The sequence below is a fragment of the Poeciliopsis prolifica genome, unplaced genomic scaffold (genome assembly GCF_027474105.1).
Source record: "Poeciliopsis prolifica strain line A6 unplaced genomic scaffold, Auburn_PproV2 SCAFFOLD026, whole genome shotgun sequence".
Taxonomy (NCBI): domain Eukaryota; kingdom Metazoa; phylum Chordata; class Actinopteri; order Cyprinodontiformes; family Poeciliidae; genus Poeciliopsis; species Poeciliopsis prolifica.
The window spans coordinates 6,506,288-6,635,991 of NW_026562401.1; the positions used below are offsets into that span (position 1 = coordinate 6,506,288).

Here is a 129,704-nt window from a genome sequence, read left to right on the forward strand (position 1 = left end):
ATAGAGATGAAGTAGTTACTGGTTTTAATGATTACAGAGATAAAAGTCTGTATTGTTACTAACCCAGTTTTAAATTAAATTTGCATTTCCACATTTGATAACTTCAATGTCAAATGTAATGAATGTATGATTTTGACCATGTGTAGTTTTGAGAATATTTGCAATAAATCCCAACTTGTGCTCACAATTCTTGTTTTTAAAAATTGGTAAAGTTGCATGACGTAAAATCCTTTCACCTCGAAAATATGAAGTAGTTTGAAATCCTCATCAAAAGCTCCACACTGGCATGACGTTCATGCTCGTTACACATGCATGATAACCGCACACATAAACCGAATACATGTGTGCAAAAATGTTTGAAATAACAGGGTTTTTTTCTAGTTCAACTCCTTCATGTGCAAATTCTTTGCCTCCAATAAAGCATCTCTGGCAGACATCACAAGCTTTATATAGCAAAGATATTCGTATAAACAATGAGTGCTAATGTAACTGATTCTGACATCTGCATGATCTCAGTTTACAATGTTTACAACACTGTGAAGCCTCAAAAGTCCTACAAAAGTTTAGACGCTATCAGTGAGTTTGACAAAAGCCAAGAGGCATGTCATGAGTGTATCACAACGCATGTGTGAAATAGAGACGATAAGTGCAACAGAGAGTGAGAGGCTGAGAGATGAAAAAGCAAAGACATAAAAAGTTTGGGCTGGTACGGTACAGAGCCGCCCCCTGGGCAACATGTCTTTACATCCCGTAAATGTCTTTAATTAAGCTAAAGGTGCTATCAGGTCCTCTGAGCACTATTAGAGATTTTTTCATAATTACCTCTGGGGGTGTGGGGGCTGTACAGAGAGATTGAAAATGAAGGAAAGTAGATATGAATTGTGGGTGTATAATGACAGCAAAAGAGACAAAAAAGGAAGAACAGGAGGAAGGAATAGCATGCAAGGAGGAGGAGTGCTGATGCAAAACGAGAAACAGAGGGCAAAGGAAAAGTGTGAGAGGTTGTTTGAGGGGACGAGTTTGACTTCAAAGGAGTCAGAGCGGGGTTCTGATTCGGTGCCCCCTCCTCCTGCTCCTCCTATATGGGTAAATAATCACCATAAGCCTGGGTTCTGTCTAATGAATCCACCACCAATGAGCTAATATCTGTTAACTACGCGCTTCATTATCGCTGCCACAGACCCCCGGAGAGCATGAGGATGGAGGACGGCGTGAACAGCAGGAGGAATTGAAGGACGAATGGACAGGGGAAATTGAATGACACGGGTTGAAGGAGAGGAATGAAGGAAGTGCAAATGAAGGGACAGAGAGGGGGTGCGTGGCGTACAGTAAAATGGGTGGTGGGAAAATAGAAAGTGTGAAGGTCAATTTGGTATGGGTATAAAAAATGGATGAATGTGTGGAGGAAAAGAAATTAAATCCTCCATTTGGTGGCCAACTCCTTTTTCTACCATGAATACATACAATTTAGCAATAGCAGAGGTGAATGGGGAGTATGCAGGGAGTTCTTTTCAAGCTGCAGTGCCAGAAGGATGCTACAAATTTGATCATTCTCAAAGCAAAGTGTCTTTGCCAATTAAAACACACAACTGTTTGTCTGAATGACAGTTGCTTCACACTTCATGGGTGGGCGAGGAGAGCTGAGCAAACACAATTCTAGCTCCTTCTCACACATGAGTCTATAGAAGTAGAAGATATCAACTCTAAATTGGTGTATTGGTGTGCCGAACATTAGGTGACCTCTGATTATTATCAGTCTTTTTCAAATTTGCACTTCAGGAACACTCTGGAAATAAGCTGCAGAGGAAGTGAGAAAAAGGAGCGGAACAGAGGGAGGCAGACAGAGCTGTTCAAACTGCAGGACGTACAGAGATGTAATTACATTGGCTGTAAAGCACTTGGGTATAAAGATTAGACCTAAACCAGATAATGCTTTTGTCATGCTACACTACAAAAAAGGAATTTTTTGAGGTAGTAAATATTAGGAGGAAAAATATGTTACATTGTGAATAATTTGTTGAATATGGTGTTCATTACCGACAAATTTGAAAATGAATGTTTACATTTGGAAGCTAATCCTACATAATTTAGATGAGCATCTAACAGCAGACGATAGCTTAATTAAGTGTAAACTAATCTGATTTATCATGTGGCGCCCAATAAGCCAGCTATATTTATTTTGGATTGAATAAGGAAGGAAAATATCAAATTAGTAAAAGTTTGTATCTGAAATTTTTAGCATATATCTATCTTTAGTTAGTTCTGTGTAAGGTGCTAAAGCTAAAGTGAAATATGTTAGCAAGCAGTCCTTATTAAACATGGATTGTTGCTAATTAATGGTCTATCTTAGCTGTGATTGTTGGGGAAAATAATTTATAAGTCCCACTTTGTAAGGATTCATTTTAAAGTTTGTTTTGAGCTTAAACTAAGCTTTAGTCCTACTTTAGTCAAACCTGCTAGCAAGATGAACTTCCGTATGGGGCAGGAGGTTCTAAAAAAACATTACAAATTGACTCAGAATGTAAAGAAAATGCCAATGTTTTATAATATATTTAAAAATGAAAATCCTGCTTTGACTAGTTTCACGACAGCACTAATATTAAGCTAAAACCTGCGTGACTCATGCTAAACCTTGCTAGCAAGCATGGTGAAATGTTCCCAATGAACAGTTAATCTCAGTGTTAGTTGTCAGAAAAATTGTTTACATGCCACCTTGTTAATATAATTTTTTAATGTTTCTATCCAGCTCATATTTTTCAACAATGTTCTTCCTTTGAGGCAGTAGTTACTAGTGAACATCACACCTCAGCTGGGAATGTAATGGAAAAGGTTAACATGCCACCTTTACATAAGAAATCTAGAAATGTATAACTCTGTTTTGACAAGCTTAGCAGCAGCACTAACGCTTATCTAAAACCTGCTAAGCTAACGCTGAAGCTAGCATGCTTTGACCTTTGAAGCAGTATTTGTTAATAACGGATTCATTTATTTGTGTTTAAACTACATTCTACCTTGAAAGAATAGATTACATTTACTTTTAAATTTGATTTGGTTAAATCAAATTTAAAGATTAAGTTGAGTAATTAAAGAAATGTATTTTCAAATCTTTCAGTTGTGAAACTCACACAATTTCAACATAAAATTAAATAAATCAAATGAAAACACATTTTAGCACCAATTTTAGCACTAAAGTCTCTTTTTATCGGCAGTTATCCTGCTGAAAGTTACTAAGAAAATGAAACTCCTACTAAAAATAGCTACATATTATTCACAACATTAATACTTTACGTGTGTGATGGACACTGCAAAAATTCATCCCTTCTGAATTTTTGCAGTAACTTGTCATCTTAATACACATTAAAAAATCCTGTGGTTGAAAAAGTTTCCACGTTAGAGGAAGAATTTAAGTTTGTTTTGAAGTTTAGCTAGTTTAGCGACGGCATTGATGCTAAATTCAAACATATCAGCAAGCTGCGCTTCTAAACCTGGAGACAGGTGTTGCTGGTGAATGACACATCTCAGCTGCGGTTGTCACAGAAAGCTTTTCATGCCCCCTTTGTAGAGACGGTTTAAAGATTTCTATTTCAATAACTTATGTTTCCTTGATCCATAGGCAGTTGTCATTTTTTTGCTATCTTTAAACATAGAGGACACTTCTTTTGCTGTCATGAAGGGTATTTATTAGTTATAATTTGATCCAGATCCAGAGGAGGATCATAGTACAGAGGATCCATTGCATTCATAAATATTATCGGTGCACACTAATAACACAATCACAGTTTGACAGCTGTACATGGTGTCAACTATTGTAAATTTCTAGCTATTAAATTTATATTTGGATAGATGATCCTGGATTAAGATATTTCAAATAGATGCTGTTACAGAGGTAGATGTGGCATACAAGTAATAAAAGCAAATATTTAGATTTCAGAAATTTAGACCTCCGAGAATGGGATTTTGATCAAATATGGTGACATGTATTCTTACAATCGTGGATAAATAGGATTACTTGGCAGATGTCTGGTGGACAAACTCCACAAGGACTTTCTGTCACAAAAGATCATTGCTAAAGAAGCAGGCTGTTCAGAGAGTGCTTAAAAACCAAAGGTTTAGTGGAGGAAAATAGTAGGTGGTGCACAACTCAATGGACTCAGCATTAGTGGAACAATGGGAGAGACCCACTCCAGCATTCAGGTTTCTTGAGATCTGGAATAATTATTCCACAATCAGTGAATATTTAGACTGTCATCTTGTGGAGTTGGTCCAATTTTATCAAGTCCAAAGCCAGTGGAGCTGTCATCGAGATGCTGATTTCATTTTCCAGCAGAACTTGCAACTTGACCAGAAATTTAAAATGACCAATATCTGGTTCAATGCCAGTGGGGTCAATGAGCTTGATTGGCCAGAGAATCAACACTGTCAAGAAGAAGATGAGAAACAAGCTGATCATTTCCAGGCCACGCCACACTGGTGCATGAAAAGGAGCGCTGACAATGTATTTTTTTTTACTATCAAACTTCAATAATCACAATTTACGGAAAACTCCTGCAGATTTTATTCATATTTGTGAAATAAAAAGATTTTTCAATGACATAATTTAGCTATTGCAATGTCCTTTTAATACAGAAATTACATGGCTAAAAAGTACATCCATTTAACTTCCGATTTGGTTAAACTAGAACAATTTGTTTCATCGGTGTGAAGTCTGCAAATTGATGCAAAAGGAGAAAGAATAATTAGTTTTCTTTTGAATTATTTTTATTATTTTTTTTTACTGCTGATAGATTTGTGTCTTCCAGATTCGTTGATGTTTATCAATTTATTTTTCCCTCAGCTGTCTGAAATCAGCGGGGCAGATTGGTGTCTGTGTGAAGAAACGAGCAGCAGGGGGCGCAAGAATCATCCGTTTCAAAGTGAATACCCCTCAAAAAAAATGTAATAAAAATCAAAGTCCTTTCTGTATGGATGTGTGTTTTTTTTCCTGTTTGATTACAGTTATATAAATTGCATTCAAAGGTAAATTAAAATTGGTTAACAAGTAATCTGTACGGAATAAAAACGACAACATCGATATGATAAAAAAGATTTAAATCAGTGAGAGATATATTGATTTTCCAATTTGTTCTGGCTGTGTTGACTTCTTTCTCATCAGATGTGCGCGGAACAGATTGCAAAGCCCCCATGAGGCCAATCTAAACCAAATTTAGCCGTATAAATGAATGCAACTCCACTTGGTTGAACACCTGCTGATCAGTTTAGGTGCCAGTGCAGGTGGAAGCCGTGACATCCAAGTTTAGGGAGGGGGGGGCAGAAACGCTGCTTGTGGCAATTTCAACAAGTTCCCCCTGCGCGTCCCTTCTGAATTTGATCCTGCGGTCACTGGGACCTTTTTTTTTTTTTTTTCTTTTTTGGGACCGATGTCTGTCTGTGACGCCTCTCTGATGACATCACCCAGTCAGTCCCACGTACACGCGCACTCCGCGGTGAGCTCTGGACTAGTTGCGGGAGAGGAGACGCGAAGAAGAAGCAGCTCATTACATCCCGGGCACCAGCTGCTGCTGTTAGGGGAAATATTCACCTGTGACGAACTCACAAGGATTTTTAAAAAATAATAATTTCAGCCCAGAGAAACGGGGAGTCTCTCCAGACGACTGCCATCTAATTAAAAGTTTTATTTCATTTTTTTTTGTTATTTGACCAAGACTTTACATCGACACTCGGTGTTTTCTGAAGGTGTTGCGGCTGTTTTGAATTTATTCCGGAGAGACCGCGAGCTTCTGCAGAGGATCGTCATGGCGAGGCATGACGCCCGAAATGTGCCCGCAAAACTGCTCGGGCTGCTCTTGTTTGCGGCGTCGCTCCTCCTCCGACACGGTAAGAAACTAAACATTTAAAAACAGAAAGATTTTTGCTTTTCAAGTATGTCGCCTACATCATGCAAACCACCTGCCCGGGTGGAAACGGGCGATTTCCAAGCTTTGTGATTTTTTTTTTCTTTTCATTTTATTCATTTGTCTTTTTCGTTACTTTTTATTCCCGGAAAGTTGCTTGTTAAAAATAAACTACGTCAGTTTCAGTCAACAGCCGCACTTCCTGGTTGTTCCCGAGTTTTCGGTGACTGGTCTTTGACCTGAGTTTCGGTGGCGACGCAACGCCATGTTGAGTTTCCTGTAAGGTGTGGCTTTCCTGTGAAACAGGTGTTCGGACTGTGCGCTCCATCTTCCCGGCTCCTCTCCCGGGTTGCTGCTCTGCCCCTCCGCGCTGCGCATTATCATTTATTAGTTACAGTTCAGTAGAGTGAAAATGGACTGGAGACGAGCTCCAAATTGAACATGGAGGGGAGTTGCGGCTGAAACTTGACGACAAATCGTTTCAATCCCGGGTTAGATTTTATATAGCAGGTCATCAGCAGTATCACTGAGATGTGTGTGGGAGGGAGGACGTGAATGTAAATGAGTAACTATTACTTTAAAGTGACGGGGCCGCTCCTGTTATATTAATAATTCAGGTGTTTTCCACTCTTGAGCTCAGGTAGCCCACAGCTACACTGGTAAACCCTCCTGTTAGATTTCAAGCAATATTTCTGAGTTAAAATGAAGCACATTTATTTCATTCTGGCCACATTTTATATCAGACTTAAGAAATTTGGGGAATTATAATTATTTCTGAACTACATGTACTTAAGTTAAACTAGTTTCTTATAACTATTCTGTTGCATAATGACTTAAACCTTAAAATCAGAAGGAAAAATGTACAAAATATCCACAATGTGAACAGTTCACTTCCTGGATTATATAATGTATCAATACTTGGGAAGCTTGATATTGTGGTAGTTCTCATTATCCAAGTTTCTTCAAAGAGACATTGCAGATGGTTGGCGCTTTGGGCAGGAAGGATGTCTTGTAGCAGTTTGGTTTTCAGCAAATCTGTTTGAAGATACTTTGTTGTTGTATTACTGCGTTGTGAGGATGACTCTCTGGATCATCAAATATTTTTTCCCAATGTTACAAAACATTCCACTATTTAGGTCATTAAATTTTTATCAGTCTAGGATCATCTTGCTTAATATTCAAAACCTGCAGCTCAGATTTGTTGTTGGTGTGTACAAACAAGTTTGATTGCAGAGGATGCGCTCCAATATGGGCGCCTCTGCTAGGCCCTTTGCTTCAAGAAGTAATCAAGGTGAAAATAACACTTTGACCGAAGTGAAATGTTTACAACTTCATCACCAACAAGATGAGAAGTAAATCTTTTTCAGTCACTGCAAAGATGTAATAATCGTATGACAACAATTGCCTTACCTTGCTAACATGTTTGATGTTAGCATTAGTTCAATTGGCAACTAATTAAAGCTGGTTTCAAACTCTTTACACACTTGGCTCTGGTCATCGGGGAAAATGTTAAATTTCCTCTTTGTTGAAAAGCATTTGAAGCTCTTTGGCAGGTTCTACAAAAGTTAATGAGTTAGCTCGCTAGCAACCTTAGCCCCACCAGTAAACCAGTTGAAACTGGAGCTACACAGACACTGGGAGGAAAGTAGCTGTTTGGGTGCTAAAAATTCCTACAAGTTATTACATGACTTAATTGCTCAATCTGCATATTTGGTCATGTCGATTCCAGGCAGTAGGTGCAAAGGATAGGAATGCTTATTTGTAGCTGTTTAGAGCTGCAGACAGACTTTGACTTGATGATCCAAAGAGTTTGCCTGGACCTACATTACATGAAGCAGCTGTCAGAGTGACCGTCTTTAAGTGTTTTTGAGTTTGGTTCATGCCAACACTCACATCTGCCTGTAAATACAATGTGATCGTTACTGTCATGTAATCTCCAATAACACAGGAAAAGTTGCAAGATCTGCCACTAGTCACTGTTCTGAAAAAAAGTCGCAGAAGGAGTTTGAAAAGTCAATAAATATCATGTGAAAAGCACCAGTTGGCAGCAGCGAATCTTGAAACATCTTTTTCTCCAACTGGTTTGGAGTGTGGACTGATAAAACACAAACTGTATGCTACACAAATATAGTTATTCACAATACAATCTATATGAATACCTTTGAATATGTAAAATTTGAATACAAACTTTTAGGGTTTAATGTTTGAATTCAACCATTATTGAGCATTAAATTAACAACTGAGTATGAAATTTTTATCTAAATAATTAATGGCTAATATTTACTACTCTAAGATTCTGTGGAAGGTTTTGTGGGGTGGTATTCCTGGTATGTAGTTTCATTAGCATATTTGTGTGTGGCATTAAACCAGTTCATGCTTTTTTTTTCTTTGCTTTGCGAGGCCATCTATTTGTTTTGTGATGTAATTGGGGCAAGAATGTAGGACTGGATCTCACATCCTGGCACAGCTACTGAGGTTTTTGTGTTTCAGGGGTAGACTGCCGTGTGGTTGATTATGGGTGTTGTTTTTTAATCAGGATTCATGAGCACCATGACTTTTTTATTTTTATTTATTTAGGTATTCGTGCTGTGGACCTGCTTGGTCCAATTTTATTTAACAACTCATGAAGTGCTCTTAGAGGAAGGGAGAAAAATGGGGAAATACGACACAAAAGGTTTTACATATTTATGAGCACAGAAGAATGCTGGGCTCTGCTGGGACTGTTTTTAGTTTCTTCTTTTTCTACTGCCTCTATGTGAACCTCTTGCCTCCTTTTATATTTTACAGTGAAGCTATGCAACTTAAATTCCAACAACTGCGGAAATAAAAAAAAACTTTGTTAGCCTGCGTTGCATTTTTTTCCTTCCCCTTTTCTGCACAGGATTTTACAGTAACCACTTACTTCCACCTTAAATCTGCAAGTGAGGGAAGTTATTTAATCAAGCTTGTGGTTTAATATGGCTCAGATTCTAATGAAAAATTCAATATGGAGCTTATAGGTCTTTAATTAAGGTTGGCTTCTGTACGTCTGTTTATATGATTGTGGGACGTATATTTTAATCAAATCAAGCAGGTGGGCTTCCAGTTTAAGCTCTGAAATCACTGTGCAATGCCCACTGCCTCCCCCTTCGTCCCAAACATTGGGAGGAATCATAGATGTGGGTCAGAAAAGCTTGCCCCATTACCATGGCGATGTTTTTATTGGAAGAAGGGTGGGCTTGTGGGTGACGCCATGGTAGCATTGTCTTTATGGCTGAGTAAGCTGAATGTGTGCAGGAGGGATGTCTGGACGGTCTGTCGAGCTGCCTGAGAAACCGACGGGCATGTTGAGGGTGGAGAGTTTTTTTTTTTTTTTCTCTTTTATATTTTATTCATGATAATTGTTTTTGCATTGCGTACCTGCTGCAGAGCGCCCTCATATGCAGGCTGGCTCCTAATGACCCCTCATCAGTTTTGAGGAAGCAGGTGGGTTTTTTGCCCCCCTGTTGCGCTGCTTTGCGTTCCAGAGGCCGAGTTTGTGGATTGGCCGGAAAACTCAACAGGCAGAAACCGATTAAGACAGGAGACCCCCACCCTCCTTTTGAAACCACCCTCTCTCTCCCGCCAAACCCGCTCTCCCCTTCCCCCCGCCGCTGCTGTTGAGCACATAGGGGCCTTGTTCTCGTCTTCTCTCCCGCCTCTTTATCTTCAGTCCTTTCCTGTCCAGTGCTTTTGTCTGAGAGACGGTAGTCATTGGGTCATTCAAATAACCCACTCGGCCCCTCCCTGCTCTTCTCTCTGGACTCAAGGCTGGCCTGTTTATGACAGGAACAACACACACCGCAGACGGGCAGGAAAAATAAACCACATGTGACCTCACCTTGGACTTGGATTTATTGTCCTTGCTCAAATGTTTCATTTTTTTTCCCATTGAAAAATCAAACTCACTGATATTGTATTTACGAATGATCTGGATTTCCAAGCATTTCAAGGTATTTCAGCATAATGTGCCCTCCCACACACGTGAACACACTCCATTTCTTTTGGCACTCATTTGTGTGCAATAGCTCAAACTATTAGGTCTAACTACTTCCCTCTACATGGTGAGAACAGTGCAGTCCTGCCAAGACTAGGACCATTCATCATCACAGCAGAGAAGGACCACTGTACTCTGTCCATTATGAGGAATCTAATTGATGGATCACGGAAGGAGCTTATTTTTCTTTTGCCTGCTTTAAAAAAAAGTCCTTAGTGTCTCATTAGTCCCTGAGGGGTCTTGGTTTGGTTTTTAGCGTTAATGGCTGTCACATTTCAGTTCTATCATTATGGAAATGAGCCGTCCGATCCCTCTCTGCACAGGGTGTGTAAATGTCAGAAGGATTCTGAAAAGGTCGGGAGTGTGTGTCCAAACATGTGTTATAAGAAAGGCTCGTTCAGGACGCAACACCCCACTACACACGTTCAGGTATTAAAGGAGTTTTACTGTTAAAATGACACTTTGGTGACCTTCTGCTTCATCTTATGACCACGATTAAGAGTCTGTTGATTCAGAGATGAAAGGTGTGGGAGTTTATGGTTTAATGGAGATGTGAGTGAGCTTTTGTCAGCGTCAGTCTGTGTGACTGTGTGGGGGCCAATACTAATATTTACTTAACTGAACCTCAAACGACTCCTAGTGATTATGGAATAGCTGAACTTTGAGGAAATATTGAGCAGACAGTGTTTTGGATGGTCTTCACATATTTAATTCAAAAAATTAAATCAATCTACGGTCACCACTTTACACACAAATGCGTCCTTTGCCAATTAGGTGTTGCTGAAGTCTTGAAAAACTTTTATTAGCAGACCTTTTAAATGCTAAAAGCCTTTTTATATGTTTAAATTATTGTTGATACTCAGCAAGTTGCAGAACTACAGAGATATAGATATTTCCATAAATTAATTGTGGTTACTCTGCTCTGTAAACAGTGCCAGTGGGTTGAAACACAAGCAATCCATCAAGTTTATTGTTGACTTGGCAGATATTATTAGAGACTGGGTGGATGGATCTGAAGCTGGAGCGTCGATGAGCACGAGTCACTGCGTCTTTTTGCATTTTGGGCCGCGTACTCGAGCACAAATGCAATTCATGCACACACAGTTGCACATGCAGCTGGTGGTGAACAAGGGCAGTAACCTGAGGCCATGCTGCAAGTCGCCTGGCATTCCAGTAATGGAGAGGTGGTGTCGCATCACGGGATGATGGTGAATGTGCGCTTCGTTTTAGAGAGTACATCATTAGATCTGCTCATTCAACTGATTCTTAAAGTAGGTCTTTGTAACTTCGCTTATTAAAGTGGCTTTCCTGCTACAGTGGAGCTCAAGCTGGAGACTGTTTCTTTATCAGCACCCCCCTGCTGCCTCCTTTTCCACCCTGCCTGTATTTACATGCTGACCTGTGTTGAGGTCACACTGAGAGCCCCCCTCTGGGATGTTTGTGTTCGACTCCCCGGGTTCCCTGACCGCTGGAGCCGGTCCCATCTGATTAAAAAAAGAAAAATGAACAGATATTCTCCTCCTGGAATGATTGCCAAATGTTATTAATATGGATGGGGCGGCTGAGGGCTTTCCAAAAAATGCAACTGCGCTCGGGTCGATGCGTCTCTTGGCAGAGATTTGGGGTTAAACGGCGATCGCCACCAAATCTGTGCGCTCGCACACTGATGGAGGCTGACTGCAAAAGACTGTTCTATAATGTACTCTAACCACCCACATGTTTGCAGATAATGGAGAGTTTTAAGACTGCAATATTTGCTAGTGCAGCATGCCAGAGCTTATCTTTGTGGCGCTATTATGCATGTGGCCGTTTTTTATTTTATTCAGTACTGAGACATTTCCAGACCATTAGTCGAGAATCCTTCTGCCAAGTCTGCATTTTCCCTAACTGCATGTGTCTTGCTAGCTAACCCTAAATGGAATTTGGTCAGACGTGGGTCGAAGCCATTCCAGCTCAGCCAATGTGGGGAATGAGCGCTAATTTTCAATTGAAGATCCATTGAAAGGCGGCCAAACTCTTTAAAATAAAATCCTCTTAATTAACTAGACTTGGAGAGATTGGTGTCTCTGTGACCTCTGCTGCAGTGAAACCACTGAGGGGAATCGGCAGTGGGTGGGTGGGTGTCTTGGGATGGGGTGGGGTTGAGGATGTCGACATTTACAAGTTCCTCACTGTGGAAAGGCAAGAAGGGGTTTTCAGAGAACTGAATGGAGGGAGTGAACCGAGCAGGCCAGGAATTATCTGCTCATTTGTAATTTGGTCGCACATCCCCACTCCTCGTTTTCTCCCACTCTTAAAGCTTCAGACACATATTTAATTGCCAAAGAGCCTTTTACGGAGACGGTAAAGAACTGCTTGTTGTAACCTTTCTTTTCTTATGATTGTAACCTGGCATTTAGCCTCTTTCTGTCATCTTTCTTCTTCTTCTTTCTGTCTTTGTCACATTCTTTTAGTTGTAAAATCCTCCCTTCAGAGCACTCAGCAGATCTTTATTCAGCTATAAGCGCAGAGGCCCTTGGCCGTGTCCTCGCCGACTTGTCTCTGCACACACACATGCACACATCTGCTCATTAGCAGTCACCTTAATGTATCTAAATGTAGTTTGCGAGGTGGAAGGTGGTTTGCCTTATCGATCCGATATTGAATGGTGGATGATGCAGTGCCCTTATGTGATATTGAAAACATTTAGGGCTCATGACGGCAGCATGAAACATCTCTATTTGCCTCCTCCTCTGTTAATCCCTCCCTGCATCCTCTTTGCCCTCACGGTTTGTGAAAACGTGCAGCCATTTTTGGCATCACCTCCAGCTCCTGTGGCTCTTTTCACACGTTTTTGCTCCTTTGCGTTACCTGTCGACACGCCTTTGCATGGCACCGTAGATGCAGGCAAACACAGCTACACCGCATCTCCTTCACACCCGACTTTGACAAGGTCATGTCCAATTCACACTTATCTGGGGTATTGGACAGGTTGGCTACAGGAGGAAATTGAATTTGGTGAGACAGGTCTTGTCAGGGCTCAAGGAGCTGGAAACTGAGCCCTGTGCCCCTTTAAAAAAAAAAATAATAAAAAAAACTCCATGTTTCCCACACAGTCTTAAAAAACATGGAAGTGAGCAATCTGCTTTCTGCATTCTCCAAGTCTAGACAAATGTAGGGAAAAATTAAGATTAGATTTTTTTCATCCCAAACTAAAAAATTTGCTTATCTTTAAAACTGAAGTCATTAAAAAAAAAAAAAAAAGAGTATAAATAAGAAGCCTAAATCTGGTACCTGCATTGATTTAATTTGTGATAATCTCTGAATGGGTTGAAAATAATTTAGTCATTTTTTTGAGGAACTAGTTTTATGCAACACGTGGCTTACCGTGTAAAAATGAGTCATTGATGCTTTCCACAGAGTTGGCTCACCATTCATGATGAGGCATTAGCTGGAGTGAAATTCTCAATATGACTTTAAATAAAACACAGGTTTTATGTTACCGACATTAAACATAAACACACCCGCTCCTGTTTAAATGATAGAAAATTGATTTATAGAACAATGATGTCCTCAATGACAAGTATTTATGATGTTTGAGTCAACATCGTAATAGATTACAGCCAGGATTATGCGGTTGAAATGAATTAACCCATTTTTTAGAGAATTTCAACTAAATGTTATTACAGTAAAATTAATCTGGGGTTTTATCTTTATAATGAATTGGCTCAGAAATCTTACGCAGCACTGACAAAATAAGCTGGATGGAAAAAATGTAAGTTTAACAGCTCAAGATTTTGCTTTATTCGCATATCTACATAAAATTGCCATTATTCCAAGATAGTAAAAATGACTTTTTTCCCCATAAAGTGTGAGACCTTATGTTGAGATAATAAAACTTTCCTTGCATGAAAAGGAATATGAGATATTGAAATACTGTGATAAATCAAGATTGAATATACAAAAAATCTTGAAGAAATGAAATTATGAAACTGATTTTACTATAAAACGAAGCTCAAGATTATCTCAAGATATTTAAATGCAGTGAACACTCTCAGTGCATCATTATCTCAGAATAATTATGTAATGAAACCATTTAAAGAAAAAAAAAAGGATTAAATATTTTAACAGGGTTGACATGACAATGGTGATAATGGTTTGTTAAATTATGAAATTGTCGTCGCAGAAACAATAACCTGAAACTTTGTGTTGACATAATGAAACTGACTCTGCTGTGAAAGAATCTGTTTATCTCAAAGTGAAGAAGAAACACATTGTGACCTTGACAAAATGAGACGACGACATCCAGCTGATTTCTGTACAAAATCAGTTTGAAATCGGAACTTTAGCTGATAATATTTATGTAAATGTGCTCTTTATATATTTTATAAGAAATATCCATGTGTGATGTTTCCATTTTTTATTTGGTAACTGAAACACATCATCATCATTTAGCTGAGGTTAAATGATGTTAAATGTTTGGAAACTAAGCCCAAAACAATGTTAGAATATGAACTCAAGTTACCTTAAAGATTTGCATTAACATGTCAAAGTGAAAATGTTACTTGAAGCTGGAAAATGTGCAAGTTTCCTTGACCTTTGTTCGCACCGACGGGTTTCGGTGAGGTTTGTTTTTCTTGTTATCCCAGGACTCGATTTGACCATTCAGCTAAAGTTACACTCTAGTGATGTATAAGCCTCAGATATCTGAGATAAGAAACCTGACTACACAATTGCACAACAGGTTTAATTTATCACGAAGGCATGTAGGGAGTGTTCTTGCATTTCACAAGCTGAGCAGTGCTGCTATGATTCCACAGTTTAGCCTTAGCGCTGATGGTCTCTGTGAAACTTGTTGGTTTGAAAATCTGCTGTGAAGCTGATAAACAAGTCGCAGAGTCATCATTAGTCCCTGGAGCCTTCACTGGCAGCACCGTTTAAATCCCCAACAGCCCATTAAGGTCAAACGCAGGCAGCAGGTTTTATTCGGTTATCAGCCCTGTGTTTTGTCAACATTTTGTGTCCGGGTTTGTTTGGGGAGGGGAAGGTTCCTCTCCGTTGAAGTGATTTGTCTCATTTGCTCGACTGATTGCCTGCTCACTAATGGGCCACTTGTTCCCTTCTGCCACTCTCCCCTCGGTCACATTTGTGTCTTAGCTTGTGCTTCATCTTAATTTATTCCTTCCTTACTTCTGCTTTTCTTTTTTCCCTCTGTTTACGTGCTCTTGCAATGCTCCAACTTCCTCTTCTTTCTAATTTGGTTCACATAATTGATCCATCTGCTCAGTAAACGGCTGTATCTTATTTTTTTGTTCTGCCTCTTCTCTTTGCTTTTCAGTCCTCGTTCTGCCTCTGTAATTGGTATGTCTGTAACTCTCCGTCCCTCCATCTCCCTCTCCTCTGAAGCTTTCCTCTTCTCCCTGTCCCACTATCCAATTCCCCAGTTGTCTCTTCCACCTATATCAGTCCCAGAGTTTCTCTTTAAGCCCATTCAAACTGCCTTTGCTACTTTCAGGCTCCTACTCTCATTTTCTCTTTGTCTTTCTGTTGTTAATGCCTCCTCAACAGCCTCCAGCCTCCCTACAGACGGGTGTTGCAGGCATCTGTACCTTCCTAACGAGGTTTTGTTTCTTTTTTCCTCTCCTCATCAATCAGTGTTGTATGCTTGTCCTTTTTCTATTTCTTTCCTAATGTACAGAAACACCTCCTCCTGCTCTGACTTGGTGGGCTTTTTTTTCTTTTTTTTTTTAAAGGTTAACTTGTTTTGACAGCGTTGGACTCCTCCACTCTGTCTCGCTTGCTCCCTTTGTCGTACGGTTCAGCCTGCTGATCGACATCCACCACTTCAACCCCCTCCTGCACACGAGTGCAACTGGAACACGCACTTCACGTGTTTGCACGCAACACTTAAGGATGTGGGATTGATTTAATGGCTGCAACATTTGAGAAATGAAAACTCAAGTGACGGAATAAAGTCAAGTGATATAATGTGCAGAGAAAGTGGGGGAAGAGAAAAGGAAAATGGAAGCAGAGCAGGATTTATTTAGTTTCAGCAAACCTAACCTGTCGCGCAGTATTGGGATCAGGCTGACGATGTCCACTCCCCTGCTGCTGGACGTATTCACACACTGCTCTTCCACTGCAGGCTGTGGCTGAACCAGTAGCTTGACTCATCTAACAAGAATCTAACTCTGAAGGTGAAACGGGAATTGCATGTGAAAGTTAATTCCTGCTGTGAACAGCAATGCTGACAAGGACTGTAACAGAAAAGAGCTTGTGAAGCTTTTGTGGTGAGAGATAATAAAAAGTGAAAGGAATAATAAATCTACATTCATCTTTACAACTATATTTTACTATGTTTTCCACATTCATTGGTAAAAATGTATTAAAAGTCTTTGAATAAAGCCACTTTTTATTACTGTGGTATGATCTCAGTATGAAATGTTTGCTGCTGTTCCCTGCTAGCAAGCTTAGATTATTTTCTTTTTTCTCAACTTGTCCTCACTAGCTGCCGGTGAGATAAACTCTGATCCATGTCCATCATTGCTCTTGAATAGATAAGGCAAGAATAGTTGAATTCTGCTTAATTTAAGGGATGTTCTTCCTTATTTTTTCCGTTTTGAAGAGTTACTAACGGGGAAGTCATACTGCACGACAACCTGACTTCATGTAAATAGTGATCCTCTCGTAGTCATTTCCTGACTTAGACTGGCTCACGTCTTCCTTGGTTGAAAGGCATGTTCTTTAGTCTTTCCTGTTTTGAAACTGTGGAAAAGAGAAACCTCATCAGGGCATATTTTTACCCAAGGAAAACAAAAAGTTGTGGTGACAATTCCTAATCAACTTGATAATAAAATATGAAGTTAATTCCTTGACCTGGTACAATTATGTCTAAACTAGTTTTTTTTTTTTTCCTCCTCTCAATTGGTGAAGTAAAGTGATTGGTTTGTCAGACACTATCCTTCTGTACTTCACGTTTGGGCCATATTTAACAGCACAGCTCTAATTGTGCTGATTCAAATGAATAAACAAGTCATTTCCTCGTCTTGTAGCATTAGTTTTGAGGCGGGTTTTCCCTACTGGTGACACATAATGCTGTGTTTACAGCTTTGATATCACCATCATGGATTGCTTTGCCAAAACAAACCAAATATGGTCATTCAGGATTTAACAACCCTAGCAGAAATGCTTTCAGTTTTACATGTTGAGATGACTAAGTACTCCTAAGTTATCACAGTACAAGAACAAATAAAATGTACATGATCAACATTTACTGTTTTCATTTATACGTTTTCTCTCGCAAAGAAATATAATTGGTAATGTTGGAACAACTTTTGAGATAACACCAGATCAGTTTTTGTGTCCTCAGTAGTGCACATTAAGTGTTTGTGCTTATTTATATCTTTAAAACATTGTGAATATTAGTAGAAATCTGTTGCAATAAAAATTACAATAGAAACACCAAGACTGCCAATGCAAAAGCTTATATTGCTAAAATTAATAATCCAGGCTAACACTAACATTAAACTGCTTATAAAATCTGTTTTTTATTACTTTACTTCTGAGGTATGTTAGCATTGTAATTGTGGATTTTTTAAAATTTTTATATAATATTAATACAGAGACCAACATCAGTATGCTAACTCTAATGTTAAAGACGGTGTTAATGCTATTAGATTCCTTTTGAATATTGGATAAAAAGATGTGGCAGTGCTAATAGTAACTCTAAGTCTAACATTAGTAGCGGTTGGCTTCCTGAGGGCGGTTCTAAAACTGACCTTATAGATAACATGGTATAGTTTAGTCAACAGAAAATAAAACAAATCCTTTAAACAGTCATCATCTCTCACTCTTGGCAGGGTGAACAACTGCAGTGATATTTTTGTATCTTATGTTGTGATTAAGAAAAACAATTAAGATGCGAACGTTTAGGCTAAAACTATTACTATAACGGATAGTACAGATCTAATAGGCCTAAATATATAAAATATTATGTTTGGTCAATTCATAGGGAAAATGCGATGTACTATTAAACAGTACATTGCTCTGGGTCAGAGGTCTCAAAACCAGAATCAATACATTTAAACAGTAAGTCGATCCTATAAGGGAGTAAAGTACTTTCACAACTTTATAGTATTTAATTCTTTTTGCCTGCTGCAAGACATGACGCGACACTCGTAAGGCAAAACAGAAGCACCATTGTCCTTGGTCAAGCTTTCCTCTTCTCTGCAAATTGTTTTTGCTTTCTATACTCTCTAATCAAGGTGACTCGAGTACAGCCCCTGAAAAAGACATCTATTGTCCTCCATTCCCTTCCGCTCCCTCTGCTCCACACCACACCTGTAACAACACACTGATCTGTCTTTGAGAAGGAACCCTGAGGGAAAAGTGGCTGAGTAACAAGAGATGATTGGAGACGGAGGCTGATGGAGCTTTTGTGCTTTCTTTACCCCACCATAGTGCATTTTTTGGTGCTGAAAATTAGATATTTACTGTCTGCAGAAGTCGCATAAATATTTATTTTTGTGCCATGGAGTTTCTTAAAACTTTTCTACCTACAAAGTAAACAGTAGAGGAAAAGAAGTATCTTTGGATTGACATACAAAGCTCGAGTATGTGTCTGCTAATACCCTGGGGTTGCTGAGCTATCTCCTCAATGTTACTGCTTTGTAAAAGAAACACTTTACCCGCTGTCCTTTACCCTTCTTCCCATTTTTTTTTCTTTTCTTGCAAAAAACCCTGTGGCTGATTCGTGCTCTAGTGATTCATGAATTTTTCTCCAGCGTTACAGTCACACAGGGCGCAATGCATGAGTGTGGAGTTTCAGAAGAAGTCTGATTGCTGGAAGGGAGGTGAGGGTAGCGTGGAGGGAATGTGCTGCGATGCCAGCCGTGATTAGAGCAGTGGCACTCGCCGCCTAAATACACATTTAAATAGATACAGCCTGAGGACAGTAAAAAGGGGTGGGGGGAGGAGAGAGGTGAGGAAAGGATGTGACTTCTATGCTCATGTAAACTAACACAATTGTTCTGGTTTTAAATAGAAGTCCCTCAGGCTCCATCTACCAACTTCTAACTTTTCTAGCTGATTTTCTGCTTCATCCTTGCAACATCTTACACTTTGCTTTTGACACTGAAATCCTTTATCTGGCATAGATTATTAATGTCTCCGTAGACATTTTTCCCATTATCCTCCCCAAAACCTCCTTGTTGTCTGTCCGCTCTTTTGGCTGCCGTCCCTGTGCCAGTCTGGTTCCCTCTCTTCCAATTTATCTTCCCTCCCCTCATTCCTTTGAGATGACTCTTCCTCCTTTTCCCTCTCTTCATCACCTCACCCCATTGTGTCTTTGCTTCCTGCCTCTCTCTTACACCTCCTCCTTTTTCACACTGCATGCATCAGTTTTTCTTCGTCTCCTTGAAACTGACTTGTCCTGTGTACCTAATGTCTCTGGACATTGAGGTTAGCTCAGATTTAAAAAAAAATCCTTTTATTTCCTCTTATAGTCGACATGGGAATGTCTGACTTTTTATAAATAAGCTACTCCAACCAACAATTGTCTTATTTTCTTTTTAAAACAAAAGATTGATCCATTTATCAGTCATCTGTGTATAGTTGGCGTGTCCATTCATCGGTCTAAAGTACTCCACCCATTTACTCTGAATAATTTATCGGTCTGAATATCATTCATCGATTTGTTCCTCCATTCAGTTTTCAAAGTCATCTGTCAATCCATCACTCAACTTAACCATTTATTTGGATATTGATCAATCTGCCACCCATTCAAATGATCCCTCCATCTGCCCGTTTGACCATTTCTCCCGATGTCCGTCAACCTATGTGTCAGTTTGTCCATCCACCAATCTATCTCTACTCTGATCCATTCGTCTACCATTCCTCTAGTTTGTTTTGTTTTTGCTCATCTCAAGAATAACTGAGCACAATTATTTTTTTATGTAAAGAAAAAATTACTGTGCACTGGATGTGCAGGATCCAGTAGCACAGAAAATGCTTTAGTAGGTATGCCAGGCCTGTTGGTGGCGCTCTAACACCATCACAAAGTGACATTAAAAACACAGAACAATGGCATGTTTGATTGATTGAGGTTCTTGAGTGATAGAGATGGAGCTACGATGCGTTGCTTAAAAAACGACCCTGTTTCAAAAATGGTTGTTTCAGGCCAATGAGACAAAACCTTCTGCGGATGTACCTAAAATTGTCTCCATGTGGATGGGACAACTTGGGAAATTATAGTATTTGACTTCACTGGATGTATTGTCCTTTCCCAAATGGACTTTGGGTCAGGAACGTTATGGGTCTGTTTCTTTGTTGGCTAAGAGCATGTCTGAGCAGACCGATTAACTCCTTTCACTGTGGAGGAGCAGTTGTCCAACTTTGTCAACCTCTTTATATCGAAGGCTGACCCCAGCCCCAATAGGAAGGAAGCTCATGTCAGCCTCCTTGCACAGATCTTGTTTGTTTGAGGTTTGTTGAATAGATTTGGTTATGGTCCAGCTCTTTCTCCACTATGACAATCTGGAACAGATGAAACTCTGATCAATCAATCTTCCGATGCTCTTGAACAATATTCTACATACTTGAACTCCTCTGCCTCAGATGGAGACCAGTGTTCAATCCAAAGCACTGAAGGCCATGAAGACCTTTGTCTCTGCAGCTACACCTTGAGTTTATCCACTTTAAATGCCCCACCTTCAGTTCCACTCCGCTCTTTGCACCATTTGTCCCTTTTGATCTTGTTTATTTACCCAGTGAGAGATGGAGGTATGGGCCTGTCAGGATGGATTGATAGATGACGGGAGGCCACGGGTGAGATGCTCCGGGCGTTTGATTGACGCTCTTGTCACTCAGGATAATACTTACAGAATTGGCTGCTTCGTTACTGTGAAAAGGTTCCTCCGTGGAAGCCTTGCCAGCTTTATGAAGATGCCTTGCAGGGCTTTTCAGATCTAACAGGGTTTTTTTCCATTTCCAGCCTGAAAGCTCTTCCATCTGCTAAGAGTAAAGCTTTCTTCAGACATGTATTGGCATTTTCAAACATCCCCATCGACAGAGGCACTCTGCTGCGCTTACACGCCTGCCCTTTAAAAAGCTTGTCCCTTGAAGATGGCATAATTATGCAATGTCAAGGTGCGACAAGCCGAGCGGAGTTGCATTAGCAGAATTAATATGCACAGCGAAGGAGGGAGTCTGTCCACGATCTGCTAATGCTTATAGTCTCTCAGGCCCCTCCACGCATCTTCAGAAGCCATCATACTTTGGAGCTGGTTATCTCAGAAGCCATCAAAGCTAATGCATGCTGGCCTTTGTGCCCAGCAGTTGATTTTTAGGAATTGTGTAATTTTGCCATCCTATTCATTTGCCAAGTGTAATCTTTGTAAGAATGATTATCAGTGACACTGGGGTTAATTGACCTTAAATATGATGCAGTATTTCCTATGATATCGTAGTTAAAACACTGCATGTAGGATTCGATGATTTTATTTTTTTTAATGCAATATAGAAAACTCATTTAGTTCTTTTCAGATTCTAGAAAATGGGTACCAATTTCCCAGTTATCAGATCGGTTGTGATCTGTAAAGCTACTAATAGGGTTTTTTCTTTCTTCTTTGAGACAGTTGACATGCTAAGAGTGCTTCAGGAAAAATAACTTATTTCTATTTTTGATCTTCTTTCTGCTCCAACCACTGATGAAGTAACGTTCCGGTCGACAGATTGGAGCCAGAGTCCTGCAGTGCAGCTGCCTTCTGTGTCTTATTTCTTATCAAATGCAGGTCAGCACAGTCAGTCTTGTAGCTTGAGATATCACACATCATACAGCTTATCATCACACAGCCATGCACTCGCTGAAACTGTATGCTAGTGCAGAATTAGATTTTACTTGTAAAATGTTCAAATGCTTTGACAGCCTTGGAAAAATTAGATTTGATTTAAATTGAAAGAGAATGAGTCAACAGGGGAGTTTGGCTTTTGTTTAAAATGTGATTAAAAGACATGGCGGTACAGTTGAAAAATGAGCAAAGTCGAGATTTTACTTGACTTCGGTCAAATAGCTGCCGTGAGGAATTTTAATTTGATATGTAAAAACGTGAAGAAAAAAACTCAACTGAAGGTCTCACAATTATAGTTTTAGCTATTCTCAATCTTAAATCTGGATTAAGATTGAGAATAGCTGATTAATGAGGGTGAAGCTTTAATGCATGTTAGTTATGATTACATTGGGAAAGTTATTAACACTGGAAATTGTATGCACTAATCATGCAACGGGTAGCGTATTCCTTGTCATTTGATGTTAAACTAAAGTGGTGTAAATAAAAAAACAAGTTTATTTTAAAGTGAACAGTATTTTCTCTTTCTCTCTCTGTTTTTATTTTTTAAATGCCAAATTTTCTGTTGAGCTGTTTGTCTGCTTGGAAAAGTGTCATGGTCTCCAGAGTAAGTAATCAACTTCTCTGTAAATTACAGCCCCAGGCAAATCTGATGACAGATTAAATTAGAGCTGCTTAAGGTCCATATCTTGTTGTTGCATTCAGACCAAGTAATCTGGATTCATACTAAATATAGACACCAAGTGTTTGATTCTATGATAAATTGTAGCTGCCTATAAACTTTTAGCATAACTTTCTTTTAAGAAATGTCTCTGTGTGGTTGTTTTGGAAAGCCAAGGCACATTTTTTTTTATCTTGAGACGAATTGTAGCAGTCAGTTCCTTGATGGCTACAAAGAAGCTGCTGTGGGAGGAGAGGTCACACATTGTGCCAAACAAAATGGATCTGAATTAAGGCCAAAGGTTTGAAACTTAACCTCTCCTCAGAAGTCAACATCTTAAGAAGGATGTCAGGACATCCTGGCAGGCTTACAGGCTTTTTGGAAACAATTGGTGTGGAAACAAACGAGCTCTCAAGGCCAGAATCAACAAAAGCTGGTTTAGAGAAAAAACAAAGTTATGGACATCACATGCTTATGGTTGTTTTAGTTATCTTGATCTTTCAATGATAGATACTCATAGTTTTCAGAAAGATTTTTATTTTACTTTAGGTATGAACAGGAAAACGTGCTTCCTCCACTTGTATAGATTAATTTTTTCTACCAGTTTATTTTTGTCAGTCTTACCCTTTGATTGCGCCAAATGTTGGATGACTGCGTTATGCCATAAAGCAGGTTAGATAAATCCAGGTTTTTCTCTGACAGATTTAAATTAATATTTAAATATACTCTGAAGTACTGATATTTAGCGAGTTTTTAACTTTGTGGTTCATGTGGAGTTGGAATAAGATTGATCACAACAAAGATGCAGCAAGAAAGATTGATGGAAAAATAAGAGGCTGCTGAATGCACAAATTAGCATCATTTTAACTTGCATTAAAGCACTGCTGAATGCATTCAGCAGTGCTCAATGCATTCAGCAGTGCTTTAATGCTTTCAGGTATTTTAGAGCCTGAAAGCAACTTATGCTTGATTTACCTGACATGATTTAAAAATTGATGGTTGATTTTCTAAACATGAGACGCCACAAGAGACGCAATTATAGATGTATACCAAGTTTTAAAAAAAAGATTTTATTGGCTCTCGTGGCCTTTATTTGATAGTTAATTGACAGGAAAACAAGGTAATGAGAGAAGGGGAAGACATGTGGCAAAGATCGGCAGGCCAGGAATTGAACCGGCGACAACCTCGTCGAGGACGAAGGCCTCCATATGTGGGTTGTGCTTAACCCCTGACCCACCACAGCACATCCAATGTTTACCAAGTTCTCATAGCTTTGAATACTCAGATATTAAAACATAATGTATTTTGATGTCCTTTAACGGCATCCATACGTTCATCGTTTTTCTTAATTCAAAAAAGTTTTGATTTTGGAGTTTCTGATCACCTGTCAGTGCCAATCAGGTTAAATATTGCTAAATTAAGGTCTTTAGCCAAATTCTGACTGCATCGTCTCATTTTATAATAATCTGTTTTTAGTTAAAGATCACTGTCAAAGATTTTTTTTTTTAGAAAAGGGCGTTCATTCACTGCTGCCCTTTTCATTTTTTTCTATTTTCTCAAGGTATTGATTATTGGTCTTGATCTCTGTCCTACAGCCTTTTAAAGTTAGGTGTAAGTTAATGTATCGATATACTCATGGAAGAACTGAATGCAAAAAAAAAAAAATGCTGGTGTTACTAATTATGCTTCACTATACTAACTAATGGAAATGTCAGTGTGTTTTGAATGATAAACACAAGTAAAAAGACGATATTTTGGCTTTGAGCTGTTGGTGGTAAAGGTTTGTAAAGATTAATCAGTTGCAGTCCTGCTATAATTTGTTTTCATAATGAAGGTATTGGAATCAGTTAATCAGTATAATAAAGATGTAGTCCACTGTGCCAAAGGTGGAAATGTTTGAGCGAGTGAGGGGCTGCTTTGAGGGTTCGCTGATAAATTGAGGTCATGGGCTAGCCTAGCACAAAATCATTAGATCACCTCACAGTTGACAAACCCCATTTGTGCTGAGTCTGTAATGGCAGAAGTGGCTGGTGGAAAGGGGCTCCAGAGAATCCCATGGACGCGAAAAGGAGAAAAGATGTGTGGAGGCTATGCAGTCGGAGGTAAATGTGTGATGGCAGTAGCCAAAGGCTGGAAAGTCATGATGGCGCAGAAGGGAAAGAAGAGAGAAGCCGGTTACTGGACCATCAGTGGCGGTAATGAGACACAGGTGTAGCCAGAGGGACCCAGGCCTCCCCGGCAGAAAAGGATGGGGTAAGCTCTGAGAGAAGTCAAAGATACAAGAGGAAAAAGATAGAAGACTTTCCCTTTGATGAAAATGATTACTTATTAGCATGTGCAAACCCACAGGACCACTTGAACAATCATGCTGAAACAGGGGGTGCCCAGACGTGCCATTAATCAGAGCACAGTGTCTTTGTCTTCCTATTTTCAGCATGTGCCGAAAAAAAATCACAAGTGGAAGACATGGGAAAACAACAATCACTAAACCAGTTCAACTTCAACAAAAAAAATCATTATGTGTCAAACAAAAGCAAAACTTTTCAGCACTAGAACTGATTGAAGCATTTGATTCTCAAAAAGATGGGAAAGATATTTCAAGTGAGGCCTTGTTGAAAGCTTGTATTCAGTTAATGTTGCGGTGTAAGATTTTCTTGATGTCATTGTATTGGATAAATCCAGATTAACTGGACAGCCTTTGAAAATTAAAATGATGCAACTGTGCAGCGTCGATGCGATCCAAATTTTCCACACTTCTGAAATTTTGTATATACTCAGACGTTTTCCAGCGTATAAACATGCCAGACCTGCAAGAGCTCCTCCAAGTGGAGGTTCGGAAAGACAGTCGGTCCATAAAGACAATAATCTCACTATTATATTCACTGGTGTCGCCATGATGCTACCAACAACTGTGTTATTTTATTTCTAATCACATCATGCCTGCAAAAGGTGTCCTAATCAGAAATTCTGCAAAAGTTGTCAACCTGATTCTGTTTATTTGCTGTGTGAAATGTACATTCGTCAATCATAAACTTGCCTAAGTGATGCCTCAGCAGTGTAGGAGGAAGCTGGAGTACCCAGAGAAAAACTACACATGCCCAGAGAGAGCGTGCAGAAAACCCCCCAAGGCGGGTCACGGACCAGGCAGTAGCCAAAGGCTGGAAGCTTTAGTCTTCTGTACCTGACCTTTCTTAATTCATACAAAATGATTCCAAGAAAGTATAAATTTACTGCAGAATTTCAGCATAACCTTTCAAAAGAAAGTCAAAAATTCAGAGTTGTGCACTTTTGGGGATAGTTGCTTAAAAACAGAGAATGATTGATTTATTTTGCTGACTTTTTGTGAACACAGGTCAGTAAGGTGAAAGGTTAAGAAAAAGTTAAGGTGCTGGACTGAGATAGGGAAAACAAAGGAAAAAGGAAATAAACTGCACAGGAAAAGGTGCTGAAACACTGTCTGTTTGACTCCTGGGTTAGAAGGAGTGGTCCAGTATTGTTGCTCGATTTTATTTTTACCAAATTCTCATCTGCTAAAGGAAATAAACATGTTATGAGTGGAGGCATCTCGGCAGTAAATAAACGCAGGCTGCATAGTGAGGAGGAAGGAAAGTGCAATCCAGAGCAGATGGACTCAACAAGTGTGCATTCATGATTTGTTTGAATTTAAGACATCAGCGGTGGTGGTAGGATGGCTTTTGTATTCTGTGAGTAAATATTTTGGAAAGGCAAGCTGTGTCAGGAGATTGCTCTTTCAGGCGGAGGATGCACGGGAGATGGCGAGCTAGAGGGGAACTGTGGGGCAGCGGCTCTGTTTATTTCACCACGCAGAGACGTGAGCACAAACCGAGCTTTGTCCCACCAACCGGCCTCACTAAATGTTAGAGCTAGCTGTGAGAGCTCAGAGAGACGCAGAAACTGCTTTTCTCCTTCCCCTTCATTTGCTGCCAAATGACATTGCTTACTCTGCTACGGAGTTGCCCTCACTACCAGAGGCTGGTATCATGAATGAACAATGTGCATTTCTCAGGGTCTCTGCTTCACCTTGGGGAGGGTCTTCACTGCAAGCCCAAGATGTAATATATTGTTTACTCCATGTACTGTTCCAGCAGCCACTGCCTTGTTAGTGATGTTTTCTGTTTTTTGTACATCGGCGCACAAATGCGTGGATGAAGCATACAGGCAAAGTGAACATGCACAATGACCTCTGTGCCCTGAGTGGAGGTTTATATCTTATTCTTTCTCTATTGTGTCGTGGCGAGACGTCTCGAGCTGTGGCATAAGAGGGATCATTCATTCACCTCACACTCAGGAAAAAAAAAAAAAAAAAAAAAAAAGCACTCTATACCCCCCAACTCCCTCGCAGGCCTTTCATCTTTACTCTCACAGGCGTCACTTGTTCTGTCAGTCTCGGTGAAGGGAAAGACTGGTAGGAGGGAGGAAGGGAGCAGGAGGAAGGATGTCAGGGAAAGGGTGAGAAGGTAAAAGACAGCAAGTGATTTGAGTTTCCTGTTGCATGCCGAACAATCCGACAAGCTGCCTCCCCCCAGCATGATTCCTCCACCTTCGTTCGAGCAAGCGTTGGAGAGGAGTAACAGGTTGTTGTGAGCTGTCTGCTCTTCCGCACTGCTTCTCTGAATCTCATCCTCCATCTCTTTAATTGTATTATCCCCCCACCCCCTTCCCTCTGCCCTCCTATCATTTGCTTCCAGTCTTTCTCCTCCGTCCATCCCTCTCTCGTTCCCCTGGAGCTTGCCTCAGTGGGTCGGTTCCAGTCTGTCTGTTTGCTGATGACTCCACTCGGAGCAGATGTGATGCTCAGCAGCTGTTGGTTTGCTTTGCTGCGCTCCCCTCAGATGACTCTCATGCTCTTATTTATCTAAACACAGTTTGCACCCCTCCCTCGTTTTCCTGCGCTACACAGCTGCAAATTGGTGAGTTTAATTTCATTTTCAGATGCCTTTTTGTTTTCCTCTGACCGGCCCCATCAATTCATTCCACTTTCGAGCTTCCTCAATGCAGCTGTTGATGTTTAAAGGGTTTAGCCATTTTTTTTTTTTTTGCACTGACAATAAGTCAGGGAATCTGTTTGTATTCTACATGAATGCCAGCTGTCGCACTGTGATTGTGTGACGCAAATGTCAGCCCTTGGTGATGGTTTCCAAAAGCATGAAGCGAAGATCATTGTTCCCATGTGAACCTGGTGAAATGAAAGAAATATTGAATATTGGGACTTTGTTCTCCATAGTGACAGCGCTGTTGAAGAGCAGAGCGAGAGTCAAGATTAGAGATTCACTGAGAAATTTGCCGGTCTCTAGAATAGGCCAATTTTTCTGCATGAATGACCTTGAATGGCAGCTAGACTATCAGGGGAAAAAGTACCTTTCTACATTTTCTGAAATAAACAACTATTGTACAGTGAGTGGGTGGAAAATGGATTTATGTTTTATTTGCTAGAAAAATGTAAACTGTTTATGGCTCTGTGGGTGGACTTTTATTGCTTGAAAAACAAATATTTTGATTTTATTTTCTAAATTGATCTGTCACACACTTGTAATGAAATGAACAAAGTAGTTTTGTTAATTCTTAACAAGGGTGTGATGCTCATTTAAAAGTTCTTGTTTCCTTCAACTTTGTATTTGATGCTTGATTCAAACTCAAATACAAAGTTGATTTTAATTTCACAAAATTATTTTAATTTTACAGAAAATTTATATTATTGTTCAATTGGTCACTGGCTGCACAAAATCCTCCTGTTATATGTAAATTCAGCACATATTGTGAGATCCTGGGTCTCGACAGATGATTTAAGGTCTGGTAGCACTTTCTGTTTTTTAGGGTTTTTCTTAATCATAATGTTTTATCATTTTGGTATAAACAGCTGTAATTTTTTGTTGATGCCATATATGTTATATATTGGGTTGAATGAAAGATCTGCAAATTCACCATATGAAGTTCAAAATGTCACTTTAGTGCAACTCTTTAGTGTAGACGCTATAACTAAATGAAGAAGACTGTTTATAAGACAGGATTTAAAGTCAGAGGAAGCAGATAAATAGGCTGCATTTTAGTTAGCCTATGAGAGAGACTTCAAGTAGATAACGGGAAGGCTAAATCTGCAGAGCTGCTTGTTTTTTTTTTCTCTTTTGTATTTTTGAAAGTTTTGGGTCAGACTGAATTTGAAAATGTCAGCAGCTTTTTGGACATGTTACATTTTAAGACAGTTGAGGCACGAAGCCACGTTCTCGTGGGAATGCACATGAAGGCTGTTTTCGTAGCACCAGTCTTGCTAACTCGGCTAATCACTGATACTAGATGCGGTAGACCGTTAAAAATGTCACCTCTGCTAATAATTTACCTGTTTTTTAAAATAAAGAACCTGTGTTTTACAGAGATGGCACTCTCTGAGGCATGAGATATTCTTATTAGATAAATATAGTCAGTCACAGCAGTGCTTTTATGTTCTTTTCTTTCTTAATCATCAGCAGTAGGTCCAAGAGGCTCTGAAGAAAATGGTCTCAAAGTCCTGTATATTATGCCTCTCCAGTCCATTTCCAAGTTGGGTTTGATGCTTATATTAATGATGTGGATAAAAAAACCCAACTCGTACAGATGAAGTTTGAAGGAGTGGATTTTATTAAAGCCAAATTCCCTCAGCAGTCTGCCCTTATTACCTTTATTAGCTGTCTGTGTCTGAGAGCTGCTGCTGAACTGAGCATCCTCTGACAGGTGCTTCCTTGTTTGATGTCACTAGGAGTAAAAGGAAGAAAAAGCTCCTGTCATTTGAGAAGGTGAGAGGTGGATTCTCTGTGCTGTGATGACTTCAGGCTGGCTGAATTTGCTTCTGGACAGTCTGGTTACATCTGAGGGCGTGCGCGCATGTGGCACATCTGTAAATTGGTTGGCTCTGATCTCCTGGAAATCTGGGATCAGTGCAGCAGATCCGGCAGCTAATCAGCACTCGGAGCTTACACGCGGGAACGTCAACCTGCGCTCCGCCATGGCGGCTGGAATATCGCTGCGCCAGGGATTTAATCGCTCCAGAAATCCCTTAATGGGAAAACGTTACATGCAGTCTAATTTAAGGACTGTGAGATAAAATATTGTTGTGAATGTGTGTGTGTATGTGTGTTACAGGCACACAACCGAGACGCTGATAAGGGATATTGAGCGCCACTTTGCCCTGTGCTTTCAGATGATAAGATTACAAGGCCAGAGGTGTCTCTCTTTGCACTTTAGCCTCTCTGGTCTCTCTCTTCACACGGTGGCATACGGCACAGCGTCAGTGGGAATTTCATAGTGGGGGAATCATCACTCATTCCCGGTTCCCCTTTGAGGACTGCGCTAATTAGCCAGCGTCTGTGATTAGTTGGCTCGCGTTTGATCTGCTCTGCTCGTCTCCCCCTCTCTGTCGGAAAGGCTGCCTGCTTGAGCTGTGATTTGGCTGTGAGGTGCAGCAAACACAGGAAGACTAGAAGACAGACGCACAGAGATGTACGCAGCGGCAGATTTTTATTTTTTCGAAGACGCAGCAGCCGGGCGGCCACAGAGACACAGGATCAGACAGCTGCGCGCACACACACAAACACACGCACACACACACTCTCATACTGCGCTTCATGAAGGGAGATCAAGTCTGTTAATATTTCACCACTGCATACCAAGAACTGTGTTTACTTTTGTTTTCAAGGTTTTGACTTGTGAGTGAAATTCCCCTGAAAATCCAGGCGGCAGTGAGGATGTGGGCGGCTAGCTGGAAAGTGGATTTCCTTTGACCCTGGGTGATTACAGCTAAAGATGGTTGAATTATGAATGTAATTAAATCTGTTCAAGTCTCCCCCTTTTGGGTTTGGTCTCCGTAGCAAATCACAGCGGGGGGGATGCCCATGCAGCGTTTAATATAACACAAAAAAGGAGAAAGTCTTTGGTGCGTGACACAGTGCTGGTCCAATTACACAGAGGCTGTGATATTGAAGGGCTCATCTGTCCTTGAAGCCAGACGCTGGAGCATAGCAGGTCCATCTCTCTGTTTGCGCCTCCATACATCTATAGCTCACTTCCCCAATCCTCTGACTGTCACTCCGCCTTAAGGGGCAGGTCATAAACAAAGGCAGCGTCAACCTGGTGTAATAACGAGCTGACAGGAGACCACTCCAGCACCAGTGGCGGTCCCTGCAAGTGTTTGTTTGTTGTGCTTTTCTTTATGATCCTTCACAAGGGACTTCACATCTGGCCCCAGTGTGTCTGCGAAGCTGTTTCAGGCTAAATTTTAACCTTCTTTATTATGTGACTCTAAAAGTTGGACAAAAGTATTGGTGGCGTGCTTGGGCTGTCTGTCCTTGGAAGAAAAATATTATTTGCAAAGTAAATGCAAGCAGTGGAAAACTAAACTAGGAACATGTGGTGGAACCTATTTATGCTGTGTTGAATTTGGATCTGAAAAAGAAAAAAACTTTTGAAGAGAACATTACCTTCACACACCTATTTTATTTTTATTTAATCTGAAGCTTGTACATTCATACTCAATCTCTGTAATCTAAACCAAAGTCAAAATCCTTGTTTGTTCACATTATTTTGGTCCAAAAAAGCTAATTCTGACCAGGCTTCCTGCTGTATAATAAAATGCATTTTCTGCATTTTAACTATGTGAAGAATTGCTCTGAAGGAGATTGTATATGTCTGCAAATAATAATAATTTAAACCATCAGCACTTTCAAACTACAACTATCAGCTTTCTTTGCAGGCTTAGTGTTGGTGAGAAACCTACAATTTTAAAACTTGCCCCCCTTTTCAAACCTGAAAAATTCAGCTTCTGAGCTTAAATGTATTGAAATGGTAAATTAATTTATTTTCTGTTAACTATTTCCACACAGCGTCACTGACCTTTCCCCAAGAAAAAAACTACTTCCTCAGTTCCTTGAAGTATGTCTGTCTGGAATCAAATAGTGAAAATATGAAAAATATGTAAAACGATTGTTATACAAACGCACGACAAGCTCACAGTGAAGGCATGAAAACCAAAGGAGCACCACCCACTTTTAACAAGGTAACACCAGTTATAAAGCTAAAGTTGGCAAACCACAAACATGTCTGCTAGACTGCAGGCTAAAGGAAAAACAAATTAACTAACCATCTCGTATTAGCCCATTAGTTAGTCTGTAAAGAGCATAATGAAGTTGTAACATTCTTTGCCATAAAATAAATAAAAATGAAACCTTCTCATATATTTTGAATGTGTATTTTCTAATTTTGCTAATGTATCGGAGTCTGAGTGAGGATAATGTGTTGTAATGTTTGCAGTAGTAAGAATGATTTTCACATTTAAGCAATTAGGTCTCACTGTTTCTTTCTGTTTTACTATAAATTTTATGAAACTGATATTTTTCCTCTTAAGTTCAGTAAGAATGATGGTGTCGTGTCTTTCAATAAGTACAGATTGACTGATAAATGTAACTTGTTTTTGTTTTTCTTTTTTTCCCCTGCCAGTCAGCAGAGGTTTTTGTGCTTAATCTACTTCAGTTAATCCCATTTTCGTTTTTATGGTCTAAACTGTAATTTTCAGCTAATGCTGTGTCTCGTAACACTCTGGAAGCATTGTCGTTCTTTATGGTTCACTGAAAGGCTTATAGTCTCTCTATATTATGGGAAAATGAGGTTTTTATTGCTTTTGGATTGAAGATTTATTTTTACTTTCATGCTGGCAATGTTTGAAAATCTGTTACCTGTGAGCCCCCTTCGTTTCGGGAAGATTTTACTCCGAGTTTCCGAGGAGGAAAACGTCAAAGAGAAAACAAAAAGTGCCTCAGTAACTGTTGATCAACTAAATCTCATTCCACAATCCTTGCTGGTTTATTTCCTATTTATTGATCAGCGAGGCTAAAGGAAGAAAATCTATGCGTAAGCCTGGCTGCAGGATATATGACCAGCGCAGAGCTGCAGTCAAAGAACACAGTCTGTAAATGACATTAAAGTGATTTCAGATTGTTTCTGCACTGCCACATTATGGTTGTAGTTTGTCTCCGACTTTTCCACATTCTGCTGCCTTGTCGCAGAAGCTCAAGTAATTAACCAGGCAGAACGTTAACCTGCTACGTCTACAGTCTGTCTAACGAGAACGCGTCACTGCAGTGAATGGGATCTAATTGGGCCAAAATTAATTCCAGTTAAACAATCACTTATAGTGGGATGAAAGGAGCTTTAATGGAGAATCGCTGCCAGTTTGTGCAGTTATTCTTTTCCCACTATTAGAAATAATTTATGAAGGCTTTTTGACCTTGTCCCTTTTTATCTGCAGGTTTAATAGCTTATCACGCCATGACAGAAACAGACTGAACGGTATTGTTCTCAACTTTATTCATTTATTAGATTCCTCTGCGGCAACCTAATTATGTGAGCGCTGCGTCACTGCGTGGATATTTTTTTTCTTTTCATTTTACTCTCATCTTTTCTGTGGATTTAAATAATTGTACAGTTTCCTAGGATAAATGAAGTTTTTCTCTCTTTTTTTTTAATGTTTCCACAAAGCCTCCCTCTGTATTACTTCATTTTAAAAGTCCCCATTCATCCATCCTGCCACATGTCTTTACTTTCTTCAGTATAATTGTGTTTAACATAGTGGCTTCAGGGAAAATATCAGGTTATGCTCCCGTCTTGTTTGATCCGTCTCCTTGAGCTGCAGTTTTGTCTATCGGTTGTTCATTCAGCCGTCTATCAGCTTCAAAACAATACACAATGTTCCCGAGGCAAGTTGTCATAGTGACTGCTCATCAGAGAGTAATCAAAGTTGATCTAAACATTACGTACAAAGGGAGGAGATGGAGGCAGAGCGGGGAAGCAACCGTGAGCACAAGTTCACCATGTTTCTTTGTGGTGTTAATAAAGCCTGAAACCTCTCTTCCTTTCCGCCTCAGTTTCATTCCCTCCCTCCGTCAGGAACGCCTCCTCCTCCCCCCTTTATGCCAGCACTGATAGGTGGAGCGTGTTGGTTTCATACAACCTGCCTATTTTTCTCACTTCAAGACAAAAGGCCATCCCCTGCCAACCCCGTCGACTCGCTGCAGACCAGCGGAAAGATAACTTTGGTGCATACAATGAAGCTGCGCTAATATACAAAGAATGCCTCCTTTTTAACTTTTAATTGCTTTGGTTATCTTTTTGTCACTCACTCATGTCCTTTTGTTCTGTTCCTCAGCATCCTGCGTGCCTGATGTTTACTAATTGTTGCTATCTTCCTGCCTCATTGTGGCTTTGCTTGTTTTTTTTTTTGTAATTCGGAGGGAGTTGTGTGTTCTCATTGTGCTTTGAAAATGCAGGTGGACTAATTAGATATTCATCCTTTTTACTGTTTGAGCAATTAACTGCGGAGCTCTGCTGAGATGAGTCACAATCACGATGAATCCTAATAACACTGAGGTTGGTTATTCCAACCCATGATTATTTAAAAACTGAGATTCACATTGAACCACAACCTTGAGTAAAACAATCACGGTTACAAACCGCAATAGATAAGTTACAGTTACAATAGTGCTTCAGTGGTTCACACACCCAATACACCTTTAATTAAAACTCACAGTGGAAACAAACAGCCTTCCTTATTTTCACATTTGCTGAAATATCTTTTCTGGCCTTTTTGCTGCATGTGCAGAAATGAATGGTGATAGGAAGTGATGTCACACTGTGCGAAAGAAAAGTCTCAATGTGAAACCAATCTATTTCTGAAGTACAGACTTAATGACTTAGAGCTGATATTTTTATCCATCTTTAGGCTGTTGAATAAGCATTAGTGCAAATAGCAGGACTAGCATCGCAAAGTCTCCTTACAGAATGTGGATGTCTTATCTGGATAAGAAATGTTGCCTTCCTGTTATCTGCTAATTAATCTTGAACTCTCTCTTTCTCAACCTGAAGAAATAACACACTGGTCTCAACATTTCATGGAAATATTTGGACCTTTTATTCACAGTAACACACTCTGGATGGTTTCTATGTTGCTTTGCTCTAAATTGAGCAACTTCTGGCTCATTTCTAATGTTTTAAGTAGTTCAAGTGGCTCTACTGCTTTCCTCTCAAACAGAAAAGCAACAAATATACACAGATGAAGAGGAGGAGAATCCGAATGACTAGTCTCTGTTTTAATGTAGGCACTTTTTTCTGGTTTGATATGTTTTAGAGAAAAACTGGGACAAACTGATTTAGTTGGGCTGATTCTGTTTTCAGAGTTTTCGCTCTTTCTTACTACGATTTGAAAACAGAATTACTTTTTTATGAGTTATAGGTGGCGCTGCCAACCAGCCTGCTTTATTTTTCTCATGGGTAAAACATGATGAGGCGTAATCAGGAGCACACAGAACCGGGTCAGGGCTCGACGCTGAGAATAAGGATTTACAGTTAGTGAAACTCTAGAACCTGTCTTGACTTGCCGTTTAAAGGACTTTAGACATTTAAGTGGATTTAAAACACCTTGTAATACCTTGAAACTTGTGACCTGCCCATTTCTACCATTGGATCTTTTTGTTTTGAGTTAAATCTCACAGAGTAGCTCACTGCACTCCAGCTGGTTGTTTCTGTCGTACGATGGCCAGAGTCATCGGTTAATCACAATATTGCCACACTCCTCCTTGTTTGTTTGCTTGTGGTGGCTGCCTGACCTTCTGCCTCCCATATGGCTGCCATTCATTTGGTAACATGCTGCGCGATCCTCCTGACAGAATGACTCTGCGAACAGCAGCCTTCCTCCATAACAGCTCGGCTTTTTTAATCCTTTAATGTGTGACATAAATTAGTCTGGCGTCTCGCCCTCTGCTGCAAATGAGCTGGGACTTGTCGGTGGTGTTGACCGACGCCTGCCTCAGTTGGAGACAAAGCGGCTGCAAAGACCCAAGGTGAAATAAAGGTGAATGTGGGCAGAGAGAAACCTGTAAAACACAACTGTGTTTGGGTTCGAACACTAAGCCGAAGAGGAATTCCTCTCGCCTCAACAGACGGCGTGGTTATTTTTTAATTCGGGTTGAGCGAATGATCACACCCCGCCTGAAAATATCCTCTCCGACACCTTGGTAGGGGAAGTGTTGTTAGGAAGGCGAAAATAGGACGCATAATCACATTATGTTTGTGGCTGACTGACATGCTGCGGAAAGGGTGTATGCACGCTGAAAAGATGAGGAAGGAGATAAACATGAGGACGCTGTCATCTTGGGATTTTTGTGGAAGTACCTGGCACTTGTAGCGTCTCCTGATCCGTTAATTCACGGCTATTTTCGATGCGAGATGCTTTCAGACTCTGGAAGTGCTACCAAACGCACAAAAGGATGCACTCAAAAGACGATTGAGGGGAAAGCCGTGTGATCTGTCGTTTTGATTTATAAGAAGGTAGAAGGCTTCAGAATGCAAGATGGGGAACAGATCGAGATATTTCAATGACACTGACTGCAGACTTATGGGAAAGTCATTTCCAAATCTTTGGATTTACATTTTCACACCTGCATTCTGACTGCAGAGCCGCCACTATGACCACCCGGCTCCAAACTCAATATTACATGCAGCGCTAAAATAACATGCCCACTCCAATTACCATGAGGAGTGATAGCGAACAGAGCCAGGCCGAAGAAATCAGGCAGGAAAAGAACTAGAGTAAAAGAAAGAAAAAAAACAAACAACAGCGTATATATTCAGAGAAGAGCTGAATGAGCCAGAGGGATGAGACGGATTTATTCCAAAATGAAAAGACAGGACAGAGGAGGACAGCACTGACGGAGGGGGGGAGGCAGGATCCGTAGAGGTAGAATGATGTGCTGGGCCCAGAAACAGACAAAGCAGAACCAGAACCCGCAGGGGAGCCGGGTGTCTGTCAACCAGTAAGTTATTCAGTCAGTTGTTCACTGGGCTGTCGTTGTGGCGATGGCAGGACGGCACAGAAGCAGACGTTATTTGTTTGTCACAGGAGGGTTGTGTCCTTTCTGTCCACACTGGACGACTTGTTACAAGCAGAACTTAACGCTTGAAAGCATCACATGATGGTCATGAAAGCCTCGTGGCTTCATGCTGTAATATACCAGAGACAGGAAGTCTCCTTGACCACTTCTCCCCCAACCCCAGCTCTCCCTCTCTCTCTCGTTCAGCGCTCCCCTCCTTTCTGAGTAAGGTACAGTGTGGATGTTGGTGTTTATTAATAATGAAGAGGTGAGGGGAGGTGGAGACCTCTGCTTTCGTTCCTACTCTCGAATAAATTATTCACTCCTGGTGGAGAGGAGAACCTCTACTGCGTGAGAGCGTTTCCTCCAGCGCCGCTCTGGATGTGGTTTTGCTTTTCCAGCAGTTGTTGGTGTGGAAACGTGTTTTGTCTCTGCGTGACCACAAGTCACTTTAATCCCTCAGGTGTTTTATTTGTGTTCCTCCTGGCCTGGCCCATGCTAAATCATTTAAGGCCTTGTGACTGCTGCTGGCTTATGGATTCATCGTCCTGCTGGTGTCTGTGCTGGATGGGCCTCTCCTGATTTTTTCCTGGGTTTTAATTCCAGCCTTAGGATTTCTGTTTTGGGCCAGTTTGACCAGCAGCTGGTCTGGTATGAAATATTTTATTTGTTACGGACGGTGAGTGGTGGATGTAAGTGGGAAGTCCACAGACGAAGCTGTTTGGAGGAGCTTGTCGTCTTTTTTTAACATCTTGTCAAGACTCACACAGCTGAATGTTCTGAAGGTCTCATTTTTTATTTTTTCACTCCTTTAGGCTTTGAGAATATTCCTGATTTTATTACAATAATAATCAGTATAATTAGTGAAATTAGGAAACTTGATTTTAACATATTTTTCAGGGCTGGATAAGGATGAGAAACATTAATTTATTCACTGTCTTATTGTCTAAATTCCATCTATAAATTTGTTCATGCATTCATCCTTTCATTCATCTCCCTTTCTGTTCATCCATTATTTGGATTATCTCTGTTGTTCCAGTCATTCATCCATCAGCTCATCAATCTTTTCCTCTATCAGTTCATTTTTAATATTTTCATCAAGCCAGCAATACACCATCAATATTTTTGTTGCAGCCATCGTTCTGTCATCAGATTGTTTGTCCGTCCGTCTCTCCATCATCAATTTGGTTTAATTATAAATTGCAGATTCACAACTGACATCTTGTACAATCTACAAAATCTTAATATTGAAATAATATCAAGTAGAGTTCAGTTTTCTTTTGTGCTCCAGTGACTTTGTGACTTTTACATTTTGGACATCATTTGGGTCCAGTTTGAGAATCTGCTGCCATGAGACTCTGTCCACCTGGTTGGATGTTATATTGGTGTTAAAAAAATATAAGTTCATAACACTTGGAATGTATAGTGCTCAAAGTAGTCCTCAGCAATCTGAATATTGCACACTGAAATTAGAAAATACATGTGCAGCTTTAGTTCAGTTTACATTTAGAAATAGTCAAATTAATCAATTCATCTTCACTTTCAAAGTTGCGTAGTTGCAAAGTTCCAATTTGATCACTGCAGGTAAATTCATTTGCCAACTAGAAGAAAGCTCTTCTGTCTTAGCAAAACTAAATGGTTGCTTTGACTCTTGCTTTGCAGATTCTTCCTCAATGTCAAAATCTGTGTTTTTACTTTGACAGTGGGTCAAAGATGGACCGAACAGAAAATATGTTGCAATCCGGTGTTGTGCGAAGTGTAGAGCAGGATGTCAGGTGTTTGTGAAGTTGAAGTTTTTCATAGTTTTGAAAGGACGAAATTAGACCCTTGTTCAGAGTTTTGTAAATATCCCCAGTGGGTCTCTCTCTCCTGATGTTGATACACTTAATTAAAATGGCAAATGCTTATTTTTGCAAATGATGTTCGCCCAAGTCCTCGGGCATGTTTGTTATAAACAGCTAAACGAAGAGCATGCAGCAGTGTGCAGATGCATTTGAATATGTGCAGACACACACCCTCGTTAAGCTCACACACTCATACCTCCTGGTGCAGATCTCTCCTCCAGCTGTTCATTTCTCCTTGGCACTTTGAAGCCTGTTCATGTCTCCCAGTGTCCCTCCCCCTGATCCCCTCTTTCTCCTTCACTCCCCTTCTGTCACATTTCATGCATTTCTGCTTCCTTTCCTTATTTCTGTCCAGTTCCTCTCCTCTTCACTCTCTCTTCACACTTGCACTCAGTCTGTTATCAGATATTTCATCACTGTGAACAAAGTGAAATGTCGTACTTTTTTCTTTTTGTTTTACTTTTTTTTCTCCCTCCCCAGCTCCTGTTGCATCACAAAGATTTTATTCCACCTGTCTTTTGTGTGCAACCTCTCTGTAACCGTAAACCTTTTATTTATATTCATTTTTCTCTATTGCTTTTCTTCACCAGTAGGGCGTCTGTGGTGATATTAGTGTCCATCTCCTGTGGTAGCCTTGAAGTCTTTGAAGTATGCCTCTTTTATCAAACAAAGGGGCTTTTGACTCTGCTGCTCTGTAGAGAAAAAGCATATTGCATGGATGCATTAATATAGGATGTCATCGGAGAAGTCCATAATGTGACTTCTAAAAGTAGCCTTCCCATGTGTTATTGATTAGAAAAGGCCCTTTGGAAAGGTCAATGAGAATACGAGACACATCTCAAGTCTTCATTTCCTGGTTTTATTCTTGGCTTGTCAAGCTGCCTCCCACTGTCAAAACTAAGCTTCATCCAGAATCTGCTCTCTGCATATCAAACTGTCCGCATCTAAATGTGTGTGTGAGTGCACATGGGCTGGGAATGCGAGTTAATTCATTGTCGATTTGTGTGTGTGTGAAAGTCAGGGAGTGGTGATGTCTGATGGGAGTGGTGGGCAGGCAGGCAGGCACGCAGACAGAGCGGCTGCGTTCAGGCTGATATCTGCAGACCAGCAGCAGTTTCAACATGACACACGCATTACGTCGCAGTATCTGCTTTGGTTAAAAACAACGCAAACATCACACAGAAGTCAGTCACGCAGGCAGGATGGGAGGCATTGTTATCTAAAGTGTCAAAAAGCACACTTATACCAGCTTTAGTGGCCAGTGTTTTTGACAGTTTTGGACTTTCCGTAGCTTTGTTGGATGGATGGCCGGCTCCCCAAATTACAGTCACACAGCCTTCGATGTTGTATGTCGGCAAGTAATGGAGGAACGGATGGAAACAAAAGGGCAGAAATGTTGATGTACAGAACTGCAGCTTTAAAACTCCTCATATCTGACTTTTAGCTTTGAGTCAGAAACTTTGTCTCCGAATTGATTTAATTTTTAATCAAGTTAAAACAAGCATTTATAATAACTTGTATAACTGTTTTGATGTAAATATCAGCAGAAGGTCTTTCCACTGTGCTTTTTGAGAAGAATTGGTTACCAGTGGGAATCCAATGTCTCTGTTCTTATTAAATGTCCTCTGGTTACATTGTGGGTTCAGTTTGGGTGTGCCGTTTGTGCCGCGGTGGCAGATCTAACCACACTGGCTAATTCAATAAGTCTGTAACAAAAGGAGATGTTTGTCATTGGCTCGGAGGGTTTGACAAGATTTCCATGGGTGCAACCCACATACTGGATTCCACTGCTATGTAAATTTATTTCTTTACATATGTGGAAAAATCTGATGGGAAATAAACGGTCTTTCTTGTGGCACCAAGATACAGACCTTGCACACTTGTTAAGTTTTTAATACTCCATTCTTCTTTTCATCTATTCATCCTTTTGTCATTTCATCTGTCGGCCACTCATCCTAATTTCTGATAATCAGGTAAATCCTATTCTGACAATTTGTAAATTTTACATGTTCCATTTTTAAAGCCTGAAACTGCAGAAACCACGGCTATAATTCATGCTGAACCTTTGTTTTGTTGTTTGAAGCTAAAAAGGAGTGACATCTCTATGAAGTTTAGCCTGGAAAAGTGGAAAAGGGGAAATCTGTCCGATGAATGAAATGGAAGTAAGGCTTTATTGGCCAGGTTGTACTAAAACGTTGTATGTTTAAAGGATTTTGCAAATCTAAGGAAGTAAAAGATAAATGGTCCATTCTTTTCACATCCAGGAGCAGACAGGGAAAATCTTTGTTCTTTGGATATCCCAAAGATTACCTAAAAGCACCAGGTTTAGCAGGACATTCCTCTGTGGGAGGATGAATAAGCCAGCGTAAAACCTTTTGAAAATGTTTTAAAATTCATTCTGGAATGAGTGAGAATCCAAAGAAGACAGGCCAATTTCTGTTCCTGTTGGAGGGCGAGCAGCTGCAGACTAAAGACTGAATCTTTGTAGTTCATTCTCAAACAAATGATGTCCATCTTGGCTAAAAGTTGCAATTGTTATAAGTAATTTGTGCTGATGGACTAAATGTAAAATGATCCCCATCCTAATCTAATTAAGATCTTAAATATAAGATAAATGTCTCCTAAAGCACTCATGCTGAATTTCAGACCATTTCAAAACAATTTAAGCCTCTCAACACAAAAAGACAACCTCTCATAATCTTGGATCATTATCAGAGCCTTGGTGCCAGTTTCTTAAACAGCACAAAATTGCTCATTGGGAGCTTCTCAAAGCTGTGTCTGGCAGAGCTCCTGTTCAGAAACCACATGTATTCAAGGCGTCTGCAGAAACGGAGGCTGTTTAGTTGAAATATAACCCAGGCTCTTGAACAATGGATAAACAAAATGATCCAATGGCTCAGCCTTTGGTACTTCTCCTTAGCGCTGCTTTTCTCCCATATTCAAGGATGCATCGAGTCCACAGTTTGCTCCCTACTCTTTGACTGCGTAGTAAATGAATAATATCCAGTTTATTCACAAGTTTTCAAGAAACTACAAGTCATTATTCGGAAACTTTTCCTTGAGAATAAATGATCCTGCTTAAGCTGCTCTCCATACTGCTTGTACAAAAACGTTCTGCGGCAGAGCAGAGGGTGAGCGCTGTGGAATAGGAAAATAATGGAAATGGAGAAATTCACACAGACCTGTGAGAATAATGAAAAGTGCAGAATGCTTACTGAGACAGCTGTGTGCCGGAGAGGCCAAAGGAAAAACACACCCACATTCTTTCTGCGGCGTTCCGTCTTAGACACGCTCGCACTCTCGCACAATAGGCCGGTTGGAAGCAATCTTCAAGAACATGAAGAGCGGGAGGGGGACGCTTCATTGTAGCCCACCTGGCAGCGCGAAGCCGGTAGCTTGATGAAATGGCAGAGCCACTGAGCTCTGAAGACTAGTAGATATTTTAGTTGACGGCCTGCACGCCCTGTCCCCTAACATTGCTGCTTTTCTTCAGCATTGCGGCGATCAGGCAGAGGACGTGAATGCCATTAGGCATCTGAGACAGTCTCCCAGGCAGCGAGGCAGGCGGACACACACTGATAAGCGCATTTTTGGTTTTAAAAGCCACAAATGGGCTGCAGAGCAAATTAGAATTTGTGGGAATTTCCCCCCCCCCCCTTTTTCTCACTCTTGCCTCTTATAGCTTTTTCACAGTTTCACTCTGTTCCTTTATATGCACTGTGATTTCCCGTGAGCGCTGCGTTTCCACTGGAGGGACCTTTTCCAGAAGCCAGGGTGGCTTTATGGAGCCATTGTTTCATCTATTCCACAGCAAGAACAAGGACCAAATCAGGTGTCGGTCAGGTCTATCCAGCTTTCAAAAGGTTTGGAGGTACTATACATCAGTAATAAAGTGTCAGAAATCAGAAAACTTTTTCATGATCCAAGTCAGAACCGGGGCAGTAAATGGCTCTAGTTGAAGGGACCTTTACAGTTTAGCTTTAACATTGCTGACTTGTTTAATGTTTTAGAAAGGCTATCCTTTTCAATAACTTAACTGTACAATATTAAATTACACCTTTGTTTGGCAAACTGATTTAAATCCAGTTATCCAAAATGAATTTCAGTTAAAAAAAATCTAAGGAATAAATCCCTGCATTCAGAAATACACTTGCAAACAATTTTATTGAGATGTTATGTTAGAAAGTTGTGAAGATGCACTTTCTGAGACAAATTTAAACAATCAGTAAGTTTGCACAGTTAATTCCCCATTGGAACCTGTTGCACATAATTTAGTGATCTGAATGTCTAAAACATCTTTAGACTTTACATTTGTTCTAACTATTATGAAATAATAGAAGTGGCCTGGGTAAAATTGTGATGGGGCTGAGGAAAATGGTTGTGGTCACACAGTGGAAATGTGTTCGCTTGTGGAGTCCACTCTGAATCAATTTCCGCGCTCTGATTCTCTCCCACCGTCATCAACCATCACCTCTTCATTTATAGTCGCCTTTTCACTTCTTTCTTTTCCTCTCTGCCAGACGTCTTTGTCCCTCAACTGTCTCCTATTAACCTTGTTTACCGCTCACAACGCCTCCTCCTTCCCTCAACACGTTCTCTCTTCGCTCCCTCTTTACGTCCTCTATTCCTGGCGCCAACGTTCTGTTCACACCCTCTCATCCTCACTTTTCTTGCATCCGTCCTCCGTCACTTGTGCATTCCCAGGCTGTCTTCCCTTCATCTCATCATTTTATCCCACCATCCTTCCAGCACACACCCCTCTCAGATTCATTTTCCTCTCCGCAATTGAACGGTGGGAAATATGGAAATGTCAGCGTGACCAGGCTGGAGATCAGAGTGAGAGGACTATGTTAATATGGCAGGGCTGTCACAGCGCCATTAGCATAAAAAGTCTGTGTGCACGCACATCATGTGGGAGTTAAAGACATAATGATAGGTGACAGTACTTAGGTTACTGACATCCAACTACTTGAGAAGGTTGAAGAGTGCAGTTTTTGGATCGGATGCTTCAGGTTTTACATATTGGCGTTTATCTTACCTGCAGCCAACGGAGGTTTAGTAAAGTAGAGCAGCAATGACACTCTGCTTCTGGTCCTCTCTCTCTTCTCCTCTAAATCTTCTTGCTCTCCTTCTTTCTACTCCTCCTCTGCTTTATCCTTGAACCGTCTTTTGTTCCCCAGTTCTCTTTAGATTTTTGCCAGTCCCTACCTTCTGTTGTAGTGTGACCACTTTGTTCCAAATGTTTATACTCTCAATTAGCCTTCTGAAACGCATACTTGCGTTTCAACATGACACACGCGGGTGAATGTAAGCGTTTTATATTCATATTCATGCTTGAACTTCTCTTCCTGTGTCTCCCCCTTTAGTGACACTTTAAGTTTTCAGGGTTTTTATTTTTTAGAGTGTGTGGGAGGAGGGGCTCTGTTATGAAGGTTGAGGCTGTGTAATATTCATTTCTCCGGAGGCTGCAGGAGTCTGAGGCCAGCCTGTCTCTCCTCCCCACTCTGACGGGAGCTGATCTGTGTTGTCTCCTCTCATTGCAACTGAATGACTGATGCCAACCTGCCTCCATCTTGACCCCACGTTGCCTTGTTTGTGCATCTTGATTGCGCACACAGGACAAACATGCCTGAACTTGGAATATTTTTACTGTTGCACAGTTGCTGTGTTTTTCTTTTGCACAGGTCTAGGGGTAGCAACAGTTTTTTTAAAAAGTATTTTAAAAGCTCCAAAACTGTGTAATTACATTCCTTGTAAAAGCTTAAATGTTAACATATTTTCTCTGTTTTGTAAACATAAGCTTTAAATATAGCGACACGTGATGTTTGGATTCATAAAAGTAGCAAAAAGGGAAATATTACCATCAAAAGAGACACATTTTGATGTAAAGCAGAAGTACTTTAAAACAATATTTATGTATACACAAAAATTAAAGCGTCTAAAAACATTTAAAGATAGTCAACCTGCAGAAATCAAGTAGATCATCAGAAAGATATAAAGATGTTTAGCCAATGTACTAAAATTAACCAAAGTTAAAGACCTATAAACATCAAATAGAAACTCATATGTTTGTATTTAGTCACACAGATTACTGTGACAGGTTCTTCACAGGTTTGAATAACTTCTTCAGCTGCTGCTCGCATTCTCACTAAAACCAAGAACATGGAGCATCGCCCCAGTTCTTAAAACTTTACCCTGGCTTCCTGTAGCTCTGAGAATCATCTTTAAACTACGATTAGTTTATAAATCACTGAACAACTTAGCATCATTCAGTAAAGACCTGCTGTCATTGCATCGACCATCCAGACTGTTCTGGTTCTGGTCTGCTCTGCAGACCCAGAACCAAACAGAGAAACACCATTCAGTTTCCATGCTAACGGCTAAAAACCCACTTGCTAAATGCCACAGTGTTAGCCTGCTAACCTTTAGCATTCCATGAGCTTTAGATGATACCTTAACACATTATTAACTTTATCTCACTAGCATTAGCATACTGAGTGGGCTGGAAAGTCCAAACCGCTCAATGAAACCTATAATTAGCAAACCGTATGCTGAATGAAAGGACAATTAGAAAACCACTCTGGATAAATCTAGCAGACTTTGTCAATACACCCAAACCACAGTGTAATAAAAGGTTTAATTTTAATCCAGTTTTCTCATTTTCTGCTTCGTTGTGTTCTTGCGGCTCCAGTCACACAAGTTGACCAGAGTATTGTTAGACCAGGTCAGGTAGATAAATCAGAAAAATTGCATTGCAAGATCTATTTTGGGGGTTCCTCACAAATATGCAGGGTGTTGTTGACGTGCCTGGTTTTTGTGTGTCGGGACACGGGGGAAAATGTTCCATGTTTCACCCCAAAAAGGATCAGCGCTGCTCCCACCGGCTGGTTAGCGCTGTCCAGAGGTTTCTCTGTGGCTACAAGGGGGTTGTTTTGTGGTTGCAAATTGGGCTGGTGCTGTGAGAGCTGATGTTATTCTAGGAAAGTCTTGTTTTCCTCCACTTTCCCACTCAGTCTTTCATTCCTTCTGCCCTCATCTCCTCCTCTGTATTGATATTTCATATCTCCCCTGAGATTTGGAGATGTGCTGTTCATTGCTTGTCAAATGAGAGACAGCGCTGCCCTTATCTAGTCGTCTCTACGTTTCATGCATGTTCAGCTTCGACTCAGCTGCGCGTTTCACATTAGTTTCAGTGCAGCAGCTCTGACACGGCCCGAACTGGTGGAGCTGGTCCTGCAGCTAATTGTGCTGCATATCTGTAGCTTGTTGGCAAACACGCAATCGCTCCACAGCAACGCCTGCAGACATTTTGAAGTTGTGCAACTGCAGGTAATCCATTCTTTCTTAAAACTGGTGCCATCTTGCTGACATAAACTAATGTGGGCTTATTCACACAAGTAATTACATTTTCACAGAGACCTGCACACACAAACAGGCGCACACACAGAAAGAGGAGTAAAACTCTCCCGCTCTGTATTTCTCACACTGAGAAAAGCATATTTATTTTGACTCTGCTGTTACACAGGAATGTGTCGGCACAGCAAATGGCAGGCTATAGAGAGGCATATCCCATCCTGATGATTTATGACCTTTGTTCAAAAGAAGACTGGTTTTCATTTTTTTTCCCACTGCACATTTGCCCCCCACTTTTTTTTTTTTTTTTTTCTGAGCTACTTCATCCACATGAGCAGTCATGTAGACATACCAGCCTCTTGGCCTACTTGCCTGGGTTCACTAATATTGTCCTCTGTTGTACCAGACAGATCCACACAGTCCCCATTTATCATCAGGCTTATTACCGACATGATTCCTGCGCTCCCTTTCTCTCTTTCCTTCCCTGGTGTAGGAAATGACTGTGGCTAATGTTTTTCTCTCTCTTCTTTGTTTCATGCAGGGACGTCGGGTCAGCGGGTGAAGGTGGAACCAGAACTAGCTTCTTATCCCGGCCAGACGGTCAACCTACGCTGCGCCTTCCCGGACCTGACGGGGATTCAGCTAACAATGGTCAGATTCCCATTTCTAAAATGAAATTATCTTTTTTTTTTTTTTCTTTTCTTTTTTCCGTAAATCTGTATTTGATTATCTGTGTTCAGTGATGTGCTCATATCTGCTGTACACTTTTGGCTTTCTTCACCCAAACATTACAGCATATTGCTGCTGCCTTGTGGCTCAGTAATTTGGTGAAATTGCTTGGAAATAAAACGGGGTTTCTGCAGGGTCTTAAAACCTCATAAGGCTCCAATTTATTTATTTTCCATTTAGGGGTTTTAAGAAGTCTTAAATATGTTGAGGTTTTGAATTTCATGAAGTGTCATATTACATTTATACATGGCAGCTATGGCTCAGGGGGTAGAGTAGTTGTAGGTTGTAGGTTTGATTCCAGCTTCCTCCTGTCAAATGTCAATGTAGACATTCAACCCCAAGTGGCCCACCGAGCTGCATATGTGTGTATAAATGTGTTTTATACATTTAATGGCTCTTTGAGGTGTCAAAATGACTGGAAAAGTGCTTTAGAAATTGAGCCCATTTCCCATTTGTTTGTACATCTTATTTTTGAGAGAGGCACCAGCAGCAATCATTGAGTTTTTGTAGATTAAACTTGTTGATGCTGAGCGAGTTTTCCTCTGATGCTGCAATCTAGGGATAAAGATCATATACAAAACGAATATAAATGTGGAGGAGCAGATAAAATGATCACAATGTTGAGTTTAGAAAGAAATAAGTATATTTTTAAAAAGCAGGAACAGAACACGCTCACCATTGCCAGATATGGAAAACGATGCTAAGCTTGCTTACTGGTTTTTAGTTGGAGATGAGACAACATATAAAGCACCCATGTTTTTTGGCAACGTTAAAGAATACTGCCATATAAATTGATCTGCCAAATCTACTGATGCAGCATCACTCTGACCCACGTTGAGAACACAAATATGCTATTAACACGCTTGCATAATCTGTTATGATACCCTCACAACACACAAAGTAGTAAAGGACAAAGGAGCAAATTACTAGGCGCTGCAAAAGCAGAAAAAAATGGCAATGCTGGCCAGTGGTTGATATCCGGTACTTTTGTTTACAACCACTTCATTCAGTCCTATTATGATAAACAATGAAGGACAATAATCACGCTCTGTTGCAAATGGCTGTAAATGCCAGTCCTGCTCTGGGTAGCTGTGTTGTTTAAATTAGGAGGCGCCGGTGAAATCGATTAATGAAAATCTAATAATGAAGTGTTCAAACATGCCGAAGAAAATGTATTTCTCTCAAACAGCTGCCAGAAGCTCATTTTGTTTTGCATAGCAACCAAAATGGCAACAATTGACACAAATTTCCAGTTTGGGTCACCAGGTTTGGTTGCGTCTTTGCTGTTTTGTGGTTCTTACACTCGTTCAACCAATCGAGTCCAGAGAACAATATGGAAACACACTTGCTCAAACCGTAATTGCTCATGGTGTGTCTCCAAAAAATAATTCATGGATATCTTGGCTGTAGTTCACCTCATTGCTTAGTTTTTAGCAGAAACTCTTTAGACCGCTGTAGAAACAGCTGAGACCTTCCTCCTGTTTGGTTTTTGGCTTCTTCGCTTTTCCTTGTTCATTGCTCTTCAAAACCAGTTCACTGACTCTTTAGCTACCGTCAAAATATTATTGTTTCGTCCGAAATACACAAAATATTAAGTGGCTCATAGAGGTGATGAGGCCTTTAAATCAAATTTTGGTAAATTTTACTTAAGTGTTTAAATTGAGTTTGTTTTTAAGTTGTAGGATTTAAATAAATAAATGTTGTGATGAATGCTGCAGTAGGCAACATTTAATGAAAAGGTTTTATATATTTGTTAAAACTGTCTCTGACAGATGATCTTACTGGACAAAAATCTGCCATATGCATAAATACGCCATTAAGACAAACAGCCAATCAGAGCCAAGAGGAGGGTCTTGGTGCTGTCAATCACAATGTGCTGCTCACATCCTACTCTGCACAGCATGTACAAGCTCAAGATTGGTGGTTTTATGCAGCTTAGCTAATGGAAAAGAAACATCAGCTAAGCTGCTAATGCTAATGGCGAGGAAACAAACCAACATTCCAGGAAAACGGCTATTAAGAAAAACAGATGTAGCACAGCAGAGAGCAAGGGGGAGAGTGTGGGCATCGCCTACATGAACTTCATTGACAGCGCTACGTCCTTTCTCTGACTGGTTGTTTCTGACTGGTGCTGTATTTCTGCACAGGGAGAAGGAAGAGGAGCTTGTTTTTCCTTTTGTTTGTTCTTTTTAGATTATCTGTCTCATACTGCACTATCACAATATACCAACAGTTTCAACAAATATGTTTTAAAAACATACTTTTATAAGTTGTCGATTGCAGCTTTAAAGTCTTGTACTTAATCTCCTGAAACTTGCAGAAACTGTGTAGCAGTTTCACTGCTATAATTTATGATTGTTACATTTTGACAAAACTTTAAAGTTTTGTGCAGGTGAATAAAAACAATTCACTGAACTCAAAAGATCTTCAGTTCAGCTTCATGTGCCGTTTTTGTTTTTAATTAGCCAAATTAAACCTTAATCTAACAAACGATTGCTTGCAGAAATCATTCTAAGGCAGCCAGTAGGTTTTTATGACATTTGAGCTTAATGTTTTATTACTCTAAATAAACAACACTAAGCTTCATTTTGCTTCAGGGGATTGAATATGGTAATGGAAGCCACTTCTTCTACTAGTTGCATTTAAATGAAGTGGAAGTGCACAACTTTAGCAGCTTCCCAGAGAACAGCTGAGAGTTTTACTCCTGGAAATATTCCCATCCATATTCATACCTGCTGAACTCACCTGATTGTAATTCTGCACGTGTTGCTCCGTGTAGTTTACATTTAAATCTGGACGCCTTCAAAGACTCTCCGGTGTTTCTTATCGATGCTGTGATAAATGAGGTTCGCAATTCTTCTCTGCTGCTTTATGCTGACCCCAAACGTGCTCCGTTGCAGGTCACTTGGATATACGAGCCGAAGGATGGAGAGAGGATGAACATAGCTGTGTTCCACCCCAACTATGGCCCCAACTACCCTGAGTCCCAGATGAAGGGCAGAGTCGCCTTCAAACCCAGTCCGCCAGAGCTGTCCAGCCCTTCCATCGAGATCCGTGACGTCAGGATGACAGACGAGGGTCGGTACGTCTGCGAATACGCAACGTATCCTGACGGCAACGAGCAGGGCATCACTCAGCTGGTCATGTTGGGTAGGTCACAGTCATAATCTGCTGATTTTAATCATTTTTGGATTCAATTACTCTCAATGTGAATGTTTTTGTGAAGGTTCTGATGAGCAAGAAATTCATCTTAATCATGTAATATATCTGAGAACCACTTGTGTCTGAGTCTCTAGGTGACACTTGGCTAACAAATTAGAAATTTATGAGTTTCTTTAGGGGAATCTCAATAAAACTGAACAAAGTTCAGTTCATTAGTTAAATTTTAAAAAGTGAAACTCAAATTGTGTAGCTCCATTACTACAGAAATATATTTCTAAAGTTTATTTCAATTAATTTCTTTATGAAATTTAGAATATTATACGAGACAATACAGGAAAATTGTCCTGGTTTGTACAGAGACTGTGAAGTAGAAATCACACGAGGTCCTTGCTAAAAATTGCCAACTCCAAACTTGTCAATATAAAAATCAATTGGAAGGAAAAAATGTTGGAAACAGCTGCACAACTCCAAAGAATAACTGAAGCTGTGAGAGATCAGTGAAGCAAAGCCTATTGTAAGATTTGAACTGCAGCTGATTCAGAGTTTCAAGTCAAAAAACGATTGTTTAAGGCTGTTCTTCAACCAGAGAGGACATTTATAGGGCTGTTCCTGGGCTAAGAGGATAAATGACTGAATTGCTGTTAAAAATATGTTTCTTCCTGAATTCCTTTTTTTTCTTTTACTGTTTTTCACACTTGTAAGATGTAACAGTAGTTGGCCATGTAGCTTTTTGTTCCTTCAATAACGAACTGTACCACCATTTAAAAATTAAATTTTGTTTTTATTTGCGTTGATTTTGACTGATGCTCTAAAACACTGACGCGTGACAAACCTGCAAACAAAAATCAGGAATGAAAGAAACAAATGTTCACACCCTTGTGTCTCGCTGTAAGTTTGAATCGTATATTAAAACAAAATAAGAAGATATTTTATTTCAAGATGCAACTGCATGTTATCAGAAGGAACTTAAAGTCTAGAGTAGTTAAATGGAAATCTCTGTTTCAGTTTTGCTGGTATTTGCAGCATATAAACGGGGCCTGCTCCCAGTTTATCAGCCAACTATGTCAACACAAAGTTGAGAAATTGTCTGATGTTTACTTGTGCTGTTTTTCCTGTCTGATGCCGTTTTCTCTTTGAAACTCTACGGTGAAATAAGGCTGACACGTTTCAAAGTAAAACCAAAAGCTTGAAACCGCAACAGTGTTTCTATGCTTTCATGGTGTCAGCTTTAATCCAACTATGCTGTACAAGGCGATGATCAGCACCTCACTGCGGCTGAGGCCTTTTTGTAGGAACTGTTAGATCGCAGCTGCATCTGAAAATGTGCAGCAACAACAAATTGGGTTAATTGGAAAAAGTTATTCACATTTGAACATTTTGCAGTAAATAAATGAAATGACAACAGTTTATTATTATTATCATTATCCAAGTTAAACTTAACGGGTTTTTATTTGGTAATCCCCTTAAAAAAATCCATACGTCTACCAATCGAGTAAATCAATGGCTAAATTAAAGCTTACTGTAGTTGGGTGGAGTTTGGGTGGATTTAAGAGTTTGCAATATTTTAAGAGTTGCAATATGAAAAGAGAGATTGTAACTTTGATTCAAACCCTTAATTTTTGGAACATTAGGATTAATGTGGGCAAAAATGTTAACCATTTAGAAGAAAGTAGATAAAAAGAACCATTTGGGCCCATGGGGGATTATATTGCTCAATACATCTAATATTACAAGTTAAATGGAGCTTAAAATTAAATAGTGAACAACTGTTTTACTATCCATTGCAGTATGGACCAGAGTCACTCCAGCATCTTTTTGGTATTTCAGAGAAAAACCTTAAATTTTAGGAGCAGTGTGATAAATATTTATAAGATTTTGTTCAACTTTGGTTTAATCCATAGAACTCCCATTGTAAGGCAGTAATAGAACAAATTTATTACTATTTTTATGTTAAAGATGTAATTTAAAGTGATGTAAACACATACTATTCCTATATTTATTTGTAAAGTTGAAAACTGAAGGAAGAAATGGGCAAACTTCATTCTACTTGCATTTGAGCTGATAAATCTGTTGCACGCATCTCATTTATTTTATTTTTAATAATCAATGAATGAAGATATTGAGTAAGAGTAACCCAGTAAAAGGTGGTCTGTGCTCCTTCACAGGTTTTTAGTTTGAGTTTTTGCAACTTTCACACAGCAGCACATTGATTAGTGAGGGTATAATCGAAAAGAGGTTGGCCGGCTGTTGTCAGTTTATTTTTCTTCTCTTGCCAAAAGTGTTCAGTCATTTTTAGTTTTCCAGACTCGCTGAATCTGAGCCAAAGGAAAGTGAAGCATTTTTATATATTTTTTTTTTGTGCAATGTGGTCACCCATCTGCTTATAGTTAGAATATACTCACCTATGGGACAAATGCAAGGCATCTTGTGCTGCTCTTCAATTCAAACACATATTTTAAAAGGATTTAACATGAGAGCCTTGTTGCCTTGCCATTATTAGAGGCATCAGTTTTATTCTTCTTAATGTGAGATGGGCGAGGCTCAGCGCCCAGCGGCTCGGCGGCCCCTCACCTCTCCAACTCGCCGATCCTCTGTGCTTCCCTCAGGCGGCGTATTGATCTGGCTGCTTGTCATGCCTGCTGTCAGTTCCTGTCTTCCTGCTCTCCTCTGATCCCGCAAAGCTATCAAAGAGGGCAAATGAGAAGGGAGGGGAGAAATGACTGACATCATGTCATCATTTAGAAACAGTGTATGGAAATGCAGCGGGCCAGACGGGGACGTGGCTTATCAGCGATAGGTGATGGGGTATAGAGAGGAAGTAGATGAAGAGATGAGGCAGGATCTGCGAGTTTAGCAGGATTGCCTGTAATTGTTTGTCAATGAAATCTCAGGAGAGAGAAAAAAAGATTAACTGGACAGAGAGGGTTTGATTGGGGTTGGGAGGGCAGAGGATGTTTGCTTTTGTCAGCCAGGCTGACTTAAATTGTTTATCAGTAAAAGATAATTGCTCACATTATCATTTCCCTCAGCTGTCTTATTTTCTGTTTATTTCTCAGTACATCCATTAATCCTTTCTTTTTCCTTCTCCCTGTGCATCCTTTCTTCGCTGTGTCCACCAGCCAAGCCTCTGAACTCCGCCACCACCATAACGGCGATCGCTGGACCTCAGCCGGTCGTGGTGGCCCGCTGCGAGTCCAAAGATGGCCGCCCAGCAGCAAAGATCCGATGGGTGACCACAGCCAATGGCAACTGGACAGAAAAATCTAAGACGGGCGCCGACAACACGGTGACGGTAACAAGTGAGTACCGCCTGGTGCCGACGGCCATGGACAACGCAAAGGACCTCACCTGTCTGGTGACACACAGGACCCAGCTCAAAGACGAGAGCCTCCCACTGAAGATAGCCATTCAGTGTAAGACCACACACACACACACACCCACACACACACACACACACACACACACACACACACACACACACACATACACACAGAGAGGGACCCTGCTCTCATGATTTCCCCTGGCGCTCACACTAATGTGATAGGCTTTCAACATTTCAAACCTCACAGTGAATAATTAAACTTATTTCCCTTCCTTCCCCAATTTCCCTCCTGTCATTCACTCGTCCTGCACCAGACCCCCCTGTGGTTGAAATCGAGGGATATGACGGCAATTGGTACGTGGGCCGTACGAACGTCGGGCTCCTCTGCAAGGCTCACGCAAACCCCGTTCCTTTCTCTGTGGAGTGGAAATCGTGAGTATTGGGTCATTATGGAGGCTTTATCGTTTTGTCTTCCTGCCGTTTAAAGGCTTCCTTTCCTCCACTCGTAGTTTACTCTTCAGTCTGCAAGCGTTTTACAACTATAATCATAGTTCTTATTATTGACTCTGGAAAAACAGTGAAATGACTGAGTTATTTTTCATAATAGGATTTGAGGCGAGATTGAATTTTTCCACAAACAACTCTTGTTTTCCTTTATTATTGGTAATTTGTAAAGCTGCAGGAACTACAAAAATAATACAGAGGAAATAACTCTGGACACTTTAATCTTGGATATTTACATTTTTCTTATTTTTAATAACTCTTACTATAAAAGTTAGACGCTGAATTCTTTCACATAGAAATGGATCATCAATTCAACTGAATCAAATTATATTCAGCCTTATGAGCTTTAAAATCTGGTCTTTTTCTGATCGGTGAAACTTTGTAAGGCCTGCCAGCTTGCCATAACCAGGCAAACTCTGGTCAGATAGTGATACTGGGCAAAGAAGGCTTTATGTTTGTTATTTTGGTATCAGTAAGGCGTATAAAAATTAAGCTAGAGAAGCACAGAGGTATAAATGGCTGTTTAAAAGTAAATGTGTTGAGACGTGTGATTGGTTCTTTCATGCTGTAAAGGAGTGAGAGAGAGTAAAACTTAAAACAGATAACACGAAGGTTGCATGAATTACAAGAAGTGATTCATTTACGCCACTCTTTCTAATGCTATGTATGAAGGACGACAGCATTTAAGATTGGTTTTCTTTTTCTCTCCTTTTTGTACATTGTAGTTATTTAAAGAAACTGAGCCAAGTTTACTCTGGTTGGTGAAAAATTTACAAAATTCTGGTTGGTTCATCTCCAGTTATCAATTATTAGAGCTGGCGAAAACTATAGTCATTATAATTGTAAATGTGATTTCTTCTTCCCCAAATTTAACAGTGGATTTAATTTTTAGGAGAGCTGGACACTGACTGGTTCTGCTCTGCCAATCAAGATTAGTGGAATTTATTGAGACTGGACAATGCAGCACATTCTGCTCATATATAACTGTTCATTTCGGCCTCTCCTCACTGCTTTTTCCTTTTCTTTTCTACGTCGATCTGCTCGTTTCCCCACAGAATGAATGGAGTGATGCCAGACACCGTGCAGCTCAAAGACAAGGAGCTCAAGGTGTTGAAAGTGGACAATTCTGTCAACACCACCTTCGTGTGCGAGGTCCAGAACACCATCGGGACCACCAAGGAACAGATCACGATCAACGTCAGAGGTGAGCTGCATCCTGACTTAAGCAAGCTGCACTTCCGTTTAACTCGCACAATCAGTGCATAAATCTTTTTTTGTTTGATTTAAAATGTGAGCGCCACATGTGCGCATTCGTCACTGGAAATGATTAATTGAAGTGTCCTTTTCATGCACTTCCCTGCTACGTAATGAATTGGCATCACAAATCCACTCATCTGCTGCTCTAAACAGATTAAAATCAGTGCTTGCTGTAATTTGCACAAGTAGCAAATGTCCATATATGCTGATCAATTGTACATATTTAACGCATCAATAAAGCTTTGAGAATTCCAGCAGAGTAAAAGCAAACTGCACTGCTGGCTGTTCATTCATTACATAAACTTACCTCAGGCTTGTGTATGAAAATATTTATATCCTGAAAACCGATGAGCTGGAACCAAGTGCTCTTTCATCACACAAGCCACACGTTTCCCCGTGTTTTATGCTCTTATTGCTTCCCCAGGGATACACCTTGTTTTCCTCACAAGCCACATAAACACTGCAGACACCCACACACACATTTTCTCTGTGCTGAGGTTGATCTTGGGTGTTTAGTGTAAGGTTAGTGGGTCCAGCTGCTCTGTCCTTGGTGTGTGTGTCTGAGGGGATGTAAATGCTGAGTCAATGTGTTCATCCTTTTGGATTCTTTCCTTCGACATCATGTCTCTCTTTTTCTGCTTTCTGTTAGGAGTTTGTGCCACTTTTTCCACATCTCTTTGCATGCTGTCAATACTTTTTATTCCAAGTTTTCATACTGCAATAGTGTTTTTTTGTGCATCTAGATGCAATTTTGCATATCTATTTTTTTCCTTTGGCCTCCATTTTTTTCTGATCTGTTGTGGTTTTCAACCGAGGCCTATTTTTACCCTGAAGCCATTCTTACACTTGATGACTCCTCAGAAGTACTTGCATGCATTAATGTAAACAGAGGACCCAAAGCAAAGGAAATGAACAGTAATTACACTTTAGACTACAACAACTGTGAGTGGTGTATTTGATTTGTATAGATTTAGATTTTATAAGCTCATGTGAAACTTGCTACTGGTGTTAACAATGCGTACATCGCACAAGTCAATGCAGGACTTTAGTTTCATAAAAACACAAGAGTAGTGGTATTTTTGAGAAAATTGAAGCTTTTTCACAAACTTATTAAAGGTTTTATAAAAAAACAATTTTGTGTTTAAATCTTATTCTAGTTCACATTTGACATTTTAAAAAAGTTGTTTCTTTTCTTATCTTGAGACAATTCTATTGGCAAAAATCCTCTTGAGCGAGATGGAATATCCTTAAAGATATTCTATTTTGAAGTTGATTTTGATCAATATCAATTATTGCAATTACCACTAAAAATATGTTAACTGGTTGATCTGTGGTAATGTTTCTAACTCTTTGTTTGCAAGTGATAAAAATGTTCTAAGATTTTTAGGTTTGCAGTGTGAACAGTATTTTCTCTATTCAGTGAAAACATAAACGTATTCTCTGGGTTTGTCTCAATATGATTTAATGGTAGTATTTTTAGTCTTTAGATATACAATTGAAGTGCTTGGAGTGCAGACGTCGTCCTTCTGATGATGGGCAGGTTGTATTTCTAGAGCTGTTTGTGACTGGAGACAAAAAAAAGATTAAATACAATTGTTGCTTCTTAAAAATGGTTTGGCTAAAAGTTTAAATCTTTTTCTCCAATCCCTCTCCAGACTCATTGAAAAACTGAAGCAGCTCTTAGTGCCAAAGAGGAGTGGATGCTAACTGATGGCTAAATAATAGTTAGCCATATTGTCACAGTTCACTGTGTCTCTTCTTTCACTCATTATTAATTTTGCTACCAAGGAGTCAAAATGCTTCCAGACAAATCATTGCTTGGCACTGGAAGACTATTATTCTTTAACATGTCAGCTAGCCAGATGAGTAATTTTTATTACGCAACTCGGTCAATACGGCGTAGCAACTCAAGAGGTACTTCCATTCTTACTTCATCATTTGAGTTATAAAACTACTAAATGGGCACAACAGGTAAATCTTCAAAGGCCAAACCTTCATATTAGAGGGATTGATGTAACTTCACCACATGAAGAATCTCGTATTTCCCTTCGAAATGAAGAATTTTAACTCAGTTTTAAGACGTTTTGATAGAAACCTCTTAAAATCTTTTCAAAATCTCATTTGAAAAAAGAGATTTTTGCGTATTTGTTTTAATCTAGAAGTTTTTAAAAACTATGACACGGAGGAGCAATTTAATCATGTTTCTCTTGCTTTGTGTGCCAAAAACTGAAACAGATTTTGTGTTTCTGGTGTTGTGACCCAGCTGGTCCAGCTGTAGCAAAACACATTTAGATATGGACTTCAAAAAATAACTGAGATTTTTGTTGAGGAAAATAAGCAAAAAACAAGCAGGCAGCCTCACTGCATCTGGCACAGCTCAAGCCAAAGCAGGCGGATCAGGCAAGAGTCAGGCAAAAGCCGCCCAGAACCAGAGCAGCTGGCAGCAGTGGGGTAACGATCGTTAACTGGGAACCTGGCGGTCCAGTCTGACAGTCAAACCTTCTTCTCAGTCCAGCAAAAGAGGACAGTGGTTGATTTTTAGACCATTGCAGGGGTAGATAAAATTGATTAAGATGATCACTGATCTCCCAAAATTAAGGAAATTGGGGCAGATTTATCGTCTGGCCAATTTATTGATGCACTCCTATTAAATTTCAAGAAAAAATATAAAGTCAAGAAGTTAATGACTTGGAGAAAATCTAAACTATGTTGAAGTAAACATGTTTAGCTGCAATATTGAGCCTCACACTGCTTTACTCATTGTTGACTCATACTTTAAAATTTTACATAAATGTCAACATTGCTGCCATGTAAAATCAGAAATGGTCATTTCTGATTCAAATCCCACAGTTAAGTGTAATTTGTGAGAAATTGAGGCGATATTAAAGTTTCACTGGGAATAAAATGCAGGAATATGTTTTGAAAAACGGACTTCCCTTTGCCAAGTGATATCGGCTCGTTTGATATTGCAAGATCTGGTAATATCCGTCGAGTTGCACATGTTTTTGTGTGGGCACTCTTATTTGTGAAAATCATCCATCTATACAGACATGCATTCATGCGAGGAAGAGCCTCTGATGGTGTTTCTGTGCTTTGAAGTAAAAATGTCTAAAATGGTGTCAGTAAGACTGGAAAAGAGGCCACACGGTGCCTGTGCCCCCTCTCCCCCCACTCTGTTCTTCAAGAGTTCAGCAGGACCTTTCAGCAGAGTTCATCCCTGCATTTCACCTCATACAATATGCATCTCCTTCCACTCTTCTGTGGCATGATTGCACTTAATATGAAGTTATTTTCTGCTGACATAGGAGTAAACTGTGTCTATAATGGAGGAGAAAGTACATGTTTCCTGCTGGCTACATCTTAAAAGCCACCCAGGCTCTTCATGCTCTAATTTTTAGCTTTTTTCACCCTCTTCATATTTTGCTTGTTCGTTCTGATTATCCCTTTTTTCCCCATCTTCGAGGTCTCTTGGCGTTTTATGATGCCACAGTATGCGTCAGTATACTCTCTGGGGGCCACTTTCTCCTGCTACATGCAGTAGTAGTGTAACTGGCCTTTTTAGCACAAAGGATTTTTTTATCTCCTGCTGTGTTTTACAAGTGAGGAAGACTGGAAGATCCCATGAGCAGGTGGAGGAAGATGGAGACTTGATTTCAGACTACAAAGCCAGGGAGTGTGCGCCGAGATAAATCAGTGCCAGCATGCACTCCTTAGTCTGAGAGGGTAAAGACATGAGGGACGGAGGGAGTGGGAGCGATGCTGACAGCATTTAAAACTCCTGTGGGAATCTTGTGCCACTGCGTCCAACGTGTAGAGCCATTGGCCTCTGCTGTGGCTCAGCGTAGTGTGTTTCTGTCACTCTTCAAGCCTCTCAGAGCGGATCAGTCACCCTTTGCTGCTTCAGCTCTTCACCGCTTTTCTTCTCAACTCCACCATTCGTTCCTCTTCTGCTCTCTTTCATCCTGAAATTATTTTTTCTTCTTTTGCTTTCTCATTTTTTTCTGCCTCTTACGCTCTCCATTATCATTTTCGGTCGCATGTTGAACTTCCCACAAATCGCTCATCCACCCATCCAGTCGGGTCCGTCCTCCTTCCCTCTGTCCTGCTCCAGTGTCACTCATTTCCAGAGGAGGAGGAGGATAAGATGCAAGCTAAATCTGCCAGCAGTTAAGAGGTGACTAAGGCGAGCAGCAAATGTCAGAGTGAAGCATGATTGTGGGAGGAGGAACCTATGGTGGAAAGAGATGACTTCAGATGGGGGTGTGATTCAGACCTGCAAAGACTAATGTGGATCTTTGTAGACAAACAGGGCTAAGAGGGGCTGACAGGCGTGAAATGGTCAGCACCTGCTACATGGCAGGTCCCCTGCTCCTTGTGTTTTTTTTTTCTTACCCCACAGCTGCATGATACACAAAAACATGAATCCACTCCACTTTGTGACTCTGCTTTACTCGAGTCCCCTGCCCTCAGCCGTGCCCTGCGTACACAAGGCAGAGAGAGGGATGGATGTCCTCTCTTCTCCTTGCCTCTCCTCCTCTCAGTTCTGATCCTGTTGCTTAGTCATATGCAGACATCCCCTCTTCTCCTCTTTCTTTCCCTTTTATCTCTCCCTCGTCATCTCCTTGGCTCCACTTGGCTCTCTTTGTTGCATCTTTCATCTTCTTGCTCAGCATACGCTCTCTCCCACTTCTCTCATTCTCAGGTTGTCTTTCAGCCTCCGCCTGCATGCTTGCTGATCTCTCTGCTCGGAGAGGATGCTCTTACCCCCCCTCCAGCGTTCTTCTCCTCCTCCTCTGCCCATGCAATCTCCTTCTCCTCTCCAGCTTAACTCTTAAATAGCAGCAGCTCTTCCTTAATCACAGCTTAGTAGTCTTCATTTCTCCTTCCATCCCTCCATTCTGGGTTTCTCTCAGGGGGACTCTTGTGAGGCTATAACCTAGATTCCCTCCATCTTATTTCCTCAGTCCAAGAAGAAAGTGGGGGCCGCTCAGCTGTATGTCCCAAAAAAAAAAAAATTAAATGTTCTGGATTGAATCTCCCATGCGGTCAGCGCGGCTTCTTTTCAGTTCAGCGGAAAAGAGATTTCCTTTCAATTCAGTGCAACCTCTCCCATTTTCTGACTCATCTGAAGAGACAGTTCAAGGGCAAGGGGCTTGGCTGTTTTTCCTCCACTGGGTGAGGGGTTTTTCCTGTGCACGCGCGTCTGCCTGTGTCTGTCAATCCATGCGAGAAACGGCCAGAGCTCGGGTCTGTAGGAGCCAAGTCTCCCCCTCCAGCCTGTGACTGGCCCCCTACTCCACACTAATTAGCGCACACATGCACAAACGGTGGCGCTCCAAACCCACACACAACCCCGTTCGATAACTTCAAGCTCTGCTTTACGTGAAGTCCTGCCCAACATCAGATCACCGCAGACTGTAATGGTATGGGAGGAGTAGGAGGCTGCGGCCACGTCTGTATTTGTGAGGCTGCAGTGAATTTTTACTTACGCTCCGTCTCACTCATTACTCTCGCTCATTTGAAGCGTACAGTCCTCTTGGATGAGACTTCACAAGAAGCAGGCTGTGTTTTGGCATCCACGATATGCTTTCTGTGTTTGGGGCGGGGGGGGGGGGAGGAATTACTTGCTGTAGTGTAGAGGTGGCAAAATTATTATATTTTTAATACTTTTTTACTGTCGTATAACAAACGGCATCTTATTACAATTTCTTTTTGCCAAAAGGAAAAGGCTTTAAGCCCAAATACCATTTCTGAACAAACTTTTTATCAGTTTATGCTATTTCCCCAACTTAACATCTGCAACAAAAATATACTAATGATATGAATAGAAATGCATTCATGGAAGTGATTTTGGTGCGTTTGTATCATATTTTTTTTATTTTATTCCCTTGCCTTAAGGCACAGCCTTCCACATAGCTGGCAGAAAACAACATGGATATAGAAATTGATTTTTTTTTTCTTCTGTAAGGTTGGCATATAAGGCAGTTCAAAGAACAACCTTTTAGACTTTTGCAGTAAATTGGTGTAAAACCTTTAGTCAAAGCTGTGTGACTCTTGGTAGTGCAAGATAAAACAAAATCCATCAAACCTCAAAAGTCTGTTTTTAATGCTTTTTTTTTTCTGAAAGCCATACAAATCTTCATACTTCTCCTGAAAAATAACCAAACCGATATTTGATGGGAGTTTTTGGTAACAAATTGTTTTTTAAGGGAAACAGAACAGGCTGTGCTTCATCACAATGAAAATGACATTGAAGGTAAAATCTCATCTTCTAACGGTACGCTTTCTTTTAATTTGAAGCCAGTTTTTCTCATTTTCCGGGAAATGTTGGCCAATTTTGAATTCTAAATGTGGAAACCAGTTTACAAGACTTGGATATTAAAATATGGCAGCTGAACAAATGAAAATGAATAAAAAGTTTTGTATTTTAAGTCAGTCTTTCCTATAATGCCGTGAAACATACATTTCTGAATATGCTTCTTTTGGGGTTTGAGTAAATATGAATGTAGAGGCAACAATATATTTTTGTGTTAACAGTCATTAGAAACGAGGCTGCAGAATGCTTCTTAACTTCATTGTTGCTACACCGTAATGACACTCAGTCGCAATATTGCTGAACTGCTGTTAACTGTATAAGGAACATGGGTGGTGGTTAAACCCACCCTAAATATTTTTTGTTCTTTGTTGTTTCAAAATATTAAAGTCGCTGAGTATAACCAAGTTGTTGCTTCCCCAAACAGTTTTAATAAGGCTATGTTTTTGAGATTAATCACTTTCCCCCATCGGACAAATAAATTCACTACCCACTTTCTCTGTGTGCAATGAACGCAAAGCAGAAATGCTCTTTTTGATATTCGTTTTATTTATTGCGCGTCATCTTAGCGCATGTTTTCCAGACATTGTGCAGCTTTAGTCGGTACCATAACAGACAGCAAGTCTCACTCAGTGTGACATCTCTCCGTGCTCGGAGTCGGACAAATCCAAGACAGATTACGCTGCTCACTTCACACAAACATGGAGCAGCAGCAGCCAAAACCGTCTCTCTTCTACCTTTGAGCCGCTGTGAAAATGTGAAACAGAAATAAAAGCTTGGATCATTTATGAAAATCTTAATTTGTTTAATTACTTTACAATATCATGAGTTTGTGTTGAATTCTGCTCAGTCACGTTTCTCCAAAGGCAGAATCAGGAGGTTTTATAGAGAATATGTAATCCCTCTGCTTGTCAGCATGTACTGATTCTTCACAACTTCACATGATCTCAATAACCACCAGTATTGTACTTCTGCTTTTTTCCCCTGCCGTTATCCACACAGCTTGCATATTGCAAGCTTTCCGCTGGCTCATCGAGGAGCTTGTTTCGGAGACGTCTCCTCCTTTACCCACTTAAACAAACTTCAAGGCTTCGTTGTTGGATGTCTGGGCCTGCACCGACAGCCTGCTGTGACTCTTTTTACGTCTCATTTTGTGAATCTTTTAAGGGGTTATCTTCAGAACGGCAGAATAAAACATGAATTATCCTCTACAAAAGGATTTATCTGCGCAGTCTGAAAAAACCCAACTTGAGCGATGCATTAAAAATAATTGGATGAGTAGTGCTTGGGAAAAATTTGCATTTGACTTTAAGTGTAATTTCTTTTGATGTGATGGAAAAGTGTCGCAGCATCCGGCCCAAAGTTCTCCTGCGTGTGACGGAGCTCCTCTGGGCCGGAGATAATGGACTTCTTGTGTTCCTGTTAGGAGTGGACAGAGAGTTCCAGCTTTTGCTCTCTGGTGTGTGTGAATAGGAGTGTTTAGCGCAGCTTGCAAAGCAAGGGAGTTGGTGTGCTTTGGGAGAAAAGCGAACAAAAGCAGGAGAAAAGTGTAGCCATCATTATTAATTTTTTCCTCGGGCACGCAATGGAGAAAAAGGGTCCAAAAAAAAAAGTAGCATAAAACAGAAGTACGAATGCAAATTGGAGCGATGATGGGGAAAATGGATTTAGCGCAGACAGCATGCGTGGAGGAGACAGCTGGTGTAGTGGAGGGAGAGACGGAGGAAAGGAAAGAGGAGAAGAGCACAGGTGTAGAAGCCAGCACACTCCCATTTTCTCTCTTGACAAGAATCAGTGTTACGAGAGTGATTCTGTCTGCCTTCTATGCACTTAACAAGAAGGGCTGATTTCTTTGGGATTTCGAATAGGAATGACAATAAAAGTTAGGCTGATTTGCTGCTTTCAAATTGAGGCAGGGATTCCAACAGCAGCGTCCTGCGGTTAATCCTCTGCAGCGCCTGGTGAAAGTGCGGAGAGGAGAGCTTCAGACATGATATTCAGCACATCTAAGGGCTTCTTGATCACTTTCAACCAGGGACTGGCATGAAAAATTTATGGGCATGCCATAATTTTATTTGCTTATAAGCTGAAGAGCTCCAACCTTAGGGGAAGACGAATAGGTTTGCGACAGATGAAGATTTCAAACGTGTTTACTTGTAGCTATAGAGAGCAATTTCTTTGCTTTTAGCACAAATGAGTGTAAGGGAGCCCAGCAGCAACCTCTCTTCACAAAGAAATGTGCAAATGAGAGTTCTGACCATTAAGGACGGCGAGATGGAAACATTTAATCTGAATGAGAGCAGCAAAAATCCAAGCTTACTCAGAAAATAGCAGACAAAAGATTCAGGTGGATGGACTGAACTGAAACAAAACACATTGGAAATAAACCAAGCTGCTGTGTGGCTCAAAAATATGTATATATTTTTTTAGCATTTTTACATTTTGCCGCGTTTCAAGTAAATGTTGTTATTGGGATTTTATCTTGGACCCAAGACAAAGAAGTGCATAATTCAGAAGTGAAATGCAAGTGTCATACATGATGCAGCTGTATTTTATTATAGGTTCATGTAGGAGGATTAGCAGCGTTTCTTCCATACACAACCTGTTTCACTCACTGAAATAAGAGTTTAGGCCTTTTCTGACCACAGCGCTTTGACAAACTGCAAATAAGACTTCTCATGGTTTTCTGTAAGCTGTAGATTTCTTCTCACCACTATTTCATAAAGTCCAGTTTTTTCACTTGTCCCACCTTAGCTTTGGATTTCTGCAGCTCTTACCTTGGATCACATGGCTACTTTAATTAATAGTCTCCTTATACGGCCTATTAGTTTAGGTGGAAAGCAAATCTGAATTTTGGGATGTGGATTGAACGGTCTCTGAAGTGCACAAAGCTTTGGACTTGTTTTACCAGCTAACTTGCTTTCTACTGCTTTCTTCCTAACATGTCCGCTCTGCTTCTTGGTCCTCATGTCGCTGTTTGTTTACTAATGTTCTCCAACAAACCTCTCAGGTTTTCACAGAACATCTGCATTTATACTGACATTAAGTTCTGGACATATTTACTAACGAGGTGACCAATCAACAGCATCCCTGGACATGTAGAATATTGTGCATGTCAAAACGCATTCGATATGTAATATGATAAGACTGCGATGCCATTCTTTTTCAAGAAAACACAAAGAAAGCCCAGTGAAGAGTGAAGCTGGCATCAGGAAACCTCTCAAATAAACAACGTTGGGATCCGACGTCGCCTTCTGTGTCGTCTTCTCAATTTCAGATCCATAGCAAGACGTTGCTCTGTTGCTTGATGATCCACGACCTGTTGGAAGATCACATGAAAGCATGTCAAATACAATGAAATCTTACAACATGCATCACACAAATCCTTTGAAAGTGGGAAATATTCAGAGATAATCAATTCCCTTTCTAAAAGTAGGCTTACGCTTTAAATCTCCAAAGATTATGTGTTGCTGTAGAAACGGCTTATGAAATAAAATCTAGGCTGTCTTTCTGATGTAGTCATCCTTTCTGTTGAAGTTAACTCTCCTGATAGGTTGTCTACATATTGCCACGCTGCAGAACCGGTGCTAGTTGCAGGGCATTTTTCTTCCGAGCAGCTTCACACTACTGTGACTGCAAACAGCATTAATTCCAGCAGTGGTACTGCCAGAAATCCCCAACCCTCTCGTTTATAGATGATGACCACACTGGGAGGAAACGGTCACAGATTCTGTTTATGGGGAGTTGTCAGAGTCCCAGAAAGCATTTAAAATCCTGAAGTTGTGACCCAAATAAGCCTCTGCAAAGCTCAAGTTTGTGGGGACTTTACTGTTTTCTTTATTACAGAAGAGCTTACTCGTGAACTTCTTTCTTGTAGGACACATTATAATTTAGTGTGACTTTGGTAAAATGTTTTTTCCCTCTGTGCCTTAACTATAGCATTTTTATGCACTTCTGTAGGAAATAATGTTTCTTTATTTTATTATGCTTGTTATTTTAACCATACATAAAATTTTAACAAGTTAGGTGGTATGCTATCTTTATGTTTTAAGTTCTTAAGTGGTTTATTTGGCATATGTATGTTTCATAAAATTAGCTGCACATTTAAATGTAAAATAAAATGTTCTATAACATTTTATTTTATTGCCACGCTGCAGAACAAATGCTGCTAGTTATGAGATACATTTTCAAATGCATCTCAAAGCATCTATTTGTAGTGCTTTTGAATAATTTAACGTGATGGTTGTTAAACTGTGTGTGTGCACATATATAATTGTTTGGTACATTTTAGCAAAAAGATAGAGCATTTGGTATAATTTGTGTTAAACATTATCCACACTCCGCTAACACTGACTGCTTCAATTGGGTTGTCTGGTTCTGTAACAGGTTGGCTGCTAAACATGGCAACATGGGTTTAAAACAATAACACTGTTGGCTCACATGCCTTTTATTTTACACATGAAGACAGTAGCGTTTGTGCAAACAGAAATATTTATGAACGGTTGAATTTGTCTGTCTTTGAAACATTGAAAGCAACAGAGAGAGAATGGCCGGCTTGTATGTGGTACATACAGGCCAGTAAAACGCCCGTCACTCCAGCTCTCTCTAAAGAATCTCTTTGTTAAATCAAGACGGTTTCTCCAGAAGACAAAACATTTTGCTTGACTTCTTCTTTTTTTTTTGTCATTTAGACTGTCTTTCTTTACGACACTGACTTTAAATTATAACAAACATAACATTTTTTAGCCATTATTGTTGTGTCAAGTTACAGAGGCACAAGATGCAACAAATCTTTCCATAAATGAATATTTCTCAAAAAGCTCAATTGAATTTCTTTGTGTTGTAACTTCTTTGCAAATGTTTCTCAAATAAACACTCTGTGAAAAATGTAGCTAATGTTCCATGTTTGTAATCTAGAACAGAGATTTCACGCGGTTATTTTAGAGTTGAAACAAAATAAAAGCGTTTCAGGATATTTGTCATTTACTAAGATCTTGCTTCAGAATGACTGGAGTTGCAATGTTGGGGAAAATCTTTGAAGATTGCAGCAAGAGCTTTGGATGTTGGCATAAACAAAGCTAGTGTTGACTGAGCTGGCTAATGCCTTCTACTGTCCCCTGTTTACAACTCTTAGTGAATGTGTGGAAACTGAATGAGCAGTAAAAGGAAGGATTTTGAGTAGCACTATAAACTGGCTCTTTTACTATATAGTGAATTACACTGAATGAGGGGACCCTTCCAACACAGCTTTGGTATTTATTAGCACTTCCCTTGCTCGTGGAAGCAATAACATCCATTCTAGCACAAAGATGTGCTTTATAAAGGTCGTGTTGAGATAAAATACAGCAATAATATCGCTGGACACGGGTGTCCAGGGAGTGGTAAGAGCTACGCAGCTGACGAGTCATATGGGACCTCATCAAACCCTGATTTAGTCTCGACTGCTCCGTCCCAGCAGTTTTTGCGTGCATAGATGTTGGAAAAAGCAATGCATTGGATTTGGCAGAGCCCTACTTTTCATTGTATCCCCTTAAGTTTGTTTGCACTCTAACAAAGCCACTAAATGCCCTTTTTTTATGTGTATGTATGTGGAGCAAGGCTGTTGGGACTTTGAGATGCCAGATTAGAAATGGATTCACATTGAAGTAATCTACACTCAAATAATTACAAAAGCAGAGGGGGGTACCCATTCAGTCCCCCCGCTGTTGATGAATCGCTTCAAGGAAGAGTTGTCATTCTGTTGCGTTGCGCGTTCATTCACCCCTCCATGTCTCCATCTTCTTCTTTCCTTCATTCATTGCTACAGTCCTCCTTCTCCTCTGCATGGCCTCCACTTGTTTTCCTGACCCGCCGCTCTCCACCTCATCAGAAACTGTGTACATTTGAGCATGCGTGTGCGTGTGTGTGCGTGGCTTAATTCCCAGTCCCCATCCTTCCCCCGTCCCTCCAAGCTCTGTGATTTGTGATGGGCCTTGGACAGACCCTGGCTGTCGAAGGGCAGCACACGGGGGAATGTGGCTGAGACGTTGTAAAGACGTGGCTGTGGTGAAGGGGACAGGAACAGCCTAAAGGGAGGGGAGGATCTGTCAGTGCAGCTGAAGGCTCGACACACACACACCATCACACACACTCTCACACTGACTGCTATTAAAAAATATTTGCCTGCTTACAGATTTCTTGTTTTTTGACTTTGTCCCACTTAAATGTGAAAATTGTCAAAAATTGATGTAAAAGATGACCTCAGTAAATACAAAAAGCAGCTTTCAAATGCTAAATTAAAAAAAGTTTTGTTAAAAACCTATTAGATAACAGCTGCCATCAAGCATTTGTGATAACCAGCAATAGTCATTTAACATCACTGGAGAAAATTTTGCCCTGTTTTATGCATAACTGGTTTCAATCAGCCAAACTGGAGGGTTTTGGGGAATTACCAACCGGTCAAGGGTCTTTACACACGGCTCAATCTGATGGAAGTTCAGACTTGGACTGGGCCACTTCCAATCCTCTTTGTTGAGGTGGACTCGTCTGTACAGTTTGGGTCATTTTCCTGCTGCATAACCCGATTGGCGTTGAGCTTAAAGTCTTGGATTGATGTTCAGATATTCTCTGTCAAGACCAACACTAGAGAAATAAGATTCTGAAATATTTTTCTTTTGTCTCATTAGTATACAGAATATTTTTCCAAAAGACTCGGGGAGGATGATGATTTCTTTTTGAAAAAAATGTTTTTGGAAGCAGGCCTGTTGTGCTTTGAGGTCAGTGGAGGTTTTGGTTTCTCGCCTCAGTTTTAGCTCTTTCTTACTGTTGAATGATGAACACCCACTGGTTTAAAAGTTGTTTTGGGTTCTTTTGAAGGTGATTGTCTTATAGTAATTTTCACTGGACAATCAGTCTTGGAAATGGCTTTCTAAGCCTTTTTGAAATGTTGAATCTTAAAACCTTTTTTTTCTCCTCTTGAACCAATTCACATCAGGATCTTTTGGGATATTTGGGTTTACATCAGACAACTTCTACTGAAGTGATTTCTGATGGTGCTGGCTTGGTTGTGGATATCAAAAGTCAACCGATTTCTAAACAAACCCAACAAAATTATGATTAAACAAGTGGAGTGCTTACTGTTTGACGACAGTGTAGGTTGTTTGAGATGTTTGCATTTTTCTAGTAAAGGAATTCCTCATTTGAAAACATTATTTTGTATTTACTCTGATTTTATTTATTTGATTTATTAACCCCTCAACTGTCACAATGACACCGGTGTTATGACTGAAACTGTTTTGATGGCGGCTGCTTGGTGTCAAACATTTGAGTTTCAAAAGGAAAAATGGGATAAAATCTGTAAGCAAGCAAATACTTTTTCCCTGCACTGCATATGTATTTGGATTTAAATACAATTGACTGTACTTGCATCTCAGTAGTTTTGCACACTTGACTGAAGTTCACACCACCACTGACATCTCCTGTCCCTCACTTTCCCCTTTTCTTACTGGACTTTTTTCATGCTGTCTCTTTTCTCCTCTTTCTGGTGCCTACTTCTCTCTCCTCCTCCAATAATTTTTCATTTTCTTCTATTTTCTCCTTTTCTGCCTCTCCTCCCTCCCACAGAGCCTTCAAAGACCGACTCCAATGCTGGCGTCGTGGCAGGAGCTGTTATAGGCTCCCTGCTGGCCCTCCTTTTGGTCGCCGCCCTCGTTACCGTGCTCGTCACCCGCAGCCGTAGGCAGCAGCAGGGTTACCGGGCTAACGGCGGCAGCGACATGAAGACGCGCATATTCGGTGGCGGCAAGAAGGCCAGCAAAAACGGAACAAGCGGAGGAACGGGAAGCGGCGGCGTTGCGGGTGGTAATAACAACGGACCCGTCTACATCGATCGCTCGCCCAACCAGGGCCTGGGAGAGAAAAACAACCACCACCAGCCGTTCACCATGGGTGCCCGGCCTGAGGTCGTCACCGGCACACCCACCGCCCAGGACATCCTGCTGAGCAACGAATTAGATGAAGCAGAGAGGAGGAAGTTCGACGGGATGGAGGATGACGAGAGATACGACCACTTCACCGGAGGAGCCCCGATTCTGCAACTGCGCCCCCCTCCCAACCCGGACGACATGATTGGCGATTTTATGGACGATGACATGGAGTCCCAGCGGGATGGCTCGGTCATCTCCCGGACTGCAGTTTACGTATAGAGGAAGAGGAGGAGAGCATACAGAGGAGGAAGATGAGAGAAATAAAAAGCAGGCTTAAGTATTCCTCTCGAGGATTGTTTGGCTTTGGGTCTTGTCCCACTCCCTTTGAGGGGGGAAAAATTAAAAAATACCACTTTTATTTTTGCAAATTGATTTTAAATATATCCAATTATTAATCACAGAGCAGCCCCGTAGTGAGCAGGACTGGAAGAGGGCATGAGGAAAAGCATCTTATGAAGCATCAACTGAAAATCAAACTGAGAAAAGCGCAACATCTCTCTCACCGCTTCAGCTCATGCTCTCCCCATTGCTCAGTTCTTGACTTTCAACTGTCTGACTAAAAGAGAAAATACATAGTGTGGGAGTAGGAAAATTGAATCATGATACAAGTTTGGCTATACAGGCTTTTCACTTGCATATTCACTCCTAACTTCACTTAAAAATAAAATGTACTGTGGTTGTCAAGCAGTTCCATGTTGCCTGCGACTCTCAGTCCTCCTGTGGAAAGCCTTTTGTTTTGGTAATGTGTTGTGCTGTAACATCTGGTGTGTTGGTGTGTTTAAAAAAAAAAAAAAGACAGAAACCATCGGGTGTATTAGAGATGTGAATGATGTATTTGCTCCTGCTTACTCTGCTCTCTCTGCCTTACTCTGACAACTCTAAACACGCAGCCCTGCAGATCATCAGCAACACTGGACTCTTAAGGTTTGAAGAGAAGCTTTCGGCTTATTGTTTTTGTTTTTTACCAATAGAAAAGTTGAGAAGGTTCCCATTTGCAGCAACTTTTTAGGAAATTTGGCATGCAGACTTGTTTTTTCTGTGCCTGGAGGTTTGATGCTGGATAAAGGAATGAAGTGCTGCGGATGTGATGGGGCGGAGGGATGAAGAGAGAGATGCAGGAGGAATGGAGATAAGCACCTCTTCTTCCTCGTCCTCATCTCTCCGGATCCCTCCCAACAGGAGGAGCTTGACTGGTAATGAGCCATGAAGTTGCTCGTCTAGCTGGGACCAACAGATTGCCGCCGCTTATCGTTTATGAAGTGGCGTTTCCTCGCTCTAGCTCTCCTCCCATCCCTTCTCTTCCCGTTCTCTCCAGTGTTTATGGGAAGTGTTGATTTATCCGGGGCGCTGTCCAGGTCACGGCCACCTAGAGCAGGGGGAGTATTTTACCGCTGCTGATCCATCAGGAGCCCCACTTACTCCACTCCAATGGAGTAATTCACCTGGATTGGCCACATTCACAACCCTTCCTGCCACACTTTAGTAAATGGCCAGATGTAACAGAGCCTCCATTGTGCTGCGGCATTAGGCAAGACAGATTTTCAATGAGGATCATATATTACTTTCCATTAGCGGATGTTAGATGTTGTGAATTGATTGGAAGACGTAAAAAGGTTTGGTATTGATGGGCAACATGTGGTGAAATGGCCCTTTAGGTGCGGAGCTTATTGTCTTCGAACCGTTAATTCTTCCTTTTTAATGAGCTCCTTCCTTGAAATTAGGCCCGGTGGCTACTGTACACTGATGTCTTTGAGGCTCAGTGTGTGTATCTGCATGCATTTGGATAATTGTGATGAGAAGCTCTTTCCACTCATGAGTTTCCCGCCCTGATTATTGACTCCCCTTTGACCCCCTCCTCAGGACATCCAGCAGGTGTAATCTTGATCGATGCCATTAAGGCCTGGTGGGCTCTGCGCTGACCTTTTAGAAGGAGTCTGCCGGTCAAAACCAGGTTGACCCGCCAGCTGGGGCGTGGATTGCTGTAATCTGCCTCTTTTCTCATCATGGCGCTTTTACCCCGAGGAGAAATGCTTCAGCACAGACCAGGCATGCACCGGTACCAGATTCTCAACGCAGGATAACTGCAGCGTCAAAATATTGGCAGAAATTACCATAAAATAAAAATGTTTAAAGCAAAAGTTATTGCTAACTTTACTCATTAATTAGAGAAAATGAAATTCAAAACAGATTTTTTTTAACTGAAATATTTTACCTAAATTTTAGCATTTTTGAAAATTAATTAGTTTAAAACTGTTTTATATAAAATGTCACTTTATTTGAAATTAATTTAAAATTAATTATACTGATCATTATTTATAGCTTTGCCATTTTTATTTTATTTTTATGCAGACCTAAGTAAAACATAAAACAAGTTAAATGCGATTATTTCGATGATTTGCTTGTTTTATACTTTCTTGACTTGACAGCATCCAGTAGCAGGTGGGGTAGGGGCAGTGCCACGTTACTGTATGCTCCAGGCAGCAGGGAAAAACTCCAGCCTCTCTGGCTCTGCCCTTGGAATCTCATTAAAATGATTTTAAACCATAAAAACACTACGATGGGAGATTTTTGCAGATTTATTTCCCTGACAACGGCAGCCGGTCCATTCCTACCACAGACCCTGCATGCAATAAGTAGAAATATGTGTTTGCTGTTCTAATTGTTAACCTTCATGCTGGCAGAGAGAGAGCAGGAGAGAGGCAGAAGGCAAATAACAAAAATGGTGACAGCATTTAGCATTTGAGCACCGTGTGGCAGATTGTAAGCCAGCATGTTCAATGGGATTATCATCTAATGGCCTTAGTTTATGCATAAATGGATGAATAACAGATTTATTGAACACTGCTGACATGTCACAACCACTTAATAGAAAAAAAAATGTATTACTTTTTTGCACTTGTGTTTGTCACATCTTCAATGAACAATATCAGAGTAAAACTTGGTTTCTTGGGGTTGGCGGGAGTTTTAAAAAAAGAGAAGAAAACGAAAAGGGACAAAGAAAAACACTTATGTACATTTTGGTGTGAAGTATCTGTGTACTATAAATGTAATCATCTTTATTTTTCTCGTGAAAATGTACATATTTATGAAATGTAAATATCGGATTGATGGAGCCCGTTTTGCCAGGAGTAAGGAGGTTTGTGTTGGCCTCGAGTTCAAATGTCCTCGCAGGCTTTCAGAATGTAGTTTGGTCAATGCTGAAATGTCCTACCTTATATAACCTGAGGCTTATTTTATATTGGTGTTTTTTCCCTCGAATCACCTGCATTTTCACATAACCACATCCTATTTCTTTGCACACAGCAAAAAAAAAAAAAAAAGTATCTCCGATACTTTCACTCCACAAGCAACAGATGAACGCATGTGAGCCACCTCCGTTTAGTCGCTGGTGTGTATTCCAGCGACACTTTCACGACCGGAGCTGTGACCCGGGTGTCCGTCCTGAGTCACCGCTAAAGTGTTAAACTGCAGATATTGTGCATTTCAAAGGTGCATTCACTCGCGTGCGTGCACACAGCTGCTGTACGTGTATACATCGGCAGAATGAGGAGAAACAATTCGCCCACACAAACACCCTTCAGTCGCTTTCATTATGCTCACTCCCACAGCCAAACTGGTGGAGCAGCAGACACCTCATACCTGACAAGTCTGCCATCTTCTGACATGAGCCCACACAAAGCTGCACAAAATAATAATGGGGGGGGGGAAACAAAACAAACACAATCGCACTAATACAGAGATGTTTCCATCGTGCTTGAAAGCCGTGTTGAGAAGAAGCTGCACCCAAATTGTGAGCATGTAAATCTCACTTTTCAAAGAGCATCCATTTATGTTCGAGGATATATAGCTTTCATGAAAATGTCACCAAGCTGACCTCTTGTTCATCCCAGATTCCCTTTCAATGCTTTTAAAAGTCACTCATCGCACTCCCACATCCCCTTCAGTCCCTCCTCGTACCTCTGCATCCTCAGACACAAACGTGGTGACATCCACCTCTTCACTGAAGCAGTGCTTGTCAGACAAAATGCTTTTAGTGAACCCTGCAATTCTGGCTCAGGCCTAGCATCAAGGTGATGCAGTCTAAATATCAGATATTTCCCCCCATGTTCCAAAAAAGTGACGTCCCCTCGCCTGTTTGTTTGGCTCCAGACATCCGATGACAAATCAAAGCCTTAACATGTCCCAGCTCACTCGCATCACCGACAAAAAAAGAAAAAAACCTTCCTGTGTACATAGTATAAATATATAAATATGTAGCAGAGAAAAAAAGAATTACTAATTTATGGTGTCACATTTGTGTATTACTCAGTGACAGCAAGCATGAAGGATTTATTTTCTTCTATTACAGTCTCCTCTCTTTCTCTCTTCTGTTATTTTGCAGTGCTTTATAATTTATGTTTTCTGAGTGCTTTATTCTTGACTGCTGCGCTGTGATTGCTGCCAAATCTGGTGAATCTGAACTGTACACACGCACACACACAAACACACTCGCTACAAAACAGTCTTAACCCAAAATGTGCTTTTATTACTATCGACTGCTCTGTGTGAACGTTGTTTTAACTTTTTGTATTTTTAAATTTTTGACTTTGTTTTGGTCTGAACTAGGGATTGTTGTCACTGTTCTGTCATGTCTTTCTATATTTTTTTCTTTCTTTTTCGTATTCGGTTCATATTAAAGATTTCCTGATTTTTAAACTGTTCCTTGTGTTGCTGCTTTGTGTGTTTCAGTGTGTCGGTCCCTTTAACAGCTGAGGGTTGAGGATGAATTGGCTCCCAGATTGAAGAGAAGCTCCGCTCATTGATTCCCGCTGATTAGATTTATAGATAAATTGATCAAGATATGAAGTGGCCTCTTGGTCTCTTGTCACACAGAGTCCAGACCCTGGCCCTCGATATTTTTAACTCCAATTTCCTGGTCTGGCTGTTTGTCTCGTTTCAGTTTTGATAAATCTGTGCGAGTCCACAGAGGTGTGATAACGGGCTTATGGGAAAAAACTGAGCGCAAGTGTGAGGGAAACAATTTTGTAGAATAAAAATCTCATCCTGTGGACAAGCTCCACCTCCTACCAGCCTCCCTCTGCTTTGCACATCTGTCCTGGCTGGTTAAGCTAAACATGCTGCCTTGGCTACATGTCGGGCATCTGGAAAAAATACCTTTTAATGTTTCATTGGGAGATTTTGTGATGGAATGGCAAAATGAAGTGCAGAATTTTGAAGAGAAGAGAAAATTTTTATGCATTGTTTTAGATTTTTGTAAAAACTAATCTGCCCAGTCCACATGGGTGAACAACTGGTAAAACCTTCTGCTGCTATTAATGCTGCAAAGTGTTTTGGGTTGTGATTTACCAGCTTTGCACAATGAGGAGATCTTTTTGCAACATAGTGCAAGCTCAGTCTGTGTGAACTGGATTCACTCGTCCAGAACCCACATACCTGAATCTGATCCCTCATCTTATAGCTCTGTCTGCGTGTCCATGAGCCTCCAGGCTGTTCCTCTGATTAATGCTCTTCTTGTCAGGTTGGGTCGACGGTCAGGATATCTTGTGGAGTTCTGTTCAAAGCTTTAGGATATTGTTTCATAACCTGACCCTGATTTAAACCCTTCCACACCTTTTATCAATGAACTCTCTTTACTCCTTTGTGTTTATGATTAATTCAGTGATGATCTCTAACAGAACAGCTGGAGTCATACTGAGGTTGAAGCCTCACACACATGGAGTTTATTTAGGTGACAACTAGTTTCACTGGATTTTATTTTAGGGTACCAGACGTAAATAGGCTGAACATAAGTTTTCACTTCTCAGTTTGATATGGGAATAAAGTAGACTCTTTCCTTCCCTTCAGTTGCTCTTTGTGTTTATCAAACCATAAGAACAGGAGTTTGGATAATGTGACACAAAGGATAAAAGTTTATAGCATGAAAAGTTTTACAAGACGCTGAATGTCCAGGTTGGTGGAGTTAAAACTGCGCTTTATATCGGGGAACCAAAATAATCCACCCAGGATTGATGGTCAGCAGGTCAGATGAACAATGTTAATTAAATGCAGTAAAACTAAGATTTTCCACCATTTTCTGGTCCATGAACCAGCAGCAAATATTTTGATGCACTTTGAGTTTATTAAAAATCAGAAGGTGCAGCAGGCCTTTCATGCATAAAAGCGCATTCAAACCACCTCCACCAAGAAATCCGCTGGCACTTTTCACTTTTGTGCTACAGACCTTGAAATAAAACACAAGGTCAGAGCCAACTGGTTAGGAAAGTCCTGATCTGTACGTCTTTCTTCAGCATTCTTATCCCACTATGCTGGTTGTTATGAAAGGACACATGTATTCCCTTTCAACGTGAATAAATATTAGTACACCCAACAGGAGCTCAAATCTATCTCACCCACAAACTGTGCAGGGCCTGAGAAGAGACGAGAAGAGAGGAATGTGTTGGTGGAGCTTCAGTGGGTTTTCCTGCAGGGAGGAGGTTTCTGTTATCAGACGGGGGAGGAGAGGCGGGCAGGCCAGGCTGAAGCTCGGTGAACAGGGCACCTCTCAAAGGCTGCATTGTTTGAACCCTGACTAAACCAAACTGCTTTGGTCAAATTTTAACAGAAGGGAAAGCAGTGTAGAGGTCTGCATGCTGGCGCTGGCATGCCTGCACCTTCCCTTCATTTGGTTTTAACTTCTATTTCACACTCCCCACTGAACGCAGCTCAATTACATTCTGCTGGTAGCAGCCCTGTGAGGGTGACAGTTGGCTATGGGCAGTTATGGCGGCACATCCTCGATAGTTGCCCGGTGCTTTGATGCCGTCGTGTATCTGCGTGTTGTTCTGGCTTCTTGTCACAGTTCATTTTTGTTGCAAGCTTCTTCTGTCAATGCAGCTATTTACTGTGAGTCCAGCCCACCATCTGGCCACTCTAATTGCTTTGGATTTGAGGCTGGTGAGATGGAGAGAACATGCACACAAGAGAGACACACACTCTTTCGTTTTATTTTTTTTTTTAATTTAATATATTAAAAAAAAAAAAAAAACTTGAGTGCAGCAGCAGTAAAGCTTTTAAGCTGCAGCTTGCTATAAAAGCCCGTGCAGCCACTTGGCTTTTTTTGTCTCTTTTCAGCTGAATAGGTATACAGCTCATGTGAAAGCTCTGACCGCATAGTGCCAGACCCATTTTATTTGAGCTTGGGGGCAATTAACCTGAATCAGAAGCCAAAGTGACAGCCTCTACACCACTATCAACATTAGCTTACAGTCAGGAGACGTGGAGCGGTGCCCCAAAGCAGTCAGGCCTTCTGGCTGTAGCGCTGCAGCGTGAATGCATGCAGAACTGCGTGTGCATGTGTGTGTTAGAGAAAGTGTCAGGTTGTGAGTGTGCGATCACTTCAGACAGGATGTTTGTGTGCTAATTGAAGTGCATGCGAGTGTTTGACACATGCATGTTTGTGTAAGGCTTTATATTTGACTTTCAGCTCCGACGACTACATCCCTGGCACTGATTAAACGTCTGATCGTCTCTCTCTGTGTGGGAAAGTGTGTGTGTGAGTGTGTGGATAAGCAAAGACCCTCCCTGGTCCCTCTCTGCTGATAACTTCAAACACAATGCTCCTCGTTTAACCTCTCACCTTCCGGCTCCGGACCCGACTAATAAATCCCAGAGAAGGTGATGGAAGGCCGGGCCTGTTGAGCGGACATCTTAAGCGATGGATGTGGTGACCCGAGTCAACACAGAGATTAAATCATGTCTACCTCTAACCTCAATTATGAAAGGTTTATGCATATTTTTATTAGCTTTAAGGTGATGGTCTTTTTCTCTGCTTGAGGTGAATTTTTAAATCTTCTGGTGTGTGTCTCATGCCAAGTAGGGAGCTTGCAGCAAGCAGTCTTAAAGTAGGTAGTTTACCATTTGTGGCCTTATGTATCATGAAGTTGAGCAGAATGGAAACACTTTAATATTCTATGCATCATAATAGATGCCACAGAGACTCTGTTTTTAGTAGTAGTAGGAATAAATGTGTCATAAAAAACCCATTTGTTCTATATTGTTTTAAATTTGTGGAAACATTTTCATCTTATGAAACAATGGTCTTAATACTGAAGAATAGGGTCATTTTTCTGAGATAAACTCAGCCAACAACTCTGAGTTCAGCAAAGGGATTAGATTGAAAGAAGAAAACATAAAAATTTCAAGCTACATAAACCTCACGTACCATTCAGTTTTCATTTGCACAGTAAGACTACATCCATAAGTCAACCTGCACTGCAGTTTCAGAGGTTGGCGAGAGTTGCATTTTTTTTTTTTTTCTTCTGAGAACAGGTTTGGAATCTGAATAAATACATAAATGTTCTTAGGTTTTCTGTTTTCCCATTTAACATATCTGTATTTGAGATTAGACGACTGCTGGGTGCCCTGGCTGTCACTAGAGCAGCAGAATCTCCTTCCAAAGTAAACAAAGCCAAAACCAATCTAAATCTAGCTGAGCTCAAGACGCTTGCAGATCTTGAGGAAAACCATTGCACTGTGGACTCGGTCTTATCCCCCTCTCTCTGTGGGAGGCTTTTTACAGCGGGGATATGGTTTATTTAGTGGAGGAACGTCTGGAAGTTTGCCCACTTCAAATTTCTTGGTAAGGAATGACATGTTTTGCTGGGCTGGCTGCCATAACACAAGACTGAGGTTTTTAATGATGCGCACACAAATCAAAAGAAGCAGTTCTCTAGGAACACAGGCTGTGGTATTTTTACATCACGTCTAATAACTTCAGCTTCACTGAAAATAAAGGAGAATTTGAGGCTTTGGGTTCATAGAAAAGCATGATGTGGCTCTGACTTGGTCTTCCAATGTGACCAGCTAAGGCCAGAAACTACAACACAACTTGAATGAAACATTTAGTAGCTGTGCACAGTAAGAAATTGTAAATATTGGTCTGCTGGAGTTTCAGAATGGTCTTTCTCAGTGTTATAAAAGTATTTTGGTTCATTTCCTCCTGCCCCCCAAACTCTTTTATAGGTGTGGTTTGCTCATCTGTCAGCATGTAGCATTTGTTTTGTGCAATCCTGTTTGGTGTGCTTCTTTTTTTTTTTTTTTTGCTGGTAAATCTAATTTGGTTGATGCTTCGTATGTCCACCACCGAGCCCACGAATTTAGTGGTTTGAATCACTTGTTTCTTGGTCTTATTTGTCAAAAACACTTCACTTTCTGCTTTAAATGTCTCTTTTCTAAAACCTCAGCTCTAAGTAGTTTTTAGGAACCTTCCACAGCACTTAAAATGTCGTGTCTTGGTGTAGTTCTTGAATTTTGCTGCAATTTTACAGAAACATGACATCAGCCGAAAGTAAATTTTCTGGGACATAAAAACTGCCTTAAATATTTTACCCTTGTGGATCATCAACACTTTAAAGTGTTAAAAAATAATCCCTCGAGTCTCTGGAGATCAACAGGATCAGCTGCTACTTTAAGGTCGTATCTGTTCACTTTTGCACCACATTTCTGCACAGCAACAAACTTCGTTTCTGCTTTAGCTGAGATTATTATGGAGATACGTTCCTGCTTACCCATGAGATGTGGCCATGCACTTCCTCTAATTGCAGACTTCAGTTTCGACATTTTTGATATATATATATTTTTTTGTCTCGTTTTTGGTTAGATTACAGTTTGACACAATACTTGTTATGCTCTGTTGCCATATTTATGTAAAATCAGATGTAAGAACAAGAGGAAGTGAAACTTGAAAAAAAAAAAAATATATATATATATATATATATATATATATATATATATATATATATTTTTTTATTTTTTTTTTATTTATTTATTTTTTTTTTTGCTGTATTAAGCATCATTTAAAAAAAAGCACAGTGTGATATAGCAATAAAAACAGTTTTTATTTTGGGGCAATGAAATGACCTGGAGGTTTTTTCTACATAGATTTTTCCAACATTGTGAAGCCATGCAATTTGAGGCCATGTTGTCAAACTACTAATAGACATTTCATTGTGTGATTGAGCTGAATTATTCAAAGGGTCTTATTTCGACTCATTGTGTAGCTGTCTCTGATTTTATTACATGAGTGCACTTTACTTCACCTACGCAGAGTTTTACGCTTGATAGCAGGATCAGTTTTTGCCAGAATTGCTTGTTTAATTGGATTTAAATCACTGCTATAAAAATAAGAACAGAACTCTTCACTAGCGTTGCCAATTTCACACACTGAGTCAGTTTGTGACAAATCTGAGGATTGTTCATTGCTTGAGTCAGAATGGGAGAGTAATTTCTGTGCATGACTACAGCAGATTGTAAACGGTGTTTTAGCTGTTGCTGTTTCTGGTAGTTTATGAGCACTCTGAATGTTTCTGTCTCATTTTTATGATCATATTGAGTTTCTAGTGGTAATTTTGTCAGACAATCCCTTTCCTATAGAGAAACTTTGACTTATTACCGACCCTTTAAGACTCTTAATGTTATGTAAAATTGACTTTTGAGCTGTATATCATGCTATTACATTACTCCCTTATCAAAAACATACTTGGATTGTTGATGTGATTCCTTCATTCATGTCTGAGTAATTATTAAATTTCTCAAATTTAAGGACTTAAGAATTTAAGCACGCTTGCGTTCAAAGTGTTTCCCATTTCTAAGCCTCCAGCCGAGCTTCCACCCTACAGAGCGCGCTTCCTGCACTCAGCTCCTTCAGACTAGTGGCATCAGCGATTACCAAACGTTTAGCCAGACCTGTGCGCCTGCTGAACTTATCATGCAAGCTACTTTGCAGTCCTAAGAATATTTGCAAAAGGATTAATGGTTGTCGGGGTTTAAAAAGTCACTCGGGGATGACGCTTCTCTTCATGTTATAAACTAAATTCCTTATACAGGAAAAAACTGTTAACTCCAGCCTTTTCCCCATATACATTCAACAGAACCATTTTTAACCAAGAAATTTTTTTTTTACGTTGCATCCATAAACTGTGACAGATTTCAAGCTGTTGTGTTATGCGGCGTTACATGCCTATGCAGAAGTGTCCATTTTTGAGAGGGCAACTGAAAAGGTACTTTGTTTGACAACAAAGTGCATTTTTAAAGTCATCTGTCCTATTATCTATTAAAATTGTAGAAACTGGAATTTTAAGTTACTTGCTTCATAAATGGAAGTTTCTTTTTTTATCTTTCTGAGTCTAGAATGTTTTTTAAAGCTGGTATAAAAAATATCGACATCTTTTTTCTTTTTTTCCATTTTTACATCTTGGAGAAAAAGCCTTGAGCAGTGTGGGGTTGCTATTAGCAAGGTAAACGGAAAGTGCAGAGGATGCCATTTGTAAATAATCACAGGAAACTGGAAATTGTATTGTTTGTCTTCCTCCAGCTGTAAATGAACTATTGCTTCTGGTCAGTGTTTTTCTATTTCCACACGCATGTCCTCTGCACACACAGAAAAAAACCCAGGGCAGACAGAGATGGGGGAAATAAGTCGTCTTGTTTCCCCTGGAGGCTCTGGGCGTTTACTCTTTCTGTCCCGTGCTGACAGGACTGGAGCTACAGCGGTGGCTGGACTGCATTGTTGGACTGGTGAATCTCCCTCGGGGCAAAGCTGAGGGCAGGGAAGGGCAGAGAGAGCTGAATATATCGTACAAGGTGGTATTATAGGAGGGCAAAGAGGGCAGCATGGTGTGGAGTGGGGATATCCAAGACCTTAGAAAAAGATGGAAAGTTCGCTGGTGTATGAATTTCACAGTGACTAATACAAGATTGAACAGAACGAGGAGGAGAGATGAAAGGAGGATCGGGGGAGGGTGCAAGGAGGAAGGGGGCAAAAGGGCAAAAAGTAGAATGGAGTGAAAGGAGAAGCTCGCTGGAAAAAGATGGAGGAGACGGCTGAGCTGATGCAGCTGTGTTGATTTTAGCTTCTCGCAGCTCGGCTTGTGTACGTTTCTGGAAACCTGCCTATCTCAGACGGCAGAGAAGAGAAGGCCCCCCCGGGGTCCGCAGACCTACACACACCTGCACAAACACACGCCGCCCCTGCTGCTCAATGAGAACCACAGCATTATGAGCTCGTTTTGTTGCTCTGAGCAAATTTTGACCCTAAAGGTCGTCATGCTGCGACTTACCTGGAACAAATCCTTTTCTTAAAAAAATAAGGAGCATCATGGGAAAGCAGCGTGACCACCAGGGAGCATCGTTGTGAGTAAGGTAACATGTCTGTGTAGGTGCATGTCTGTGTGTGGGTATGAATAAAAAGATTATATCAGGGGAAAGAATGGTTTGTTGCTGCTCCTAAGAATAGCTTCTGTGACGGAAATGATTTTGATTCTGTATGCAAGCCTGTGTGTGTGTGGTTGTCTCCCCTTTTTTTGTGTATTTGCCCTGGAGTGTTTTGCAGATCAAATGCTCTCGCTGTTTAATTCTCCGTCTCAACAGGCAGCTCTTACAAAGAACATGCCCGCGCTGGCACATGCACGTCTGCACACACACGCCAACCTTCGGAAAGAAAGATACATTTTAAAGATAAAAACAAAATAAGCCTGCAAATATTTGATCTTGGGGATTTAGTGCAATCGTCTGGGGATGGCAGTATTGGTAGAAAAATGATGGATGATTTGGTTCATGTTCAGTTTTGCTTTTAACTTCTGATCACTTGTTTCCATGACTTAATGCATGAAATTTGCTTGCAGATTTATTTTTTATTTTTTGCTCAGGTTTGTCAAAAATTCTGTATGCAGTGTGAGGAGATTTCTACTTCCATATTTTGTCTCTTAATAACCACAAACTATGATGCTTTTTAAAAAATTATTATTTTGAAGGCGCAACACAAAGAAGCACATAATTTTAGCAGAGGAAATAAAAGAAACACATTGGCTGCTCTGTGAAACCCTGAGAGATTTACTAGAAAACATTAGTGAACAAACGGCTTCATGAAAACCAAAGCAGACAGATCAGAGAGAAACTTGTTTAAAGCACCGCTCAATCCATCATCTGAAAATGTAAATGATGTATCACAATTCCAAATGCACCAAAACTTGACTGAGTCAAGTAGCAACTATAAAGAAAGTATGTAAATAAGTTACTTTAAAAAATTTCTAAAAAGGTAAAGTAAAGGCAAATGTCTGGAATATTAGTTCAAGATTGACTCCCCCTGCTCCCCTTCATGCTTACCACTATGTATTGCAGAAAACAAACACTTCATTTTAAAGTCATGGAGGAAGAATCGTGTTTTCAGTAGAGAAGGGAAAGTAGATGGTGTTAAACATACTGGAAGTCAACCTTTTGGAGGCTGATTTATTTAATTTTCAAATAAATAATAAACACATCGTCTGGAAGAAGTTCGCCATCCAGCCGGCATTGATAAGTGGCCCAGTCAAAGTCCAGACTTAAATCAAATGAAGAATCTGAGAACTTGAAAATCAGTGATTAGACAGTCTGCCTTGAGTTTTTCACCACTTCAGGGGTTATAATAGGAAGAACAGGTATTTAATTGCATCATTTTTCTCTCTCTACATTTAGCTGATATTTTATTAGTCTATAGAAAAAAACCTCAAACTTTGCCGAAGTTTGTTAGAGCAACAAACCTGCCAAAAGTTCCTGGGGTTCAAATCACCTTTTGCACTTAAAGGAGCCAAATCCAAATTCCCAATCAGCTGTTTATCAGATTTGTTTTTTTCTACACGTTTAGTTGCGGCCCACAAAGAGAATCACAAGTTTGAACTTACCTGAATATCAAACACGCAAATTGCCTGCAGACGAGGCGTTTAAACACCGAAACTCTATTTATGAAGGAATAAATTCAAGAAATCATTCAGTGTTTTCCCAACAAAACCTTCCTTTTGAGATCATATGTGCATATTCATAATTTAAGGTTACCGTACAAATGTGCTTTTTCAATTATTATGCAAAAGCACAGCGCTGTATAATTTCCCACATTGTCAGTACAATAATTTACAGTTTATAAAAACTGCACCCACTCAGTGAGAATCAGCTGTAGCTCTGAGTCATCTGCAAGTTCTGTATTTATCCAGTGTGTGGGTTTACTGTGTACATCTGCTGGTATGCACAGTACAGTATGGTGAAGTGAAGGCGTGGACTTTGAGCTCCGAGTCCACACTGATGTTATCTGCCAGCCAGTCCCACTGCAGGGCTCGTGTCCGCTCTGCTTTCTTTGTTTGACATTAAATATCACCCTTACAGAAAACAGGACTGGAAGAACTCCACAAAATGTGTGCATGTCTGTGTGTGAACATATGGAAGTGTAAGCACCTCCTTCATAACCACAAACTTCCCCCGTACTCATTCGTCATCTTATCTGGACTTTGCATTTCTTGTAATCGCGTCTTTTACTCTGGCTGCTTCCTCGGTTATCTTATCTCCTGTAGACTAAACGTTGAAGCAAGAAATCTGTTGCTGTGTTTGCCTTTGGACTATCGGTATACTCTGTATCTCCGCTTATTTATATTTAATGACTTGCAACACGTTTTATTTATCCAGCAGATCTGACTCACCCTGTTCTCTGTTAGTCAAAGGCAGCATTTCTGGAAAGGGATTTTTGCAACCTCTGAAAGAAAACTGCTCTGACAAACATGTGACATTAAAATTCCTTTGGAAAATGTGTCATTACGCTTCATCATCAATTATGAACCATGATAACCCGAAATGACATCCATTCAGCCTCCCACTGCAGGCATGTGATATTGTGATGTTTGTCATTGGCATCTTTTCCAAAATGAAAGTGAGCCAGGTCAGCAGCTGCGACAGATCCATGTGATTTACAACAAAAATACTCACTTTTCATTGCTAAAGGTAATTTTTCTCCAACATTTTTTAAACACATTTAAATTCACCTAGTTTGGAACAGAAATTGTGACAGCGAAATTGGACTCTAAACTCTAATCTAAGAGGAAAATATTTGATTACCTCAAATTTTAAAATATTTTTTAGTCAAAAGTTTCATAGTGAGATCCAGGCACATTATATTTGAATATTAAAAACACATCAAACCACTGTAATTGGTACAAGATTACAGATGTTCATAAGCATTTATTCCAGGTTAAGCAGAATAACTTTTGTCCCTCTTTGACTCCCCCGATCAGGTCTCAAGCGTTTGTCACCCCGAGTCAGGCCTAACGTCGCTAGACTTCATTTAACATTCAACACAGAACTGGTCATAAATCTAAATCATCATTCTTAAGCTTCATTTACACATCTCGTTCAGAAAATGTAATTCAGTGCAGAGGAAGTTAATGACATGCTGTGAATTATCTGGGAATCTCATCAGCTCTAATGCACATGCCAATAAATGTATCAATATGTAAAATAATTTCTTAATGAATCAACAGGAAGAGCTTTAAAAATAGATTTGCAATGATTTACTGAAGTTTTTTCCTAAACCCAATTGATACTTTCTACATTACACCCTGTAATTATGAAACGCAACACACTGAGAGGATTTTCTTTCCTTGCTTCGAGTCAGAGGATTTGTCATATTTGGGAACCGTTGTTTAAATTTGCATTAAAAATTAAGTCAAACGGTGGAATGTTCCAAGGTAAGCGATAAATTAGAAAATAAGGAGCAAGACGTGAAGCAGCGCATGACAGAGAATAAAAATGGAGCAGAATAAATGTAAAGCATTAATCCCAAATAGCTATTTTGTTTGTGTTCTAACAAAAAAAATTCAAAAACGATTTTGTTTGGAGAATGTTTTAGCTGTTTGAGATTACACAACCTGATACTAGTTTGTGAAACTCTCGTTAAAAATGTGATAGGTTTTTATCTGACATTCACAGCTCAGTGGGTTTTCAGTATGTAGATGTGGTGAAGATGACTGCCTCAAGTTCTAAATGAGGATCAGAATGAGCGAGAAAAACAAGGTTTAAGTGATTTTTAAGTGGCATAGTTGGTTTCAAACTATGCCAGAGCTTTTCAGAAAATACTGAACTGAGATTTTCAGCCACAAAAACCTCTTGGGTTCACAGAGAATCATCAAAAACACAGAATAATTTTTATACTTCCATCTGGATCTAAACGGCTTTTATAAACGGTCTAAGAAAACCACCCGGCTGGTCTTTGACAAGTTGATGTCTTGGTGATCCTCCTTGAAAATGAACTGTTTCAAAAGCTTCACCACATTCAAACTACAGTACACTGTTACCTAGCAACCCAAGCTGAGCTCCAGCACCTTTGGTCAACTGGTTTTACCGCTGTATCCCCTGTATAATGGCGTCTTGTTGGTTATGCAGAAAGCTTTGTTCTGCTTTTCAATCTGGCTGCAGCCATTTTCACGTGCGAGGGTAAACGTTGAGTTGGCGGCGTGGCTAGCAGCAGCTCACTGGGACTTAAAAGTGACGAGAGGAACTAAAACGAATCGTTTTGAAAGGAGCTCGAAACAGCCAGAACTGACCAGACTGAAATGTCATTATCCAAGAATGATTTTGTGCAAAAAATGTAATGAACATGATTTGTACGGACCTGCAGGTCACCTTTAAGATGGTTCTGAAGACAAAGCCGAGTCCAGCCTAGAGCTAGCAAGGTACGCCTAATGAAGTGGCAGTGGAGTGGATGAGATAAGTTTAGTTTATGCCTTTTATCTCTTAATTACCTTGTAAAGACAGATGAGTCTGGCTGCTCGTGGGTTAAACGTTGCTCTGGTGGCTGCCAGACATCATCTCTTCAGCACATGTCCTGTTTCCCCATGAAGAGCCGCTGCGCTGACCGGAGTGCCACTCCTCCAGGGAGTGCGCCGTATGTTTTTGTCCCCTTATTAACCCGTCCTCTCCTCTGGGAGCCAAAGCGATTTCAGCCACATCGTGCACTCACTCAACGCCAGAGCCAAAGCATTATGGGTAACTCTTGCAAGCCACTTCAGAGTTTAATGTGCAGAAGATGGAGCTATTTAGAGAATGGCTGAGCATTGCCATGCAAAGCACAGCCACCCTGCGCCATCCCAGGTTCTTTTTAACTTTGGGCAGCGATAGGAGGAATAGTCCTGAATGGACAAAAGGTCTTATCGTACTGAAGGAAATTAAATGGTATTCAAATGTGGCATTTGGCATCACAGGGGCTCTACGTGAAATGTTTATAAACACAGGATTATCGTCCTCGGCGTTCTGGATTTGATCTTTGCTGCCTTGTCAGAAATAGCAGGTTCATGGCGGCTGAAGACGTCTGATCCGACCAGCTTTCACCTGGAATTTCGGTTCTGTTTTGTTCAGTGTTTAACGGATGGAGCATTTTAGCTCGGCGATTAAAAACGCAGTGTAAATTTTAAAACTGCACCACACAGAGCACTTTCGGGGTAGCACGAGCACGAGGCTTGCATTTTGATTAATTCATGTTCCAGTACATTTCAGTTTTCCTAAGTCATTACCCTCCCAAATGAGTTATCATTCCCAGTGGATCCAGACAAACAAAACTCTCATAAACAAGTGCCTGCTCTGGCCCAATCTTCACGCTTCCGGTCTGTTTATCGCCTCGTGTTTGTGCATGGCCCTCTCTCCCTCTAGGAGTCCTCACACCGTCATATCGCCTCCAGCTCCGGGTTATTTATCAGCGTATTACACACACTGTCCAGGTACCGCTTGCAGGTCGTTTATCTACCGTGGGTCCCCACCAAGCTGATATATGGAGCGGTTGCGTTTCTATATCACAGCCCTCCTGCCGGCACAGGAAACACACTCGTTCACTTTGCAGTCGATCCTGTTTTGTCATGGTGTGTGTCTGACTGTGTGATAAAGGGCAAAGGTGTATGTTGATTTTTTTTTTGTTTTTCCCTGGTTATTTATCCTATTTTAAGGCCCTCAACTCTCCTGTCTTCCTGTTAATAGCGCTTTTGCTCTCATGGTGCTGTGTTTTCTCTTCCATTGCTCCTCATTAGCGTGAATTGGCCAGAGAGGTTCAGCGCTTTGCAAAAACATTCATACCTGATCAGTTTGTAGTTTTTATTTGCGTTTTATGTGGTAGACTAGCTCAGAGAGGAGTGCATAATTGTAATGTGGACGTTTATATTTTTTTTATGAATGAGAATCTGAAACATGTGGCATTCATTTATATTATAGTTTTTAAAGTAAACTTTTTAAATGTCTTTGCACAGATTATTATTATCATTTTTTGTTTTTCTCTGCCAAATTGTTTAAGCTAAACCAACCTGGATGGAAATGGTAATTTTCAAATCTTGCTTCAACTAAGTGGATTTATTTAGTCTGGAGTTTGACTGGCCATTACAACACATGAATATTCTTTGATCCAAACTATTCTTTGTTGCTCTGACTGCATGTTTAGGATTGTCTCTGTGTTTTAAGATGAACCTCTTGTTTCTCAAACTTTTCCAGTCACTAACAAGTTTTCTTCCAGGATTGCTCTTCTTTTAGCTCCATCCATCTTCCCATCAATGCTGACCTTGCTGGAAAAAAAAAGTTTCATGTTGGCATTTTCCCAGTGAAGTGAAGTTACATTTCCTCCTGCCGGCTCGCATGCAGCCCTTGAAGTTGGATTTTGATCTGAGGCACCTTCTCACAGTTACCGTGTCTGTTTCAAACTGCGAACAGGATTTCTTAACGCCGACTTTAAAATGAATTCATGGAATGCGAGACAAAGTTGTCATGGTTAGCAGGGCCTCTTGGTGGCATCTCTGATTAATGCTCTCGATACCCGATCTGTCAGTTCAGGTGAAGACCTTGTCTTGATAGGTGATGATTTTAACGGTGCTAAATTAGTCGTTCAAAGCCTAGAGAATTGTTTTATGACCCAAACCTGCGTTAAACGTCTCCAGATCGATCCGTCTGCTGTAACTTGGACTTCACAATGCTGTTTCTCTGCTCAACAAACAGCTGGATCGTATTTACACGTGAGGAGACTCTGAAGGTTGCCCTGGATTTTATTGAGGTGTATAAGAATAAAGGGGGTCGAACACAAACTCTTTTTTGTTTAAGACAATTTGCCAACTGTTTTCTTTTCATAAAATCATGCAGTACTTTATCTCCATTATAATCCATTGAGCTTTTGTAGTTGCTATTTTAGAATATTTTACAAGGCGCTGCATGAAGGCGCTCAGGAAGTGTCTGTCTGTGTGTTTACGTTGGCTTACAGCAGGAATGTTTGCTGCACTAATAACACTGAGGGCTTCCACGGCTTATTAATCTGCAGCATAGTTTTTGGTTGTCTGTGAACCATCAAAGAGAGAGAAATTAAAATTTCCAAAAAACCCCAAAGGCGGTGTGTTTAGACTTCTCACTTTCAATCCAAAACTAACAAAGGCAAACATTTGGGAATGATTTCATCTTCAGATGGTTTAATCAACCAGCTTTTCATCTGTTGAAATTGGGATATTTTTCTTCAGGAAGGAAAAAAAAAGAAGTCTTTTTTTGGTTTTCCATACAAATTGAATCACTTTGATAACTTTCACTGGAAATGTGTTCTTCTGACATCTGTACCCTTATAATTTATTCCTCGAATGGTAAATATGTCTGATGGATGAACGTGGTGTGAGTTGGCGTACGTGGAAATAATGGATATGCAAATGCAGCGAACATTTTGTGAGCTTTTTAGTTGATCTGTGTTGGTGGTCGGCCTCTGTGCGCGCATGTGTGCAGGAGGGGTATTACTTGTCTTGGTGCAATGAGCCGGGCTTTATATTAGGCAGGTTGAGCTGCAGGGGGAATTTTGTAACACTTGACCTGTTTCACTGAGTCATTTATGTGGATGAAGAAAAAAAAAAAGACGAAGGAGTGAGGAGGAGGAGGGGAGAGCAGCGGCTGTAGAAGTAGTTAGGGGTGATGGGAGGGAGCTGAGCGACAATGAGAAGTGATCAAGAAAGGGGGAGAAGAAAACAGCAGCTGGGCGAGCCGGAGGGGCGGACGAATTGTGATGACAGCGCCTTCATATTTCTTTCTCTTTAATTTCTCCGTCTCAATCTCTCACCCCTCCCTCCATCTCTGTCCATCATTCAGCAGCCTCAGAGGCAGAGGCCTGGCCCCGCTCCTCATTACTCACCCCTTCAACCTTAAAGGTCAGAAGCACAAACAGAGCACTTTGAATCTCAAGAATATCAAATTTCTTCGTGACCGCCGCAGACCGCCTCGTATTGGGGGCTCATCTGTGAACGTGCGGGTGCGTGTGTGCGCACATGCCAGAAAGTTGATGTGCTTTTTGAAAATACTTGGAACAGGCACTCTGCATACATATTAATGGTGTAGCCTTTCATTTGAGGAGCTCAGCTGGTGGTCTCCTGCCTTGAAGGAAGAGTTTAAGCTGTACGTCTGCCTCACTGGGTACTTATTCTGTGTTTTTTCCCCTTCTTCCTCCTGTCCTCACATCTTCTGCCCCGCCTGTGTGTCGTTTTTATTTTTTCTTCCCTTTGGGTGTCATGAGTATAATCTGAGTGAAGCCAAAAAGTATTTGAAAAGATAAAAGGGTCAGCTCGTCATTTTTCAAGCATTTGCCCCTTATTTGATTACTAATCATGCAGCTACATTTGCGCAAGACGTCATGTTCAATTTCTTTCAAATGCAGTGTCTCAGGAATTGCGTGGGGGAATTTCTTAATTTAGTTCAGTTGCTCATTTAGCCTAAAAAAATAACTAATTAGATTTAGTGGTGAAATGTTAGTCATGCAGCTTCATAAAGCACTTTTTAACTGAGTCAGTGCCAAAAGTTAAGAGCAGAAGGGGAGATAATGAAGACATTTTAAATGATCAAATACCAAACTTGAAGTGTTTGTGCTTCAAGGTTAAAGAATACAGTTTTTATGCTTTGCAGTCTGAGTGCAGAGATGTCTACAGATTAATCTGTGTGGAGGTGACATTTGTAGTTTGAGTGCTTCATTGTTTTCATTTTCATTTATTTATTTTCTTCATATTAATGAACATTTTGAATGACACAAATATAAATCAATTCATTATTTTTGTCCCTCTGCCAGATTTTAAAGGCTGAATGATTTTGACCACAAGTCAGATTTGAGCTTTTTATATTTGCATGCAGATTAAGATCCAACATGGAGCAAAAGCATGCATTCACAGGTTTTAATTTTTTTTTAAGTTACTTCCTAGCTTTTAATAGCCAGATGAAAATGGTCAAACCTGTATAAGGGTGCATAAATGCCATTTCCAGAGCTGGCCTGAGACATAACCAAACTCTGCAGATATTAGGACCTATAGACCAGCAGGGGACCATCAAGTGTCACTTAATTCTCACAACTTTCATTTTTAAAAGCCTGATATTTGTAGAAATGGCTCTGGTAAATTCAATGTGAATTTGCATTTTTATGCTCACAGCTAAGCCGAACCTTCATCCTGGACTTCTGCTTTGAATTTATGCAGAACTCGTACTGGTCCAAAGGCAAAGAACGCTCATCTGCAGACGATCAGACCAAGAACTAAACGCTCTGCAAGGAGCGGAAATGACCAGCAGCTTCTAATTACAGCTACTAATATTAATCCAGTCCTCACAATAGCTAATTAAGGAAACAATGTTTTCCTTGTCCTGCTCTGCCAGCCACGCCCAACTCATCGACATTCTGAGATCAGAGTGCGACGTGAGCAGAATGAGACCAACTCCAGTGAAATAAATGGAGAATCTGTGTTCTTGCATTCTGGGAAAATTATAAATCTTGTGGGAAATCGAACATGTCACTTTGTTGGGTTAGCTGTACATCGAGGCCTTATTGAAACACATTTTTTTTTATAACAAATGTCACTCTAGAGTCAAAAGACTTGAATCCTAACATGTCAAGTTAGTTTCATTGCATGGATTTACATCATATAGACCTTTTTTTTTTTTAAAGAGAAAAAAAAGGAGTGAGACCTCTCTTGCAGAATGTTTTGAAAGCCAGAACCCTGTTTGGATGTATATTTAGAAGCATTCTTCTATTTTTCTGTCGTCTGCCACTTTTTTGTCTCTCTCCCCCTCGTCCCTCACATCTGTGCCCACTTTGCGGCTGCTGCTGCCACAACTGTGCACGGCTCAGCCGCAGCCTCTCAGCTCTGGTGTGACGGGGCTGGCTTGGCGACCGCAGCCCGGCGGCACATCCTCCGGTGATGCAGGCCCCCCACCCTCAGTCGAACCAGACTCTGGTATTTGGTGACATTTAGCGTTTTATTTCAAAAATATTATGCATCAGTGTTGACATTCAGTTTGCATAAAATTCATGATGTATGTGGCAGTTCCTGAAGGCGCTGCGGCAGAAAGAGACGAGGAATATGTGACAGCTGAGGCACAAACACACACACACACACACACAACTTCACAGACTGAGCATGCATCTCTATTGACTAATAGAAATAAATGCACACACATTTTGTTTTAAATCTAGGTCATGAAGCTTTACAAGCGATTTTATAAGTCATGCTTCTCCCTAGACTGAATGCAACTGGATTCCCTGCACAGATTCACGGGTCCCGGAGGTGCTTCACTTTATTCATTCTCCACAGATTAATTCCAAGACGGCACTTTTTATGATCCCCAATTTATGTCACCAGTCGGCCTCCCTTTTCGCCGCCGCCTCTTGCTCTATCTTTTCTCTCTGTGTCTCAAGATGCGCTCTCGGTGAAACAATGGTACTCCATTAACAAACAATGATTGTCAGGTTTTTCTTGAAAGGAAGGCTTACATGCTAAAGGAGGAAACGGGAGGATGTAAAGATAATGGGTTTCTGTAGTCATTAACATTCCACCTTGGTGAGTCAAAGTAAGTGTGACTCTGGCTTTGTGTGTTTACTGACAATCGGATGAGCAAAGGTCTTGACAGGTAATAAACACACCAGGCTGAATCTGCGTCTTGTGTGTGAATGTCTCTGAGAAAATCCAAAGGTGGCTTTTCTCTTTGTCAATGGACCCAAATCCAGAAAATCAAACCAGGGTGACAAGTGAGTGAGATCCCAGTGTACCAGACGACAAGTTGACTAGCAGGTCATTCGCTCTGCCAGGCAGGATCGGCAGGTTTCTGGTGTGACTCACCTGTCACCTGAAGCAGAAACAATGGCCGGCCTGCGCGGCGGTGCTCTTTTCTCCTTTTGTTTTAACCAAAGCTAAAAATGGTGCGAGGCGAGCCAGCAATCCACCGCGCTGAGAAACAACATCATTCCTGTTGAGTGAATCCTGTTGACATACAGGCTTTAGTGGAGCGTTGGTAAAAGGTTTGCACATAGCTGCAGGTCAAAGGCGGCGCTTCTATCATTACAGTAATTTAACAGCGTGTAAAAATTCGATGCAGTGTAGTTAAGAAATGAGACAGTGAGAAATCAGAGACACTTACTCTGCTCAGTCAGAGCATCTAGTTTACTGTAACAAGCCTTACGAGAATAATAATTAACTAATCACCAAGCACTTGACAGATCTTGCTACAAAATAATTTAAGATGCAGTTTATTGTTGATAAAATGAAAACCCACTGTCAGTTTTCTTGGTTTGTGGCAAATTTACCTTTCCAACAAGCAAACTTGGTTCTGTGATCGGCTTGAGTCAACTTATTTTTAGAAATTTAGTCTTTTGGTTTGAGTTTGTTTCAGTGTGGCTGCAAGAAGAAATTCACTGCCTGGCCAAGTAAAAAGGTCACACACTAATATTTAATTGGATCTCCTTTAACTTTGATTGTAGTACATTTACTGTGGCATTGCTTCGATAAGCTTCTGCACAGTCATAAGATTTATCATCATCCATCATCCTTTGCATTAATTTTTCTCAAAGATCTTTTATTGATGATGGGAGAGTTTGTCCAGGGTGCAAAACGTGATCCACAAATATTCTCTTTGGGGTGAAGGGCTGATCCATGATGCTTTCTGATCTGCTCCTTCACTACTTCTACCTATATTTCTTCCTTAAGTACAGTGATTCCAGACAATTAACAATAATATGATGGACAATTTTCAAATCTCTTCCATGGTGACATGATGGGTCTTTCAACAAGGTGAAGAAATGAGAAGTGACTCATTGCATCAGAGGGGATTAAATAACTTGTTGCCAGCTGGAAGGCAGTTGTCCATGCAGTAATTACCCAATATGTGCCTCAAATCTATTTACATAGTTAAATCCTGGTGTTTTTTTTTTCTTTCTTTTTCCAGGCAGTCTGTCTGAACCATATGTGGGAAAACTGATGTATTTAAATTCAAGAGCTTTATGAAGACAGACTGGAAGAGACGGATCCATCATTACTTACGGAGGTCATTTTGTGACAGGTTGTGAAAAACCCATCACAAAATGACCTCCTGGCTGGTTCTGTTAGATTAATTTCAGTCATTAGATTAAGCTTTGTCTACTATTTTATGTTGCAAATGTTTTTACACATTAAGTATTTTCTTTCCACCCACCCATCAAATGACAAATAAGATTTCTGGCGTGATTAACCCACTGAGGATGATGTATAATTAGGCAATTAAGATCTTGGATAGGAAGACTATTAGATCACCTTACTGCCATGTTTTATTAAAATCCTGTACCTGAAACTTATTTTTAAATGCTTGGATGCGCACTAACAATCATGCACACATTCATACTATAGGAAAATAGGAGACTAAATGACGGAAGTGTTTTTACTTACTGAGGGAGGAAGCTGGAAAACTCAAAGGGAAGCCATGTATGCACCAGAACATGCAAACTCCCTGCAGAAGGAGAGCAGTCTGGGATTTGAACCCAGGACCTTCTTGCTGCAAGGTGTGTAACCAAGAACCCAGACGAGGCCAGACACCGCAAATTGGCTTAAGCTACAAATGCTGAAGTGTGCAGCATTTGATCCTGAACCCTGGAAGTTAAATTTGACTGTCCAATAACATCTAATGTGTAAGAAAAAAGGGCTCATGCACTAATAAAGTAGCTTTGTGTAGTCATGTTTAAAGCTTCTTCATTTTGAATCCCACCTGATGAGGATGTTTGGCTTTAATGCACCTAGAAAAGGCAAATAACGGTCTTGTTCCAGTGAAAGGAACAAAACCTTAACACATAAATCACATTAAGGACGTTATCAACTACCATGTTTAAGGTTGACAACAGTTAGAGATAAACCTATAAACCTTCCCACTGATTTGTGTCATTTGGAGCATCAAGAGGGCCTGACGTACTACTTCGCCCGAGGCTTTGCCATCAATATTCCCCTCGCCTCACCTGCCTGGATATAGGCCACAATTGCATCGCTAATCAGGTAGTCTGTCTGGGTGTTTCTGGTGGATTCGGAGTCAAGATCGGGATGATTTCCTCGCCCTACTTTCCCTGACTTTGATCCTAACATCTCATCCGCTCTCGGATCGAAATGTACAACAGACTTTCCCCCGCTGTGTCTCTGGCGGCGCGCACTCAGGTGTGCTTTGAAATCTGAGCAGAGCAGACGGGGTTTTGAGCTAAGTTAAGCCACGGATTAAGAGGAAATTTACAGCTCATCCAGGTGTGTGTAATAGTATTTATTTCTGACTTGGAGAAAAATGCCTGGATTTTCCTCTGGAAGGAATCAAAAACCTTTTGCATCATCTTCTGCTTTCACTCACAAGTGCTTTTTGCAAAATCCACCCCACAGAATTGCTTTTCTGTCTCTATTTATGTCATCTGCACACCTGGCTGTGCAGGATGCGTGGATTTGTTGCCACTCTTCCTGCGTGCCTCTCAGACTTTGACACTATTTATTTATTTTCGCTTTTCGGGTGAGTCTCCACCAACACCCAGAAAATCCTCGCCACAGACTCACCTCACATTCTTTCCTCTCGCCTCTCAGCCCGCCGCTCTGTTCTTCTCCCTTTCTTTTCTTTTCTCTTCTCCCTGCGTCTTGCTCGGAGCCCTTATTAAAAATGGAGTGAGTGTGTGCTGCATATTTAAAATGGTCATGGATGGATTTAAACGGCTGATGGTATTTAGTGTCTCCTCGGGGAGCTGCTATGAGCCCTTAAGCTGACTCCTCTGCCTGGAGCTTGACTGACTGGTGAGCACACACTAAACCTTTAATAATGGCCTGTGTACACGCAGTTACCTCCTTGCGCACTCCCCCCATTACAGCCCACTCTAGTAGTGACGGGGACGCTGGTCACGTTTGTTATTGGTGGAATGGGTGTGTGCTCATCGGTCAATAACTCATTAGTTTGCCTGCTTTGATTCAGTAGTGTGTAAACGTCTCTAAATGCAACTGAAGACCCTGATTCAGAGTTCAAAGGCATGCCAAAGTGTGTGTGAGGGCGTGTGTGTGAGGGCGTGTGTGCGCGTGCGCCTCGGGTTGAACGCTGTCTCTGCAGTCTGTGTCACACTGAGCCCCTTCAGGTCCAGCACAAGTGTTTCTGTCATGTTGTCTTTCATGCTGTCTTGAATTTGGGCCCCGATCCGCCGCTAAGTGTCCTTCGCTGAAACACTATTGATTACCCCACACAAACACGCCGAGACGCAGAGCATAAATAGTGTCAATGGAGGAACACAGACGCACGTACCCACTCGGTGATAAACGGACGCCCCTCGCAGAGGAGGGGGGAGAGGGAGAGGCAGCATCTGAAGAGCCAAGAACAAGAGGCGGAAAAGGCTGGAGTTTGGTTGTGTCTGAGCATTGAGACGAATGGTGCATAAAAGAGCATTTCCATTAGCGAGCGTGCGCCTGCAGCCACTTTTAGTTTGGAGCAATGAGATCAGCAGTGTTGCCTTCAGTGCATGGAAATGTAGATTTATTCATTATTGATGCTGCAGGGAGTTTTAATCGCGGGTGTAATGTCATTTGACGTATGTAGAACAATTCAGTGTCTTTCATTCCTGACGTGTGAGGGTTTACGGGAATATTTGCATCTGTGCTCATGTGTCTGGAAGCCCATATTGATTCAGTTGTAGTTTTTTTTTTTTTGTGCAAGGCCTCGAGATGCAAGGGAGCTGACAGCAGCCATGCTCCACACATTTATCTATATTTGCATGGCATCTTGTAAAGTGAACTGTTTTTACACTTCAGCATGTAATGCATTGAGATTTAATGTGATGAAACAACAAAATATTGAATAATTGTGAAGTGGAAGAATAAAGTTGCATCTTTCTTTTTTTTTTTTAGATTTTTCAGCATTTTTCCGATTAAAAATCTGTTATATCCAATCCCTTTCACTCTTTCAATAAAACTACATAAAATTTACATCTAAAAATTTAAGTTGGTCAAAATTTTCCAACTGTGATTAATCTAATCCCAGTATAAATCCAGCTGTTAGTTTTTTTTTTTTCTGGGATAAATATGGAGCTTCAAAAATAGTTTGCAAAGAATCTGAAGAACTCGATCCGAAAGAAAGCAGCCAGGCGTCATGTGTGGGACACATGACAAACTTGGAGGAAGGCGCTCTCGTCCACTGAGACCAAACTAGTACAGAACATTTAGTCGGCCTTAAAATATGCTACCGGAACACACCATCCTCACAGTAAAACACAGGGGTAGCAGTGACATGCTGTGGGGTTTCTTTTTGTCTGCAAATCCTGGCTGAAGTCACAAAAAAACAGTCATTCACTTTCCAGTTGGCAAGTGATCCTAAACTTAAAGCCAAAGAGTTGAATGAAAAACATTGGTGCTAGAATAGTTTTAATTTCAGCAGCAACAAATAGGATTGACATGAATGTCGCACTTTTCATGTTTTTGTTTCTACCATAAAATAAAACTTTGTTCAAAGGTTATATGCACTTGAAGGAGGCGGAAGTGCCGCAGCGCTGTAATGAGCCGGATTGTTGACAGACACACATCGATGACCATTGGGAGCTCAAACATCCACAGCGTTCTCAGAAATCAAAACAGCCGAGGCATTTTGTTTTTTCCCCAAGCAAATGCAGTTTAGATTTGCTTGGAGGCAAGTCTGTATGAGCGTTGTTTTCCTGCAACATTTTGGGAACCCAGAGCATAAATCACCAGCACTCCTTGACAGTCAGCCAATCAAACACATTTAAACAATAATGAAACCATTCCTTGTATCCACACAGATAAATTGAACCTATAAATTCTTCCTTCTCCACCTTCCCATCTCCGCTGTTTGCTTTCGTGTCCACACCGGCTCCCAGTGGCCCTGCATAACTAAATGGCAATAGAGGAAAATGTCTTTCTTAATGAGCGTTTGAATTCGGGCTCAGCGAGAGCGCAGTTTTCGGGTGTCTCGACAGCTCGCATTGTTGTGGTTTCTCTCCAGGGGTGTTGGATGAAGAGGAGAGTAAATGAATGTGGAGAGTGCGCGGGGCCATTACGGCTCTGTGTGTCATTAATCAGCGGCTGATGAGAGGCCATTTGAGGGAGAGATGGGGCCTATTACAGCGATGGTGCTCTCAGGACTCTGTGTGAGGCTCTTTTTGTCTGCCTAGTTTGAGGTCAACAGTGCAGCAGGTACAAACAACACAAACAAAGCTGGAAGGGAAATGGCCGTTTCAAAGAAAAACACTCGTAATTCTGCACATATATAATTAGTGGCATATGCAATCGGGAAGAGTAATAGTCGGGCATTTTACAGCATCTTCAACTCCTCTCCCTCCAAGGCGTCTTCATCGTACTCCCCTCCGTTCTTCAGACTGAATCTCCTATTCTGTCAGTTCTCTCTGTTCCTTCCTATATGTTTGACACTCCTTTCCCTCCTTCTCCATCTCGCTCGTCCTCTGTGCCTCGTTTCTTTTCTGGCAGGCTTTGTGAGCGACTTGGTGGGAGGGCGACATGACGAGCGCTCTCACGAGTCGTGTGAGTTAAAAGGAGCGAACGAACTGACTCTTCATGCTTGCAGAAAGAAAGGCAGGAAGAGAGCGGTAGCCAAGTCCTCAGCGTTATTTTTTTTCCCCTTCTCATTATATGTTGGATTTTTGCTCAGTGGGCTGCAGGAAACAGAGGGTATGGCTTCTTGACTGCAGGGAAGAAATTTAAGAGGATATCAAAGTTTTTTTTTTTTTTCCAGATCGTGTGTGTGTGTGTGTATGTGTGAGGCTCCAGAGTGGTGGGCAATGAGGTGAGAGTAGCTTTTAGCCAGAGGTTAGCCGCGGTTAGCAGGGCAGGTAAACATACCAGCTGCTCCTGACTGCTTGGCCTCAAGGCCGCAGTGACAGTGTCACAGGAGGGGGGAGCATTGAGGGGGCGAAGGGAGCAGGAAAAGCATGCTGGGAAGATGGATGGAAGGCCTGGGGGCACGGTGGGCTAAAATAGGTTGTCGGATATTCTCAGATTGCAACATTTACTGTAGGTTACAGTATTTGTTCAGGCTGAGAGGAGTACCTGCCTGGAGTTAGTTTAAATTAGTTTCAGGATTCCTACATGTCATGTGAAAACATCAGATTTTTTTTAAAATCTTTCTGTGATATGGATGGATTTATCATTTGAAAGCATTGGAAATAAAGTCTGCAAGCACAGCTATTACTTGATTCTTTTATTCACGCTTATCTGAAATAAAAACTACTGGATTTTCAGATTTTTTTTTCCATACTTGCCTTTGTAGGAACCCTTTAGTGTCCTTAAGCCATTTTTAGGCATTTTTTATAAATGAAAATATATGAACACCCACACTTTTAATGCCTGCAGCCTGTATAAGTCCAACTGCAATGAAATAAGAGGCATGCAAACACATTAGTTTTAATTAAATATTTTGAATAAGTCAATTACAGTGTGAACTACTTAGTCAGAAGTGTTAACAATGTTGTCTATAGGCTGCAGTGTGGTTAGGTGTTTGTTTATGCAAGCAGAGGTAATTATGATGGTAGATAGAAATATCTAGCAGCTTCTACCAGAGTCCTAAACAAAGCAGAGACAAAGAGTAATAATCTATATTTAATTTAAAACAAGATTCAACAATGTTATATAATGAGGGAGGACAGTCTGCTGTTTTCCCCTCATGAAAACATTTTCCACTTTTGTTTTTCAAAGTTCTGTGGTGATTATTGCTGCTCTTACTGTTAATAATGAACAAGAGAAAGTTGTAAATAAAAAATGAAAACAAATTGGCACGTTGAAGAAAATGCTTTTCTCTCCATGTTGAAATAATAATTTCAATAATAATCTGCTGTAAATTATGGACAGGTGTAAATTGCTGTCAGCAGGTGATGATTTGAAGTTTCTGTTTTCGTCTGCGAAGGGTTGCGGCGTCAAGCAGTTCACACGTGTGTTTCTTCCCTTTCTCTTCATTAGTCCTCTTCAGAGACTCCACACAGAGTCGTGTGTACAGTTCAGACTGACAGATCGAGCTTTGCTCTCAGCAAGAATACAAAAAAATTGTCTTTCCGCTTCCCTAGAATGGTTTTGATTTCAAATTTCCATCCAGATCCTACAGTGAAAATTTGATATTTTTTCCATCATTCACAAATTCAGAAGATTGAAATATAATAGATTCTTTTTTTCACATTGTAATGGAATAAAAACTCAGTCAGTCTGCCATCACAGACAGACGGACAAATGTGCAAATGCAAATGGCACCTCACCTCATTTCATTCCATTTTCCATTTTCTGTGGAGTGATATCAAGGGGTGTTAATCAAAATTCATCTGTGTGCTTTTGGAGAGACCCACAATGAAACGTGCGAGCGGCGAGTGATGTTCCTCCACATGGCCGTTACATAAAACACGATAATTGCTCTGGTCCCGAACAAGGCTGTTTGAAGCTCTGTTTAAACTGGACTGTGGCCCCCACTGATTCTTCTAAATGAGAATGGATCACAAGCTACACAACTTGTTGGATTTCCAGTTAATCCATAATGTGTTTAAATGTCCAAACTCGGTATACTTTGGAAAAAAAATATCTTGAAGCGCCACTTTAAAATGTAATCTGATATCCTTTGCAAAAACACAAACATTTAACGGAGCAGATAATTTAAAGCAGTGCACAGTTGTTGAAAAGACCCATGTTTGCTCTTGCTTGTGAATATGCCACCTGCCAGCTAGCTAAACATTGTCGGAGATTGTGACCTCTAGCGTCTTCAGCTGTGGACTCCTTCAGAATAACAAAGCAGCTTGTGTTCATTTGAAACCTTGCCCAGGTTTGTACCAGCCTCCCTGCCCTCCGCAATACAGTCATGGTCAAACAATTTGGCATGCACACAAATCCTGTGGCTGTTTTCGATCTTTATGCGACTATTCTTATTGTTTGGATTCCTGTGCATTGATCAGGTGTGTATTAGTTGATTACAAAACACTTTATTACCAAATAAAAGTTGACTTTAGAGTACAAGGCCCTGCAAATCCTGTCCTGCGACTTTTGGATGCATTAAACACCTGAATTGCTTTCTTGGCGTCACAGAAGCTTTTGCAGAAACTTTGTCATTCAGAGATCATTTGATTCAGGTGTGTTGGAGCAGGGAAACATCCAAAAGTTACCTAAGAGTGGCACTTGAAGGCTGGAACCGACCCATGTTTAAGGGAGGGGGGGATCAGTATTGTCTTCTTAAAATTTATGTTAATATTTTATTCCAGAAAAGCGGAAATCAGTCAAAAATTTGGTTCACTTTATTTTATTTTTTTTAATTTTACTTATTTTTTTTAGTTTTTAATTAAACAACGGAGAATGTTATTGTCTTGTTTTGTGAATTTGTATATTCTAAGTATTTAAGTGTTAATGCCCATTTGACTAACAGAAGCATGGGTTTCATTGCTTCCCATGGAAGTGACCCTATGTGTGTGAAACAGCTGACATATTAGATCTGATATAGTAATTATTTAGATCATCAAGAACTTAATAGGTAGCTCTGACCTTTAAAAGAGCAGATAGGGAAGTGTTGCACCTAGTTTATACCTGTCGTCATCTGCAGGAAGCCTGTTGTGTTGCTTCGGGAAGCTATGCATGGCCCCATTTCTGTGGCAGTCTGCACACAGCATCCATCGCATTCACAAAACAAGAAGCATAATAAAGTAGAGTCTGAAAGTGTATTGATTTCTCTTTCTACAAGCTTATATTTGGTTCAATATAAACATAAAGTGGGGGTAATTACTGCAAAAATACTCGCTGACTTTTTAAAGGTGCTAAAATGCAACAGTTATAAGGCTGTGTAAGACATTCACATCCTCTTAGTTTCTTCTTCTGCTACCAGGTAGAGGAAACAGGCTGGTTTTGTCTGCAGAAATATCAAATGCTTAAAGTAGGTATTGCAGTGAATGGTTTGTGCTAAAAGGTAAAATGACTTTGTTCATTCTTAATTTCCAAATTCTCTAAAGACATCTGGTGTACAACCATTCCAGAGAGCTCTGCTTTAAAAAAAGAGGGAAAATAAAGCTGAGCTATCGAAGGTTTAGTAATCTAGTTGCAGTGAAGAGCTTTAATCAGCCACCAGAAGTGTCTCCTTCAGAAAGTCAGAATCAATCAGCCTCCATTGCAGAGCTCAGGCAACAATGGCAGTAGGATGAGCAAAGACTGAACACTGGATTTAAGCAAAATCATATTATTTCTCCGGATTGAATTATTTCAAACATTTTTGGCAAAGGAAGGATTATAGTCACCTTGAGTTGGAAGAAAAAGTCCAAGAGCAACAGCTTACATCAATCCAGGTTGAAAGGCTGAATTTCCTCTGTGGCATATCAAAAAGGTCTGCATTAATTTTACATTAACTTTAGATGTGATTCAGGTGTGTTTGAACTGGCATGCATTCAAAAGTGGCAGAAATTTTTTCCCCCTAACTTCAAAAAGCAGAGGGAAAAATGATCAAGATGCCCAAAGATAAAAACACACATTTTGAGTCCGTGGTAACTCTCCAGATTTTGGCCCCACCATGTGGTGAATAATTTTTTTTAATTGTTTTAAAATGGTGGGTAAACAAGCAGGAGCCAAAAAAAAAAAAGATCCGGTTCCAAGAGCAGGCGACCATCTGTCAGGATTTGGCCCAGAAGTTGATCAAGAGAACTGGAGAGGCAGCAACACTTTAAACACTGACTGCTGGTGTAAAAAGGGAAGTGTTTCTTCAGCATACTCTAGAAAATAAAAATAAAAAAAATCTAAATTGTTAAAAAAAAAAAAGTTTCCTAAAGATTTAGTTATAAATGGTAGGGAAAGAAACTTTTATTTGATATTTTTCTGTTGCAGTTTTGCAAGTTTCCATGAGATTATTGCATCAAAGCTGAACAAAGGATTTATAATGCAGTAAAATGTCGGAACGTCATTAAAGGATGCAGAAAAACACCAGCTTCTTAAAATGGGGCAGTTTAGTTGTATTTCTTTACTGTTTGATACATCACAGCTCTGCGTTATTACTTTAATGCACTGGAGTGCTAAAATTGTTTATAAAACTAATGTGCTGCTATAGCTGTTATGACAAACTGACCGGGGCTTTTAGAGCACTTGTCACTCTCGTGTAAAGTGCGTTTTCCAGCTATACCTGGCGTCCTTCTGTGACGGCACATGTGTTTGCAGAGGAGCACAATGTTTGTAGTACAACAGATCATTCATGTCCTGAGTGGACAGCCACATTTGGCTAATGCACCCCTGCTTTTCTCTGCTGGCAGCAGCCGACCCCCCTCTTGCCAGTGTAAAGTGGACTGTAAATATTGACAGGGAAGATAGCAAGGGAGGGATACAGCGACCTTGTCAGGAAGGGAAGGAAAGAGTTGGGGATGGAGGGGGCAACGATGATGAAGGAGGCATGCGGAGAAAGAGATGGAGGGGGAAAAAGAGGAGAGCTCCTGCCTTCTCCCAAGGCAACTAAATGTGCTTTGATGCACTGTGGCAGGGAACACACTGTCTCCCCGGAGAGGGAGAGGAAGAGAAGCATCACACACAGAGTTCACACAGTATCCACCACTGAGCTTTTTAAAATGCCAAAACGCACATGTGCACTTACACAAGACGGTGCATACTGGGAAGTTAATTTAATCCTCAGACAGTTGAAATGTATAATGTTGATCTCTAGGATCACAGAAGATTAGACAGGACCAGCCTTGGTGATTTCCCTTGACCAAAGACCCTAACTAAGCCATCTCTCTCACACACACATAAACACACACACACTCAAAAACCAGGTTGTTCAGCTTTTTCCTTCAGCCAGATCGCCTCAGCATGTCTTCTCAGAGCCGTTCAGACGGTCGTGTTTGTCCAAATAAGCACAATCAATTTGATCTGATTTGTTTAGCGGTAAAATGGATTGTAATGATGTTGTGCGTGCAGAGAATAATAGATGACAGTTGCGACTGAGGGTTGTAAAATTAAAGTCAGGGGTAGCTGCAGCTCCTGCATTAATGGTGAATAATTTAAGAGTGTGTGCGTGTTGAGGGGCTACAGCGTAGACCCAAGGAGGCTCTGGACTTGAGCTCTCTTGTATCGTTCAGCCAACAGTATTTTCTCCACTTTTCTGATCTCAGTTTTTCTGCAGTCCACTCTAATCTGGTGTTACAGAAATACAGGTATCTGTACCTCTGAACATTTTTACATTTACAAGTACACACTTTGATGTAATTTTCTGGGATTTTTAGGTGATCAATATCTTACAGTGCATAATTAAAGGAAGAAAGGAACGAATGGTTCTCCAACTTTCCTCCTGGACTTGCGAATAAAACCCAGTGTATCTTCAAAAGCCCCCTAACGGAGTTTACAAGACGGTTTTTGAAGGTCACAGATTTGTTGGAGATAATCAGTGAAGAAACAGCACCATGAAGACCAAAAACAGAGACATCAGGAAGAAAGTTATGAAAAACTCTAAAGCAGGAGTAGTTAATAAAACATCCAAAGCTGCAAAAATTTCAGAGTTCTGTTAAAGGTAAAATCAAACACACCACCAACAAAAGCGGTGAAGATTCACCATCAGCCAAGAGGATTACATGATGACATATTCCTTTTGAATACATGACAGTCAAGAGGGAATATGACTACATCCATTCACTTTTGTAAATTTTAGACAAAAGTGTTCTTTGCAAAACAAATAAAAATTACTTTTATTTTTTATCATTACTTTAGGAGAGTTAACTGGATGTGGCAGACATTGTTCTGGTCAGAGGAGGTCTTGAATGTACCAATCCCCCTGGTAATGCTTGGTGGTGGCAGCACCATGCTGTGGGGTTACTGATCTAAAGCAGGAACAGAAAAATATGAAGGACAATACAAGATAAGACTGGAAGAAAACCTGATTCATGACGGTGCTGATGTTCACTTTCCAGCATGACAGTGACCATAAACATGTAACCAAAAATACAATCTAATAGTTTATATGAGAGAAAAAACATGAAAATATTATTGCTTTGGTTTTCATCGATTTTGAGTTTGAATTCTAACTTTTCTCTTTATGCATCACTTAAATTTCTTCATTTGTTATATTTGATAATTGGTACTCCAAATGAACTTTCACTAAATATACTTGTCACCATTAGCATGTTTTCATGACTCTTTTCCTTCATCACGATGTCCCAACACACTTTCCAAGCTTCAGGAAGCATCAGGAAGCAAAAATCAAACCAAGTATTACATCCGAGATATTCTCTATTGCAATATTGAGCAGCTGAATTTTAAAGCAAAGTGTCACAGAGCCCAGTCAGCGTCCAGACTACAACGTCCAATTGAGGATCTGCGGAGACACCTTGACATTTAAAGTGGTTCTGCAAAGTAATGACTTTTAATTTGCAAAACGATTCATGAGCTTTCTCATTTTCCTTCCACAGGACAGTGTAATTATGCAACCCCAGTAAAATACACCAAAGCTTGTTGCTGTTACACAACAAAATGTGAAAAAGTTCAAGAGCCTTTGAATAGTTTTGTGAGGCAATTGACCAAGTGCATAAAAGCCTCGACCTTAACGAATACCCCAACAGATGGATGAGCTGTGTGTGTTTTTTTTTTTTTTTTTTTTTACGAAGTTACCCGCGTAATCTAAAGGCCAGGGGTCTCTCTTTTCTCTTAGTGAGCAACGAGATTACACGCACTGTTCTTTATCTTAATCTCCTTCAGAGGCCATCAATTCATTCGGTCCTAATCTCATCTCCAGGCACTCTGCTGGGACCGTGATAGCCTTGTGTTTTTCTGTGCTTTGTGTTTGTTCTGCAACCAGAGCTTCAGCTCAAATTTCAGCCGAAACTGGTTGGTTTCGAAACGCCGTTTAGCTCAAACTTCTGCAGAAGTCTCCAGTTTCAGCTGATATGTTTTTGTTTTGAAAAGAGCTCAGTAAATCTCACAAAACAGAGAAGTTCAAATCAAAACGTTTTCTCAAAGACATTTAATAGCTGCAGGATGATCAAGTGTGTTGGATTTATATAATGTGTTTGAGTTTGCTTAAAAAGCATATTAGGATGTGATTTGAAGGAGTGTGACAGGGTCAGAGGGGGGAGATGACAAAAATTGAAGGCAATCCCATAACATCAGCATCATGTGGCCAAAACGACATCGAGCTTTGGATATTTTTGTCAGCTGCCACTTCATAAAACTCCAGCTAACCCATTAGAAACAAATTTGATCGTCAGCTGCAGCAGGATTGTTTTTTCAATGAACAGTCGCACTGTAATCTTTTAAGCCAAGATCAACCGTACACATATCTGTTCCTTTTCTTCTACAGATATACGTGGCTGTTTTTTAAGGATCGTAAAAATGCTTTCAGCGCTCTAAAAACTTGTTTGTTAGTCAGTGTGTCGTTCAGATTTGCCGAACAGGTCAGTGGGGGTAATAAAAACAGGCTTATCTCCTCTCGTTAGGCACACAGCAGATAAGAGATGCAGACAGAGACGCTGCAGATTTGTGCTGTCGTATTACGGAGCCAAACAAGCGAATCCTAAATTGAACCAGAGACGAAGCAGGATGACAGAGAGACAGAAAGGGGCGGGCGGGCGGGCGGGGAGGTTTGAGGGGGTGATGGAGAGGAGGGCAAACAAATGCAGCAAAAGCCGGCAGCCCAGTGCTGTGAAGTTGAGGATAGGCCAGCGTGTTTAACTTTAATCCCTTCAGGGAGAGGCGTAAACACGCAGCAACAGAGAACAAGGGATTGAGTCGAAAAGAGAGGGATGTGAGATCTTTGTCTTCCACTTTCTCCTTCATCCCCTCTCTATGTGTGATCAGCCAGTCGAAGGCAGCAGCAGGGAAATCCCACTGTACTTATCAAAAGCCAGCCTCTTAATCACAGGCTTCATCTCTCCTGGCGTTACCTGCTGCCTCCTTTCCTGCAGCCTCATCTCTCCTAAATGTCTTTCTTCCTACTGCGCCGATGTTTGGACTAATCTCTGTTTGACTCATCTCGCAATGAATCCTCTTCTGCCTGCTACTCTTACCTACGTTTAGCTCCTTTACTACTGACTCACACTCTCCTAGTCATTAGAAAGAGCTGATCTGTCTCCTGATACCCATAAAAGAGCTCTAAATGGATGGTTCTGAGGGGTAATTACTCATATTCTTTCTTGTCTGTTGTAAAAAGATATCTTTTTACTGCAGGTTTGTTGAACCTCATCGGGCAAACCCCATCGTTTTTTCTGATTCCAGCCATTTAGCACCACTTGGACTGAAAATGTTTAAACCTACAGGATAATAACTGCTATTATCCATCTACATTACTAGTTCTTAAAGTTTTTATTACAAGTACCACTTTGCGAAATTCTAAGTTGTCCGAGAGTCAGCAAACTGACAGGCGATGGAAGCCAAAGGGCAGAAGAATTTGGGTTTTGTCATTTTATCCAATAAACCAATGAAAAGTGTTAGAACCGTTTTATTAGTTGGCATTGTATGATGAGTAGAAGGATGCGATTGAAAATCTCTATCCATTTCTAGCCACATATTACAAAAGAAATACTGAAAGTCACTGAAAGAAAGGAATACTGAATTAATAGTTTGCTTGCCTTTAAAATTCGATCATGCCCTCATTTACATATTTGATTATTTGCATTGCAATACAATGCAAAAAGTGCATTGTAACACTTTTTGTTAGTGTTACAATGCAACACATTTAGATAACATGTTGATATTGTGTTTGAAAATATAGAATCTAGAAAAGAAAATAAAGACCTAGAAAAGTGTGCTGTGTGCATTGCCAATAGCAGTTATCCTGTTCACTGAACACATCAACCAGCAGCTTCCACTTGTTTTTCTTACTTGGCATTGGGACACGGTTATGCTGTCATTCCCAGACTTAACATCTGGGAATGACAGCATAAATAGCTACCAGCATTTTTTTTGTCTAGTTTACAATTGAATGTTTCAGTTTTTTAGAAGGAAATTCCTTAACTTTTTTTAAATCGGTGCTTGAACAGTTTCTTTTTGGCTGTCGGTGCTCTGTTCATGATTCAGTTTTCAAGGATTCCCCAATTTGTGAATTTTTCTGTGGTATTTGATAAAATCCATATCTGAAATATTCAAAGGAAAATGGAAAGCTGAAATACCTAGTAACAGTGCGAAATGATATTCAGCATTGTTTCACATTGTTGGTGTTTGCAAAAAAAACAACCAATCAAGGAGCATCATTTGATTTCCTTCTCACTGATTGGCTGTACCCCAAGAGTGAATAATAGTGTCACAGTTTCCACTTTTCATATTAGGGTATATTTGCTATTTAAACAATTTAAACTACGTATAATAAGCATTTTAGAGAAGGTATTTACAGATTTTACCTATTGTGGTCTCTGTCTCTACACTTTTTTCTGAATAGAGGTTCACTATACCTGGCAATACCAGTAAAGACAATCCAAGTGCCACCAGTTGTATTTGTCTACACTTTCACGAGGTTTTTTTTTTTTTTTTGTTAGATTGTTTCTTGTTAACCTTGTCAAATGATTGCTGCTGTGATCATTTTTTCCCAACTAAAAGACCTAGAAAAGAAAAGGGACGGTCCAGGAGACTCCAAATCCAGGCCTTGAGGGTCAATGTCCTGAGACATTTATATGCGCCTGGTCCAACACACCTGAATCAAATGGCTAATTTTACTCCTCAGTATGCAGTCGAGTTCTCCAGAGTCTTGCTAATAACCTGGTTATTTCACTCAAGTTGGAGCAGAGAGTCATCTAAAACTTGTAGGACACCAAACTTTGAGACCTGGAGTTGAAGACCCCTAAGATCGACTACCTTCAGTGGTTTTGTATAAAATACAACCTGCAGCTAAATTGAAAAGTTTTATTAGACTAATAGCAGTATTAGGAGGCAGATTGATAGAGCTGACGGCCTCAGTCAATGTAATTATAGAGCTACAAAAGTTTGTTGGCAGAGAAAACGACACTTCACAATGGTGTTCTCCAAAAGTGTAGAGGATTAAATTCCATTAGTGTAGCGTTTGGTTGCATGAGAAGAGACTTTTCTGCTGAAGGAATTTAGGGAGGCTTTGTAAGAGGAATTTGGGTTGACTTCAAAGAAGTTTCGGAAAACCGATTGACTCAGAAAGGGAAACAAAACTTGACACACAGTAAGCTGAGGCTCTTTGTGAAGGGTGTTGCCAGAGTATGAAAAACCAGGGAGGCTTTTAAGTGATATCCAGCAGTTTTATCACCAAAACCAGAGCAGTGTCCAGATTTTTCAGTGCATGGTCAAGATTGTTTACAGTGCGGGTTGGATAGGCTTGTTGTGGTGGTCTTCAAGTTATGAGCTGCATCATGCATCAGAGCAGCTGAATCTGTGGCCACACTTTTCAACCAGCAAAAGGTTAACGTCAGCCTTTGCCTCAGGAAAAAGAATCCAGATGTATGTACATCTTGTAGGATACAGCTGGAGACGAAATGATCTGAAACTTTGACATAAGATGGAGAAGTCTTTCTTTTGGGCCAAGCTCAAAGTAGACCTTTGGAGGTTTTCTAGGCATATGAGAGGAGAAGGGCTAAAACAGATAATGTGTCTCTTCTGACCCGAAAACACTGGGATTCCCCCAGAATGACCCAGGGAGGAGGATATCAGGATTATTCTCCTGAACCTATTAGCCTCACAATCCAATTTTTGATGAGCATAAGACAGTGGATGGATGGATTATCCATAGATCTAAACATTTTTACTTTCAGTTCTTATGCAATGGCTAAAATCAGCTAGGACTTGTGGTTTGCCTGAGTCGCTGTTAGCCTTTTGTTTCTCTGACCACTTCCTAACTTTTCTACAAACCAATACAACCCTCCAGATAAGAAAGTTGTGACATCTGAACAACCCCTTTAACCAGAAATGAAGAGATATCGAGATAAAACTGGGGGGGAAACTGTTCAGTTAGGGAGCTGTGTCCAGGATTCATCCATGCATCCTTAAGCTCAAGAGATTCTGGTGGTATTTTCATCCTGCTGAAGTAGGTCTGCAGTAATTTCAGACATCTTCAGCCAACCATTCAGCCTCATCTCCTTTCCCCGACACTCCCACTCCTCCCCCAGCTCCTATTTTCCTTCTCTCCTGTGCCTCGTGGGAGCACGGTGGTCCATGGTTGACTGGCTGGTCAGGCAGGGAAGGCTCTTGCACAGGAAGGGGAAAAAGATGCCTTTCAGACCAGATTGTTCTCACATTGATTGGCTCACAGGAACAGACGCGACCTCAAAACTAAATGTGATCTCTGGCCCATTTTCCCATTCACTGTAAAAAAAAGAGAAATAAAACGGAACATGATTTGGTTGAAAGAAACTGCTCTCTGCCTCTGGGCTCCGTTCTTCTCAATTAAATTGGATGGTGCTTTGTGTGCACTTTTTTTTCTTTTTATCTGTTTTCTTATTATGTATGTAAATTGTGCTTGTCTGGAAGGGAGAGGCTGGAGGGCAAAGGGCACGCGGCGAAGCAGTAGAGTTCTTGTGTAAATACGTCAAGTGAAGCGATGAGCGCGGGATACAGAGCCGGCTGTTCAAACGCTGTGTTTACTCTGTTTTGGATGGGTCTTAACTGTCCTCGCGTGTCTTGTCCTTGTCCTGAAGCTGCACAGGTTTAAACACATCCAGCACACACACTCGCACACACTCTTCCTCTGAGATTTCATTACAGAAAGACGTGGCTGGTGTGCAGGGCCAACACAAATGACACTATCACAAGTCACTTCTTTCACTCTCACACCTCTGTCCTTATTTCCTGCAGCATTTTTTTTTATTCTCAATCAGAGGTTATCTGAAGGGAAGGAATCACTTTCTACCTCAAACCTGCTGAGTGAAATGACATGGTTGGATAATGACGGCTGCGAGATAAGAGCCAAAGAAAAAAGGGAGAGAAAGAGAGGGCTTCAGTGTCGTTTCAGAAAAAGCGCTGGGAGCTGAAAAATGAGAAGGTTGGCGTGATGATAAACAGAGACGGCGCTGTAATGAGGAAGCGGTTATACAGGCTGCACGGGAAAAGCAGGTATTTAAAAGGCCGAGTGGCCAGCAGAGGCTGCGGTGCTGAAGAGCCACAGCACCACCATGAGGCCGAGGGCCGTCACTGCATTACAGCCAGGATGCATTGCATGTTGAGCTCAGATTCAGGGAAGACTTCTTACTTTTTATATTTGAAATCTGGGCGTAAAATTCAGTTTGGCAGAAAATCTATTAATTATTCAAGGCTCTTTGTGTACAAGGATTATCTGTTTGCAGTGGGCATTGGGGGCCTTTGTCCACCCTTGTTCGGATGTTTTTTATTTATTAGATTTTTTTTTTTTTTTTTTTACTTTTTGGAGTGGCCAACTTTCTATTATTCTTGTCTCAACTTAATACAGTATGGCTCTTCCAGAATTATTTGTTCTTGGCATATAAGTGTAAAAAAAAAAAAAAAGTAAATGTCATTTTGAGAAACTATAGCTTTGTCATAATCAAATATTTTCCAATTTTTAGCTGGTTTTGATGAAACAGTTTTAATTCATCAGGGCTGTACTTTTTCTGAAACGTTGTCTGTATCAGTTTTAAAGGAGAAGTTGCTATCATAAACAAAAAGCACAAACAAAAAATATATTACTGGGTATTTCTGCTAATACTTGGCTCATAAACATGCTGTATAATTTTGTAAGAAGATTCTAAAAATCCACAACTGTTGGGTTTCCGACACTTAACTTTTGGACCAATGTCTAAAACACCTGAAATGTTCTTTAAATTGTTTGGGTTTTTCATATATGTTAATATCACAACTTTTAGGTTTTTACTTTTAAAAAGAGAGACTGGCCTCTTTATTGGAGTATATTTATAGTCAGGAACAATAGGAAGTTTATTACTAATCAATATTATCAATAATCAAAGGTTCTCTGGTGTGCTTAAAAACTGAAAAGTATTTTTCAAAACTTCATAATGTATTTCCTAGGTATGGTGATATGTGAATATATATGTCTCTTATGGTGTTTTTCACACTTAGTAGATCAACTTGAAACAATTTTTGTGACTTTGCAACAGCGATGGGGTTTTTGATACATGTGTTTGACTGGATTTGGATAAAATTACACCAAGGTGCTTCAAAGGTGGCTCTGCTGGATGAAGAGGTCCCCCGTGTCTTTAATTTCTTCAGATTTCTGCTCTAACAAGAGAAAAATAAAATAAAATGAGACTGACGGGGGGAATCTGGTCAACTTGACATGACTTCAGGTTGGATCACTAAAAATGTCATTAAGCTGCTTCGTTCTCTGTTCTTTGAATAAATCAGTCTCTGTTCATCTCTATTCAAATCCATAAGAGCATCTTTATATTCTCACTCATTTTTTTCATTTCATTCTGTTTTAACTTCAAAACATTTCTATTTAAGTCAGACTAATTTTTTCTATAACTTCTTTTTCATGTCCAAGTTTCTGCTTGGACACGTTTAGATCAAAAGTTACAAACAACTTCCTCTAATTATGATAAATGTTTTCAGAAGTAATTCATCGTTCTGCAATTTATTAGATTTGTCCAATCTAATATTAGGAATAAAACAGAAGAGCTCTGGAAGATCTTAAGTGAATCACACGTGTTTGATTTGGCTGATAAAAGATGTTGTCCTGTGTATCCTCACTTTGTGACTCTGCTAATGAAAACTACACACTTGTTGGCTTTGGTGACAAGAAATGAGCAGGGCGAGCTTTTCCTGAAAACACAATTAACTCAGTTCACCTCATCAAAAGACCAGCTCTGATTGTAGAGACACTTTTATTTAATATGTGAGGAGCTTCGTGATTATTTTTGTGACTTCTTCCCAAAAGAGGTGGGATTGCGATGATAAATCTTTTGAAAGTGTGATGTGTTGATGGTGCACATGAACCCCTCTGAATGCAGCTCTCATAAATTAGAATATGAAGCCCGAACGAGAGAGGAAACCCACAGCTTTGTTCCGAGCAGCAGGGATCGTGCTGGGTCGGTCTTGGAGGTGATGTAGCGAGACGTAACGACTACTCCGAGAAGACAGGATCATTAGAGCAGCTTCTGTGCATGTGAAAGAATGGAAATTATTTTAGGAGATGTTCAAAGTAGTCTATTGTTGGAAAAGAATCGTAATTAGAAGGCTAACAACACTCAATCATGACCCCTCCAATTACTAAGACGAGGAGTTTGTTCTCATCAGATGAGCCTCAGATCCTCGCTGCCCTTTACCTCCCCCTCATTAGCATAATCCCCCAGGAATACCAAAGATAATGAGTCGAGCTGCACCTTCAGTAAACACGCCTCGTCTCTCTCTCTCTCTTTCTCTCTCTGTGTGTGTGTCTGAAAGCGGCTGACGCTCAGCGTGGACATGGTTCATTAGTCGAGCCTCTGCGTGATTCCTCTGGTTCTCTTTAATCACCCCTGTGACTCGACACTCTAATCAAGACCCCTCTTGTACTTTAGCAGCAGTGTTGCACATGTTCACATCCACACACATGCACACACACACATTTCTTCACCCGACTTAGTCACTGAGTGTTTTTTTTATTTATTTTATTCCCTCTTATTATTAAGCTACTCGTAGTGAAGTGAAATATCGTCTGATATCTTCTTGCCTTGTGCTACATGACATTTCATTAATACTAATGGTTGTTAAATCAGTGCCTTCCAACCTGAGCAGCCTGGAGTTTTGAAAAGGTCATGAAAATAATTGGAGCTAATATATGATTATTGAAACAGAAAGAGGTGTGCAGCTCTGATGTTTACCTTGTTTTAATTTGATCATTTAGCTTTCTTTTCCTCACCTTGACAACGGTTAGAAACGGTCAATTCTAGTAATTTTGTGCTCTTTTTTGTTTAAATGCAGCTTAAATGCTTGCATCATAAGATTCTCAAGACCTGCTGTATTACAAAAAAAAAAAATCACTCATCAAACACAATTTGAGTGACATTCTGTAAGGGTTTAATATACCTGCCCATCCTTTGCAGCTACAGCAACTTGAATCCCTCTGGAAAGACTTTCCATGTGGTTCAGTAGTTTGTCCACAGGAAGATTGTCACATTTGTCCAGAGTTCAATGTTGTACTTGAAGGTCTGGCTGTTAATTCATCCCCAAAATTACATGAATGTTTCAGGTTATGGTTGGGGCTTGCATTCAGCTGCTCACTACAGATCAATGACAGCCTCTTTCATAAAACTCCCTCCAATGCTTATCTGAAGGACACATGACACTGTATGTTTACTCTGTAGAGAGTTTGACCCCTGAAATCTATGCACCTGATCATCCATGCACCCAACCACTTCCACTTTTGTATGAAACTGTGGGATATCTAGTACAGAAGACACTTCCCCGGTGGATTTATTGCAGAGGCGGCATCCTGTCATTGAACAAAGCTGAACTGTTGGGATCGAGCCATTTTCTCACAAATGTTTGTGGAAACAATCTGCAAGCCTTTAAAACATCTGTGGCCATGAAAATTATTATAACACTTGAATATATTCATGTGGAGGGATTGCCAAATATTCAGGCAATAACACAAAAATCACAAACAAAAATCTGAAGGTTATTTAACACAGAAAAGCATAAAATGCTTTTATTTCCACTTTTATTATTTATTGTGATCTATCAAGTTTATTTCCATTGATTATCTTGTAACTTTTTTCACTCGGTGAGAGAGAAGCTATTTGGGTGAGCCTCCTTTTTATGTGGCATAAAACTAAAAGCACAGATAGACTGTGTGTATTTAGTTGAACCATTAGTTCTGCTGTCCAGTAGAAAATCCTGATGGAAAACATCCAGCCACCAGTTTGTTTTTTATCCTCCACAGAGGAGAAAAACACTAATTACTGAAATGACTTAAAACGGAGCCCCTAAAACAGTTGTACGTTTTAGGGGCTCTTACCTTTTTCCTACAGTTTGGCTTGATTTTCTCTTTAATATAAATGGATAAACAATAAAAACAACACATAGATTTTTACGAAGGTCATTTCTCTGCTATTAAAATTTGACAAAAAAATGCTTCAGTGTGACCAAAAAAAGGAATGTTCTTTAGTATGTTTTTCTCTTTTTATTTTTCTAAGCATAACTGTAGTTAAGAAAAAAAAAAAACCTTTAAAATTCTGCTTAACATCTAGTTTATTTTGGCTCCATTGTTTTTTATATTTCCTCTATACATAAATCTAATTTCACTTCATACTTGACTTGTAAGTAAACATTATAAAAAAGTATAAATACAGTACTTTTGTCTTTAAGAAATGCTAACCTACAACAGGATGTGCTGTTGATCCTTGATCCTGTATCAGGTCTACAGAGTAAGTAGTTCCTGTTTCGTCAAACACTTTTAAATTTCATGCCGTTCTTTATTTCCCAGTCACTAGTCTCCCGCAGAAGGGTGCCACCACGGGCAGCATCATCGGCGCCATCATCGGGGTCATTCTGGTCATGGCCGCCATCGGAACAGGCATAGCCATGTACCGCAAACGCAAAAACAAACTCAATTCAGAGTGAGTATCTGTGACCGACTGAGCGTGGACAACTCCGTTTCACTTCACTTCACTCTTACTTTTTTTTTTCTTTTTCTGTGTAAATCTGTTTCCTTCAGATGGCACGGCATACAGCGTGCCTGACATTTGTGCGACTCACTAAACATGACAGCTGTGTTTTTTGTTGTTGTTTCAGCCGTCCTCCCAAGCACAAGCCCCCTCCACCCAAGAAGACCACCAGCTCTAAAATCAGGGTGAGTCACATGCAAACGCTGTAAAGACAAAGATTATCATCAGACAGTTGTCAGGTTGTCAGATAGAAACCAAGATTTGATTTGATCGTCTGAAATGTATTGATTGATGTGTTTCTGTGTGTACAGTCACAGCCGTTTATGCCGGTTAATGTCCCAGTGACCCAGGAGCCACCTCTACATACTCAGTATTACTCCACCCAATCCCCAGAGCCTGTCACGGTGAGAACGCTTTCTGACTATAAATTAATCCAACTTTAATTTTATCTTTACTAATAATAATATTTGACTTCTTCCTAACACTGATAAGGCCCCTGTGAGCTTCTATCAAATATTCATCACATTACTCAACTCTTCTCCAGAGCGTTATGATTTATTTATTAAATGTTTTTAGCTAGCTGCCCTTTAGCAAGATGGTGAGGTCAGCATAAACTGTCTAAACCAGTGTGTAATAATTTATTAAAGGAGAAGAAGAAAAGGTTTAAACACAAACTGCTGTTAGTTTCGTTACAACCCTCCTCATCTGGTGGCGCCACCAAGTGGTGGCCTGGATATAGCAGTGGCAGCCTTATATGTCTGCACACAAGCTTTATTTATTTATTATTTTTGTCAATTTTCTGTTAATCAAAGCTTCCCAATTTCAAAACTCTGTTTTCCTATCTACCATGAGTGAATTTAAAGAAATGCATCTCCGTGCATCCCTAAAACTCAACATAATACAAGATGTGGGACACTTCAAAATGTAAAAATCAAGGATATGACTGCTTTAAGATATATTCAATATCAATGACGGCCACAAAATCTAAAGAAAAGTTGGGATTGTATTAGATTATAGAACTCCATGAACATTTATTTGAACTACATTGGAAACATAAGCAGCGTCAGTAACGTGTGGTGAGGTTCATGACTGCTAGGAGCCAAATATATAGAACAGAAGTACAATCTTATATTTCAGTTTTGATGTTGATTAAAATATTTTTATTTTATATGTTTTTAATTTAGCCTTATGACATCAAGAAAATTAAATGAAGTCACTTGTGGTCAAATTGGGAAATGTCAAGTTACTTGCATCTATGGAACGCTTTATCAAGACCAAGGACTCCAAAACACTTTACGGTGCATTCAGATTCAACTCTGATGATGAAAAATATAATTTTTAAAAAATTACAGTTTTTGTCTTTTTTTTTTAATTAAATTTAAAAATGTATACAATCTCACCTTTAATTGTTGTATGTGTTGCATATAACCTCTATGTGCCAACCATTCTCCACAAATATCTTCATCAGTTGTAAATAAAAACTTTGCCTTGCTTTTTAAAAATCTGGCTGCTTCAATGGAGATGATTGACAAGATGGACCATCATTCTGTATTGTTTTTATTCCAGGTGTATTTTTTCTGATTGTTTAGTCTTTTCAATGTGTAGGAGGAGGAGGAGAAGGACACTTATTGCCTTTGCCGCTCAGTACTGCCTCCTATCAGCTTCTGGCACACCCTGCAGATTTTTACTGTGCATTCATGGCTGCTCAGACTAAATATGTCACATATTCATTACATGTATTAGACAGACTATGAAATGTCCGCATCTGTAGAACAGATGTAATATTATAGGTATATGGGATTTTTAAAGAGGGACAGTGATGGGCCATCTGTGCCTCACCTCTAGCACATTTAATCACTATCTCATCTAATTCTCCCATATGTTTGAACAGGCAATAGATAAATTGATTTATTTTAAGAACTTTTTTTTTTCTAAATGTACAGGAAATAAATGATAGGACAGTAAAGTGGATAAAACCAGATTTTTAATAAATTACTTTTACTGACGACAGCACCGCAGGCCTGAGACGCTCCAGTCTAACCTCAGTGCTCCACAGAACAGCCTCTTTTGGTATCCAATAAAGACCAAACTCTACTTCTTTCCATATAGTTAGGAGACTTTTATCTGTTCTGCATCCATTTTTTCTAACATGCAATGGAAAACTTACCCACAGCAGTCCTGGGATTTGAGGTTTTCCATTTCTAGCACTTCAGATGCATCTAATAAAGCCATGAATGTGTTCACTCATGAAAAATATATAACCCTGTTTTATTTATTTATTTTGTTTTTTTATTGCCAATACTAAATCAAGTCAGAATTTAGCCAGTGTGGTTTTGGGCATTTTTAGGTGCAATATGTGTTTACATTTGTTCATGACGAGAACAAATGGAAACATTCGCCACTTATATTGTCATTGTCAGGACCTCGATGGCTACCCGGAGGAAGACGTCGATGGCGATCTTGGATCACACGACGGAGAGCGTTACTTCTCTGAACCCTTTGGTTGGGATGACCCCAGGAACAATGATGTCCCGCCTCCTTACATGCACACAAACAGTGACAATAACGGGAACCTTCCTGTCAGCCGCGGAGACAGCTTTGTATCATCCGCCATGATCGTCTGAGGGTCGATGAGCAAAATGGATGTTTGTGTCTGACTGGGTGCATTTCTGTTGAAAAAGGACACAATTTCACTCTTTTCTAGAGTAATAACTTTCTGAATGTGAATATTTTCTGCCACGTTGCCAGTAGCCTTTATTGTGAAATAACAATGTTCAGATATGGTGCTTTTATGGTACTGAGCCAGATGCAAACTGTTGCTGTGCACCACTGCACAAGAATGTAAAATAACTGGATGTTTAAAATCCCAGCATCCTATCTATCCAGTTACAAACCGTGGCCATGTTATAACTGATGTCAGCCTGTTTATACAGAATATCAAATACTCCTAACTGCCGTGGTTATAGATGTAACTTGGTTAGGAGAAGACCAATAAATCATGGTAGGTGCATCTGTTGGTTTTCAAGCCCAGCTGGCATGAAGTCTGTGTGAAACATGCGCCCTGCAGAGAAGCCATTAGCTGCAGTTAATCAGGCAGCGCTGAGACGAGAGCCACAGACCGTGACGACATTAGGTTTTTAAACTGCTGTCTTATTGTGTTTTAGCACATATTCCTGCAGCTTTTTCTGTTTCCTATTAGACTTTTTGATGAAGATTAAGCGTACAGCCTGTGAGCCATATTTCTGTATTTGAGCAGCAGACGTTTTGTATCCCTCTGTCCGTCCTTAAAGCCACAGCTTGAAGGACACGGTTGCTAAATACATTGCCATGTCTGAACATTGAAAAACTTTGTACCTGTTTTTTTATTGTTGTTGTTATTATTATTATTGTTATTATTATTATTCACTTTGTGTGGCAGTGTTTTCAGTTGGATTAGGATAAATCTGGATTATAATCATTTATCTGTTGCAATGAAACTCTTATGAAGGATTAGGGGTTTAGGGTCAAACTGGCGTTGACAGAGACTACTAAGAGTAGTAGTGGTTGAAATATTTAAATTATCCTCCTTTATGAATTTAGAGGGTTTTCTTTGTGCTGGTGCCATTAGGGAGTTTTATATTTCATTTTATCTATAAACTGGTGATTTAGGCTGGAAAACTTCAGGTTTTAATCATATTTTATGTGTAAATTAATTTCTCAAATTTCTTTTTCTTGACTCAATAAAGACATTTTAATGTTTCTGAAATCATTGTTTGTATTCATTGCAGCATTATTTCCCTCCACTCCCAGCTGTTGTTCCACGCCTTCCCCACCAGAGGGCAGTGTTTACCGAGTGAGCGAGCAGAGCGGAGTGGTCTCGACTCCTGCGGTGACCAACACAGAAAACACCCATTAGAGCGTGGTGTGCTCTTGCTGCTAAATGAGCAGCAAGAGCCGTTTGTCAGGAGATGATGGCGGAATGAGGAACCTGAGAGACGAGGCTCCGGTTCTCATCGGAGGACTGCAGATACAGACTCTGCCTGGTGTTTTCCCCTCATCCTGTCTGACTCACCTCTTTCTATCTTGAGCTGCATTTCCTCCTGCATCACAGGATAAAGGTTTTTTTCACAGATGACGGTGATCCAGTTTGAGCACTTTAAGCACAGCAAATAATTCTCTTTACAGATGCAGAGTTTGGGGATTATGCAGATATCTCTGCCGCAGCAGTGACTCGTGTGTTGCAGCTTATCAGTATTAATTGGTACGGTGTGCCGCTGTGTCCTGAATGAGCCTGGGCCTTTGCAGATTAGCCTGAGCTGCTGCTGCTGCTGCTGCTGCAGATGAAGGCTAGCAGCACACCATGACTCTGCAGTCTGTTACCCCTCTGCCTGTATTCTGGTCACACATGAACAACAAGCTTCTCAGAAGTACTGAATGTCTGATGGGTCCATTGCTGACATCATGTCTCTCACAGCTAATGGCCGGTCAGGATTCCAGTGCAGTCTGGGGAACCAAGTATGGATCAATATGGAGACAAAAAATGGAGGACAGAAACATGCTAGTTTTTCAAAACATTATTGCCTGTCCCATTATGTAAAAGCTTTTCTTCATTCCTTTGACACATCTGGCCTTTTCTGACATTCTGTCTTTTGTGTTTTTCTTTTGGTCCTTCCCTTTTCATTTTCCTTACATACCATTCCTTGTACCTTTCTGTATCTCCTCCATCCTTTCTCTTCTGCATTCTTAGTTTTTCTTACCTTTCTTCTATTATTTCTTGTGTCCTGTATTCCTTCCCTCCTCTCATCCTTCCTTACAGCCATTAGATCTTCCCTCTATCCTTCCTCCCTCTTCATCCCATTGCAATGCCTTATTTTTCTTCATTCTGTCCCTCCTTCCATATCCAATTCATTCACTTTATTTCATGTACTTCCTCTCATTGTTGTCTCCTTATATTCTCACTTTCTTCCTGAATTTCCTTACGTTGTTATCTCTCTCCTTTAAAGATTTTCTGCCTCTAGTGTTCTTCAAAAAGAAATTGGACAGAGACAACGTGCAGCAAGGATCTCAGGTTTCTTTTTTTTTTTTTCAAATCAGATTTGGACTTATTAGATAATTATTCTGTGTTTAGTGTAGTCCAAACATTGTGTTATGCATTATGATCAAAAATATCTGCTTTAGTCTCGTCTGTCCAGATGACATCAACCCAGAAATGTCCAGCGCGACATTGATGGATTCAAATGTGGAAATATTCTTCTAACCATTCCTGCATTGATGCACGGTTACAACAGCAGAGGTTTACAAATCCAGTCCTCCTGGGCTAATGTTCTGCAACTCTTAGATGTCTCCCTCGTCCAACACACCCGATGTCTCGTTCTTGGTGTTGTGCTAGCACACAGCTGCATGCTAACAACAGAGAAACCGCCCAAACTTCTGCTTAAATAGAGGCGCTCTTACTTGCTGATGATCAGTAAATCGAGCATTTTTAAGAAACTGGCCACTATCGTTTTGTTTTTTAAAATAGCTACTGTTGTAAATTATGTGTAATTAGACCAACAAAAAATTATAACCACTGTTTCAAATTTACAATGAACACAAATATGAAAAGTGTGGTACTTTTTTTCAGACCCAGCTTTGCACTGAAAGCTCGAGCAGTACCTCACTACAGCACAGGTCCACCTCTGCCAAATTCAGAGGCCTCAATAGAATGTGTTAAAATGGCATAATCAAAGTCCGGACCTAAATCCAATTAGGAATTTGTGTCAATTTGGATTGTTTTGGTCCCAAAAAATTTACCAAAACTCTTGAGTTTGACGTTTGCATGTGAAACTCAGAGACATGCCCGAAAAGATTACTACTCCTGATATTTTATTTTGCAAAAACTTCAACTTTTCCTTCCAACGTACACTCGGTTTGTGAAAAGTGAGGTTATAATATCAAACAGTTAAAGGTGTTTAAATTATTTTCAAGGTGCCGTAAAATGCAGGGACTTCAAGAGGATGTGCTGTAAACTGGATCAAAGGCTTTTGTACGTAACTTTAAGGAACATTTCTCTGAAGAGAACAACTTCAGCCTGTACCCTGTTACTAATATAACTGTTCTCAGTATTTGCCCCATTACAGGATTAGCAGACCTTGTGAATTGGCAGGCAGGTAACCAGGAGTGAGGAATAAGGCAGAGAATAAAGCGCTCATGCCTCTAGTGCTGCTAAGCCGGTTAAAAATAGAGGCAGAAGAGAAGGGATTGAGAGAATCGGGGTGGACAGAAAAGTTGTGGGAAGGAGCTAATGTCTGAATTGACTCGCAGCAAAGTAGGTGATCGGGGATTTACCGAGTGACCTTGTCTGCAAGTGAAACAAATGTGTGGCAGCTTGGGACTTCAGCTGCTCATTTCTAAGTCACCAGCAACTTGACAAACTCTGCCCAGAATCGTTATGTGTATGACAATGGTGAGCCTGTTTGGCTGTATGCTGATGGCTTGGTTGGTGAGTAAAACACACATTGATTTATAAATACAAGCCTGACAGGGATTACAGCACCCCACTGTGTTTTAATCGAGACAAATAAAGAGAATATTGCAGAAATGGGATCAAATTAGTTTATATTGTCTTCTATGACGTGCAGAAATGGTAAAACCTAAACCTCCAACGTGTTCTTCAACATGTACTGGATTTCTTTTAGTCTTAGTTTGCTTCGCTACACGTTACTGTTACTTACCGTGACTTTTTCTGAAAATATCAGGCCAGAAGGACACGCTGTGTGAAAGAGCAAGAGGACGAGGGAGGCACGAACACTGGCCCCATGGTGAGTGACACTGAAACCTCAACCACAGACACGCAGGCCTGTGGGTCAGGAGGTATGCTGGTGGAGTGAGTGGGTGAGGCCTGCAGTAGAGGAAGACAGAGAAGCTTCCAGGGACTAAAGGGGAGCGTAAGGTGGAGGACAGTGGACAGCTGGGGGAAGCCGGGATCAGAGCAGATTGGTTGAAATTTGAACCATTAGTTCCTCTCTGTTCTGGTTTACTGAACCGCTCAGATAGATGCTACTTTATGAATCCCAGATCCACCTAAAATATGTAGAACTGAATAATCAGCGTTTGGTTTTTCTAATAAATTTATATTTAGACAATGTGCATTGCTGTGTCTTAACAGAGAAGAGCTGGTCTAAAAATATCAGCCACAGGAATGTTGGTGTTGCAATGTTGAGAGACTGAACTATCAGCTTGACACATGTTGCTGTTTCACACATGACAGCAGACAACTGCCCACTAAATGTGGCAACCTGGAGCTGTTATGTTTAAACCTCCTGTGTTCAGAAAAACGAAAATTATAGGTCTGTTGAAAGGAATGCATTTGCAGGAAAACACAACTTCTGACATACTAATGATGAAGTGTAGAAATGTATCATTGGACCCTTCTCAAAGTATTTACATAGAGCAACAGAATACAACAGAATACACCTAAACCAACAGTTGGTTAGTAGCCACCTTCCTGTTGGTTTAGGTGGGTTTGAAGCAGACTTGTTGGCTGACGGATTGAAGTCCCCCTTTCTGTCTAAAGCTTGATATGTTGCTTAATAATCTTATCCGACTTTAAGATATTTTCGTGAAATAAACCAGGACTTGCATAAAACTTTATGATGAATTCAGAACAAAAAACAGACCTGAGAGTTTACAGTTATTGTTTGTTTTCAAAGCATAACTCTGAAATCAAAGAAGTTGGTTTGATCAGTACAAATTTCCCTTTTACGTCTCGTAAATATTTTCTGAGATGCCAGTGGTCTTCATCATCAAAGTGTATAACTCTGTAGCCTGGTTATCTGATGCAATTCGGACAGTCTGCACAGTTTTAAATAGTGTGGAGTGAAACTGAGGAAGAGATAGAGCAGAATTCAGGCTCCAATAAAAATGAGCTGGAAAAAGTTTTAATCAGTAGCTATTTTAAGCCACATGAGCTCTGCAGCTGAGATATCTGATGTTAAAGCTTCCCTTTATTTAAAGCCAAGTAGTAGAACCACTGAAGTGTGCTCATAATAATCTCATGGATAGCATGTTTTCATGAAGTGAAGTAAATCCATTAGCTACTAATCCTGTTTGAAAGTAAAGACCAAAATATCCTTATTCTACTGCAAAGCATTGTGGGGTTTTTTTCCCTATTTTTATTCAATCGATATGATTTTTTTAATGTATTAATCTTTTATTTAGGGTGTCACAGCTGTCAGGGGTTGAGTTCTCTACTTAACACTTACATGTGTTTGATAAACATTGAGTCTCTGTTCATGGAAGGTTTTGTGGACACAGACCTGTGTGAACATCAGGCTCAAAATTAGTCCTGGCAAATCCTTATCGTTCTGTCAGGTAGTCCGTTTTTGAAAGTATAATTGTATAATATATTTACAAGCTACATCATGGCTTAGTGCAAAGTTGGAAACGTCAAACCGGATATCATCATTAGAGGTTTTAGTCAGCAGTGACTTTTGGCCATGTTTTTATTTTCTGCCTTTTCTGGGCAGATACCTGCTTGTGCTGCTCCCCAACAGATGCCTCCCTGGGCACGGAGCCACATCCTTCATCTCAGGTCATTTGTAAGATTTGTGACGGCATGGAAGAGGTTCTGGTGACGCCAGCAGAATATTTACTCTACGTAGGATAACGAAGCATAGCTATAAATAACAGCACAAGGGAAATGTTAGATTGAATGAAATGTTAGAAACTGTCCACATTTGCTCTGCTGGTACTGAGTTTAAATATTCTCATGATCTTTACTGTTTATCACTTTTCCTGCCATTTAATATCATTGTTTATGCTCTGAGAGTGCATCTGACTGCTTTGTTTTTTCAAGTCTTTTTATTTTTTATATCACTCTTCCCTGCATCTGCAGGCATGTTGGTTAGCATAGCTTTGCAGCTTTCAGAGCTAAAATATAACTGGGAAATTTTGCTGCAACAAAGATTCAAATGAAAGTCTATAAAATCCTGTGCTCTCACATCCTTCGAAGATAAACAGCGGCTGTGCTCACATGTCCAACTCTGTGGGCTTGTTTGAGTGACATTTAATTCTGGAAAGTGGTGATGCTGCCTGGTTTTTAGTAGTCAGTGCTATCAGCTCAAGTTGGATCTTTTCTTGACTGACTCTCTGTTCACTTTCTCTCATTCTGACGAGGCCTTTGAATATCTTGTGAAGTGTCGCTGGCTTTCCCACAAATGAAGTTATCCGTAATCATAACTGTTTCCTGAGTTATTATCAGCGGGGAGCAGTTTGCTGTGACAGGGCGGCATCTTTCTTGTGCCGAGGTGTTGAGTGTGTGAGCCGATAAGAAACCAGACGTAAACAGGTGGCTGTGAAATCAAATGTCCTTCAATCTTGCAATTTTTTTTTATCTTTATGTACTTGTAGCAACTAAATTAATTCAAATGATGGAGAATCCCATTTTGCAATAAGACCAAGTTTTGTTTCCTCTTTTATTAAATCATGTGGCAAATATACACACATGCTTGGTCTCTTCACTCTGGTAAAGATGAGCTCCACCTGCACAAGAAGAAGCTGACAGAGAGATGCTGTTAGCTTTAGTCAGCAGACACACATTCGAAATATGCTACAGTTAAGCATAAATGCACTTGAGTCAGCTGATTTCTAGGACCCATTGTACAGTGCATCCGTAAAGTATTCACAGTGCTTCACCTTTTTGTTATGCTACAACCTTATTCTAAATTTTGAAGTTTTAGAGATTTTTGTAGAAAACCAGGAAACCAGATCTATGCAAGGATTCATGCATTTATTTCAAGGATTCATCAGTCAATGGGCAAATTGCCACTTTATCACAGTTCAATAGAGAGAGTAACCAAACAACCATACTCCAATCTGGACACGACGTAAAGAGAAAAGCCCTTCATAAGAACGGCGGAGGATCTGTGATGCTCTGGGCCTGTTTCTCCTCCAAAGGCCCTGGGAAACTTGTTAGAATGCATGGCATCATGAACTTTGAAATGCTAAGAGGCTTTAGATAAGAATATGGTGGACTCTGCCAGAAAACTGAAAATGGGTCAATGCTGGGTCTTCCAGCAGGATGATAATCCAAACATACGGCCTAGAAATGGTTGGCTAGTCACAGAATCAACCTTCTGATGTGGATATCTCCCCCCACAGACTTCAACACTTTGGAAAACCTGTGGACAGAGGTGAATGGAAGAAATCATGAGAGAGTCCTGCTTTACTCTTGTGAAGGATTATAGTAAATGATAAAACTCTCCAGTAAATGAAGATTATTTTATTATACGGTTTCTTACACATTTATCTAAGGAGTCTAAATGAATGTACAGGGCGCTGCAGCTCCTGGTTTCATAAATGGTGAGAAAACAATTCAGAGTTTAAAGGTGTTATATTGAAACATAGCTTTCCGGGTCTTGGAACGATATTTGTTCTTGTAAAGCTGTTTTAAGATGCTCCTGGAAACTCAAGCTGTTTGTTTTCCCGTTATCTTTATATTGATCAGTACAAAATATGTCCGACACAGCTTTCACTCTCACTTTGGGCTCTTCTTCTTCCTCTGGCCGCGGAAGACTTTAACGTTGATTTCTCCGTTGTTTCCCTAAAATAACCGTACTTTCTTGTCTATCGTTTTTGCCTCAGCATAAGTTGACAAGACAAAGACGAAAAAATGTGTTGAGTAACACGTTGAGTTCCACTACCTCTGCCGTTGGGACACTGTTTGCTTGTCAGAGGTTTGCGCTACTTCCACATGAGGGCGGACGTCGCGTCAGTAACGCTGCAAGAGAGGCGACCAATGTCATGCTTGTCTCATGCAAATTATGATGATTGGTTTGTTTTCTCCTGCTCAATCAGAAAAATATCCAAATCTAACATATGCAACTATTTTAGCCAATTTGTTTTTACTCATCTGCTAAGTATCCAATCAGCTCTTCCCCACAAGATAAAACAGATGAATGAACTTTGACCTAGAACGCCATATTTTAGCCAGAAGTTGGAAAGGTAATCAAGTTGCCGAGTCGTGTCTGTTTTTATAGTTTGTATTAGAATCTCTACTTGTTAGTCTGCCAGGATGTTTCCAGATGCTCTCATTAGTTTGATCAAGCTTGCAGCCGCATCCACGGTTCTCAAGGAAACAGCTTTTGCAGCTTTGAAATCAGCCCATCAAATCCACAAATACGGTTGACAGATGTCAAAAAAGAACATTTGTTATATTGAAGCACTCGTTTAAACTGACTGATGAAATATTTCTGCACATTTAGCAGCTTGTCTTTACTTTGGCCAGTTTGTGCTTTGGTTTTCTCTTATAGCACAGCAGTTTAACAGGAGACGTGATTTTGCTTCAGGATCAGCCAAGAACAGGAATCTGCCTCAGTTGTTTCTGTGTCCATGTTTTGCTAGTTGCATGTTTTTGGCGTGCATGACCTTGGGAGAAATCCTTCCTTAAGCATCATGGAATACATTAGAGCGCTGGGAGTTCAACCAAAAAGGCTGTTACTGTGTCTGCACAGACACAAATCTGCTCAGGATGTTCCAAGTAAAAATGCACATGAACGCAATGTCAATTTTAAACAAGGGTATAAAGGAAGGAAATGCAAATGCTTTTGAGCAGAACAAAACTCCTGCATGCTGTCTGATCTTTAAATAGATGTTATGCTGCTGGAGTTTTGTCCAGCTCTTTAAATATTTAAGTCACATCGTCTCAGCGTTGGTGCTGTTTTGTGGATATATGTGTAAGTGTGTCTGTCCCATATGACAGTACAGAGACTGAAAAACAAAAATTGAAAACGTAAATGGTAAAAAAAAAAAAAAGATATTTTTAGATATTGCTAACCCAGTAAGTAAAAATGAAACAAATCCAAAAAATGCTAAATTTAAGAAATCAAAGCAATTATTGGGAATTACTCTTTGGGTAATGCTGTTTAATTTCATTTTTTGCATCGACATAAGTTTGTTTTAAAATATCTGTTTCTGTGCTTATTTCTAATGCTATGCAAATTTCCAAAAAATACCAAATCACATTTCATTTAAAGCAGAAAGCTGTATTCATGATATCAGGGAGGGAAAAAAAATCTAATTGATGAAAAAGTCACCCAAGACTACATTCCTCTGACACATTTTAAATGTTACTATTTATCAAGCACCACCTGAGTTTTTTAAGACTTTATGTTACAGACCAGAAAGCAGCCATGTCAGATCAACACAACTTGATGCATCATTGTGATGTGAATTGTGATGAATCTTCTGGAAGCCTGGTGTGAATCTATGCAATCCAGCTGAATCAGCTCCTTATAGAAACATATTTTGATGCAATTAAAGCTGCGAGTCTTTTGGAGCACATCTCTACTATCTTTACACATCGAGACCTTCAAGCTCTTTTCCATATTCTTCTTGCAAAAGTAGCTCAAACTCAGTCAGATTTTAAGAAGAGCATCTGTTCCCAGTTTAATTTAAGTCTGGACTTTGAACCATTTGAACAGATGGATATCTTTTATCGACATTTTTTCACCTAACTCTGGACAAATGTTTTCACTCTATGTTTGGATGATGGATGGAGCAAAACCCCATTCTTTATAACCCAACCCTGTTTTAAACAGGGTTTTCTCTCTTGTTTCTTAGTTTTCATGATTTAATGTTCTCAGACAAACCTCTGAGGTCTTCACAGAAAAGCTGGATTTACACTGAGATTAAATTACACAAAGACGAACTGTATAATAATTAGATAACTACTGTTATAGTGGCAATGGATTTTTTTTTTTTTTTAATGGACCCTGACTAGGAATACCTGCCACCTTTTTCCATCATGTAACATTCTGATAAAATACGCTACATTTATGACAAACTGCACAAACGATGAGAGTTGTGTCATAAAGCAGAAAATATTTCCTCCTTTTATATAAATGCCAATGTTTCCTCATCCAAATCCTAAAGTGTTTCTGTGTTTTGCTTCTCCGGATGCGTAACATCAGATAGAGCTAATCTCATCAGCTAAAGCATCTCCATAAATGTGGTGCTCAAAATACCATCAGATAAAATGGCTGCGTGGTGGAAACGATTCACTGCGTTGAGAAATGGCCTCCAGGAGGATGTGTGGCAGGTGCATTTCTGCAGACACAGTACACTGATCTGGAAAAGGAGTCTGAACTCCTCCCCTGACAGTGATTTATCTCCAGCGCTGTTTGCAAGGGAAATTGGTGGTTGTGGTGTTGCATCTCTCATTAGTTAGCACAATGCAGGCTGGAGAAACCTGGCAGGAAGCCTAACCAGTAGTACAGCACCATGATCCAGCCTTTCAGCGACATGAGGTCAAACCCCTCTAATCTATGCTATTCAAAGATTGTCATATAAAAATGCAGGATCCATTTGCTTTCAACCCCATTTACCATGACACTCTCAAATTAAACCCTGTGCAATCTACAGACCTTCAGATGTTCTGAATTAGTGAATAGAGTCTGGCTGTGAGTGATTTAATCTCAGTATAGAATAGAATAGAATAGAATAGAATAGCATTTATTGTCATTGAACAGGATTCAACGAAATTTCTATTGCAACTCCCGTGCAAAAAGTCAAAAAATACAATATTAAATAAACAAATACACAATAATAATAATATATACAACTAAAATTAACTAAAGGCACTCAACCACACCAAAGAAGAAGCAGCAGGTCCAATTATGGTAAAGTGCAGATGATGTGACAGTGCAAGTGCAGAACAATATGGCTGTGTGGAGGTTGGGGTGTGGGGGGGGGTGTATGTGAGGTTATGATATGTGTGGGAGGGGGCGGCAGGGAGTAATGGCTCTGACGGCTGTGGGGAAGAAACTGTTTCTCAGTCTGTTTGTTGTAGTCCGTATATTCCTGTACCGCTTGCCTGATGGCAGCGGCACAAACAGTCTGTGGCCCGGGTGGCTGGAATCCATGGCTATGGATCCAGCTCTCTTCTTGACCCGGCCTATGTAAATAGAGTCCAGGTCCGGGAGGGGGCATCCCACAATGCCTTGTGCTGTTCTCACCACCCGTGTCAGTTGTTTCCTCTCCAGTGCTGTGCAGCTACCATACCACACAGTCACGTTGAGGCAGAGGACGCTCTCGATCGTCGCCCTGTAAAAGTTCACGAGCAGCCGTGAGGAAAGTCCAGCCCGTCTCAGTTTCCTGAGGAAGAAGAGCCTTTGTTGTGCTTTCTTCACCAGGTGGGAGGTGTTGGTATTCCAGGAGAGGTCAGACGTGATGTGGAGGCCCAGGAACTTGATGTTGTCCACACGCTCCACCTCTTCTCCATCTATGAGAAGGGGAGTGTGACCCGTCCTCCTGGACCTTCTGTAGTCCACAATGACCTCCTTGGTCTTCCCTGTGTTCAGCACCAAGTTATTGGCTGAACACCACTGAGTGAGCTGCTGAATCTCCTCTCTGTAGTGGGTCTCGTTGTTGTCTGAAATGAGACCCACTACTGTTGTGTCGTCCGCGAACTTGACGACTGTGTTGGTGGGGTGGATGGCAACGCAGTCGTGTGTAAACAGGGTGAAGAGAGCTGGGCTGAGAACACAGCCCTGCGGTGTGCCTGTGTTGAGGACCAGTGGGGACGATGTTGACCCACCTATTCTCACCACCTGAGGCCTGTTGGTGAGGAAGTCTCTGATCCAGTGGCACAGTGAAGCAGGCAGCCCCACCTTGAGTAGCTTCAGCACCAGCTTGTCTGGATCCAGACAAGCTGGATCCAGACAGTATAGACGCAGCTGTTCTTTGAAGGACTTGTTTTGTTAGAGAGCATTACGTAGTCGAAAGCTTACATTTTCAGTTTGAAAGCAGGATTTCATCTCTCTGCTCTCAACTGAAATAGACTCAAAACTTTCACATATAACGACAATTTTCCCATGTTGGAAGTGAAATAATCTGCCAGTGGAATTACGACATTGCTTTGTATCAACATTAAGGATTAAAAACAAAAAAGCTCCTATATTTTGCTGAAACCTTATTTGTAAGTTAGCATTGTGTTGTTACAGTTATAATTGCTCTTAGCATTTATATCCAGCCCTGCAGTGAAATGAGACTTTTGGGCAGATATGCTGCCCTATGCATGGGTAACACATGAGTAATAAGATGAGGAGAAATGCTGGGATGACCTTCTCCTGTTTGGTATTGATTAATAAAAATAGCTCACATCTGTCATTCCTAATCATTCCCATAAGTGATTAACCTTTCACCTGGTGTATTTGTGGAGGCTCGCATTTAAAATAATGCAGTATTGAGTGTGCTTGAATTTGTTGTTTAAACTCCAACAAATTCATTCGCAGGGGAGAAAAAACAATATATAGTGAAGAACCTGTTTCCGAGTAGTTAACACTCAGTCTCACCAAAGGAACACAGTCTGAGGGAGTCGGTAATGAGCACAGAGCAGCCCCTTTCTGCCAGAGCGGCGCTCAAGATAAGGACAA

The 129,704-nt window shown here is 40.4% G+C and overlaps 1 protein-coding gene across 2 annotated transcripts; it reads left to right on the forward strand.

The window, feature by feature from the left end:
- Positions 1-5,476: 5,476 nt before the first annotated feature.
- LOC129371063 (nectin-2-like) lies at positions 5,477-118,057 on the forward strand. 2 transcript variants are annotated; one of them, XM_055047424.1, is made up of 10 exons: positions 5,478-5,874; positions 46,035-46,144; positions 49,123-49,372; positions 52,504-52,797; positions 53,021-53,138; positions 54,266-54,414; positions 114,132-114,264; positions 114,440-114,497; positions 114,624-114,716; positions 116,733-118,057. In XM_055047424.1, exons 1-10 carry the CDS (start codon positions 5,793-5,795, stop codon positions 116,934-116,936), a joined length of 1,491 nt encoding a protein of 496 aa, XP_054903399.1. In that variant the 5' UTR covers positions 5,478-5,792; the 3' UTR covers positions 116,937-118,057. The 2 variants fall into 2 exon arrangements, with proteins under 2 accessions (XP_054903398.1, XP_054903399.1); XM_055047423.1 differs by lacking the exons at positions 114,132-114,264; positions 114,440-114,497; positions 114,624-114,716; positions 116,733-118,057 and adding an exon at positions 68,383-73,444 and having other exon boundaries at positions 5,477-5,874.
- The last annotated feature ends 11,647 nt before the right edge of the window (positions 118,058-129,704 follow it).

Excerpts from the sequence above, each read along its gene's own strand:
- LOC129371063 (XM_055047423.1), top strand. The coding sequence starts at position 5,793 with ATGGCGAGGCATGACGCCCGAAATGTGCCCGCAAAACTGCTCGGGCTG. Across the intron at positions 5,875-46,034 it reads GTCGCTCCTCCTCCGACACG|GGACGTCGGGTCAGCGGGTG; the intron begins GTAAGAAACTAA and ends TGTTTCATGCAG. Across the intron at positions 46,145-49,122 it reads CGGGGATTCAGCTAACAATG|GTCACTTGGATATACGAGCC; the intron begins GTCAGATTCCCA and ends GCTCCGTTGCAG.